General features: G+C 45.2%; 3 protein-coding genes across 6 annotated transcripts in view; 1 reads left to right on the forward strand and 2 right to left on the reverse strand.

Moving 5' to 3' along the window:
• Positions 1 to 20,110: 20,110 nt before the first annotated feature.
• On the reverse strand, positions 20,111 to 64,279 carry TTLL4 (tubulin tyrosine ligase like 4). Its single transcript, XM_032754469.2, is given in 21 exon segments — positions 20,111 to 20,670; positions 21,137 to 21,222; positions 21,617 to 21,687; positions 21,832 to 22,042; positions 22,975 to 23,077; positions 24,673 to 24,810; positions 25,450 to 25,584; positions 26,214 to 26,312; positions 26,923 to 27,045; positions 27,424 to 27,552; positions 27,780 to 27,862; positions 27,958 to 28,149; positions 28,920 to 28,996; positions 29,350 to 29,460; positions 29,918 to 30,042; positions 34,561 to 34,624; positions 34,978 to 35,087; positions 35,980 to 36,973; positions 36,976 to 37,563; positions 43,019 to 43,113; positions 64,054 to 64,279. Coding segments are annotated over 19 exon segments (3,597 nt in total). The 5' UTR covers positions 37,466 to 37,563; positions 43,019 to 43,113; positions 64,054 to 64,279; the 3' UTR covers positions 20,111 to 20,414.
• A 6,147-nt stretch (positions 64,280 to 70,426) lies between these two features.
• STK36 (serine/threonine kinase 36) lies at positions 70,427 to 104,297 on the reverse strand. Of its 3 annotated transcripts, XM_032754477.2 has the most exons (27): positions 104,001 to 104,297; positions 103,453 to 103,625; positions 102,607 to 102,747; positions 102,416 to 102,493; positions 100,593 to 100,723; positions 99,789 to 100,038; positions 96,841 to 96,934; positions 96,372 to 96,541; positions 96,021 to 96,208; positions 95,397 to 95,496; positions 90,714 to 90,857; positions 86,367 to 86,546; positions 85,285 to 85,382; positions 84,690 to 84,795; positions 82,953 to 83,103; positions 82,536 to 82,663; positions 81,902 to 82,006; positions 81,423 to 81,521; positions 81,248 to 81,336; positions 80,904 to 80,967; positions 80,596 to 80,706; positions 78,649 to 78,723; positions 78,037 to 78,211; positions 77,640 to 77,787; positions 77,249 to 77,396; positions 75,909 to 76,655; positions 70,427 to 73,399 (listed from the first exon to the last, which is right to left on the reverse strand). In XM_032754477.2, the coding sequence occupies exons 2-27, from the start codon at positions 103,534 to 103,536 to the stop codon at positions 73,256 to 73,258; spliced, it is 3,948 nt and encodes a 1,315-aa protein (XP_032610368.1). In that variant the 5' UTR covers positions 103,537 to 103,625; positions 104,001 to 104,297; the 3' UTR covers positions 70,427 to 73,255. The 3 variants fall into 3 exon arrangements, with proteins under 3 accessions (XP_032610368.1, XP_058294197.1, XP_058294198.1); XM_058438214.1 differs by lacking the exon at positions 80,596 to 80,706; XM_058438215.1 differs by lacking the exons at positions 82,536 to 82,663; positions 82,953 to 83,103.
• Positions 104,298 to 104,363: 66 nt separating this feature from the next.
• Positions 104,364 to 109,528, forward strand: part of RNF25 (ring finger protein 25) — a 13,857-nt gene continuing 8,692 nt past the window's right edge. Inside the window, exons 1-5 of one of the 2 annotated variants that reach the window (XM_032754486.2) lie at positions 104,364 to 104,436; positions 107,687 to 107,761; positions 108,025 to 108,127; positions 108,220 to 108,287; positions 108,385 to 108,454. In XM_032754486.2, the coding sequence (XP_032610377.1) occupies positions 104,396 to 104,436; positions 107,687 to 107,761; positions 108,025 to 108,127; positions 108,220 to 108,287; positions 108,385 to 108,454 (357 nt within the window). In that variant the 5' untranslated portion in view covers positions 104,364 to 104,395. The remainder of the gene's footprint in view (positions 104,437 to 107,686; positions 107,762 to 108,024; positions 108,128 to 108,219; positions 108,288 to 108,384; positions 108,455 to 109,528) is intronic. The other variant, XM_032754487.2, reaches the window with a different exon arrangement.

Consider the following 109,528-nt stretch of genomic DNA (forward strand, 5'->3'; position numbering starts at 1 on the left):
AAACCTCTGAACACTGAAGCTCAGCTGCACTTCTCAGTTGGTGAATACATGGATGCATGGGGAGGGTGATGTGCCTGGATTCCATAGGGAGAGGACAAGGAAGCTCCACATTCAGGACTCTCCTAGACCTTATCCTATGGGTCTCTTCATATGGTTGGTCCTGATTTGTATCCTTTATAATGAAACTATAATTCTTAGCACAGTATAGAGCTTTTCTGAGTTCTATGAGTCATTTTAGTATTGTCAAACCTGAATGGTTTTTAGAAACCCCTGGAATTGTACCCCATTGGTCAGAGATATAAGTGGTCTGGGGACCCTCAAACATTCAACTGGCATCTGAAATGAGAGCAGTCTTGTTGGAGACTGTGACCTTAACCTGTGGAGTCTGCACTAACGCTAGGTAGTTAGTGTCAGAATTGCAGCATTGCACTGGCCCTTTCCTTTACTTGTGGTTGGGTGTAATTTTGGTGGATTTCATTGTGCCATTGCGAGGGTTACAATCTGGTCCACAGTTGCTATTGGCTGATGTTGCCATTAACAGAAACATCCTTGTTCCTGCCTGGTGTCATGATGTACCTCTATTCCTAACCATAGGGCTTCAGATCCAGCTCACTCTCTCATTCTCTCATTCTCTCTCTCTCTCTCTCTTTCTGCCTCCCTCCCTCCCTTTCTCTCTCTGTCTCTCCTACTTCCACGTCCTTCATAGGCTACCAGAAGCATCTGCTGGAGAATTTTGAGATAATCTCAGGCCTACCTGCCTAGATATCTCAGATGGCCTCATACTGGGCAAAAGGGAACTTCGGAGGTTTCCCTTCTAGGAAGCAGGTATAGGTCTTTTCTGTTCTCAGATTCTTAAAGTCACTAGGTGAGGAGAAGTTCAGGACACAGGTCCCTGTCTCAGGGACACACATCAGCCTAGAAGAAGAGGAATAGAAGAAAGTGAGGGGAGAAGGAGGCAGAACTAATATCTGAGGGTTTACAATGTGCCAGGCATATTCTGAGTACTTTCCTAACATTAACTCATTTCATTGCGTCATTACCTCTAAGAGTTAGCATTATTATCCTAATGTTTTAGAATAGAAAGCAGAAGGCCAGGCGCAGTGGCTCACACCCGTAATCTCAGCACTTTGGGAGACTGAGGTGGGCAGATCACAAGGTCAGGAGGTCGAGACTAGCCTGGCCAACATGGTGAAACCCCATCTCTACTAAAAATACAAAAAATGAGCTGGGCATGGTGGCGGGCGCCTGTAATCCCAGCTACTTGGGAGGCTGAGGTAGGAGAATCATTTGAACCTGAGAGGCAGAGGTTACAGTAAGCCAAGATTGCACCATTGCACTCCAGACTGGGTGACAGGGCTAGACTCCATCTCAAAAAAAGAAAAGAAAGAAGATGGCTGAATAGGAACAGCTCCAATCTGCAGCTCCCAATGTGATCAACGCAGAAGATGGGTGATTTCTGCATTTCCAACTGAGGTACCTGGTTCATCTCATTGGGACTGGTTGGTGGGTGCAGCCCACAGAAGGCGAGACGAAGCAGGGCGGGGCGTTGCCTCACCCAGGAAGCGCAAGGGGTCAGGGGATTTCCCTTTCCTAGCCAAGGGAAGCCGTGACAGACTGTACCTGGGAAAAACGGGACACTCCTGCCCAAATACTGCACTTTTCCAACGGTCTTAGCAAACAGCAGACCAGGAGATACTATCCCGCGCCTGGCTCTGTGGGTCCCATGCCCACAGAGCCTTGCTCACTGCTAGCACAGCAGTCTAAGATCAACCTGCCAGGCAACAGCCTGGTCGGGGGAGGGGCGTCTGCCATTGCTGAGGCTTGAGTAGGTAAACAAAGTGGCCAGGAAGCTCCAACTGGGCAGAGCCCACCACAGCTCAACAAGGCCTACTGCCTCTAGACTCCACCTCTGTGGGCAGGGCATAAATGAACAAAAGGCAGCAGACAACTTCTGCAGACTTAAACGTCCCTGTCTGACAGCACTGAAGAGAGCAGTGGTTCTCCCAGCATTTGAGCTCTGAGAACGGACAGACTGCCTCCTCAAGTGGGTCCTTGACCCCTGTGTAGCCTAACTGGGAGACACCTCCTAGTAGGGGCTGATAGACACCTCATATAGGCGGCTGCCCCTCTGGGACGAAGCTTCCAGAGGAAGGATCAGGCAGCAATATTTGCTGTTCTGCAGCCTCCACTGGTGATACCCAGGCAAACAGGGTCTGAAGTGGAACTCCAGCAAACTCCAACAGACCTGCAGCTGAGGGACCTGACTGTTAGAAAGAAAACTAACAGAAAGGAATAGCATCAGCATCAACAAAAAGATCATCTACACCAAAACCCCATCTGTAGGTCACCAACATCAAAGACCAAAGGTAGATAAAACCACAAAGATGGGGAGAAACCAGAGCAGAAAAGTGCCTCTTCTCCTCCAAAGGATTACAGCTCCTTGCCAGCAACGGAACAAAGCTGGATGAAGATTGACGAGTTGACAGAAGTAGGCTTCAGAAAGCCGGTAATAACAAACTTCTCTGAGCTAAATAAAGGAGGATGTTCAAACCCATCGCAAGGAAGCTAAAAACCTTGAAAAAAGATTAGACGAATGTCTAACTAGAATAAACAGTGTAGAGAAGATGTTAAATGACCTGATGGAGCTGAAAACCATGGCACGAGAACTTCGTGATGCATGCACAAGCTTCAATAGCCGATTCGATCAAGTGGAAGAAAGGGTATCAGTGATTGAAGATCAAATTAATGAAATAAAGCTAGAAGACAAGGTTAGAGAAAAAAGAGTAAAAAGAAACGAACAGGCCAGGCATGGTGGCTCACGCCTGTAATCCCAGCACTTTGGGAGGCTGAGGTGGGCAGATCACGAGGTCAGGGGATCAAGACCATCCTGGCTAACATGGTGAAACCCCATCTCTACTAAAAATACAAAAAATTAGCTGGGCATGGTGGCAGGTGCCTGCAGTCCCAGATACTCAGGAGGCTGAGGCAGGAGAATGGCATGAACCCAGGAGGTGGAGCTTGCAGTGAGCCAAGATCACGCCACTGCACTCCAGCCTGGGCGACAGTGTGAGACTCCGTCTCAAAAAAAAGAGACAAACAAAGCCTCCAAGAAATATGGGACTATGTGAAAAGACCAAATCTACATTTGATTGGTGTACCTGAAAGTGATGGGGAGAATGAAACCAAGTTGGGAAACACCCTTCAGGATATTACCCAGGAGAACTTCCCCAACCTAGCAAGACAGGCCAATATTCAAATTCAGGAAATACAGAGAACACCACAAAGATACTCCTCAAGAAGAGCAACCCCAAGAAACAATCATCAGATTCTCCAAGGTTGAAATGAAGGAAAAAATGTTAAGGGCAGCCAGAGAGAAAGGTCAGGTTACCCACAAAGGGCACTCCATCAGACTAACAGCAGATCTCTAGGCAGAAACCCTACAAGCCAGAAGAGAGTGGGGGCCAATATTCAACATTCTTAAAGAAAAGAATTTTCAACCCAGAATTTCATATCCAGCCAAACCAAGCTTCATAAGTGAAGGAGAAATAAAATCTTATACAGACAAGCAAATGCTGAGAGATTTTGTCACCACCAGGCCTGCCTTACAAGAGCTCCCTAAGGGCCGGGTGCAGTGGCTCATGCCTGTAATCCCAGCACTTTGGGAGGCCGAGGCGGGTGGATCATGAGGTCAGGAGATCGAGACCATCCTGGCTAACATGGTGAAACCCCATCTCTGCTAAAAATACAAAAAATTTAGCCAGGCGTGGTGGTGGGCACCTGTAGTCCAAGCCATTTGGGAGGCTGAGGCAGGAGAATGGCGTGAACCCAGGAGGCAGAGCTTGCAGTGAGCTAAGATCACGCCACTGCACTCCAGCCTGGGAGACAGTGAGACTCCGTCTCAGAAAAAAAAAGAAGAGCTCCCGAAGGAAGCACTAAACATGGAAAGAAACAACCGGTACCAGCCACTGCAAAAACAGGCCAAATTGTAAAGACCATCGATGCAATGAAGAAACTGCATCAATTAACAGGCAAAATAACCAGTGAACATCATAATGACAGGATCAAATTCACACATAACAATATTAACCTTAAATGTAAATGGGCTAAATGCCCCAATTAAAAGACACAGACTGGCAAATTGGATAAAGAGTCAAGACCCATCAGTGTGCTGTATTCAGGAGACCCATCTAATGTCCAGAGACACTCACAGGCTCAAAATAAAGGGATAGAGGAAGATCTACCAAGCAAATGCAAAGCAAAAAAAAAGCAGGAGTTGCAATCCTAGTCTCTGATAAAACAGACTTTAAACCAACAAAGATCAAAAGAGACAAAGAAGGCCATTACATAATGGTAAAGGGATCAAGTCAACAAGAAGAGCTAACTATCCTAAATATATATGCACCCAATACAGGAACACCTAGATTCATAAAGCAAGTTCTTAGAGACCTACAAAGAGACTTAGACTCCCACACAATAATAGTGGGAGACTTTGACACCCCACTGTCAATATTAGACAGATCAACGAGACAGAAGGTTAACAAGGATATCCAGGACTTGAACTCAGCTCTGCACCAAGCAGACCTAGTAGACATCTACAGAACTCTCCACCCCAAATCAACAGAATATATATTCTTCTCAGCACCACGTTGCACTTATTCTAAAATTGACCACATAGTTGGAAGTAAAGCCCTCCTCAGTACATGTGAAAGAACAGAAATCACAACAAACTGTCTCTCAGACCACAGTGCAATCAAATTAGAACTCAAGATTAAGAAACTCACTCAAAACCGCAAAACTACATGGAAACTGAACAACCTGCTCCCGAATGACTACTGGGTAAATAACGAAATGAAGGCAGAAATAAAGATGTTCTTTGAAACCAATGAGAACAAAGACACAACATACCAGAATCTCTGGGACACATTTAAAGCAGTGTGTAGAGGGAAATTTATAGCACTAAATGCCCACAAGAGAAAGCAGGAAAGATCTAAAATCAACACCTTAACATCACAATTAAATGAACTAGAGAAGCAAGAGCAAACACATTCAAAAGCTAGCAGAAGGCAAGAAATCACTAAGATCAGAGCAGAACTGAAGGAGATAGAGACACAAAAAACCCTTCAAAAAATCAATGAATTCAGGAGCTGGTTTTTTGAAAGAATCAACAAAATTGATAGACTGCTAGCAAGACTAATAAAGAAGAAAAGAGAGAGGAATCAAACAGGTGCAATAAAAAATGATAAAGGGGATATCAACACCAATCCCACAGAAATACAAACTACCATCAGAGAATACTATAAACTCCTCTATGCAAATAAACTAGAAAATCTAGAAGAAATGGATAAATGCCTAGACACATACACCCTCCCAAGACTAAACCAGGAAAAAGTTGTATCTCTGAATAGACCAATAACAGGCTCTGAAATTGAGGCAATAATTAATAGCTTACCAACCAAAAAAAGTCCAGGACCAGATGGATTTACAGCCGAATTCTACCAGAGGTACAAAGAGGAGCTGGTACCATTCCTTCTGAAACCATTCCAATCAATAGAAAAAGAGGGACTCCTCCCTAACTCATTTTATGAGGCCAACATCATCCTGATACCAAAGCCTGGCAGAGACACAACAAAAAAAGAGAATTTTAGACCAATATCCCTGATGAGCGTCAATGCAAAAATCCTCAGTAAAATACTGACAAAACAAATCCAGCAGCAAATCAAAAAGCTTATCCACCACAATCAAGCCTGCTTCATCCCAGGATGCAAGGCTGGTTCAACATACGCAAATCAATAAACATAATCCATTGCATAAACAGAACCAAAGACAAAAACCACATGATTATCTCAATAGATGCAGAAAAAACCTTCGACAAAATTCAACAGCCCTTCATACTAAAAACTCTCAATAAACTAAGTATTGATGGAACGTATCTCAAAATAATAAGAGCTATTTATGATAAACCCACAGCCAATATCATTTTGAATGGGCAAAAACTGGAAGAATTTCCTTTGAAAACTGGCACAGGACAGGGATGCCCTCTCTCACCACTCCTATTCAACATAGTGTTGGAAGTTCTGGCCAGGGCAATCAGGCAAGAGAAAGAAATAAAGGGTATTCAATTAGGAAAAGAGGAAGTCAAATTGTCCCTGTTTGTAGATGACATGATTGTATATATAGAAAACCCCATCATCTCAGCCCAAAATCTCCTTAAGCTGATAAGCAACTTCAGCAAAGTCTCAGGATACAAAATCAATGTGCAAAAATCACAAGCATTCCTATACACCAATAACAGACAAACAGAGAGCCAAATCATGAGTGAACTCCCATTCACAATTGCTACAAAGAGAATAAAATACCTAGGAATCCAACTTACAAGGGATGTGAAGGACCTCTTCAAGGAGAACTACAAACCACTGCTCAAGGAAATAAAAGAGGACACAAGCAAATGGAAGAACATTCCATGCTCGTGGATAGGAAGAATTAATATCGTGAAAATGGCCATACTGCCCAAGATAATTTATAGATTCAATGCCATTCCCATCAAGCTACCAATGACTTTCTTCACAGAATTGGAAAAAACTACTTTAAAGTTCATATGGAACCAAAAAAGAGCCCACATTGCCAAGGCAATCCTAGCAAAAAGAGCAAAGCTGGAGGCATCATGCTACTTGACTTCAAACTATACTATAAGGCTACAGTAACCAAAACATCATGGTACTGGTACCAAAACAGATATACAGACCAATGGAACAGAACAGAGGCCTCAGAAATAACACCACACATCTACAACCATCTGACTTTTGACAAACCTGATAAAAACAAGAAATGGCGAAAGGATTCCCTATTTAATAAATGGTGCTGGGAAAACTGGCTAGCCATATGTAGAAAGCTGAAACTGGATCCCTTCCTTACACCTTATACAAAAATTAATTCAAGATGGATTAAAGACTTAAATGTTAGACCTAAAACCATAAAAACCCTAGAAGAAAACCTAGGCAATATCATTCAGGACATAGGCATGCGCAAGGACTTCATGACTAAAACACCAAAAGCAATGGCAACAAAAGCCAAAATAGACAAATGGGATATAATTAAACGAAAGAGCTTCTGCACAGCAAAAGAAACTACCATCAGAGTGAACAGGCAACCTACAGAATGGGAGAAAATTTTTGTAATCTACCTATCTGACAAAGGGCTAATATCCAGAATCTACAAAGAACTTAAATTTACAAGAAAAAAACAACCCCATCAAAAAGTGGGCAAAGGATATGAACAGACACTTCTCAAAAGAAGACATTTCTGCAGCCAACAGACACATGAATAAATGCTCATCATCACAGTCATCAGAGAAATGCAAATCAAAACCACAATGAGATACCATCTCACACCAGTTAAAATGGTGATCATTAAAAAGTCAGGAAACAACAGATGCTGGAGAGGATGTGAAGAAACAGGAACACTTTTCCACTGTTGGTGGGAATGTAAATTAGTCCAACCATTGTGGAAGACAGTGTGGCGATTCCTTAAGGATCTAGAACTAGAAATACCATTTGACCCAGCGATCCCATTACTGGGTATATACCCAAAGGATTATAAATGATGCTACTATAAAGACACATGCACATGTATGTTTATTGTGGCACTATTCATAATTGCAAAGACTTGGAACCAACCCAAATGTCCATCAATGATAGACTGAATTAAGAAAATGTGGCACATACACACCATGGAATACTATGCAACCATAAAAATGGATGAGTTCATTTCCTTTGCAGGGACATGGATGAAACTGGAAACCATCATTCTCAGCAAACTATCGCAAGGACAAAAAAACAAACACCACATGTTCTCACTCATAGGTGGGAATTGAACAATGAGAACACTTGGACACAGGGCAGGGAACATCACACACTGGGGCCTGTCATGGGGTGGGGGGCCGGGGGAGGGATGGCATTAGGAGAAATACCTAATGTAAATGATGAGTTAATGGGTGCAGCAAACCAACATGGCACATGTATACCTACATAACAACCTGCACGTTGTGCACATGTACCCTAGAACTTAAAGTATAATGAAAAAAAAGAAAGAAAAAGAAAACTTGCCCCCCGCCAAAAAAAGAAAGAAAGCAGAGGGGCAGGGATTAAAAGTAAATTTCAGGCCAGACGTGGTGTCTCATCCCTGTAATCCCAGCACTTTGGGAGGCTGAGGCAGGTGGATCACCTGAGGTCAGGAGTTTGAGGCCAGCCTGGCAAAACCCTGTCTCTACTAAAAATACAAAAATTAGCCAGGCATGGTGGCGGGCGCCTATAGTCACAGCTACTTGGGAGGCTGAGGCAGGAGAATTGCTTGAACCTGGAAGACAGAGGTTGCAGTGAGCAGAGATCGTACCACTGTACTCCAGCCTGAGTGACAGAGCGAGACTCCATCTCAAAAAAAATAAATAAATAAAAGTAAATTGCACACCCCAAATAATTTGCCCAAGTTATACAACTAGTAGGGTCACATCCAGAAATCAGAAACTAGAAGTCCCAATCATTTTACTCTTCAAAGCAGGGAAAACTGACTCCCAATAATCAAATATTTTTCTCTAAATATTTCAACACATGTCTGAATGCCAACTTTTACAATGCAAATATTTGACTATTTTTGTTCTCTGCTCTGTCACCCTTTCCCTAAAGGCAGTGAGAAGAGATGAAAAATTCTTTTTTTTTTTTTTTAAATGGAGTTTCGCTCTTGTTGCCCAGGCTGGAGTGCGATGGCACGATCTTGGCTCACTGTAACCTCCGCCTCCTGGGTTCAAGCAATTGCTGCCTCAGCCTCTTGAGTAGCTGGGATTACAGGCATGTGCCACCACTTCTGGCTAATTTTGTATTTCTAGAGACGGGGTTTCTTCATGTTGGTCAGGCTGGTCTCGAACTCCCGACCTCAAGTGATCCGCCCGCCTTGGCCTCCCAAAGTGCTGGGATTACAGGCGTGAGTCACCATGCCCAGCCCGAGATGAAACATTCTAACCACTGCTTCCTTACTGGGGAGGGGACACTCAATTAAAAGGGAGTACCTGGAGATGTTGCTATACTGTGAATACTTGAATAGGGCTCCCTATCTTGAAGTACAAGAATTCACTGAAATAAGAGGCAGCATGATATAATGGGCAATGTGGCGAAACTCTGTCTCTACCAAAAATACAAAAAATTGCCAGGCATGGTGGCACATGCCTGTGACCCAGTTACTTGGGAGGCTGAGGTGGGAGGATGGCTTGACCCTGGGAGGTGGAGGTTGCAGTGAGCTGAGATTGCACCACTGCACTCCAGCCTGGGCAACAGAGCAAGACCCCTGTCTCAAAAAAAAAAAAAGCTCACAATATTTCATTAAGAAAACACAGGCCAGGGCCAGGCTAGGTGGCTCACGCCTGTAATCCCAGCACTTTGGGAGGCCGAGGCAGGTGAATCATCTGAGGTCGGGAGTTCAAGATCAGCCTGGCTAACATGGTGAAACCCCGTCTCTACTAAATATATAAAATTAGCTGAGCGTGGTGGCGCATGCCTGTAATCCCAACTACTTGGGAGGCTGAGGCAGGAGAATCACTTGAACCCAGAAGGCGGAGGTTGCAATGAGCTGGGATCGCGCCACTGCACTTTGGCCTGGGCAACGGAGTGAGACTCGGTCTCCAAAAAAAAAGAAAGAAAGAAAACACAGGGCAGGCGCAGTGGCTCATGCCTGTAATTCCAGCACTTTGGGAGGCCAAGGTGGGCATATCATGAGGTCAAGAGTTCAAGACCAGCCTGGCCAACATGGTAAAACCCTGTCCCTACAAGAATACAAAAATTAGCCAGGCATGGTGGTGCGCACCTGTAATCCCAGCTACTCAAGAGGCTGAGACAGGAGAATAGCTTAAATCCAGGAGGCAGAGTTTGCAGTGGACCGAGGTCACGCCACTGCACTCCAGCCTAGGCAACGGAGCAAGACTCCGTCTCAAAAGAAAAGAAAGAAAACACAAAAACAGACCTGGTGTGGTGGCTCGCTCCTGTAATGCCAAGACTTTGGGAAGCCAAGGTGGGAAGATCATTTGAGGCCAGCCTGGGCAACACGGCCAGATCCCATCTCTAAAAAAAAAAAAAAAAGAAGAAGAAGAAGAAGGAGAAGGAGAAGGAGAAGGAGAAGAAGAAGAAGAAAAGAAGAAACAACTTGCAAAACTATTTCAACAGCTGATTTCACACGCACACAACTCGACTGGAAAGGTACCTACCAAAATTAACAACGGTGGTAAATTATATGTAATTTTTATTTCTTTTTTTAGGCTTTTCTGCATGTTGTGTACATATGCTTACCAAAAGATAAGCAGTACTATTTGTAATAGTCCTTAACTAAAAACCACTTAAATACTCGCCAGGCGGGGTGGCTTATGCCTGTAATCCCAGCACTTTGGGAGGCCAAAGCAGGTGGATCACTTGAGGTTAGGAGTTCAAGACCAGCCTGACTGACATGGAGTAACCCTGTCTTTAGTAAAAATACAAAAATTAGCCGGGTGCAGTGGCATGTGTCTGTAATCCCAGCTACTTGGAAGGCTGAGGCAGGAGATCTTGGACTTCCTAGCCTCCAAGATCGCACCACTGCACTCCAGCCAGAGTGACAGAGTGAGACTCTGTCTCAAAAAAAATAAATAACACTTAAATACTTATGATAGTAGAATGAATAAGTAAACTGTGTTATATTCACACAATGGAATTAGATAAATGAACTGTGACTATACACTACATGGGTGAATCTCAGAAGCATAATGTTGAGTGAGACAGCAGACATAAAAAGGCTACGTACTGTATGATTCCATTTAAAGTTTAAAAATAAAAAAGTGTTTGCCATAGTTTGAATGTCTCCTCCAAAATTCAGGTGTTGACAATGTGATAGTATGAAGAGGTGGGGCCTATACAAGGTGATCAGGCTGCGAGGGCCCCTCCCTCATGAACGGTATTAGGTTTCCTTATAAAGGGGCTTAACAGAGGGAGTTTCTCTCTCTTGCCCTTCTGCCTCCTGCAATGTGAGGACACAGCGTTCCTCCCCTCTGGAGGATGCAGCCCTCACCAGACAACCGAACTTGCTGGTGCCTTGATCTTGGACTTCCTAGCCTCCAGAACAGTGAAAAAATTCAATGTCTGTTCTTTATAGCTGACCCGGTCTGCGGTATTCTGTTGTAGCAGCACAAATAGACTAAGACTGCTAGAAGTTAAGAAAGTAGTTTATCTTGAGGGAAGGTAGTGGTTAGCAATTAGAAGGGGGCATGAGGGGGCTCTGGGGTTCTGAAAATACATGTTTATTGTCCTGGAGTGCTAGTTTCATGGTTTTGTACACCTCATCAACAAACCCCCACAGTAACACTAGTTTACCTACGTAACAAACCTGCACATGTGCCCCTGAACTTAAAATAAAAATTTTTAAAAATTCATCAAGCTTTGCATTTATGATTTTTACCCCTTTATATAGATTATATTTCAATTAAAAGTTTCCACTGAAAAAGGACATCAGCAAAATGGCAAAATTGGAAACTCAAAATGTCCATCCCCCCAAAGAAACATATGAAAAAAAAAACCCAGAAATGGTCAGAACCAACATTGTCGGAATTTTGGGAAACAATCAAAGGTTTACAGCAATGAAGAAAATGCTGAATTACAAAAAAGACAACTTTAAAATGGTAGCAAAGCATCATTCGTCCTTGTCCTATCCCTTCCTCCAGCTGGGTAGCAGTCTTGAAGAAAGCAGCCTGTGTTCCCAGTGTGGGACCCTTGTTCCTGGTTCTGGAGGGAGCAGAGCTGACCTTACTTGTAAATTACTGTGTTTGTCTGTTCTAACCTGTTGGGGAGCTGTCTGAAGGACTGAGTCTAGGTGCCCATCTATGTTTGCCTATCTTGGAACCAACTCAGGAGAGAAAAGAGGCAGGGATTGCTCAAAAACATTGCAAGGCAAAGTTGCAGGATACAAAATCAACACACACACACAAATTAATTGCATTTCTAGACACCAGCCATGAACACTCCACAAAGAAAATTAAGAAAACAATTCCATTTACAATAGCATCAAAATAACTGAAATACTTAGAAACAAATTAAATCAAGGAGGCACAAGACTTGTACATTGAAAGCTATAAAATATCAGTGAAAGAAAATGAAGAAAACCTAAATACATGGAAAGACACACCATGTTCATGGTTTGGAAGACTTAATATTAAGATGACAATATTACCCAAAGCTATATGTAGACTCAGTGCAATTGCTATCAAAATCCCAATGACATTGTTTTGGCAGAAATGAAAAAAAAAATTCTAAAATCCATATGGAATTTAAGTGAACCAATAGCCAAAACAATCTTGAAAAAGAACGAAGTCAGAGGGCTCATACTTCCTGATTTCAGAACTTACTACAAAGCTATAGTACTCAAAACAGTGTAAAACTGGAATAAGGATAGACATATAGACCAATGGAGCAGAATTGAGAGCCCAAAAATACACCTTCACATTGATGATCAATTGATTTTTGACAAGGATGTCAAAACCACTGAACAGAGAAATAATGGTCTCTTCAACAAATGGTGCTGGGAAAACTAGGTATTTTCTAGTTTTCTAGAAAACTAGAACCTAGAAGGCACTCAATACATATTTGTGGGTTAGGGTTAGGGTTAGGTCCAACTTCATTCTTTTGAATGTAGAAATGTATCGTGATGAGATTTTTTTTTTTTTTTTTGAGACAGGGTCTTGCTCTGTCATCCAGCCTGGAGTGCAGTGGAGCGATCATATCTCCTGGCAGCCTTGCCTGGGTTCAAGTGATCTTCCCACATCAGCCTCCTGAGTAATAGGGACTACAGGCATGTGCCACCATGCCAGGCTTTTTAATTTTTTTTGTAGAGACAGGGTCTCCCTATGTTACCCAGGCTGGTTTCAAATTCCTGGCCTCAAGTGATCCATTTTAGCCTCCCAAGTGCTGGGATTACAGGTGTGAGCCACTGTTCCCAGCCCATTAAGAGAAATTCTTAATGCCAAAGGTTCTGATCTGTTACTATCATAGTTCATTAGAAAGGCCATTTGTCTAGGAAATAAATGGATTTAGAAAAAAGTTATTTTATCTCCAGGGATTTGGGCCTTTCATATTCTGGTAGAGGCAAGTGGACTTGGTGATGTTTATCTCAGGTGTGATTGTTGAGATACCTGGCATTTATCAAGCTCATGAATCCTGATTTTGAGTCAGTTTCTCAACAAGGGAGATGTGTCTTAAAATTTATTTTCCTCTGCCAAAGAGCATCCAGATTTGGGATGTCAATCGAACAGTCTTTCCAATTCTAAATATACCATGCATTCCAATGGTTATCATGATTATTTCAGAGAGGTGCACACAAGACTGATAATGCTATTGCCATAACATTTTTTATTTGAGACGAAGTTTCACTCTTGTTGCCCAGGCTGGAGTGCAATGGCATGGTCTCGGCTCACTACAACCTCTGCCTCCCAGGTCCAAGTGATTTTCCTGCCTCAGCCTCCCTAGTAGCTGGGATTACAGGCGCCCACCATCATGCTCGGCTAATTTTTTGTATTTTTAGTAGAGAAGGGATTTCACCACGTTGGCCAGGCTAGTCACGAACTCCTGACCTCAGGTGATCAACCTCCCTCAGCCTCCCAAAGTGCTGAGATTACAGGCGTGAGCCAACATGCCTGGCCGCCATAGCATTATTAGTAGTTGATCCAACCTGGGAACTCCATTCTAGGTATTATAATCTGTGGTGTCCCCACCCCTTCTCCTACGAATTCATATGCTGAAGTGCTGACCCCCCAGCACCTCAGAATGTGACATTATTTTGGAATAAGGTCATTGTAGATGTAGTTAGTAAAGATGAGGTCATACTGGAGTAGAGTGAGCTCCTATTCCAATGTGACTAGTGACCTTATAAAAAGGAAAAATTGTACAGAGGGAGAACATGAAGGCAGAGACTGCGTGATGCCTGTACAAGCCATGGAATGCTGAAGATTGCCAGCAAACCACCTGAAGCTTGGAGAGAAGCCTGGAACAGATTCTCTCTCACAGCCCTCAGAAGGAACCAGTCTTGTCAACAACTTGATTTGGGGCTTAAGTGTGCAATTCCATGAGCTCCTACAAATCCATCACTCACGTAACCAACATCCAAATCAAGAATTAGAGCACTTCCATCACCTCCTAAAGTTATCTTGTGCCTCTTTTCTTACTATACTATTAATGCCCAGAGGCAACTATTGTTCTGACTTGTTCCCCTAGGTTTCCCGTTCCTAAGCACCAAATAAACTTCATTACACAGTATGTACTCTTTTGTGTCTGACTTCTTTCACTCAATGCTTTTTTGAAATTCATCCATCCACGTTGTTGCATAAATCAGTAGTTTGTTCCTTTTTATTAAAGAGTGGTATTCCACACCAGTTTATCTGATCTCCTATTGAGAAGCATTTGGGTTATTCTCAATTTTTTGTTATTATGAATGAAGCCTCAATAAACACTTTTGGTGAACATGATTTCCTTTTTTTCCTTTTTTTTTTTTTTGAGATGGAGTGTCACTCTGTCGCCCAGGCTGGAGTGCAGTGGCGCTATCTTGGCTCACTGCAAGCTCCACCTCCAGGGTTCACACCATTCTCCTGCCTCAGCCTCCCGAGTAGCTGGACTACAGGCGCCTGCCACCATACCTGGTTATTTTTTGTATTTTTAGTACAGATGGGGTTTCACCGTGTTAGCCAGGATGGTCTTGATCTCCTGACCTCGTGATCTGCCCGCCTCGGCCTCCCAAAGTGCTGGGATTATAGGTGTGAGCCACCGCGCCCGGCCTTTTTCCATTTTTTTTAGAGAATACCAGGGAGCGGAATTTCTGAGTCATAGGTAGATATATGTCAGCTCTCTAAGAAACTGTTAGTGGTCCACAGTGGTTGAACCATTTTACACTCAATGCCAGCCATGTATAAATGCCCCAACTGCTGTACATCCTCGCTAACACTTGGTCTTGGCTGCCCTTTTAACTATTCCAGTGTTATCTTATTGTGGTTTTAATTAGCACATGCCTCATGAAATGGCATCTCCTGGTGTTTTTCTTTTAAATCAGCTTTATTTACTTACATACAATACTACTCACCCATTTTAAGTGCACAATTTGACAAGTTCCCACAACTGTATATAGTCATGTATCCACCACCACAATCAAGATACAGAATCTTCCCACCATGCCCTTTACAGTCTACCCCTCCCTTATCTATAGTTCCTGGCAAGCACTGTTCTGCTTTCTGTGACTATAGTTTGCATTTTCTAGACCATCATGGAATAACAAAGCATGCAGTCTTTTATTTCTGGCTTCTTCTTAGTTTCATCCATGGTGTTGCATGAATCAATTTATTCCTTTTTTATTTCTATTTATTTGTTTTGTAGAAACAGGGTCCCACTGTGTTGGCCCAGGCTGGTCTCGAACTCCTGGGTTCAAGTAATCCTCCCACCTTGGCCTCTCAAAGTGCTGCGATTACAGGTGTGAGCTACAGCACCTGAACTCTTCCTATTTATTTATTTATTGAGACAGAGTGTTGCTCTTGTTGCCAGGCTGGAGTGCAACAGGGCGATCTCAGCTCACCGCAACCTTCTGCCTCCTGGGTTCAAGGGATTGTCCTGACTCAGCCTCCCAAGTAGCTGGGATTACAGGCATGCACCACCATGCCCGGCTAATGTTGTGTTTTTAGTAGAGATGGGGTTTCTGCATGTTGATCAGGCTGGTCTCGAACTCCTGACCTCAGGTGATCCACCCGCCTTGGCCTCCCAAAGTGCTGGCATTATAGGCGTGAGCCACCACGCCCGGCCCTCTTTTCCTTTTTTATATCTAAGAGTATTCCACTGAACAGAGATACCACAATTTGTTAATTCACTAATTGTTGGACATATGGTTGTTGCTAAATTTTTGCTACTATGAATAAGCTGCTATGAACATTTGCCTGCAAGAGTGGAATTGCTAGGTCGTATGTTAAGGACATGTTTCACTTTACATGAATCTACCAAGCTGCTTTCCAGTGCATCATTTTGCATTCCCATCAGCACCTTCACAATATCTCAGTATCATACTGACACTTGGTATTTTCAATCTTTTAAGTTTGAGCCACTTTAAGGTTAAGTGGTATCTTGCAGTTTAAACTGCTCTTCTCTGACTGCTAATGATAAGGGCTTTAATCTTTCTAAGCTAATTATCAATACATCCTCAGCTTTAATTATGGATAAGATCAAAGTGTATTTTACCACAGTTTTGTAATATTAACACGCTATTGTAATAGTATTGTAACACTATTGCATGTTATAGTACTTTTACTTTGTGTTCTGGGTGGTAGTTTTGGTCTGTTTTAGAATCCACTACTTTAAATCTGCATCATATATTATCAGGCACCTCGTTAGGTGCTTTTCCTCCATATTTTAGTCCCTTAACTATTTTGAGTAGGCTTTGATGTCCGCAGTTTACTAACTGAAACTTAAATATCTTTTCAAAATTGTTAGCTTTGCCTGTGGCAGTCCCTGGCATTCCATGTATCTCAGTCTATTATAATTACGACACAGATGGGTTTTAGAAAACCACCACCTGCTATTGACCCTTCTTGTGTTTCCACCTGTGAAACATCTGCTGAGAGCAACATATGACTGCTTGCAACTTTCATTGATCCAAAGCCAGTGAAGGGGCAAGCCAAATGAGCTGGTATAGATCCCTGGGTATTAATGAGTGGGCAAACTCTGCTACAGGGGGACTCTAAAAGGCCAAGAAGGGTTGGTCAGAATCTCAGAAAGGCTTGGTCAGAATCTCAGGTGGCAGGAAATGGAGCTCTCTTAGCCATCTGAAAACCATCAGTGTTTCCAAGTCTCACAGCAGTTGGGGGATTCGAACAGCAGTCACAGGTAAGCCTTAATCTTAGAGGACAAATCAAGGGAAACCCAGGAGAGGAGATCCCTGTCTGCCTTTGTTGGTCACCTATCTTGGGTAACTAATTCAGCTGAGGAGGAAGTAGAAAGGTCTTTGTGTCCAGATGATCAGTCTCCTTCACTGGCCCTCAGCAGCGCTGGACTGCCCCAGAAGCCACTGGGTATGTCCTTTGGCTAGGGTGACTGGGGGATAGTCACCCTCAGCCAAACAGCCTGAAACCAAGAGAAGGTACCTGTAATGACAACTGCCCCTTGGTACAGCTGTTAGGTCCATATATCTGCTCTTTGGGTCCAGTTCCAATCAAGGTCTCTTATTGTCTGTACCCTGCTTCTCCCCTTTCCAGCCACCTGACACCCACTGTGCTTGCTTTCCCTTTCTTATCAAAGCTTCTCTTGAAATAATTTAATAATCCCACTCAGTTCACATACTTCTAATGTTTAATGTGCTTCCTTTCTCAGGGATTCTGTGCTCTGAATGTGAAGTGTTTAACCAAAGAATAAATCCCCAGTAGAGTGATAATGTAATAGGAGGCTGAATGGTGATGTTTGTGTGTGCACTGCGGTGAAGGTGAGGGCCATGAGCAATAATCTAGACCCTGTTCTGGCCATCTTCACTTCTAAAATATCTCGATGGCAGCTCCACCTCCTGGAGGAGAGGGTTTTACATTTCTTGCCCGTCTCTTCCCACCTAGGGCACAGGGCTTGGACAGCAAGTGGAGAAGGTGTGACCGTGCAAAGTGCCCTCTATGTCCTAAGTACTTTTACTACATTTGGTTTAAATCTTCACAACCCTGCACTGTAGGTATTATATTCATACTACAAGGAAATGGAGACTTAAAAGTTAGATGACATGCCCAAGGTCACACAGTAAGTGGCAGAACTGGGATTTAAACTCAAGGTCAGCCTGATTCAAGGTTCTCAATCCTTTCCTGACCCAAGGCCATCTCTTCATTAGTATTTCTTCTAAGAAACTCAGTTTCTCATCATTCCTATGTGGATGCGAAGTAAACAGCAGTGACTGCCCTCCTCCACTTTCCACCTCAAGCCCTTACTCCGCTACTCCAGAAATAGCCTGCACTTCATTCCTTGTCTCAGGAATACTCGCCTCCCTTCCTCCAAACAGACTAGGTAAGTTATCAACTTAGGAAAACAACTGACATATTCTGACAAATATTTATTCTACTATACTCCCAAATTTAACCTTCCTCAAAAAATCTCATTCCTTCTCAAAAATTCCTGCTTAGCTGAATACCTCATATTGTGGGCATTGAATACAAAAGTACATATGCCAAATGCTTAATAAGATTTAATTTTCTCTCAAGAGTGAGAGGTAAATGTGATACCTAAGTCCCATTCCTTTCTCCTACCCAGCAAAACACCCACGTCTATCAGATACTCAAATGTGATGAAAATTAATGTACAAACTTGTTTTAAACTACCAAGAGCAGTGTCTTTCCATTGCTCTTTTAGGACTTTCATTGCTCATAAGGACTTAATTTCCTAAGTCCTCCCTTCCCCCACCATGCTTCCCCCAATGCCCCCATTCAGCAGTGCTGGTTCCCTCTCCAGTTAGCGGAATGGAAATAGATTGGTTATGTTGTACAGGGATTCTCAGAGGGCAAGCCAAAGAACTGAAGTTGGTTTTCATGGAGTAAACCAGCTCAACCAGGCCTCCGTGCCTAAGTCCTTGCCGTGAAGGCCCAGCCACAACAAAACTGCCAGGCAGGCAGCTCATTTTCTCTTACAAAGGCAGCAGATTCCCCATGTCATGTCTGCGCTAGAACACTGCAGCCAGTAGGGAGAAGAAGCGGGTCACTTCAATTACATCAGAAAAGAACCAATAGGACTGTCAAGGACCTCTCCCATTATGGCCTGACTTTAAAGTCCTTATTATTGAGCAGCCAATGATGCCCAGGACTTTGTCACCAAACTTTCACAACTGTCAACATGGCCTTAGGACTGGCCAGACACCCGCCTACTCTGTGGCCTTGAACCTAGTCAGGCCTCTCAGTGATCTTTCCACGGCCCCACCCCACCTTGCCACAGAACTCCAGGAGCCATGAAACATGGGAGTCTCTATCTTTCCAAAGCTCAGAGAGAATGAGGGCAGCTACAGTCCAGGGTGAGACCAAGTAGCTGAGCTTTCTGCCTGATGTGCAAAGAGAAAACTTGAGTAGCAGGGACAGGGGGCCAATTGGCTTCTTATATGTGCCACTGCTAGAAAAAACTAAGTAAAGGGACTACAGGGGCTGGGAAGGAGGTAAGCAGCAACCAGGAAGTGCTGGGTTAGGAAGGAGCACGGCTTCAGAGAAAAACTTTCTGATCTGAACTCTTCTGCTTGTGCTGTTCCCAGGCTCCACTTTCTCATCCCTAGATGAGAGAGAATTAGAACTTCTGGTTCAAGTGCTGGGGTCCTTTGAGATCTCTGTAAATACAGTTCACTCAGTCAACATTTATTGAATAGTCACTGTTTACTGAGTCTAGAGGAGGGAGGTAGAATCAGTTGAGTACAAGAGTTTAGTCTGAGGTTTGATTGGAAGCCCATCCTACAATAGTGGCTGCTCCTGAAACCTACCTGCCAAGCTGCCAGACCCTGCTTGCTGCAGGGCAGAACATTGAGAAACCATGTTTGTTGCATTGTAGAGAAACCACATCCCCTTCCACCCTCCCCCTGGACTGTGTCCTTTGATACATGGAGACAGGTAACAGCTACTGGGAATATCTGGGCTCCTTCACTGGGGCCATGGGAAATTCACAAAGTTCATAGACCCTCTCACATCTCACAGAAAGCCAACAGCTAAAGAAGAGATGTCCACGAGAGAGACGTCTAGAAGGCTGAACGAGCAGTGATGGGGGGTCAGAACAGGAAGACCTAGGGCTGCTGGCAGGGTGGGTATTTGGAAGGAGGCGGTGAAGACCCAAGACTGGGATGACAGGAAATGGGTTCGGCATGTTGTGGCCTCTCCGCCTGTCTACTGAGGAAGTTCAAAGGTTTCTCTTCAGGACAGGGGGTGGGAGAGGGGTGAGGAAAGATCTAAGGAAATAACGACCTCAGAAGACCCCCTCAAATTCAGAACAAAGGATTTCCGGTCCAAATATGTTCTGTATGTTTTCTCCTCGAGCTACAACTCAGCAACCGCACCAGGGCCCCAAACAAACCACACATGGCTCAATTAAGGTAGAAACCAAAACCTGCTTTATAAGGCTGCGTGGCCACCACTGGCTTCTCTGCTGAGATATGAGGTGCCAGCCAGGCAGACAGGTGACAGAGGGTGACCCTTCCTCACCTTCTCCCCATCACTACCATCCCTCCGGCCCTACAAATACCTATCTCTATAATGCAACCACTTCAAAAAATACTCTGAGGAGGGACAGGGTGAAAGGGGTAGGGGCTCAGACTGCTCTACACAGCAGGCTGGTTCCCGTGAGGTAGCTGATGCCCATGCTCCTGGGCAGAGGCTTTTGGAGAGATGCCAGTTATGGGCTCACAGCCAGGAGGGAGTCACTGGTTGACTGGAAAGTGGAGGAAGTAGAAAGTCTTGAAGTCCGCCCAGAGTACTTGATCACAGGTAACATCTGGGTAGAAAGGCTGGGCTCTTTGCTGGTGTCCTCACTGTCCTTTGAGGAACTGGGTTTCTGGGGATAAGGGGAAAGGCCAGCTTGAGTCTTCTTGGATTTGGGCATGGTCCCATCTTCAGAGAGTAGTAGGCTAACCTCGCAGGAGCTGTGTTTTCTGGAGGGAATAGGTGGTGAAAGAAATGACTGAGACAATGTTTAACTGAGACTTTACCTTAGGATTTGCCTTCAGAGTCTGGAGCAGGCATTCACGACATTACGGTGTTGTAGGCCAAAATTACATGGATATGTAATAACTATAAAAAAAATTCTATTTACTTGAAGGCTTGAGACCTGCAGTGCAAGAGTGAATGGGGGTGCGGGTAGAGGGCTAACGACTTCCCACAGCTAGTGGGTATGGCTGACAGTGGCTGCTTCAGGAAGCACTTCTGTCCTCCAGCTCAGCTTCCCTGGGCATATCAAGATCAACCAGAAAAAGGATGCTATGGCTGCATGTCCTGACGCTCCCATCAACCCCCAGCTGGAGAATGCTGATCTCACTGCCACAGTCTGGGAAGAGGGGAAGGAAGAAAACTCTACAATCTCACAGCCAGCAGCCCCTCCCTTGCCCAGGCAGCACTCACCCCAGCTTGCTAGTCTCTGATTTGCTGAAGGCATTGAGTATCACGTCATCCTTTGAGATAGTCAGAAGTGATGTCGGGAGAGACCACTAAGAGCAAAGGAATGAGACCAAAAGGCTTGGTGGAGGCAAGGCAGGAGTGTTTGGGGTCTTGGGACCCTCTAGCTCTACCTCTAAGTGGATCATGGGGCTCTCCCCTTCCCTACCCCTCAGGCATGGGCCCACGTGGGTAAAAGTCTCAGTTCTCTTCTGAATCAGACAAGAAGTTGAGGCCTACAAAGCATTTTTTGATCCTTGAAAGAAAGGTACCCAGGGAATCCTGGAGGCAACTATTCCCTTGAAAGCAAAGAGTGGTGAGACAGAAGCAGAGCCTAGCGGAGAAGTGAGACAGGCCTATACATACCAACCCAACTCCTGCTGCACTCATAAGGCAGAGGAGGGAGGGGCCTGAGAAGGAGCTGTCCTCCACACTGGCAGCACTCACCACTGGAGCAGAATCAGAGACAACTCCCATGTGGAACCCTTTGTAGCACCAACTCCGTAGCAGATCTACTCCTAGGACAAGATTAGCAGGAGTTGGGGTTTAAGAAGGTAGAATCAATTGGCCAATTCTTCTTTCCAGAGAGGCCCATTTCTTGGTATACTGGGATTTAACCTCTCACTAAACTTGGCTTTCTGAGGGCAGGGAGGGCACATCACCTTTAAGCTTGTTGCCATGGTATTTCTGTTCCCATTGGGTGGTGAGAATGTTGAAATATCGTGGCTGCTCAAAAAAGCGGAGATAGCGAGAGGAGATATGAGAAGGAAAAATTCGTTCAAACTGACCACGGCGAGAAAACTCATCTTCCATCTCAACCAGAATCTGAACATCATCTGGTGTCAGGACATCCAGCACAGATGCATAGAAGTCCTGTGGTTCAAGGAACAGGGAGAAAAAGGGTGTGAGAGAGTGTAAGCCAGGGGCAGAGACTCAAGAAGCTGGGGAACAGGGAGCACACCCCTGGGGTCCTACAGCTCCGGGACTCTCATGGAACTACTGAGGGCAGCCTAGTGGGCCAGCTCTGAAAGACATCTTTCCTAAATCTACTGAACTTAGCTAGTGGGGGAAGACACTCTTGTTTGGGGTCAGGGGAGCCACAGGGGCTGAGAGGTTAAGTAGTTTGTTGGGTAAAGTCAAGATGAAGATCCAGCAATTCAGACTTGGCACCAGTCTTGTATGTGCCATGCTTAAATCCAGCTCCCTTATCTGCTATGAGAAAGTCAGCTTCCTGGGGTCTCTCACTGTGCCTCTCAGAGAAAGAAACTCAAAGGGTAAAAGTCTACAGTTTGGACAAGAGGGGGCCAGAAAACATGGTAAAGACAATTAACACTCTCCCAGAATGACAGACATGCCAACAAATCTCTGTGCATCAGAGGATCACAGGCCTGGATTAAGAAACCCTGCTCTAAAGAAAAGCTGGTTGCAGCCAGGCGTGGTGGCTCACGCCTGTGATCCCAGCACTTTGGGAGGCCAAGGCAGGCGGATCACTTGAGGTTGGGAGGTCGAGAACAGCCTGACCAACATGGAGAAACCCCGTCTCTACTAAAAAATATAAAATTAGCTGGGTATGGTGGTGCATGCCTCTAATCCCAGCTACTCGGGAGGCTGAGGCAGGAGAATCACTTGAACCTGGGAGGCGGAGGTTGCAGTGAGCTGAGATCGCACCATTGCACTCCAGCCTGGGCAACAAGAGTGAAACTCCGTCTCAAAAAAAAAAAAAAGAAAAGCTGGTTGCTTTTGGGTCCCAAATGTTTGACCAGGGAAGTTTTCTGCTAGCATCGGGGGAAAGACCAATCTCCTACCTGATCAGGAATTTTCTGGGTCAGATAATAGGCTTTCTTCATCTTCTGTGCAGTGACATGCTCTGGAGCCATTCGACATTTGTCCCCGGGGGAGGTGGGCAGGCTACGGCAGAGGCCGGAAAGAAAGCAAAGGGCAGGGTCAGCAGCCTCTTATTTGGAGGAAGTATGGAGAAGGTCCAGCCCAGCAGACACCCTTCTTGAGAGAAGACAAAGATGTATGAACAGAGGTTACTTGAGTAGTAGGTTGAACTAAAATGTACTCCCCAGAAGTAATCTGAGAGTCATCAAATATTAAGTAAAAGGATACAAACCACCAGCTTTAGGTTGAATTTGAATAATAAAAAATGAGGACCTTGCAATAAGCTTTATTGTGGTATATACTTCAGTTTGGTTTAATTCAGTGAACACTTAACTATATACCCAACTCTGCCCTACTGGCTGTGTGACCCTGGGCAACTGACTTAATTAACCTCCCTTCACCTCAGTTTCATCACCCACATTACTACAATTACCATAATCACTGTTGAGAGAGATAGTGAGACTCTGTCTCTAAAAAAATAATAATAATTTTAAAAAGATGACTAAAAAGCAACTCTTGCCCCCAAGGAGCTTATGGTATGGCAGGTGGGATATGTCAAATGACAGCCACTAGACAGACCCAAACATGAGTCTACAAGGTACAGCAGGGAAAGTAAGTTTTGTTATTAGGCAAATCAGGATTTGAATTCCAGTCCTACCACTCTCTAGTTAAATGACTTTGATGGCCTACTTAATCCCAAAGAGCTTCAGTTTTCTCCTCTGTAAACTGCAGGTACAAATACTAACCTTCCAGGGTTATTGGAAGGATAAGTTATAGGGTTTTCCTCACACATCTCAGGTACTAAGTAAATATAAACTCCCTCCTCTCAAGAGTGGTTCCCAATACTTTGTGGTATGAAAAAAGAAAAAAAAAATGGTCATACTGAGTTGGCTTCATGAAGGTGTATGAGCTAGGCTTTGATGAACAGCAGAGGTTAACGGCGGGTCTGGCTATGGGGCATTTCAGGAGGAAGAAACCCCACAAGCAGAGGAAAGAACACTATGGGGAACAGCAAGAGGCAATAAACATTTCAGAGAGGAGACTGGACCAACTGGTCCTTAAGGATCATTCTGACCTTGAGGTTTTGTGAGTGATCCGGTTTGTCAGGGCACAGGAGCCAGGAAAGGAAGAAGAAAGAGAGAGACACCAAGAAAAAGGAAGCTGGGACCCTGACTGCCCAGGTAAGGAGTTATATATATATATATATATTTTTTTTTTTTTTTTAGAAACAGGGTCTTGCTATATTGCCCAGGCTAAAGAGAGTACAGTGGCTATTCACAGGCATGATCATCACAGTGCACTAGAGCTGTGAACTTCTGGCCTTAAAAGATCCCCCTGCTTCAGTCTCCCAAGCAGCTGGGACTAGAGACACACACCAGTGTGCCTAAGATGTTTAAAACTGATTCCTACGCCTGTGGTTCCTGAGCAGGGGATCAACATAACTGAACATACTTGACAGGCACTGATGTGGCATGGTAGCATGTTAGTGGACTGTAGGGGCAAGATTGAGCAGCAAGGGGAACCCAGCAGAAGGGAGCACCCAGAACCCATTCCTTCCCAGAAACTATAGCAGGGCTATTCATGCTGCCAGCGGAGCTGTGAAGAAATAAGGGCCTCACTTGGTGGTGGAGCTGCTGCAGCTGCTGGGGCTGGAAATGATATCCTCTGCATTGGGCAGGACAAAACCTGCCAGATTCAGAAGGTCACGAATCATCTGGCCTTTGATGCTGATATCCAGTGGAGAATTGGAGTGGAGGCTTCAGAAAAAGGGTAAAAAGAGTGGTCAAAGCAGCAACCCGAAACAGTCTCTGGTCATATGTGCAACTCAGGGCTAGTCTCATTTACTTCCTGGCTTCCCTAGGATGAAAGCTGCTCAAACATCCCCATGCAGGATCACCATCACAAGACTCTCTTGCCCCACAGACGGTGAATAACCTCACTCAGGGTGGCAAAGCTGCCCATGACCTTGATCTGCTAAAGGAAAGCAAGTGGTAAGGATCCACTTAAAAAGAACAACTGGCTGGGCGTGGTGGCTCACACCTGTAATCCCAGCACTTTGGGAGGCTGTGGTGGGCAGATCATGAGGTCGGGAGATCGAGACTATCCCAGCTAATACAGTGAAACCCTGTCTCTACTAAAAATACAAAAAATTAGCTGGGTGTGGTGGTACACGCCTGTAGTCCCAGCCACTTGGGAGGCTGAGGCAGGAGAATTGCTTGAATCCAGGATGCGGAGGTTGCAGTAAGCCAAGATCGCACCACTGCACTCCAGCCTGGGCTACAGAGCAAGACTCCATCTCAAAGAAAAAAAAAAAAAGAACAACTTACTGGAGTGGCAATGGGAGCGTGAGGATAATGGAAGGATTCTATAGTGAGTGTCCTGAGAATACCACCTACCTTGGTGAAATGTTGACTTCCAGGACCCAGGGCTTGAGGTTTTCGTCTAGCATGATGTCAAAACCAAAGAGTTCATGGCAGCTATAGGGCCGCCGCACATACATCTTGAGCAGGCTGGTCACGTAGGGCTCTGACCTGGTCACGGGGATGAGGAAGTACTCAGTTCAGCTCCTCCCAGAGGGCTCTAACCAGAGCTATCCTGCCAAAAGAGTGGCCCAGAGATAGGCAGGCAGAAGCAACCCAAGAAAGGTAGCTCTCAAGAGACGCCTCTGATCTGGGACCAGCTCCTGGGTATGAAGTTCACTAGAACTTAACTCTGGCCACTCCTTCCTATTCCCCGTCCTTAAAACCAAACCACAGGCCGGGCGTGGTGGCTCATGCCTGTAATCCCAGCACTTTGGGAGGCCGAGGCGGGCAGATCACAAGGTCAGGAGATCGAGACCATCTTGGCTAACACGGTGAAACCCCGTCTCTACTAAAAATACAAAAAATTAGCCGGGCGCGGTGGCAGGCGCCTGGTAATCCCAGCTACTCAGGAGGCTGAGGCAGGAGAATGGCATGAACTCGGGAGGCGGAGCTTGCAGTGAGCCGAGATAGCGCCACTGCGGTCCAGTCCGGGAGAAAAGAGCAAGACTCCGTGTCTAAAAAAAAAAAAAAAAACCAAACCACAGCGTGGCCAAAGTCCAGAGCACAGCAGTGTGAGGCCCAGGAGAAAGGAGGGTGTCAGCAGCAGGCCCCACACCCAGGTTGGCAATGTGACTCACGAGATGATGGTTTTGACAACAACATCCTTTATCTTCTCCCAGATGGCATCGCTATTGACTCCCTTCTGACTCAGGTAGTTCCACAAAGCCTTCAGTGCCCTGCAGAGGAGGAAGAGGAAGTATTAGGAATTATATTCTAGGAATGAGTGACAAAGACAAAGAAAAACGAAGAAGAGACCTAATGGTATTTTCTTCGTATCTCTTCCTTTGACAGTTTAAATTATGAAAGAGATGAACTTGGATGCAAATAGACCAATTCTTTTTTTTTTTTTTTTTTTTTTTGAGATGGAGTCTCGCTCTTTCACTCAGGCTGGAGTGAAGTGGCGCAATCTCAGCTCACTGCAACCTCCATCCTCCAGGTTCAAGTGATTCTCCTGCCTCCACCTCCTGAGCAGCTGGGATTGTAGGCACCTGCCACCACGCCCAGCTAATTTTTGTATTTTTAGTAGAGACAGGGTTTCGCCATGTTGGCCAGGCTGGTCTCGAACTCCTGAACTCAGGTGATCCACCCACCCTGGCCTCCCAAAGTGCTAGGATTACAGGCGTGAGCCACCACATCTGGCCTCAAATAGACCAATTCTGAATTGGTAAGTGTTATCTCTGGGTCTTATATTAACCCTCCACTCACCATGCCCCTGAACTTCCCAAAACCCCAGAACCCTGTATTCCTCTAGGCCTTCACTAGACTGGGACACTCTGCCCTCAGTACCATTTGTGGCCCTGGCAAGCCATTTCATCTGCATTGGCCTGGTACTCGGCATTCTTTTTATTGACACTGTAGTTGGTCAGGTGCATGAACTTATTGCCAAGGCTCTTCATGGAAGGAGAATACCTGGAAGTAAGGAAACAAAAGGCAGAGGTAAGATGGTAACAGAGCAGATGGAGAAGGGGCCAAACATTTCCCCAAATCCTGAAGAGGTGAAGAACAAGCACACAGATCTTTTCATAGCCACAAGAGCCTGAGAAGTGTGTCTATTGGCAAAGTTCTGAAAAACCACAGCTAAACTCATCTCCTTTATCCCACCTCAGTCCCGCATGCAGGAAGACCCTCCCCAGAGCCTCCATAGTTCCCATTTCCTGCCTTCCCCCTTGCTAACAAAAACTATCGAAATATTTGTTATTTTTCTGTTTGGTGTCTTCTAGTTTCCCTCCCTCCAAGGAAAACAAAATCCCCAATATTGTCAGAGGATGCCTCACCACTGTCACATACTTGCAACTGGCAAAGCGGACCAGTCCATCTGAAAAGAGGTAAATCCGCAGAGGATCGTAGGAAGTGACGTAAACATAGATCCGCAGGTCAAACTTGCTGCCGCTGATGAGGTAGGGTTTGTGTAGATACCTACGTAGGACAAAGGCCAGCTTTTCATCCAGCCAGACGATGGGGCTCAGTGGGTAACCAAGCCACAGCAAAAGACAGCTAACAGTCCCCAAGATAAAGACCTTAGAACAGTTGGCTAAGGAAGCTCTTTGGCTGGGAGAACAAAGGGCAGAAGAACATTGTAAGAAGGGAACCTCGAGGCCAAGGAGGTGGGAGGATGGGGTAAGGGATATGTGCTACAGGCTCACCTCTGTACCAGGAGGGGCCTTCGCTTGGGGAGCTGACTCCACTTGTGAATAACCTGGATGCCAATGCCTCGAGCTGATGCTGGCTAGGAGCAGAAAGGAGATGAGATTTGCTCCAGGTCCAATACTCTGTTGTTCCCACTCACAGACCATAGTCTCCTGCCCACTGTGATTCACTCACTGGCTTCACAATCCACTTCTGGCGGCTGCTGCTCTCCCACGCTTTGCGCAGGAGCTTGGCATCCTGGGGCAGGATAAAGGACTGGGGGAAGAAACTGAACTCCTTCTTGCCAAAGCGGCTCTGCATGCGTGATAGGTTCCGCCACAGCCGGTCCTTCCTCCCAATCTGGAATGAGCCTGGGAAATGGTTTAGCTACAAAAGGGAAAAGGGTGAGTGCAGGAAGAGGGCAGAGGTGAGGCCATGAGGAAGATGACAAGACTCATTCTACCATTCCAACTTCTTCAGCAGCACGCCAAGCTTTTGTTCCATCTTACTATCACCACCCTAATGGTCCTTAAGTATCCAACTGCAGAGCACTCACCGAAAGATGATTAAAACACAGACAAAACACAGTAATGTAAGACAGACATGATATTCACCTTAAGTGCAAAGAAAAAGCTATTACATCTTTTTCCATGAAACCCTATGGGATGAGGACAGAAAAGCATTTCGCCTTTAGTAAGTCTGGGGGCAAGGGACTCATTCATTCCAACGTGAGACCAGACGTTCTCTTTACACATATTCAGCTTGGGAGAATGGAATGTGCAGTGGTCATAGGGAAACATAATAAACAGAAAACAGACAATCTAACTCAAGACACATTAGAGGAAAAAGCGTCTTTGAGAAGCTGCAACTGCAGGATTTCAGAGGTACACCCTCCTATGAGGTTGGAGTTCAGGAGAGGGACTCAGCTGCCCCTCACATAGGCAAGAAACTCCAAGATACTGCAGCTGAACTGGAGATGTACGTGATCCACTGGAGTCTCTCACTGTACCCCCGTCCTGTACTTTCTCCTCTGTACACCTTCCTGACTTCTCCATGGTCATCATCCTCTTCCCGCCCCTACCCCCTACTCACATCATCACCCTCCTCTTGGCCTAGTCCAAAGTCCAGGGAAACAGCTCCTCAGAAAGGGCCCCTACCTTCTGATGCTCTCGAATGGATCGGAAACTAGGAGACTTCATGTGGTGACCCCAGCAGCCCAGCCAGTCATCGTTTCCTGTGGGAGGTACATCAGGAATCAGCCTTGCTAACAGCTCAGTCCAGGGACAGAGAGAGGCCCAGAGGCCCCAGAACTGGGCACAGCTCCCAGACTTGGTTTTCAAAGAGTTGCTATGGAGCTGTCCCACATGAGGCCCTGGGGCCAGGGATAGAACAATGGCCCTCTGTCTCTCAATTCTGAACAACAGGCTCAGCCCAGGATTTCAGAGCTACACCCTCCTATGAGGTTGGATTTCAGGAGAGGGCCCCAGCTGCCCCGACATAGGCACGAGGTGTCTAGAACTCTCCCCCTACGCAAAGCCCATCTATTTGGGGCAAAAGGACAGGCTCACAGTAAGGCAAGCAACTCACTTTTGCTGATTTTGAAGTGGGACCGTCCAATGGTCTGCTTCACAATGTTGGGGGTCACTGTGCTCATCTTCCACCGGAGCAACTTCCTCTGCTCCCAGGGAAGTTTCTCCACTGGGAAGAATGCATGGGGTGTGGGGATGGGGGGTGGAGAGGAGCAGAGAGTCATGATGAGAAGACAAAAAAGATGGCATGGCTGCCCATTTTTCCCTGGGCAGGCAAGTCACTAACTATTGCTCCAGATCAGGGTTTCAGAGGAGCACACTTTGGAAAAGAAGAGGGGCTGTGCAGGAATGAGGAACAAAGAAAGGGAAGACTGAAAGGGAAAAGCAACAAGGTTGGAGAGCATGAACTCAGCATGACATGGCAAGGCTGAAAGGGGTCAGCTAAAGGACAGACAAGAAAAAAGTTGCATTAGACCTACGACCACGTGGGGAACTGAGCACAGTGTGACAAATGCCACAACAGCCATTCTGGAAACCCTCTCCTACCTACTGCCACCTCCTCCCAACTTAGCTAGCAACCTTCTCCCGAGGGGCTCTTCTGGGCTTTGACACTTGGCCAGGTTTACCTCTCTCATCCCGAGTGCCAAAATAGATGGTAGGGGGAACGTTGGGAAACAGACTGTAGATGAGGGCTGGTCGGACAACTTTCTCATGATTGGAAAGGGGTTTGGTCAGAATTTCCACACAGCTTCTAAGACGAAAAACAAACATGGAGTAGAGAAAGGGAAAAAGCAACATCCCTGAAGCGTCGTTACTATGACGTACAATTTCTTTCCAAGTGCTGTCTTTTAACTTCTGATTCTAAAAAGCCAGGTGCTCAATAATTAATAATTATTTTGTACATATTAATCCGTAAGGTACTAGGCTAACCTACATATAACCACACCATTAAATGTCACCTAAAGACAAGGTTTTCCAATACTTCATTCTGCAATACAGCTTCAAAATTTCCCGTGACAAGACATTGGCTGGGAAAGTCCCTGACAGCAGTGGTTCTGAGAGGGGAAATGAATGTGGGTGGATACTAGTAGAAGAACGTGCTATGCTAAGACAAAGAAATAAATGAGGAGAGAAAAGAATGATGTGAAAATTACAAAGGAGGAAAACCAAAAAAGATCTGACGTGTGGAGACTTTTAAATAGAAAAAGGGGAAAAAGCAATAGAAAGAAAAGAAACAGTGATACCTTCAGTTCATTTTATATTTAGGTTCATCTAAAGATTCACGAACCATTAGTGCTTTTCTCCATTTTGGAAGTGATTTGTGACACTGTAAGTTTATGTAACAGTATGGGAACACAAATCTGGATGTGATGAAGAGATGTGGCTGATGTGGGACAGTGGGCCATGGGGGTCCCTACTGTTACTCCAACAAGGGCTTGGCCAAGGCTGTCTCAAGGAGTGTCAACATAGCAAATATATCAACTACCTGTCAGGTACAAGCTGAGAGACCCAGATCATTCCTTTAACTAGCACTGAAAAATGGAGAAAATAGCTATTACTCTTCACAACTTAGATAATATAATCCATGAATATTATTATAACATTAATTTTCAGTTTAAAAAAGTCACTTTACCTGTTATTATTTTCAGCACAACAGAAATAGGCACTGTATGTGAAACACTTCAACTCTTAAAGATTTTTAATGAATTTTATGGAATCAAATTAAATACTAATTCCCAATGAAAAATCCTAATTAATTCAACTCTATTCCTCATTTTCAAACTTTTTCTTCAAAGGCTTTTGGTTTACTGAGTATGAGAATTTAAGATTGTTGAAAGTCAATAAGAATGAGTTAAAATTTAAAAACAAAGATAGAGGCCGGGCGCAGTGGCTCATGCCTGTAATCCCAGCACTTTGGGAGGCCGAGGCAGGCGAATCACCCGAGGTTGGGAGTTGGAGACCAGCCTGACCAACATGGGGAAACCCCGTCTCTACTAAAAATACAAAATTAGCCCGGCGTGGTGGCGCATGCCTGTAGTCCCAGCTACTCGGGAGGCTGAGGCAGGAGAATTGCTTGAACCCAGGAGGCAGAAGTTGCGATGAGCCGAGATCACGCCATTGCACTCCAGCCTGGGTAACAAGAGCAAAACTCCATCTCAAAAAAACAAAAACAGAACAAAACAAAAAAGATAGAAACGTAAAATGGTACAGCCACTCTGGAAAACAGTTTTGGCAGTTTCTTAAAAAAACTAAACATGTAACCACCATACAACCTAGCAATTGCACTCCTGGACATTTATCCCAGAGAGACGAAGGCTTATATTCACACAAAAATATGTACATGATTATTTATAGCAGCTTTATTCACAACAGCCAAAAGCTGAAAACAACCCAAATATCCTTCAACAGGTGTAAGGTTAAACAAACTGTGGTACATCCATACCACAGAACACTATCCAGCAATAAAAAAGAATGAGAACTATTAATACACGCAACAACCCAGGTCAGTCTCCAAAGAATATGCTGAGTGAAAAAACGTCAATGTCAAAAGGTGGCATACTGCTGTCATTCTATCTGTGTAACATTCTTGAAATGACAAAAAGGAGAACTAGTGGTTGCCAGGGGGTTAAGGAGGGGATGGGAGAGTAAGGTAGGAGGAGAAGGAATTCCTACAGTGATGACAACGTTCTGTATCTTTTTTTTTTTTTTTGAGACAGAGTTTTGCTCTTGTCACCCAGGCTGGGGTGCGGTGGCACGATCTCGGCTCACTGCAACCTCTGCCTCCCAGGTTCATGTGATTCTCCTGCCTCAGCCTCCCGAGTAGCTGGGATTATAGGCGCCCACCATCACGCCCAGCTAATTTTTGTATTTTTAGTAAAAGATGTTGTAGTTTAGTAAAACATGGGGTTTCACCATGTTGGCCAGGCTGGTCTCAAACTCCTGACTTCTACTCATCTACCCGCCTCAGCCTCCCAAAGTGCTGGGGTTACAGGCGTGAGCCACTGCACCAGGCAAAATGTTCTATATCTTGACTCTAACAATGTTAACAACACCCAATTGTACTATATTGTACTTCTGCAAGATGTCACCCAATGGGGGAAACTGAGTAGAGAGTACAGGGGACCTCTCTGCATTCTTTCTTACAACTGCATGTGAAATCTATAATTATCTCAATATCACAAGCTTAATTTAAAAAACAAACAAAAAACCCTTGTGAGTTGTCTCACAAGAGTCCTGAACTTCTCCTCAAGAGACCTGGCTTTTAGTCTAGCCATGCTAGAAACTATGACCTTGGAACAGCTGCTTCACTTCTCTGGTCCTCAATATTTACACTGGACTTGATGGCTTCCAGCTCTAAAATTACATGATTCTTAGAGCACAACAACAGGAAATGCAATGAAAGTACTGCTGTGTAAAGACACAGGTAGTGTTTCCAATGATTTTTCTGTTTTTCAGTGGTTGCCAAATTTTCCATAATATACAAATATTTCATAATAGAGAAAAAATAAGATTTTAGCAATCCAAAAGTATTTTACTTATCTTTAAAATGCAAAATGGTTTGGAATTCATCTATCTCCATTTTTGGTCAGGTGCAGTGGCTCACACCCCTAATCTCAGTGCTTTGGGAGGCTAAAGCAAGAGGATCACTTGAGGCTAGAGTTCAAGACCAGCCTGGGTAATATAATGAGACCTTCCCCCACAACTCTACAGAAAAATTTTTTTTTAATTAGCTGGGCGTGGTGGGTGGTCCTGTAGTCCCAGCTGCTCAGGAGGCTGAGGCAGAAGGATTGCTTGAGTCCAGGAGTTTGAGGTTACAGTAAGCTACGATGGATCCACTGCACTCTAGCCTGGGCAATAGAGCAAGACTCTGACTCTAAAAAAATAAAAATATATTATTTCCATTTTCTTGAAAATTATTTTTAAGCCTCATATAGAGAAGAAGTTATGTGCAATTTGTAGAAATTAATTAATTAATGAGCAAATGATTAACAAACACCTTTTGTGAATTTTATCTCATATATCAGGAAGGCTAAAGGGCTGTGTAGCAGTCCTGAAGTAGGCCCTTAAGTGTAAAAAAGGTAGGACTCCAAATCAATTACATGTCAAATATCTTTCTCCTATGAAGAGTGGAGGTACTTAATCAACATCCAATATATATAACCCGAAGTAGTTCTGCTTTTCTGGAAGGAGGATGAGTTGGGCTGAAAGTGACAATTTATGCATCAGACTCAGGGTGCCCATGATGGGATTTCTATCCACCTTCACAGAGAATCCCAGTTCTCTCTCCCACTTTCCAAACAGCTCTGGCTCCACCTTATAGGTTAGGGGCTCTAAAATTGGTGTGCTGCTGCCACGCCATCACATTTCACAGAGATGCAGCCTGTCTTGGCCATGCTAAACAAGGCAGAGAAGGCTCCCTTTCTTCTTAGCTTCATCTAAGGCAGGGTTGATGCAAAGAAAAACAACCCGACCCTGGGTGCTCCATATATTGGTCAAGCCCAGTGATATACAGGTTTTAATTAAAAATTAGGGCCAGGTGCAGTGGCTCAGCCCTATAATCCTAGCACTTTGGGAGGCCAACGATTACAGGTGTGTGCCACCATACCCAGCTAATTGTTTCCACTTTTAGTAGAGATGGGGTTTCACCATGTTAGCCAGCCTGGTCTCTACTCCTGGCCTCAAGTGATCCACCCAACTTGGCCTCCCAAAGTGTTAGGATTACAGGCGTAAGCCACTGTGCCCAGCCCATTATACTGTTTTTGTTGTTGTTGTTTTGTTTTTGAGACAGAGTCTCGCTCCATCACCCAGGCTGGAGTGTAGCAGCACGATCTCAGCTCACTGCAACCTCCACTTCCCAGGTTCAAGTGATTCTCGTACCTCAGCCTCCCGAGCAGCTGGGATTACAGGTGTGCACCACCATGCCTTGCTAATTTTTATATTTTTAGTAGAGACAGGTTTTGCCATGTTGGCTAGGCTACTCTCGAACTCCTCACCTCAGGTGATCCGCCTGCCTCAGCTTCCAAAGTGCTGGGGTTACAGGTGTGAGCCACTGCGCCTGGTCCATGATACTGTTTTTAAGCCCCACAGATGAGATGTGCTTCTGGCCCCCCATTACTCCCTGTTCAAAAACTAAAGTCGCAAACATAAAAATTTGGTAAAAATGCATTAGAGTTCTCCAGGCCGTTTATGACTTGAGTGGTTTATCTCTTTATAATCTTTAAGAGACAAAAGATGAGCATCTAACAATTATCTATACAGCCACACTTACCTAGAGATCATGGCCACCGATTCGCTGGGGGAGACAACACTTAATGAGGAGCACTCTGAGTCTCCTAGAGGAAGGAAGAACAGAGAAATTCTGACTAGAAAAGGTTGCAGTACAAACTTACCAAGCCTAGACAACTCTTCCTTGAATATCCTGGGCTCAACCCTTCTTGGGGAGCCACAAGCACCACCCTGCTGCTTTGCACTGCCTTCCTCAACAGAAGCAGCAGGAAGGCAAGACCAGTGGGACAGGAGGAATAGAGACCAAAGTCCTCTAGAAGGCACTACCCCCACTTAAGACCCCCAAAGCAAATGACTGATGCAGGTAATGCAAGTCAAGGACCTAGTACACAATTGTCAGCCCCCTACCCAACAGGTCATAACCAACTCCTAGTTGGAAGTGAAAGGGTTTCCTACTCACCCTCCTCCTCTTCATTCTCATCACGGCTACAACAGTCTTCCAAACCATCTACTAGTTCTTCTTCTGTATCTTCAGTCTCAGCCTGATCTGGCTGGAGGTCAGTAGCTGAACTAAAAGAAAGAATCATGCCCCCAGCCTAGTCAACTCCATCAAAGAGGTCACAGATTCTTATTCCTTCATCATCTCCCAGTATTAGCCCCTTCTCCATTACCAATCTGCTACGTCTTGCCTGGACCTCACAACTCATTTCTCTTGTCTTCAAAGCTTAGGTCTAGGCATAGCTCCTCAACCTTACATCTCCCATTCTGCAAAGAGGCACTATGTTTTCCATTTTCTTTGGTGTCCCTCATAGCATATAAGTACAACATTCTACATCTAAAAAACCATCAATGGATATCTGGTAATTGACTTGAAATGTCCCTAGGCCACTCTCTGGGAACTCAGAAAAAGGCCTTAGCGGACCAAGTTTCCAGGAAAATAACAAAACACAAGAGAAGGAGCCAACTATGTGTGTGCCCTAATTATAAATGGCTATCATGCCAAGAATGACTGAGAACCTCATTTGGTTTGGAAAAAGTAGGAAAGTCACAGGCTTCAACATTTGGTGTTCACAATTCTTATTCCTCTCCCGGTTTTTACTTAAAATAGGGGTTGGCAAACTCTTTCTCTAAAGGACCAGAGAGTAAATATTTTTGTTTTGCAGGCCAGTCGGTTTATCACAACTACTCAGCTCTACCACTGTAACAAGAAAGCAGCCACAGACAACTGCAAATGAATGTACAAGGCTGCATTCCAATAAAACTTTATTTACAAAAGCAGGCAACAAGCAAGATTTGGTCTGCAAGCTATAGTTTCCCAACCCTTGCCCTGAAGTGAAAACCAAAAATTCTAGGGCAGCTAAAAAATAAAACCAACCTTCAGAGGTACAGGGTCAGTGCCACCCCAAATTATGGTATATACATTCTACTGCTCTAAATGAACCAAAAACATTCTCCAACGTACCTAATATCCCTATCAGATGAGTCCAGCTCCCTGGCCTCCTCAGGTCTCTCCTTCTCAGACTGGCCCAGCTGGATGGAAGAGAGGCGGGTGGCCACACTGGCTATGCCAAGAGTTTGAGGAGAAGGGGGACCTGGAGCTTTGCCTTCTCCAAATGCTGGGGAGTCAATTACAGATTCACAGGTAGGGCTGTGATTGAGCCCACTGGCATGTGAGGCAAGGAGGTGAATGCTGATACGTTTGGTACAGAAGACTGTATTGTCCAACCCCAAGGTATCTGAGGCACCAGGGAGGACCCGACCGACCGATCCAGCATCCTCCTGAGGAAACTGCTGATTTACCGCAGGAGGTTTCCACCTCCTGCTCCTGTTGAGGACATTCCACTGGAAGCTGGGATTCAGGAAACTAGACTGTTCAAACTGGCAGCCTTGCCTCGGCATCTTCTCAAAGCTTCTTGCGGTCAATTTCCTCACGGCCTCAGTGAACCGCATCTCCTTAGTTGGATCCTGGGAATCAGAATTGTCATCCAGAGCACAGGAAAGTGGCTCTGCCCTCATGGCTAAGTTATTCTGGTTATACCAGGAAGAGGCAACACTGGTGGTGGATGTGTCATGGGAGCTAGCGGTAGACAAGGCGATACGGGCACTGGCATCAGCTAGGACAGTGCCAATGCTTTTGGGCACCTTATGGTCAACAGGCTGTGGTACACAGTCTCCAGTACCCCCTGAATGATGCCAGGAGACAGGCTGGATCTTGGGTGGCGATACTGGCTTCAGGCCCTCTGTGGTCTGCAATAAAGGCACGTGCGTGCTATTTGGCCGCATGAAGGAATTATTATTCAGCATGGGCTTATAGGAGGAAGAGAGTGGAGATGGGATCTTCCCTGAGATGGCAGAGGCCAGGCTCTTCCCTGAAGGGTTTTCCCCAGCCACTGCCAAGCAAAGGTATGGTTCTGTGGATGAGGAGGCCATGGGCTGGGCCATGGGGAAGACCATGAAGAAGTGGGCTTGTTGGCAGTGAGACTGACAGGGAGGCTCTTTTGAGGGAGAGAAAAAGGGCTTTTTTCTGATGGGCTCGAACGCAAGCAGAAGGACTCCAGTTGCTGGTACGGTTTGTGCCTATAGCTGGAGCGGCGGTATAGCAGGGTGCTGTTGAACAAGTCCGGGAAAGAGTGTAGGTAACAGGAACTGCTGTGGCCTGCAATGACAGCCGTGGTCCCAGAGCTACATAAAGTGCTGGGGCAAAAGAAATATGCTGGTGGTGGTGGAACGCCCAAGAGGCCTGGGCCCAACCCTGCTGACAGTGTCTCCACTTGCTTCTTTTCCAGCTTCCAGATTGGCTTCACTTGCTGATGGGCCTGAGGCCAGACTCTGCCCTCCGAGGGTTTCTCAGGTGGTGTGGCAGGCACTGTGCCCGAGGGACCACTCTGCTTGAAGCTGTTTTTCTGGTGGAGGCCAATACTATAGTGCTGTGTTCCTGCTGAGGCCATGAGGGGCCCACATCATGGCCACACGGTCTCATGGCCTTGCTCAGGTAAGGTGCCACACACCTCCGGTAGTAGCAGCTGCATCCTTGAAGTCCGTCAGTCTGAAGCGGAGAGAAATGATAGGAAATGTTACAGTGCCAGGAGAACGGACACCATGTTACGGTGGTCCTCAGGTAAGCAGTACAGTCCCACTTCAGCATTTTTGGGCAACCAGTCTTGGTCGTCATTTGGGGCCCTGGGAGAAGAACACTAGATTTCCAGGGAGTTTTCAATGGTCTTCCTACTGCCCTCATAGGATCAAAGCTGGCTTCATTAAGGACTAAAACACTGAGGTGCCACCACCACTGTGAGGCTGCTCATGAGTCCCCACTCTGTCACTCAGAAAGCTTTCCTCTCTAACAAAAAATACATCTTTCTGTCTCAACACCCACAACTTTTCATGAGGGGCTACCTTCCCTCACCCAAAACCAGTGTGGCTAGGAATAAAGCAAATCCGAAGTGGGAGAGAGGAGTCAGTATCTTCCTTCTCATAAATTAATTCTGAAAGATTAAAGATTATTTGAGTCCAGGTGAGGCAGCTCACACCTGTAATCCCAGCTTGAGCCCAGGAGTTCAAGACCAGCCTGCCCAATATGGCAAAACCCTGTCACTACAAAAAATTAGCTAAGCATGGTGGCGTGCACCTGAAGTCCCAGCTACTGGGGAGGCTGAGGTGGGAGGATCACTTGAGCCTGGGAGGCGGAGGTTGCAGTGAGCCGAGATGGTGCCACTGTACTCCAGCATGGGCAACAGAGTGAGACCCCATCTCAGAAAAAAAAAAGATGATCTGAAAAACTCATTTTACATGTACTGCTCCCTAAATCAACTCAGCTGCCTCTGATTTAGTCTGCTTTTCATGGTTAAGTAGGACAAGTTCAGACCAGAGAAGAGAATTCCCTTGCTGATCCCGGAGTTTATTCTGGAGCTGAGATAGCAATTTCATCTCTTGCCAACTACACAGACTTAAATTCCATCCTGTGTATTGGTGGGAAAAAGAAGAAAGAAAATTGAACTAAATACCAGCATTATTTTTACTTAAAGTGACTTTATTTCCAGCAGCCATACTGGGACAGGAGAGTTCAGGGAATAAGAAGAGGACAGAAGCTTTCTTTACTCCAATGCCCAGGCTTAAGTTTGGGCTGATCTCAGGAAGGAAGAGCCTGTCTCTTGCATCTTCTCAATCAGTGTTTCCTTTAATACAAAACCTGTAAGCCAGCCTTCTGGGTCTCAAACTGTTCAGCATGGTCACTTACTTTCTAAATCAAATTCACAAAATATTCTCCAATTTTCACAGCTGTAAGGAAAGGTGGGCCTGCTTTCATGGCAGCCTCTGGGGGGAAATAACAAAAACTGTAAAAAGTCATTCATGGCCAGGCACAGTGGCTCACACCTGTAATCCCAGCACTTTGGGAGGCTGAGGCAGGCAGATCACTTGAGCTCAGGAGTTTGAGACCATACTGGGCAACATGGCAAAACCCCGTCTCTACAAAAAATACAAAAATCAGCCAGGTATGGTGGCGCATGCCTGTGGGCCCAGCTACCTGGGAAGCTGAGGTATGAAAAACGCTTGAGCATGGAAGGTGGAAGTTGCAGCAAGCCAGATAGCACCACTGCTCTCCAGCCTGGGTGACAGAGTAAGACCCTGTCTCACAAAAAAAAAAAAAAAGAAAAAAAGGCTGGACACGGTGTTTCATATCTGTAATCCCAGCACTTTGGGAGGCCAAGGCAGGTGGATCACGAGGTCAGGAGTTCAAGACCAGCCTGGCCAGCATGGTGAAACGCTGTCTCTACTAAAAATATAAAAATTAGCCAGGCATGGAGGAGGGTGCCTGTAATCCCAGCTACTTGGGAGGCTGAGGCAGGAGAATCGCTTGACCCTGGGAGGCAGAGGTTGCAATGAGCTGAGATCGCTCCATTGAACCCCACCCGGGCAACCAAATTAGGCCCTTGTTTCAAAAAAAAAAAAAAAAAAAAGGAATCATTTGTCTGGGATAATTCTGAATGGAATCCTGACATTCTCATCAAGTGTGTTTTCAGAGTAGCTAGAGGGAAGGAAATAGCAGAGAGGTTTTGTTTTGTTTTGAGGGTCTTGCTCTGTCACCCAAACTGGAATGCAGTGGCACAAACATGGCTCACTGCAGCCTCGGACTCCTGGACTCAAATGATCCTCCCCCTTCAGCCTCCCAAATAGCTGGGACCACAGGCATGCATCACCACACACAGTTGATTTTTTAAAATTTTTTTGTTAAGATAGGGAGTGGCAGTATCTCACTATGCTGCCCAGGTACCGACTGGTCTCGACTCCTGGCCTCAAGCGATCCTCCTATCTCAGCCTCCCAATAAACTGGGATTACAAGCCTGAGCCACTGAACCCAGCCCTAGGAGAGATGGTTTTTTCGCTTAAGTTATATTTGAAATGCAAAAATGGGGAGAGTACCTTGTATTCTGATTAACAAAGTAATGGCCAAGGAAGAACTAAGATTCCTGTCTACAGCTACGAATGAATACCACCAACAAACACTGCAGAAGCCATGGGATGTTGCCCTCTTTACCTGCAAAGGCTGACCTACATGGACTCTTTCTCAAGGAGAGTACAAAAAATCACAATGCAGCACTGCCAATAGTTCAAAATGATAGTGGGCTAAAAACAGCATAAATGCTAAAACTGGATTTTGAGGCCAGTTACCTCAAAATGAGGTTACAGAAAATGGACCAACACACAAGTCCAAACTATGGAAATACCATGCTTGGAACAATTACAGCGTGTGTTTGTGGTAGAGAAGCATAGAGACAAAGGGAAAAGTCAAATCCTGCCATTCACTTTACGAGACTACAAGCACGCATGCATGTGTATTAAGTGCACTCAACATATTCACAATCCCCTCACTTAGTCCTCTTTCGGCAATCCACATCTTCCCCACCAATGCAACACAACAGACATACCAAAGTGGTAGGAGAACGCCTAGGGAAATGAAAACTCAGGCTGGTCCCCCTGAAAAACAGCCCCACTATTGATTCCCACGTGCATCATGCTAGCTCAGCTCTTCATTCCCTTACAAGTGCTGTCCCTGGAGCCCTTTCTTCTTTTTCACCCAACTTAAAAAAATCAGCTGCAACATGACCTAGGCAGTCTTCCCTGACTCCTGAGTTTGAACAGGATGCCTCACCTCTGTGCATGCCACCATCACTGCTCACAGAACATTAGCTTCAATAATGAACTAACTCATCACACTAGGAGCAAGGAGTACATTCTCCTCCAGCTGATGTTCCCAACACAGTGACTGATACACAGGAAATGCTCAATATTCTGTTGAGTAAACAAACTGGAAAAGCACAGTAAATGAAGGGGAAACAAACTTGAATACTAGTTTGGGCACCTAATGAATGTCTGGTACCATGCTAGGCATTTTATCCATATTATCTCATTTAATCCAAAAAAAAAACCTTACATTCAGTTTACTGATGATGAATCCAAGACTCAGAAAAGTCAAGTAACTTTTCTATAATTAAATAACCAATAAGTAGCAATGCCTAGATTAAAACTCAAATCTGTCTGAGTCTACAATGCCTATTAAACAGAATGAAACACATATTTAGACTCTATCCCCTCCATTATCTTTAATCTTTAGGTACCAGACAAAAGCCAGGTTGGAAACACTCCTCCATGTTTATACCAAGGCCCTTTGTGGAAAGTCCCTAAAAGCATATCACTGACTTCTCATCAACACCACAGCCAATCCCACTCTCCCTTGTAGCCACAGGCACTCACTGCACAACACTTCCTTTTGCACACACACTGCTCAATGTTTGCCTTGCTACATCCCACCACATGAACCCTCAGTGCCAAGCACATGAACACAAATAGCCCAACACCCAGCTGGCTTGGCTTTTAATCCAAAAGACAAAGAGGGAGACCAAGGATACACGCCTACCCTATTCAGAAGCTGCAGGTGGCCTGCTCCCCGACAAAGTGTTAAACAACACACCTGGGCAGGTACTAGAGTAGAGTGGATTCTCTTCTCTCTAAGGTATTCCAGATCTCCTATCTCTGCAATGGTCATTTCCCACTTCTTGTCTCCTCTCATAGTCCCTATATGGTTTGCATTTGTGTCCCCACCAAATCTCATGTTGAGTTGTAATTCCCGAGGTGGTGACTGGATCATGGAGGTGGATTTCCCCCTTGCTGTTCTCATGATAGTGAGTTCTCATGAGATCTGGTTGTTTAAAAGTGTGTAGCACCACCCTGCTTTCTCTCTCTCCTGCTCTGGCCATGTGAAGACATGCCTGCTTCCCCTTCCGCCACGACTGAATGTTTCCTGAGGCCTCTGCAGCCATGCTACCCATACAGCCTGCAGAACCATGAGCCAATTAAAACTCTTTTCTTTATAAATCACCCAGTCTCAGGTATTTCTTTATAGCAGTACGAGAAGGAACTAATACAGTCCCCATGATGTGTAGTATAGCAAGTTGGATAAGGGCCACTGTCTTCCTAAAGAAATATGTCTGGACTCAAGGGCCAAGCAGGTGAGAGGATGTTTCTGTAACTCTCTTTCTGGGAAATAGCTCCAAAGTTAGTAAGAGATATCCAGGGTTGGATAAGATGGCTGTGTTAGGAATTGCCCAGCAAAGACAAATTTGTTGCATCAGATACTCTGCAGAGAGTAACTTCAAGAATGCCAAGTAAACAGTATCACTCACTACAGTATCACATACAAATGCTCCAACCTAGTTTCAGTGTTTGAGGTTCAGAAGAAGTGTCACGTTAAGACAAGGAAATGATGGTTGCTAAAAACAACTTCCTTCCTTCTCCTTATAGAGATTTCTGATGAGATCAAAACCTCAAATGGTTGGGAAGCAGAGGCCTAACTAAAGCATTGAGGCAGCTTGGGTCCCAGACCCCCAATCACTGCCACAGGTCATCTTTTCCAGCATCCTGCCCACTGCCCTACAGGAATGCAAGTGACAAACTTTAAAAAGCTTCTGAAGCCCCAAAATCTAAGAAGTGAAGGAAGTGAGAACCTTGTTTTTAAAAGCTAACATAGTGAGTTCTGCCATAAAGTCAAAGTCCAGAGAGGCAAATAATGTCTGGCACCCACACCCTACTGACAGCACATACTCGGAGGGCAATTTTCAGCAAAGTCATCAAGCCCATTCCCTGCGATATACTCTGGGCTCCTAAGATGACGCCTGGAAGACCTTTCTCCCAGTGTCCCTTATATTTCTAAGTGTACTGTGATAATGCACACTTTGTGTATATGTGCGCCTCTAGGGTCCAAAAGGCAGACTGCTCATCTCCCGGGAAGTATTTTAGGAAGAAACATCAAAAGAAAGACAACAGGAGAAAAGGTATTTACATATGTAGAAGGCTATGTACTGGCTACTAATGGAAGCCCATTTCAAAAACTCCCAACTTAAACAAATCTAAACTTATAAAGAGTAATTGCTGACTACACAAATTACAAAGGATTAACTACATATTTATACTACTTAAAGATAGCTCAAGACATTCATACTTACTCTCTGTTACTAAGTCCAAAGGATCCACCATCAGCTGACCCTCCAATCAGCAGCTTGCAAGGAACTTACTTTAGGGGCCAATAAATTGACCTCACCTGAAAAATAATATTTTGAATAATCTAACATTTTATGGAGCAATGATCTAATGTGTTTCTTGTTCCTACACAGGATCCCTAGGGAACAGGAGGGCTTAAGGGGCAAACAGGGTATAAACACTAAGCTATAGCCAGCAGAGTTCAAGTTTAGAAGAAAACAAGCCTATTTCTATAGCTAAGTTCCTCAATCTAGGTCCTCCGCACAGCCAGGCTGCATGAGCAGCTACCGCCTCGTGGTGACTCATGACAATAAGAGCACTGATCAGTAGTGAATCACATGCAACTCTGAAACCGCACAGCTGGAATGTTCAGGGAAAGACAAGAGAGAGGAAGTACCATACCCCCACTGAGAAGTTGTGGGAGGTGAAGTTTAAAAATTCACATAAAGCACACAAAAAGCACAGTGGCTCCCAGTAAACGTTTGCAGCATGGTAGTTACAACTCTCATTCTCACTGGCACCAAATGATCTATCTCCCCTCTGCCCCTTCATAAGCTGTGAGGAAGGCGGAAAAATACAATGAATAGGCAACAATTATTCCACTACAAAACTTCAGCAAGGACAAGCAATGTTCTTTTGTAAAAGATAACTGTCTTGTTATTTGGGAGCTTTTGTGAAATTTTCATTTTTTTTTTGAAACAGAGTCTCACTCTGTTGCCCAGGCTGGAGTAGAGTGGTACAACCTTGGCTCACTGCAACCTCTGCCTCCCGGGTTCAAGTGATTCTCCTGCCTCAGCCTTCCAAGTAGCTGGGATTACGGGCGCCTGCCACCACGCCTGGCTAATTTTTGTATTTTTAGTAGAGATGGGGTTTCACTATCTTGACTAGGCTGGTTTTGAACTCCTGACCTCAAGTGATCCACCCACCTCGGCCTCTCCAAGTGCTGGGATTACAGGTGTGAGCCACTGTGGCCAGCCAATTCTTTTTTTTCTTTTTAGACAAGGTCTCCCTCCGTCACCAAGGCTGGAATGCAGTGGTGTAGTCGTAACTCACTGCAGCCTAGGACTCCTGGACTCAAACGATCTGCCCACCTCAGTCTCCCGAGTAGCTAGGACTACCGGTACACACTACCATGCCTAGCTGATTTTTTACTTTATTTTATTTTTATAGCAATAGAGTTCCACTATGTTGCCCAGGCTGGTCTCAAACTCCTGTCCTCAAATGATCCCCCTGCCTTGGCCTCCCAAAGCTCTGGGATTATAGGCATGAGCCACCACACCCAGCATGGTGGTGCACATCTGTAACAGATAGTATTTTAAATACTATCTGTTAATAAAAGCAGCCAGAGCTCCTTGAAAAATGGCTGATTCCAAGGTTGGGGCAGGGAGAGCAGGAGATGGGCCTGGAATATTTTGTGCTGCCAAAAATAAGGAAGTGGTCAAAATTTGATAGAGACATGTCAAAAGACCATAGATACAGCTAACATCATACTTAATAGTGAATTATGAGATGCTTTTCCTCTAAGATTAGGAATAAGATAAGGATGTCTACTCTCTCCATTTCTTTTTTATTTTATTTATTTATTTATTTACTTTGAGACGGAGTCTCACTCTGTTGCCCAGGCTGGAGTGCAGTGGCACGATCTCAGCTCACTGCAACCTCCGCCTCCCAGGTTCAAGTGGTTCTTCTGCCTCAGCCTCCCGAGTAGCTGGGGATACAGGCACGCACCACCACATCCAGCTAATTCTTTTCTTTCTTTTTTTTTTTTTTGTATTTTTAGTAGAGATGGGGTTTCACCATATTGGCCAGGCTGGTCTCAAACTTCTGACCTCATGATCTGCCCTCCTTGGCCTCCCAAAGTGCTGGGATTACAGGCATGAGCCACCATGCCTGACCTCCATTTCCATTAGACCCTATACTAGAAATTCTAAGCAGTGTGACATGGCAAGAAAAAGAAATCAAAGATATACAGATTGGAAAGGAAGAAGTAAAACTGTCATTATTTGTAGGACATATGATCTTGTACATAGAAAATCCTGGCTGGGCACATTGGCTCACACCTGTAATCCCAATACTTTGGGAAGATGAAATAGAAGGATCACTTAAGACCATGAGTTTGGGAACAGCCTGAGCAATATAGGGAAACATTATCTCTACAAAAAATTTTAAAAATTAGCATAAGCCTGTAGTCCCAGCTACTTAGGAGGCTGAAGTGGGAGGATCACTTGAGCCTGGGAGGTCGAGGCTGCAGTGAGCCATGACTGCAGCACTGAACTTCAGCCTGGGTGACAGAATAAGACCCTGTCTTTAAAAAAAAAAAAAAAAAAAGAGAGAGAGAGAAAAAATCCTAAAACATCTATCAAATAAAAAATCCTACTAGAACTAATAACCAAGTTTAGTAAGGTCACAGAATACACGATCAATATATGAAAGTCAGTTTTAGTTCTACATACTAGCAACAAACAAACAACATGTAAAAACAAAATACACAATTCCATTCACAACAGCACCAAAAAGAATAAAGTATCTAAGAATAGGGACTTCTGGTTCCAAAATGGCAGTGTAGAAGCAAGCTGGCTTCACTCTCCTTCACAGAAAACCAAACACAAATACACAGCACCAAGATTATCCCCAGTAAAATCCCAGAACTCAAATATGAAGAGGAGATAGTTCCTGGGACCACAGAGACGGGAAAAAATTCTGATAAGGTGATAAGAAAACTGGACTTCCACATCTGCAGCATCCCCTCCCTCAATCTTCCTGGGACCAAGGACATAGAAAACTTGCCCCCAACTCACAATTTCTAAACTGGAAAAAGTGAGATCAAGATAGACAACCAGGTTGGGCACAGTGGCTCACGTCTGTAATCCCAGCACTTCGGGAGGCCGAGGCAGATGGATCACCTGAGGCCAGGAGTTCGAGACCAGCCTGGCCAACATGGCGAAACCCCGTCTCTACTAAAAATATAAAAAATTAGCCAGGCATGGTGGTGGGCATCCATAATCCCAGCTACTCGGGAGGCTGAGGCAGGAGCATCGCTTGAACCTGGGAGGTGGAGGCTACAATGAGCCGAGATCATGCCATTGCATTCCAGCCTGGGCAACAAGAACAAAACTATGCCCCCCTTCAAAAAAAAAAAAATAGACCACCAGCTTCCCTGTCCATGCCTCAACCCACAGAAAGCATCAAGAGTGCCTGAAGAGAGAAATATCCCTAAAGACAGCCAGAAACAAAGCAAGAAGGTGGGACTACCATACTCAGCCCTGGACTCTCTGCTCTGTAACTTAGCCAAAGGAGATACCAAATCAGAGTGGCTGTTCAGCAACACCACTCTCTATAGGAGGTATGTTCTACAGGTCTCCTGGGCACAAACCCCTAGCCAGCCTTCTCACATTGCCAGGATATTCCTTTTGGGACCTCCTCCATTTGGGAAGGGCAGTGCTCCAAAGCAGGGTCCCCAACTCCTGGGCCACAGACTGGTACTGGTCCATGGCCTGTTAGGAAACCAGGCCACACAGCAGGAACTGAGCACTGGGCAAGCAGGCATTACCACCTAGGCAAGCATTACCGCCTGAGATCCACCTCCTACAGGCTCAGTGGCAGCATTAGATTCTCATAGGAGCGCTCACCCTATTATGAACTGCCCATGTAAGGGATCTAGGTTGCGTGTTTCTTATGAGAATCTAATGCCTGATGATCTGTCACTATCTCCCATCACCCCCAGATGGGACCATCTAGTTGCAGGAAAACGACTCCCACTGATTCTACATTATGGTGAGTTGTATCATTATTTCATTATGTATTGCAATGTATTTACAGAAATAAAGTGCACAAAAAATTTAATGTGCTTGAATCATCCCCAAACCATCCCCTCCTACCCACCCACCCCAGTCAGTGGAAAAACTGTCTTCCACAAAACTAGTCTCTGGAGCCAAAAAGGTTGGGGACCGCTGCTCCAAAGCCAAGACAAACCTGGGGCCAAGATGCCATCTAGTGTTGAAAAAGAGGTAGTGACCTAGTGATTTAAAAAAAAGATAGTCAACAGGTTAAGTTACAAAAAATCTCTAAACAAACATATCCAATAATAACTGAAATAAGCCAGACAGATAAATCTGGAATAAATAATCCTTCAGTGTAAAGACATACACATATATGCACAAGAAATAACAGCAAACAGAGAACTATGACAAAGCAAGAAATGGACAAAGCAAGAAAACAGTGACTGACTCTAATGAGGCATTAATACATGAGCTCTCTAACCAGGAACTCAAAATAGCAGGGTTTTTTTGTTGGTTTTTTTTTTTTTTTTTTGAGACAGAGTCTCGCTCTGTCTGTCACCCAGGCTGGAGTGCAGTGGTGTGAACTCGGCTCACTGCAAGCTCCACCTCCTGGGTTCACGCCATTCTCCGGCCTCAGCCTCCCAAGTAGCTGGGACTACAGGTGCCCGCCACCTCGCCTGGCTAATGTTTTGTATTTTTAGCAGAGACAGGGTTTCACCATGTTAGCCAGGATGATCTTGATCTCCTGATCTTGTGATCCACCCTCCTCGGCCTCCCAAACAAAATAGCAGTTTTAAGGAAACTTGGTGATCTCCAAGATAACACAGAAAAGCAATTCAGAAATTTATTAGAGAAATTTAACAAAGAGATTGTTAATAATACTTTTTAAAACAAATCTTAGAACTGAGAAATAAATTTGCTTCTCTGAAAAATTTACTAGAGGCTCTCAACAGCACAATGAATCAAGCAGAGGAAAATATTAGTGAGCTTGAAGACAGTCTATCTGAAAATACACAAAGGAGAAAAAAGAAAACAGAATGAAAAGCAACAAAGATAACCTATAAGATACAGAAAACTACCTCAAAAGACCAAATCTAACAATTACTGGTATTCAAGAGGGAGCTAAACAAGGGATGGGGTGGCTTACTAAAAGAAATTAGCAGGCTGGGCACGGTGGCTCACACCTGTAATCCCAGCACTTTGGGAGGCCGAGGTGGGTGGATCATTTGAGGTCTGGAGCTTGAGACCTGCCTGACCAACATGGTGAAACCCCATCTCTATTAAAAATACAAAAATTAGCTGGCGTGGTGGTGCACACCTGTAATCTCAGCTACAGGCTACAGGAGGCTGAGGCAGGAGAATCACTTGAACCTGGGAGGCGAAGGTTGCAGTGAGCTGAGATTGCACCACTACACTCCAGCCTGGGCGACAGAGTGAGACTCCATCTCAAAAAAAAAGAAAGAAAGAAACTAGTTACTGGTCTATAAGAAATTTCACAAAAGAGGCCAGGCGTGGTGGCTCACGCCTATAATCCCAGCACTTTGGGAGGCTGAGGCAGGTGGATCACTTGAGGCCAGCAGTTCGAGATCAGCCCAGCCAAGATGGTGAAGCCCCATTTCTACTAAAACCAGAAAAAATCAGCTGGATGTGGTGGCATACACCTGTAATCCCAGCTACTTATGAGGCTGAGGCATAAGAATCGCTTGAACCCGGGAGGCGGAGGTTGCAGTGAGCTGAGATGGTGCCACTGCACCTGGGCCTGACAGACTGAGACTCTGTCTCGGAAAAAAAATAAACAACAGAAAATTTTTCAAAACTGGAGAGAGATACATATATCCAAGTCCAAGAAGGTCAGGGAACACCAAACAGATTCAACCCAAATAAGACTACCCCTAGGCATATAATAATTAAACCTCTCAAGGTTCAAGGGCAAATAGAATATTTTAAAAGGAGCAAGAGAAAAGAAGCAAATACATGTAAGGGAGCTCCAATTCATCCGGCAACAAAATTCTCCTCGGAAATTATCCAAGTGAGAGAGTGAAACATTTCAAAGTGCTGAAAGAAACTACCCTCCAAGAATACTGTATCCAACAAAACTACCCTTCAAATATGAGATAGTCTTTCCCAGATAAACAAAAGCTGAAAGAATTCACTACCACCAGACCCATCTTAAAAGTAATGCTAAAGACAGTTCTTCAATTTGAAGGGGAAAAAAAAAAACTAACATGCAAAAAGAAAACATTTGAAGGTATAAAATCCACTAGTAAAATTAGGTAAATGGACAAACCCGAATAGTCTAATACTCTAATGATGATATGCAATTTAATCATAACTCTAGTATGAAGCCCAAAAGACAAACTTGTCAAAAATAATAATAGCTACAGCAACTTCTTAAGAAATCGGCAAATAAGGCTGGGCATGGTGGCTCACATCTGTAATCCCAGCACTTTGGGAGGCTGAGGCGGGCAGATCACTTGAGGCCAGGAGTTCAAGACCAGCCTGGCCACTACGGTGAAACCCCATCTCTACTAAAAATACAAAAATTAGCCAGGTGTGGTGGGGTGTGCCTGTAATCCCAGCTACTTGGGAGGCTGAGGCAGGAGAATCGCTTGAACGCAGAAGAATCGCTTGAACCCAGAAGGTGGAGGTTGTGGTGAGCCAAGATCACGCCACTATACTCCAGCCTGGATGACAGCGTGAGACTTTGTCTCCAAAAAAAAAAGGCAATATAAAAATATGTAAATTGAGACACAAAAAGTTAAAATGTATGGAGGACAGAGTTAAAGTGTAGAATGTTTTTATGGTTCTTTATTTGTTCATTTCTATTCTTTTGGAGTTCAAGACCAACCTGGGAAACACAGTGAGATCCTATCTCTACAAAAAAAAAAACTAAAAAATTAGCTAGGCATGATGGCACACATCTGTAATCCCAGCTACTTGGGAGGCTAAGGTAGGAGAAGCGCTTGAGCCCAGGAGACCGAGGCTGTGGTGAGCCGTGAATACACCACTGCATTCCACGTTAGGGGACAGAGCAAGATTCTGTCTCAAAAAAAAAAAAACAAAAAAAAGTTATCTCTTAAAATGACTTGTTCTAGGGTGGGCGCAGTGGCTCATGCTTGCACTTTGGGAGGCCAAAGTGTGAGGATCGTTTGAGCCCAGGAGTTCAAGACCAGCCTGGGAAACATAGCAAGACCCATCTTTACAAATAATAATAAAAAATAAAAATTAGCTGGGTGTGGTGGCATGTGCCTATGGTCCCAGCTACTCGGGGAGCTGAGGTAGAGGGATTGCCTGAACCCAAGAAGTTGAGACTGCGGTGAGCCATGATCACGCCACTGCACTCCAGCCTGGATGACAGGGTGAAACCCTGTCTCAATAAAAAATAAAATAAGAAAATAAAATCAGTATAAGCTGTTTTTTGTAAGTCTCACAATAACCACAGATAACCGCAAAAGCCTGTAATAAATCCACTAAAAATAAAAAGCAATTAATTAAACCATACTACTAGAAAAAACCACGAAAACAGTAAGAAAGAGGAGTTACAAAGCAATCACAAATCAAGCAGCAAATGGCAGTAGTAAGTCCTTACTTATCAATAACAACACTGAATGTAAATGGACTATGAATAAAGGAAATGTGGTATATATACACAATGGAATATTATGGAGCCATAAACAAAGAATGAAATCCCATCATTTGCAGCAACATGGATGGAACTGGAGGTCATTATGTTAAGTAAAATAAGCCAAGCATAGAAAGACAAATATGGCATGTTCTCTCACTCATAAGTGGGAGCTTAAAAAAGTGGATTTCAGAATATAGAGAACAGATTGGTGGTTAACAGAGGCCAGGAAGAGTAGGGGGAAGGGTAGGCCTGTTTCAGGTAATGGAGCAAGAAGTAAGTCCATTTGCTTGAGTCATTCACTGTTAAAATCTATTTCTACCAGTATAATTTCAAAGAAAAGTTGAAGTTGATTGGTGTGCTACCTGCCTTCTGGTCTGAGGAAAACCAAACTTCCCTTTAAGTAGTAATGAGGTTTAAAAAAATTTTTTTTAAATTTTGCAATTATCTCAGACTTGCAAAAAGTTAGAAAAATAGTACAAAGAATTCCTGTTTACCCTTTATCCCAGATTCATCAAATGTTAATACTTTAACCACATTTGTTTTATTATTCATATTCTCTCTCACATATATCTCTGTGTGAACTGGTTTTTGAAATGTTTGAGCGTAAGTTGCAGACATGATACCACTTTACATCTGAATACTTCCTAAAAACTTCCTAAATGTTTGCTAAAGCCAGGATATTCTCTTATACTCAAAAAAATTGGCATTGATAATACTATAAACTATATTACTATTATCTATATACAGATCTTATCCAAATATTGCCAATTGTCCCATCAATGTCCTTTATCTGGCCCAGGATCACAAGTTGTATTCACCTGTCATATCTTTTTAGTCTCCTTTAATCTGTAATAGTTCCTCAGCCTTTATTTTTCTTTAATGAGCTTGACACTTCTGAAGAATACAGACCAGTTATTCTAAAGAATGAAACTCAATTTGGCTTTGTCTGAAGTGATGATATATCCTTAGTTGCATCATATGATGAGGCCCATGTCAATTTGTACCATTACTAATGATGATATTATGTGCTTCATGATATGATGCACTTAAGGATATATCATCACTTCTGCAATTTCCAAACAAAAATCCATCATCTTGAATGTGTATTTGTACCCATTAATCAACCTCTCTAAATGGCCAGTGAATTTGTAAACTCTGGCTCAAGGGGAGTTCAAGGAAAGGCATACTACTCAAGCCTGGCAGATAAAGTTTAATGGAAGCACTTTCTCTAGGACCCATCAACATACAAGCTGGTAGGAGGTCTCCAATACTTAGAGGGAAAATGCTATTTAAATGTGATTCTGTGTAAAACCTCATATCCCAATAAAACACAAGTCCTTGTTGTGCCCTCAACTGAGAAAATAGTTGCTGTCAGCACCCGGCTGAGAAACAGGAACCCAGAGGCTGAAATAAGGATTTTAGGGCTAGAGTCAAGGAAACAAGGGGGGCACTGTGGCAAGCTCAAGGGTTCTATAACCACTGTTATTGAAAAGAAAGGAACATGTTATCTGTTAATCTCCTTGAAAGTAAGGTGGGAATGTCAGATTCTAACAAAGTCATGCTAGGGGAAAGTGAGAGAGAACAGATCAATCACATTCCCCTCTTGTCCAATTAATCTTTCAGAGTCAGGGCCAAGAAATAAGCTGTAACTACACAAAGAAGACTTCAATAATAAATATGCAGGCAGAAGGGGCTCAGTCCCTGGACAGGCATCCATACAACACAGAAACTCCCAACATGCCTGTCATAATGATGCTTTCACCCTGACCTCAGCAGATCTTCAATTCCACTTAATCCATCAACAAGTCCTTCCAGGTTCAAATATATGTCTTTGAATCCGGCTATTCTTCCCCATTTCCACTGTCATTACCTTAGTCAAGCTACCATCATCTCTCAACTGCTGATTTCCTGGCTTCTATATCATCTATTTTCCAGACAGTGGCCACTTTTTCAAAACACAGTAGTCTTTTAAAAACACAGCTTAAGACCATCTGATGGCTTCAAGGACTATGTGATCTGATTCCTGACTCTCTGACCTTATCCAGAGCCACTCTTCCCCTCATGAGGAACGTTTCCACCCCTGGATGTTTGTGGTTCCCTCTGAAACACTTAGATCTTTGAATGGCTCGCTTAGTTCTTTCACTCAGTATTCAGCTAAAAAGGCCTTCCTTGTCAATCCTATCTAATATTGTCCTACCCCAATCATTCCCTATTTCATTACCTTGTTTTATTCCCTCCATTTCATTCCTCCACTATCTAAAATTATTATATATTTATATTTCCTTACACTTGGCTCGAAAAAAAAAAAAGATGAACAAAGAAGCTGGTAATTTTTTTAAAAACTACCAATGAGGTTGGAAACAGACAGAGATGACATCTGTGTATACCTTTTCCTATAATTTTAATTTCTTTTTTTTTGTTTGAGACCAGGTCACTTGGTCACCAAGGTTTGACCTCCTGGGCTCATGGTCCTCCTATCTCACTCTCCCAAGGAGCTGGAACTACTGGTGTGTTCCACCACACCCAGCTAACTTTTTTATTTTTTGTAGAGATAAGGTCTTGCTATCTTGCCAGGGCTAGTCTCACACTCCTGGGCTCAAGCGATTCTCCCACCTCAGCTTCCCAAAGTGCTGGGATTGCAGACATGAACCCCTACACCTGGCCCTAATTTTAACTTCTGAGTTTTTTAATTTTTTTTTTTTTAAATAGAGACAGAGTCTCACTATGTTGCCCCAGTTGGTCTCGAATTCCTGGCCTCAAGTGATCCTCTTGCCTCAGCCTCTCAAAGTGCTGAGATTACAGGCATGAGCCACTGGGCCTGGCTATTTTAAAATAAAAACCTCAATTATATATGCATTTCTTTGCTATCTGTCTATCTTCCAGAATGAAAGCTCTTTGAGCACAGGGACTTTTTCACAGAGCTTATGTATCCAGCCCTAGAATGGTAATCAGGGCTTATTAAATATTTGCTGAATAAACAAATGCATCTACAACAGCTAAGACCAGCTAAGGGGGAAAAAGTTTTATTGCTCCCTTACATAGTCACTCTTAACACAGTACAGAATATTTCACCTCTGGTCATCAAAATGTGTGTGAGGCACACACACCAAGGAATGTTCCAGAGGCCACCAGCTGGATATCCTATAATTCAATTGTGACACTATTTACCTAAAGATAGCATCAGATCCCACAGGTTAAGGGCTCAGTACCACAAGGCTGCTTCCACTTCAGATGCCAATTGCAAGGCACAGGTTGTGACCTGTGCTTCTGATTGATTTGCTGTAAATTGGTGTTCCCTGGCCAGGCGCGGTGACGCACACCTGTAATCCCAGCACCTTGGGAGGGGCGAATCGCTTGAGCCCAGGAGTTCCAAATTAGCCTGGGCCACATGGCAGAACCCCAGCTCTTAATTAATTAATTAATTAATTGGAGTAAATTGAGGTTCCCAAACCCCCCCCATGGGGTTTGATCAATTTGTTAGAACAACTCATAGAACTCAGGGAAACACTTCACTTACATTTACCTATTTATTACAAAGGATACAGATGAACAGCCACATGGAAGAGATACATGATGCATAGGGCAAGGGATGGGGGAAGGGGCTTGGAGATTCCGTGCTCTTACCGGGAGTGCCAGGTACATTCATGTGCTGAACAATCCAAACCCTGTCCTTTTGGGTTTTTATGCAGGTTTCATTAATAGCATGACTGAATAAATCACTGGCCATTGGTAGTCAGCTCAACCTTTGGCTCCACTCCCCTTCCTAGAAGCTGGGGGATGGAACTGAAAGTTCCAACCCTCTAATCACATGGTTGGTTCTCTCGGCAATCAGCCTCCCATCTTGAGGCTATTCAGGAGTCCCCAGCTATCAATCATCTCATTAGCATATAAAAAGACACTTATCACTTAGAAGTTCTGAAGGTTTTAGGAGCCAGGAACCAGGGGCACACCCCAATTATGTATTTCTTTTTTTTTTTTTTTTTTTTCGAGACTGGAGTCTTTGTTGCCCAGGCTGGAGTGCAATGGTATGATCTCGGCTCACTGCAACCTCTGCCTCCCGCATTCATGCAATTCTCCCGCCTCAGCCTCCCGAATAGCTGGGATTACAGGCACCCGCCATCGTGCCCGGATAATTTTTGTATTTTTGTAGAGACAGGGTTTCACCATGCTGACCAGGCTGGAGTATTTCTTATCATATCACAATATCACATCAGCAAAGCCACGAGTTGGACCTATTCATATGAAAAAGGCGTTCCCCTCTTACCACCATCTCCTTGTTGCTATTTTTTATTCAGAGCGTGCACTCTGCCATAGCTGTACCCAACCCCTTCAATAGTGTCTCTCCTCCTGAGGCCAATCCAAAATCCTCCATAGTTCTTTCATCCTCCCCCACATCAAATCAATCTGCTCTCACAATGTCAACTATTATCTGCAGAAGAGTCATTTTGCAGATTGTCCTCTCAAGTTTCATGTCTGCATCACCAACTGTCTGTTCCACCTTTCCAAATGCATGTCCAACCACTTCAATCTAGTGTGTCAAACTAGCTCTCCACTCCTGATCGTCCCATTTCCTTGAGTGGACCCTTCTTTCTCCAAATCACCTAAGAGGAACACTAAGTTATTTCTGACTTTTTCCTTTACTTTATTTCCCCAAAGAGAAACCAGTCACAAAATTTAGGACACTGTCTACTTAGCATTCTTCCTCCTTTTATTATTTCCACCACGCCCCTAGATCTGGACTTACTGCAACAGCATTGACTGAAGCATGTGTCTCCAAGGTATGCCCTTCCTAATTCCACCCTGCAGGCAACCTCCAGATTAATTTTGCTGTATTGCTTCATCAGGTCAATCCCTTTTCAGAAATGGTCCATGAGCACTTACTAAACACTGTGGTGGCCCACCTGCATCAGAATAACCTGAGATGCAAAGTCCTGAGATTCACCTTCAAGAGGATTCAGTTGGTGTGGAGTAGGGCCATGATTCTGCAGTTTTAACAAGCATTCCAGATGACTGTCATGTGAGATTTCTTAGCTTTGGTCCACAAGACTCCATGGTCGACCCTTAATCTTTTTTTTTTTTTTTTTTTTTTTTAAGGCTTATTTCCATTTCTTCCTACCTTGAACTGCGCTGGTCTTACACTAAACTCATGGACTAAACCTTTCAAATGCCTGTCTGCAGGGCTTTACTCCACTAAGCTTCTTCCTTGTGAATCCTTACCATATTTTATTTACCTTTTCCAGACCCAGCTCAAGACCCACCCTCTCCATAAGCACCTGTTGTGTGTCCCTCTCACGTGATACTTTCCCAAGGCTACCTCACACCACTGCTCACTAACCACATGGATATGCCCTATAAGCTTCATGATGGCTTTTATAGGAAATCTCTGGGGATCTTTAACCTCAAATACAGAGCCACGCTGGCAGAAGGGGGTGGGAAGAACCCTGGTCCAGTTTGGCCTCCTATTAGCAATATTGCCCAAGTCTCCTCCCCCAACAACGTTATGGAACACTAAGTCTTCCTAGAACAAAAGTTTTAAAAACAATTGACTTGGAAACGATGGATATGTTCAATGTGAATTATACCTCCACAAAACTGTCAAAAATAAAAATAAAACTTGAATAAAGGGGTAATAGTGAAGAATAAAAAACTGCAGAAAGTTGTATAGATCAACAAAATGGCCTGAAACATCCCCTTCTATTTGCAAGGCTGCCTCAGCCCAGTCTCTAACCCCTCCAACACCAAGTGCAGGACTGTTAAGGTAGCAGCCTGACTGATGTCCCTGGCTCCAGACTCTCCCCTTTAAAACACCCATTCTCAGGAATCTGAACATCCTACTTTGTCATCTTCATGCAGCATTTGGAAAATGCCTATACAGTTCTGTCCTCCAATCTTTATGGGGTAATTTTGCCTCAAGTTTCCTCTTTAAAGGAATGTGAATGATTAGTAGCCTATGTTAGAAAATCTATTGCTGGCTGGGCGCAGTGGTTCATGCCTGTAATCCCAGCACTTTGGGAGGCCGAGGTGGGCAGATCACCCGAGGTCGAGAGTTCGAAACCAGCCTGAGCAACATGGAGAAACCCCGTTTCTACTAAAAATACAAAATTAGCCAGGCATGGTGGCGCATGCCTGTAATCCCAGCTACTTGGGAGGTTGAGGCAGGAGAATCGCTTGAACCCGGGAGGCGGAGGTTGCGGTGAGCCGAGATTGCGCCATTGCACTCCAGCTTGGGCAACAAGAGTGAAACCGCGCCTCAAAAGTAAAAAAAAAAAAAAAGAAAAGAAAATCTATTGCTGCTGTCGCAAACCAACAAGTCTCCAGGGACCAGGCCCAGACCAACTTGGACAAGGTATCTATTTCTAGAGAAAGCAATTATTCATTACCCACTGATTAAATCACTCTCCTACAAGAGAGTGTGGCTCTTGGGAAATGCAGTTTCCCTTTCCTCCTTCAACTAGGTGTTTCCCTCGGTCACTGGGGGAACTCAGGACATCAGAAACGGTTCAGTCCACAAGATCTCTGAGAGATTACCTCAATTGCTCAACAGTTATGTTAGAAGATAGAACTGACAGACTCACGCCTGTAATCCCAACACTTTGGGAGGCCGAGGCGGGTGGATCACAAGGTCAGGAGATCGAAACCATCCTGGTTAACACAGTGAAACCCCATCTCTACTAAAAATACACAAAATTAGCCAGGCGTGGTGGCGGATGCCTGTAGTCCCAGCTACTTGGGAGGCTGAGGCAGGAGAATGGCCTGAACCCAGGAGGCGGAGCTTGCAGTGAGCCGAGACTGCGCCACTGCACTCCAGCCTGGGTGACAGAGCGAGACTCCGTCTCAAAAAAAAAAAAAGAAGATAGAACTGACTTGCCTGGAACCAAATAGAGAGGAATGTAGGAATCACATTCATTTTCTCTTATGAGATAAATCCCAAGCTCTCTCTCCCTAAGGAAAGGTGGAGGAGCAATATATCTCTTAAAGCCCTACTAAGAGAGGAAGGTCAAGAATACAGCCTAGTGAGAAGGGTGGGTCCGTATAAGTTAAGATTAGGGAAATTACAGGTAGCTCTTGTAGAGCACAGTTTAGCAATGCCAAACAAGCGAGCAAACCTGAGGAAAAGATACAGGTTATGGCAGCTAGAGCTGAGGGAGGTAAACCTACAAATTACTGAAAAGTGAAACCAGTGGAAGGGTTTATGTAACAGGGTGACTCGCTCTCCTGAAGCCTTGCCCTTTATCAGCTTCAGGAAGGAGCCTCTTTCCTCCTTCTCAGGTGGGCTCTGGAGTGGCAGTTCTCAAAGCATGGTCCACAGACCCTCAGGGGACCCTAAGATCCTTTCGGCGGTCCTGCTACATAGAAAATATTTTCATAACAAAACTAAGAGGTAGCTGGGTGGGGTGACTCATGCCTATAATCCCAACACTTTGGGAGGCCAAGGTGGGCAAATCGCTTGGGCTCCAGAGTTCAAGACCAGCATGGGCAACATGGTGAAACCTTGTCTCTACAAAAAAAATACAAAAAATCAGCTAGATGTGGTGGTGCGTGCCTATGGTGGGAGGATCACCTGAGCCTGGGGGGTGGAGACTGCAGTAAGCCATGATCATGCCACTGCACTCCAGTCTGTCTTCGAAAAAAAAAAAAGAAGAAAAAAACCTAAGATGTTATTTGCCTTTTTACTGTGCTGACCTTTCCACTGACAGCGCAAAAGCCATAATGAGTAAAACTGCTGGTGACTTAGCATGAATCAAGACGATGGCACGAAGTTGGATTCTTACCCACTACACTTTTCCACCACACAGTGAAAGAATACAGCCAGGTTTACTTGATGGCACAGTGTAAATTTTTTTTGTGTGTGAGACAGTCTCGCTCTGTTGCCAGGCTAAAGTGCAGTGGCGCGATCTCGGCTCACCGCAACCTCCGCCTCCTGGGTTCGCACCATTCTCCTGCCTCAGCCTCCTGAGTAGCTGGGACTACAAGCGCTTGCTACCACGCCCGGCTAATTTTTTGTATTTTTAGTAGAGATAGGGTTTCACTGTGTTAGCCAGGATGGCCTCGATCTCCTGACCTCATGATCTGCCCTCCTCGGCCTCCCAAAGTGCTGGGATTACAGGCGTGAGCCACTGCACCCAGCCCGACACAGTGTACATTATATTAAATCTCAATCCTTGAGTATGCTTTTTAATATTCTGTGTGATAAAATGTGAAGTACATATAAAACATTTATGCTGCATACAGAACGTGTTGATTATCTCTAAATAAAGCACTGTGTGATTGTCTGAATTGCAGGATTTTTCTGTGGAACGCCATGTTTACTTGAAAGAATGAATGACACATAAGTAATAGTTATTCAGACTTCGCTACTTGGCAAAGGTTCTGGAAAATGAAACAAAGTAAGCCTGTCACTTCAAGGAAACCAACTGACTGTACTTGTTGCCAATGATAAAATATGAGCTTCCCAAAGAAAATTAGAATTTTGGCAAAATGGTATCTGCCACCATGAGTTTGAGTGCTTCCCAATACTTAACTACTTCTCTGAAGAGATTGTGGTGATGTAATTTTTTTTGACACTATACAATAAACTGTGTCACGTGGAAGATCTGCTTAACTCAGTGAACCAGTATTTTCCTAACAGTCATGCCTCACATAGTGTTTCAGTCAACAGATAGTCCCCATAGAAGACAATGTCCCATAAGATTATCATTCCAGGCCGGGTGTGGTGGCTTGCGCCTGTAATTCCAGCACTTTGGGAGGCTGAGGCAGGTGGATCACGAGGTCAGGAGATCGAAACCATCCTGGCTAACATGGTGAAACCCCATCTCTACTAAAAATACAAAAAAATTAGCCGACCATGGTGGCGGGCGCCTGTAGTCCCAGCTACTTGGGAGGCTGAGGCAGGAGAATGGTGTGAACCGGGAAGGTGGAGGTTGCAGTGAGCCGTTATCGCGCCACTGCACTCCAGCCTGGCAACAGATTGAGACTCCCTCTAAAAAAAAAAAAAAAAAAAAAATATCATTCTGTATTTTTACAGTAGCCTTTTCTATGTTTCAATGTTTAGATGCATTGTGTTGCAACTGTGTTGCAACTGCAAACAATACTCAGTATGGTGACATGCTTTTCAGGTTTGCAGCCTAGGAGCAATAGGCTATACCATGACTGTATAGCATGACTATATCACATGTTACAGAATCATGTATGGATCTAAGACCCAGTCAAAGTGAGACAGATCCATGGATTTTAACATAACAAAGTATGAAATGTTCAGTGATATCATTTCAGATTCCACACTGTAACTAGCCTTTACAAAATCATGCCTTGTTTTGCATAGTACCAATACCCACAATTATCTGAGAAGACTACTGAAATACTTCATCCTTTTCCAGCCATCTGTGTGAGGCTGGATTTTCATTATTCAATCAAAACAACTATCACAATAGATTGGAGAAACAGATATGAAAATCCAGCTGTCTTCTATTAAGCCAGACACTAAAGAGATCTAAAAAACAATGCCACTCTTCTCACTAATATTTTTAAAACAGTAACATTTTTTAAATGAAAACATTAAGTGAACTTATGCTAACTATAATTTAGGTTAGAAATGCTGTTTGTGTTAACTAACTTACGTTAGCATAAAGTTAATGTAAATTGTAACATAACTTATGTAAAAATGTTATTCATGTTAGTAAGGGGCTAATTACTTCTAAATGAATATTTCAGTTTCTAATATGATAAATATTAAAATATAGGCTAAGCGCAGTGGCTCAAGCCTGTAAGCACTTTGGGAGGTTGAGGCGGAAGGATCGTTTGAGTCCAGGAGTTCGAGACCAGCCTAGGCAATATAGTGAGACCCCCCAACTCTAAACAAAATTTAAAAATAAAAAATTGAATATTGAAATATATATATATATCCCTTTTTTTAACTGAAGATTCCAAAGACCTTTTTCAAGCACATAAAGAAATCCTGAGCCCAAAAACTCTGAGCTCTGAGCGCTGCTGATCTAGAGAAGCACTAGGGTCCAGCATATCTATGAGGGCTCTGAAGGACAAGGTCCTTTGTATTGTAAGGCCTAAGAGAAATGAGCACTCTCAGTATTTGTTCCCAAGTCTACCAGAAGAGAAGGTAAGAAGTAAAAGGCATTAAAGGAAAACCTTTTCTCTGTAATTTACTGACTTTTGGTGATTTACCAAAGCACCTGATCCCAGGCTAAAATTCAGACACTATGATCAGACAATTCCAAGGTCATTGAAGGAATCTAGTGAGAAAGCTAAATCCAACTCCAAAACATGAGTATCAGATAGATTCTGAAGTTAAGGCTTCATGTAGATACAGATTTTTTCAGCAAATGACAACTTCCTATTCACACATTCATTTCTGCATTTGGTTATGTATTCTCTCTGTCCTCTTCTTCCTTCCTCTTTCCTCTACCCATCCTTTCAATGTTGGTGTTCCTCTGAGTTCAGACTTCTCACTTTGCCTGGCACACAGTGAGCACTCAACAAGTGGCAGCTGCCATTATTACCTCTCTCCCAGAGCAATCCCTTCCACGTCACAGCTTCAACCACCTCCTATATTCTCAACTCTATCATCACCCAGGCCTCTCTTGGGAGCTCCAGACCTACAGAATGAACTCCTGGGCCTTTCTACCTGGATGTGCTGCTACATCATCACCCTGAAATCAGAAACTTACAATCATTCTACACTGCTCCTTGTCCCATTCTCCTGCCTCTATTCTGCCACCAGGTTTTGTCAACACTACCATGGTTAACATCTCTCTAAACCCTCTCCATTTCTACTAGAGCAACCATAAAGCCTTCATCATCTCTAGCCTAGGCCACTATAACAGTTTTCTCATTGGCTCCCTGCCTCCAGTCTAAAATTCTTCCTATTCAACCAACATATTGACACTACAGTAATCTTAAATCCAAATCTGACATTATTTTCCTGCTAATTATCTTTCTGTGGTTTTCCTGGAACATATTCTTTACATGATTTTACTCATGTATCCCTGAAAGAATTTTTAAAACCATGTGTTCCTTACATATAAGGTAACGTCTAGGCCAGACACAGTAGTTCACTCCTGTAATCCCAGCACTTTGGGAAGCTGAGGCAGGAGATCACTTGGGCCCAGGAATTTGAGACCAGCATGGGCAACACAGAGAGACCCCCATCACTACTAAAAACTTTTAAAAATTAGCCAGATGGGTGGCGCATGCCTGTAGTCTCAGCTACTCAGGAGGGTGAGACGGGAGGATGGCTTGAACCCAGGAGTTGGAGTTTACAGTGAGCTATGATCACACCACGGCACTCCAGCCTGGATAATCTCCTGGGCTCAATACATCCTCCCACCTCAGCCTACAAACAGCTGGGACTACAAGAGCACGCTACCATGCATGGCTAATTTTTATTTTTTATATTTTGTAGAGAAGAGGTTTCGCCATGTTGCCCAGGCTGGTCTCGAATTCCTGGGGCTCAAGTGATCAGCCTGCCTCGGGCTCCCAAAGTGTTGGATTTACAGGTGTGAGCCACCACACCCGGTGTTAAAATAGGTATTAACTATCTTACCGAGTAACACACACCTGAACTAAAAGAAATCTCTTTAAAAATTTTATGCAAGTTTTATCCAAAATAACTTAAAAATTCCATTGTCCCAAAGGACATTCCCGTTACATTTAACTGTTATGTTCTTTTCAGAATATCCTAACAAAGAATACACTTTACATGAATGGGATTGTGTATTGGCAAGCCTTCTGGGTTGGGAGGTAACTTAAATCACTAAAGGAGGTGTTCCTGAAAATAAATATTTCCAAAGTATTCCTTATTTGTATCTGAGGACATTTTTACACTCAGGTCAATACACCATATTGAAATTTGGGAAGTGTGAGGGATTTGCCACACACAGCCTCCTCCCCTTTTTTGTAAGGGCAGTCTTAGAAAAAGAGTTCATCGGGGCCGGGCGCAGTGGCTCACACCTGTAATCCCAACACTTTGGGAGGCTGAGGCGGGTGGATCACGGTCAGGAGTTTGAGACCAGCCTGGCCAAGATGGTGAAACCCCGTCTCTACTAAAAAATACAAAAAAATTAACCGAGCGTGGCAGCGTAAGCCTCTAATCCCAGCTACTCCGGAGAATGAGGCAGGAGAATCGCTTGAACCCGGGAGGTGGAGGTTGCAGTGAGCCAAGATCGTGCCATTGCACTCCAGCCTGGGCGACAGAGCAAGACTCTATCTCAAAAAAAAAAAAAAAAAAAAAAGTTCACTGGGAAGCTGAGGATCTGGAAATGTATTCATCTAAAGCTAGACGCGCAAGTGTATCCCTTGGAAGTCTAGGACCCTGATTACTCCAGCTTGAAAACCACTGCTCCAGGGATATAGTTCTAACTCAGCAAAACATCCAAGGCCCTTTGTGATCTAACCCCTATTAACTTCACTCTTTCTATTTGTCACTGGTTGGCTCCCTCCAAATCTAGCCCAGGTCTGTCAAACTGTTTCCAGTTCTCTTTTCAGTACTTGCTGTCTCTTTCCTAAAGCCACTGTGTATCTGGAATGTCCTCTCAGCTCTTTATTCCCAGAAAACACTTGTTAATTTTTCAAGGATTGATTCAGTCCAATCAATAAGTAGCTGCTAACTTTCTGAGCACAAAGTGGGTGGTTTAAATGCAAACAGTGTCTCGGTATTCAGTGCAAGAAACAGAAGGATGGGATGGAACACTGTCCCAAAGGTTCCCCAAATGCTAAATCAACAGGTGCTGCAGTTAAAGAATAGGTGATTTGGAGTATCTGAGAAAGCAAAGACGATTCCATCAAGGAAGGATTAAAATATTTCCTAGATCCAGAATGGGAATGTGAAGACCAGGAGGAATGGGAATAATGTCGTTTTCTAAGTAAGTCTGGATTAAGTATTTCCTGTTCTATCACAGCACACACCACAGTATGGCAAATGCTCGTTTACTTGATTAATAATCTCCTAGACTGTAAATTCCGTGAAAACATGATTGTCCTATTAGCCACTCTATCCCCTCAATCCCTTCCATTGTACCCAAGTTCATTAAATATTTGTCAATGTTTACTAAAAATTGTTTAGTGAATGATTAAATAAAGGAATTGATGAATGAAGAATTAAATTCCACAGGATCTCAGATCCTGTTTGAATCTGTAGAGTTTAGGAACGTATTCCTCTACAGATACTGACGATGGAGAAGTGAAAAAGTAGATATCCTTGTTAAATTCGGCCCTGGAGCCTGCGAGGAGCTTGGGCTCACACCCAGAGAGAATTTAAACCTCAGCGCGGCAGGACAGAGGAGGCTCGGAGGCCAGGACTAGGGGATGGGGCAGGGTTCGGGCACCTGGAGACGAGGCCGACTAAGTTCGCGGGGCGTGGCGGAGAGGAGAACGGCTCCGAGGAGGCGCGAAGTCCCGGCCGGGTAGGAGGCCGCGGCTCCCTGGCCTCCCGGGGTATGAGAGGTGGCGGGAGGAAGCGGGGCTAGGGTGAGAGTGGCCGGAGGGCTGGGGACCCGCGCGAAAGGACTCGGGTAGAGGGAGGTCAAGAGCGTGGAACCGGCGGAGTGTCTGGGGTCGGCTCCCCTGGCTCCGCAGCCGCACTCACCTAGGGGATCCAGCTTCGCCCCGGCTCGGCACTGGCTCCACGCTACTTCCTCCCTAGGCCTGCTGGGCTACCCGGCAGCCTCAGGCGCCCCTAGCAACCACGCACCGCCACGCGTGACCCGCGCACTCGGCCGCCAGCGCCGCTGCCGCCTGCCACACACTGCGCGCGCCCCCAGCGGACAGACCGAGGGTCTGGAAGGAGAGGGCGGGAGGCAAGCGCGGAGAATCTCGGGGGTTCTGGGGCCTGCAGGGGCGGGTCGTCACCTGCCTCGCGCACGCGCAGTCCCTTCAATGCGGTGGGATCCGGCGAGCGGAATTCTGGGAGATGTAGTCCCGGGGTTACAGCTCTGAAAGGCTCGCATTCAGGACTCTCCCTTTCTACTCTTAATTCCACCTACTCCGTATGGACTGTTTTCTTTTTTAGAGACAGAATCTCGCTCTGTCGCCCAGGCTGGAGTGCAGCGACGTGATCATAGTTCACTGTGAACTTGAACTCCTGGTCAAGCGATCCGCCCGCCCCTAGCCTTTCGAGTAGCTGGGACTACAGGCACGCCAGCATGCTGGGCTTTTTAAAATTTTTTTTTACTAAAGACAGGGTCTCACTATGTTACCCAGACTGGTCTTAAACTCTTGGCCTCAAGTGATCCTCCTGCATCAGCCTCCTGGTCGCTGGGATTACGACGGGAGCCCCCACGCTTGGCCTGGACTCTTTGGCCTTTCCTCAATTGAAAATCAAAGGGCCCAGGCTCTGTTGAAGGATTTCTAGTAAAAGCCTTTGAGTTTGACCGCAGGAAAGGGGAGATTGCCCGATTCACTCTGCCTCCCTCTAACCCATCCTTCCCTAACCCCAACCCACTCAGCGGGGCAAAATTAAAACCACCTGCCTGCTTTATGGGCTTCAAGTGTGAACGTTAGGAAATACTGACTCAATTCCTTATCTCATTAGCTCCCCAGGCAAGCCAGATCGTGCTCCTGTCTCAGATGTCCCTAGACCTGAGAGATTTGGAGATCTAAGAAAGCTGGAAGATGAAAGGATCTTTCCTAGGCAATTGGCTACAGAAATAAAGGGGACAAAGATAAAACGAATCTGATGAAAACAATCTGGACCAGAGGAAGGATCTCAATAAATAACTTATTTAGGCAACAGTTGTTGATGGATGCTAAAAGTATTAGATAATTTATGGGAGAATTTTACACTGAAGGATGTACACTGAAGATAACCTACATGTACTAATCAATCTTAGATCACGAAACATGGGACAGCTGAGCATTGTGTTTCCTGATGTGATGCAATTGAACAGAAATATTTATGAGGTATAGTGTATTTTTGTGAAAAAAAAAAAAAACAGTTGAGTGACTCTAATCACGTTTTGGCTGTAATTTCCAGTTTACGAGAAATAAAGAGAAACAACTGTATAACACTACAAGAAAGCAATCAGACAAATCCAGAATGTGGGCCAATGTACAGAATAAATGACCTCTTCTTCCTTCAAGAATTTTAGGGTATAAAAATGGGGAGAGGTTTTAGATTATAAGAGATTTAAGAAATATATTCAAATGTTGGCCAGGTGCAGTGGCTCACATTTGTAATCCCAACACTCTGAGGATCACTTGAGGTCAGGAGTTCAAGACCAGCCTGGGCAACATGGTGAAACCCTGTCTCCAACAAAAAATACAAAAATTAGCCAGGCATGGTGGTGCACACCTGTAGCCCCCAGCTACTCAGGAGGCTGAAGCAGGAGAATTGCTTGAACCCAGGAGACAGAAGTTGCAGTAAGCCAACATCGTGCCACTGCATTCCAGCCTGGGCAACAGAGCAAGACTCCCTCTTGAGAAAAATAAAAGAAATATATTCAAATGCAATGAGTGCAGCTTGTTTGGACCCTGATTCAAACAAACTGTAAAATGACATTTTTGAGACTGAGAAATAAAAACTTTAAGTACCGCCCCAACCAACTTAATGGACCCCCTCTTGGCTGAGGGGACGCTAGAGCAACCTTAAAAACTGAGTTCCCGGCCGGGCGCGGTGGCTCACGCCTGTAATCCCAGCACTTTGAGAGGCCGAGGCAGGCAGATCACGAGGTCAGGAGATCGAGGCCATCCTGGCTAACACGGCGAAACCCCATCTCTACTAAAAATACAAAAAATTAGCCGACCGTGGTGGCAGGCGCCTGTAGTCCCAGCTACTAGGGAGGCTGAGGCAGGAGAATGGTGAGAACCTGGGAGGTGGTGCTTGCAGTGAGCTGAGATCGCACCACTGCACTCCAGCCTGGGCAACAAAGCGAGACTTTTGTCTCAAAAAAAAAAAAAAGAAAAAAACTGAGTTCCTGGCTATGATGAGATGGGAGGTCCAACACGACTCAATATGCCCCTTCCTTATTAACCTTTAAACAGAATTCTTTCCTAAGGAGTAAGCAGAAACCAGCTCTAGAAATCAAGAAAGGGATGACTAATCCTTCATTGGTTTTAGAGGCCAGAACCAGACCCCCTACTCTTTGCACTTTCTTTTTTTTTTTTTTTTTGAGAAGGGATCTCACTATGTCACATAGGCTGGAGTGCAGTGGCATGAACACAGCTCACTGCAGCCTCAAACTCCTGGGCTGAAGCAGTCCTCCACCTTAGCCTCCCAAGTAGCTGAGACCACAGGCACAAACCACCACACCTGGCTAATTTTTAAATTTTTTGTAGAGACAAGATCTTGCTATGTTGCCCAGACTGACTTCACAGTTTCAAAATGACAGCCCATCAGTTTCACAATGCATCCCTTCCTAAAACTGACCATCATCTCCAGATGGGTTTTGGAGGAGGGTGCACAATGAGGGTTTTCATTTCCTGTGCTTTACCTTTTGATATCAGAGGGCTGAAAACTCCACCCCAGGATCATGCAAATGCAGCCATTTTTTGAATATGCAACCCATGAAGAGGCATGAAGCTCAATTGTGCATGCATTTGTTTCTTTCATTATCATGACTCCTCCTATAGCTTATTAAATATGTGTATTTAGCCACCCCACTCTGTGTAAATTCCTGTTCCCTTTACCCCTCTCTCAAAGTACTTGCTTTCAGCTTCTGCCAGAAACTATACTTCCCAGCCTGTCAGAATGGCCACCTTGCAGGCTGCAACCCTTTATAAGAAATAAAGCTCTCCTTTTCAAATTTATGACTCCCGAGATTCTTCATTGTCAAGACTATGTAAAAATCTGAATAAGGATTGAAAACATTAAGAACATAGCTGATATGCCAGGCCCAATGGCTCAAGTCTGTACTCCCAGCTATTTGAGAGGCTGAGGTGGGAGGACTACTTGAGCCCAGGAGTTTGAGGCTGCAGTGAGCTAACACTGCACCACTGTGCTCCACCCTGGCGACCCCCTCTCTACAAAAAAAAAAAAAAAAAAAAAAAAAGCAGCATAGACAATATTAAGAAACCACTATTTATTCTCTTATTGTAGGGAGCTGAATGGTGGGCACCCATTCAAAAGATGTATCTGTGTCCTAATTCCAGGAACTTGTAAATATTACCTTATCTGGTTGATGGAGTTTAGGAAATGCCACCCCAAAACATGACACTTTGGTATGTTGATTACTTTGGACAAAGGGCACAAGGTAATAGCAGATGCAGTCGGGGGGGGTTTGTCTGAGTTCCTCCAAAAGGAACTCAACTGGTATGAATCCTTTCCCTGAGAATATTATCAACTAGGAAAAATAAACTCAGATCACAGGAGAGGAAACTGGAGGTTGACACTGTGCCCAGTCACCTATTCTCCTGAGGGCTGCTGTGAGATAATTTTATTTCCTGAGAGACTTTTATCTACAGAACAAGACCACTTTCATTCACCATGGAATTCCTCCCCTCACCATCCCATAACTTGAGTCTCCACCACCTCCCAGAAGTCCCAAGTTCCTATGCCTTTCTGTAGCTCAAGATGCCATATAAGCCTCGAACATCTGACCCTTCTTTGAGTCTCATATTTTGTAGGACACTTATGTGTATGTACAATATTAAATATCCTGTTAAACTTTTTTTTGTTTTGAGACAGGGTCTCACTCTGTTGCCCAGGCTGGAGTGCAGTGGCATGATCTTGGCTCACTGCAGCCTCTGCCTCTTGAGTTCAAGCGATTCTCATGTCTCAGCCTCCTCTCGTGGTGATTACAGGCATGCATCACCACGCCCGGCTAATTTTTTTTTTTTTTTTTTTGAGACGGAGTCTCGCTCTGTCGCCCAGGCTGGAGTGCAGTGGCGCAATCTCGGCTCACTGCAAGCTCTGCCTCCCGGGTTCACGCCATTCTCCTGCCTCAGCCTCTCCGAGTAGCTGGGACTACAGGCGCCCGCCACCACGCCCGGCTAATTTTTGTATTTTTAGTAGAGACAGGGTTTCACCATGTTGGCCAGGCTGCTCTCCAACTTTCAACCTCAGGTGATCCATCCGCCTCAGCCTTCCAAAGTGCTGGAATTACAGGTGTGAGCCACCATGCCCAGCTTTTTTTTTTTTTTTTTGAGATAGTCTCGCTCTGTCATCCAGGCTGGAGGACAGTGGCACGATCTGGGCTCACTGCAACCTCCGCCTCCCAGGTTCAAGTGATTCTCATGGCTCAGTCTCCCAAGTAGTTGGGATTACAAGTGTGCACCACCATGCCTGGCTAATTTTTGTATTTCTGGTAGAGATGGAATTTCGCCATGTTGGCCAGGCTGGTCGCAAACTCCTGACCTCAAGTGATCTGCCTGCCTCGGTTTCCCAAAGTGCTGGGATTACAGGCATGAGCCATCACACCCAGCTGATAAATTTTTAAAAGGAATACGATACATAGAGCCAAAATATTGATGATAGTAGGGCAAAATGCTGATGACAGCTGAATCTGTAGGATCAGGGTCTGGGGGTTTATTATGCCATTCTCTCTACTTTTATATGGTTGAAAACTTTAAGTTCCCCATTACCACCAAAAAAGTTAAAACACATACCTGTTCATACATACAAAATCAAACACAGGCACAAATCCTCAAACCTTCCAAACATTCTCTGGATTCCAGGCACTACACAAAACATTCACTCCAAATTCTCTTAGTACTCTTGTCAGTCCCTTGTGCAATAATTGCTAGATGTAAAATTGTTGATACGGTATTTCTAATCCTTCAGACCGAATGCTTTCAAGGACATGGATGTGTTTTCTTGTTTCCACATAAAATGATCAACTATTGCTTTATGTGCTAGTCTAAAAAGTTTAGGTATAAGTTTCTTTTCTTTCTTTCTTTCTTTTTTTTTTTTGAGACAGAGTCTCGCTCTGTCGCCAGGCTGGAGTTCAGTGGCACAATCCTGGCTCACTGCAACCTCCACCTCCTGGGTTCAAGGGATTCTCCTGCCTCAGCCTCCTGAGTAGCTGGGACTACAGGCTTGTGCCGCCACGCCCAGCTAATTTCTGTATTTTTAGTAGAGATGGGGTTTCACCATGTTGGTCAGGATGATCTCGATCTCTTGACCTTGTGACCCACCCGCCTCGGGCTCCCAAAGTGGCCAGGATGTCATTTATTCCATTACAGTATTCTTCCTGTGGGATTACAGGCAGTTTAATTTCTTTTTAGCAAATTGTTTATGTACCAGATAGGAATGATATTTCAAGCTAGTATTTAGTTTATTATTTAAAAAAATAAATAATTCTTACATAAGAATAGTTTATCTTTTAGGAAAACAATCCAGATTTTAAAATACTGTATTTGCCTAGACAGGTCTTAGTGAAGTCAAGAGCATGGCTGACTGACTGCCTGGGTTCTAATCAAGGAATAGACACAGGAGATTTGAGCAACAGAAATTACAAGAAGAAAAGTGCTTCTAACGTCTTCATCTATCCAGAGCCAATGAACAATTTAAAGGAAACAGGAAGAATACTGTAATGGAATAAATGACATCCCAATATATAATCAGCCAAATCTAATGTGAAGGCTACTGCTCAAATGATCTGGTTTATTCAATCAAATTGTACCTCCCAAAAGTAGAGGGAACTGTTTTATATTAAGAATCTTGGCCGGGCGCGGTGGCTCATGCCTGTAATCCCAGCACTTTGGGAGGCTGAGGCAGGTGGATTACCGGAGGTCAGGAGTTCGAGACCAGCCTGGCCAACATGGTGAAACCCCATGTCTACTAAAAATACAAAAAACCTAGCTGGGCATGGTGGTGTGTGCCTGTAATCCCAGCTATTCGGGAGGCTGAGACAGGAGAATCGCTTGAACCTGGGAAGTGGAGGTTGTGGTGAGCCAAGATCATGCCACTGCACTCCGGCCTGGGCAACAGAGCAAGACTCTGTCTCAAAAATAAATAAATAAATAAATAAATAAACAAATAAATAAATAAATAAATAAATAAAATAAAATCTTTTTTTCAGATCTCAGCAACTTCTAAAAAAAAAATTTAAAATTTCATTCATTCTACCCTGATATTAAGAATCTTATGAGCAAGTCAACCAAATGCAGTAAGTAGACTTCATCTAGATCTGTATTTGAACAAACTAACTATAGGCCAAGAAATACTGAGGTCAGATGAGATATTTAATATTAAGCAATTGTTAATTTTTGTCAAGTACAGTACTATACTGTGGTTTTGATAAAAATGAAAAACAAAAGTCCTGATCTGCCACAGACGTATACCTAAGTATGTACGGATAACACTGTTAGCCAGGATTTGTTTTAAAATAACCTGAGTAAGGCTGGGGCAGTGGCTCACACCTGTAACCCCAGCATTTTGGGAGTATCACTTCATCCCAGGAGTTCCAAACCAGCCTGGGCAACACAGTGAGACCCCATCTCTATAAAAAATACAAAAATTAGTCGGGCGCCTGTAGTCCCAGCTACTCGGGAGGCTGAGGTGGGAGGATTTCTTGAGCCTGAGAGGTCGAGGCTACAGTGAGCCATGATCATGCCACTGCTCTCCAGCCTGGGTGACAGAGCGAGACTGTCTCAAAAACAAACAAACACCTGAATAACAAAATAGATATGGTAGCTGCTCAAGTAGTGATGGAGTACACTGAACTATCCTCTACCTTTGTGTGTGTTCAAACATTTCCAACTGAAAGACAACATGTTCACAATTGAACTTGTTCCCACCCATTATCACTCCACTGCTAGCCTTCCCCATTTCAGTTAATGGCAATTCCATTCTTCCAGTTGCTCAGACCAAAAACCTTGGAGTCATCCTTGACTGCTTTCTTTTGGTCATACCTCCACCTCCAATCCGTCAAGAAATCCTGTTTGTTCCATGTTCAAAATATATTCAAAATCTGACTACTTTTTTATCACTCCATTGGTATCACCCCAGTCGCCATCCAGGACACCATTGTCTCTTGCCTGGATTATTATAACAATAGCCTCCTAACTGCTCATCCTACTTCCCATTCTCCCCTACTCCCCATAGCCATTCACAAGACCAGAATGAAGAGTGATCCTTTTAGGATGCAAGGTAGTTCATATAATTCTCTGTTCAAAAGCCTCCAATAGATGCCTCCTCTATTCAAAGTCAGAGCCCAAGTCTTCACCAAGGTCTACAAAGCCTACAACATCTGGCCCCCACCATTACCTTCCTGTCTCATTTCCTACTATTCTCCACCTTCTTTACTCACTTAATCCACACTGGTTCCTCATGGCTCCTCAAGCATGCCAGGCATGCTTTCATCTCAGGGCCTTGGTTTTTCCCCAAAATAGGTGCACAACTCACTCCCTCGCCTCCTTCGAGTCTTTTCTCAAGTGTCACCTTCTAGTGAGGCCTACCCTGACCATCCAACTCAGCACTCCTCATCCCCTTTCCCTGGTTTATTTTTCTCTATAGCTTTTATCACCTTCCTACATACTATTCTTTTAATAATTTCACTATCTCCCCAACCAGAATGGAAACTGTATGATGGGCACTGTTTTATCTCCTGTACCTAGAATAGTATCTGGCATACAGAAAGGACTCAAAAAATATACATTGAACTGAATTGAGATAATCTGGATAGGAGAAAATTATGGTGCTCCCTAGAAAAATATTATTTTTGCTAAAGTATAAACACTGTGGACAATGAAGATGAGGGTTAAACAAAATTTCTTATAAAAATAAGGGCATTTTACTTGTCTTTCATTTCTAAAACAACTGGAATTTAAGGAAAGACAGAAAGGAGTCTCCTCATTTTATGGATGGAGAAATCAAGGCCCTGGAAGCTTGTTCTAAGCCATCCAATGAGTTAAGGTTTTCCAATGCTTCCAGTTAGATTATAATTCTAACAGGTCTGACTAAAAGCCCTTTCTGGTAAATTGCACAATCTTTATAATAGCTATCCTTCTAAAGCAGCTTGGAGTCCCTACACATCAGAACTCCACTAAATATTAAAATTAGTCACTAAGTCTGAGCAACCTAATTGACCGCTCTGTTGAATCTTACCCTTTCCTATTTCAGCTCCACCGGCCTTGACTTGAAAGTAGGTAAACAAATATAGTTCATCTAGGAAGGGGGAAATTGGAAGGCAAGAAATGATATAAATAAGCTGCCAGACCAGGATCTTGTGTGAACAGGACACCAGCACCTCCAACATAGAAGCTGAAAGAGGGGTTGAGCCTCCCAACCCTTGTCCTGGGAGCTTCAAGTATGGTGAGGCACGATTTTTATTAAAAGAGTTAACAAACAGAACTATTAAACACACACACATACACACACACACACGTATACACACACACCCCAAATAAAGATACACTCTCCACGCCCACCCACAGATAGGAATGCTGGCTAAGGGATAATCCCTCAATAACAGGGACTGATGGCACTGATCCCCACAGCCTAGAGCTGAGACAGGCTCTATCTTCATCACTGTCCTGGGGCCAGCACATCTAAGGCAAAAACCTGCTAGGAAGACTAAAGGAGCTCCAGAAAGGAAGGTTTTTCCCTAAGGTCCGTGAAGCAGGTCCCTAGAGTTAAAGGCACATTATTGGAGAAAAGGCCCCTGGATGTAGAGAAGAAAGGACTCTTCTCTGGCACCAACAGCAATAAAATTTACTGGTTGAAAACATCCTGAATCTGGGAGAAGGAAGAAGCTTTATCTATAAATCTCTTCTAGTTTCTTGTTCTCAGTTGAGTTGGCAGCTTATCTCTTTTCTAGTCTCTTTAGCTCTCAGTTGAGTTGGTGGCTTGTGTAGTAGAATAAGAAAGAGCTGGCAGCCAAAGTTGGAGGCTGGACCTCAGGAATCTGGAATCACATGCTATGGGCGGGCCTCAGGAGGTGAATGAGTTTCCTGCAGTGTTTGGCAGAGGCAGGCCCAGGACTGCTGTGTGGCAGTGACTGATTCCCCAGAGAGCGCAAGGCTAGTTTCTCACTGGCACCCAGGGACACCAGTACCTGTAGGATAGAGAGCAGATGATAGAACAGAACATGAGGCTCAGAAATGGTGGTGTCTGGGGCAGGTGCAGAGGACTCTCATTTACCCAGGAATTCCCACTCGAGAAGAGGAAGAAAAAGGAAATGGGCTCTTGGGGACTTGGAATAGACTGAATGGCAGAAGAGAAACCTTGGAGATAGGAATCATCAGGACCAGAAGTCTACTTCCATTCTCTTTGGTTACAGACCATGAAACCAAGGCACTAAGGGACACATATACTTGTCCCCAGGAAGACTTGATGAAATGCAGCAATAACTCACAGTAAGCCAAAAGGTCTAATTCCTAGCCTTCGATGCAGACCAGTGAGTTCTAAACTCATTACCACCAAGAATCCCATTAATTATTTTCCCCATGGATTGCACAAGATTCCTATGGGATCTTCACCGTCGGCCAGGCAAGGTGGCTCACGCCTGTAATCCTGCACTTTAGGAGGCTGAGGCGGGCGGATCACGAGGTCAGGACATAGAGACTGTCCTGGCTATCACAGTGAAACCTCGTCTCTACTAAAAAAAAAAAAAATACAAAAAATTAGCTGGGCGTCATGGCAGGTGCCCATAGTCCCAGCTACTCGGGAGGCTGAGGCAGGAGAATGGCGTGAACCCGGGAGGCAGAGCTTACAGTGAGCCAAGATCGCACCACTGCACTCCAGCCTGGGCGACAGAGTGAGACTCTGTCTCAAAAAAAAAAAAAAAGATCTTCACCATCCTCTCAAATTTCTGTTCTGCATGAACTTCCCATATCTACATATGGTAATTTGTATTACCATATGTAGATATCTGTGATTTCCAATGGGCTTTTTTTTTTTTGAGACAGAGTCTCGCTATGTCACCCAGGCTGGAATGCAGAGGCATGATCTCAGCTCACTGCAACCTCCTCCTACCAGGTTCAAGCGATTCTCTTGCCTCAGCCTCCCGAGAAGCTAGGATTACAGGCACCTGCTGCCACACCCAGCTAATTTTTGTATTTTTAGTAGAGACAGGGTTTCACTATGTTGGCCAGGCTGGTCTCAAACTCCTGACCTCAAGTGATCCGCCCACCTCAGTCTCCCAAAGTGCTGGGATTACAGGCAGAGGCCACAGAGCGTGGCCTACTGGACTCTTTATATACTGAAAATTGCGGTCAGGCAGGGTGGCTCACACCTGTATTCCCAACACTTTGGGAGGCTGAGGTGGGTGGATCACTTGAGGTCAGGAGTTAGAGACCAGCCTGGCCAACATGGTGAAACTTGTCTCCACTAAAAACGCAAAATTAGCCAGGTAAGGTGGTGCGTGCCTATAATCCCAGCTACTTGAGAGGCTGAGACAGGAGAATCGCTTGAACCTGGGAGGCAGAGGTTGCAGTGAGCCAACATCGTGCCATTGTACTCCAGCCTGGGCAACAGAGCAAGACTCCATCTTAAAAATAAATAAGTAAATAAATAAATTAATAATAAATATACAAAGATTAGCCGGGCATGGTGACAGGTACCTATAGTCCCAGCTACTCAGGAGGCTGAGGCACAAGAATTGCCTGAACCCGGAGGCAGAGGTTACAGTGAGCTGAGATTGCACCACTGCATTCTGGCCTGGGCGACAGAGTGATATTCAGTCTCAAAAAAAAAAAAGAGTGGCTCACGCCTGTAATCCCAGCACTCTGGGAGGCCCAGGCAGGTGGATCACCTGAGGTTGGGAGTTCGAGACCAGCCTGACCAACATGGAGAAACCCTATCTCTACTAAAAATACAAAATTAGCCAGGCATGGTGGCACATGCCTGTAATCCAGCTGCTCGGGAGGCTAAGGCAGGAGAACTGCTTGAATCTGGGAGGCAGAAGTTGCGGTGAGCTGAGATCGCGCCACTGCACTCCGGCCTGGGCAATAAGAGTGAAACTCTGTCTCAGAAAAAAAAAAAAAGAAGAAAAAAGAAAATTGCGCAGAAGAGGCAGGATAAAGTAGTGGTTAAGAGTATGGGCTCTGGACTCAGACTTCTGAGTTCAAAAGCCCAATCCTACACACTGTCCTTGTAACTTGGACAAGTTATTAAATTATTTGTGCCTCAGTTTCCTCATCTGCAAAATTAGGATAATAATAGTTTAAACCAAATAATAAAGGTAAAATGCTTAGCATCGTGCTTTTCTCATGGTAAGTCTAAAAAAAAATAGTCAGCACCTCATGGCACACAGAGTAAAACTACTCTATCTCAACATCTCTTAGTCTTCCCTCATCTCCCTCATGCACAGCCTCTAGAAGAGATCAACTGTGGTTCTTGAGATCTCAGACATTTCCCGGCCCACTGGAGCCCTCTTCTAGCTCCCTTCCCTTCTCCAAGGCAGGAGATGGTAACTAGAAAACTCACTCCAAGACACTGTCCCTGGGAGAAATATGGCGTAAGTTTCTCCATGTCCCGATTCCAGTTCCTTACAGATGATCTCAGAAATGTTGTCAACTATAGGGGCCCTGATCATCATGGTTCATAAGTGCTGTAGGGTATACCTGATGGATGCCAGGCTCCTGTTGCAGGCTCCGGAGGGCAATGAGGGCGGCCTCCTTCACATTTGGCTGGGGGTCTCCACATGCCATCTCTAGGAGCCGCTGGGGTACTTGGCACTGTAACAGCTCCTCTCCCAAACCTTCAGGTCCCAAGTTGCCCAGAGCTGATGCAACATTGCGCCGGATACCAGCCTGAGGATCTTCAAGCAGCTGGGTCATACTGGGCACTGCAGCTGCCAGGGCAGGTCCCAGAGGACCAGCCTGGTAGGCTGCATTGCCCACAGCAAAGCTGGCGCTGCACCGCACAACAGGATCCTTGTCTCCAAGCCCAAGCAGCAGAAGGCTGAGCAGTCCAGACTGGCTCTGCAGTGCCCCACGCAGGGCCATGCTGTGTTGGAGCAAGTGTCCCAGGAGCCTATAAGTGTGTGCCCGCACAGAATTCTCTGGGTGGTCCAGGAGGCTGCGCAGGGGCCGATAGGATTCATCAGAGCCAGCCAGAAGTTCTTGGATAAAGAACAAGCGGCTGGGAGACAGGACCCTGGCGGTATGGGCCAGCAGAGAAAGAAGGTCGGAGGTCAGCAGTGGCTGGTCACTCAGGAGGGCAACTGAGAGAAACGAGACGATGGTTCTAGGGGAGGCAGCCACTGTGTTCACAAACTCGTTGAGAGAGGTGGGATCCATGAGGGCCAGACGTGTGAGGAGGCTGATGGGCAGCTCCACTTGCGTCAACGGAAGATGGTAGCAGCAGACCTGAGAGAACAGGAGGTAAAAGGATTCAGGGAGAGGGAGAGTATATGCAGCTAGAAAGAAGCCCAAAACCTGGAAGAGAGAAAAGCCAAGCTATGGTGAGAAATGCCACAGAGAGCTAGAAGTCCTGCCCCACAGCACTCCACATGAGACATGACGTGGAGCCTGAGAGAGCAGGTTCTTTCCAAGATCATTCCTTACTTTGCAAGGGCTCGGTCTCTGCCTTCAAAGACCCACTGTGAAAAAACAAAAAGAAACAACAAAAAAACAAAGACCCACTGTGCAATGCCAAGAATTGCCAGAAACATGATTCCTGGCCAAGGAGCTGAGTCTTCAGTGCCTAGACTAGGATGTTCTCCCCAATGAGCACCAACAGAACCAGGTGACGGACTGATGGAGAGGAGGAGGCACCAACCCAGCTCCCACCACATGCCTCTGCTCAGGCCTCAGTACTGTCTCCACGCCAACTTTTGAGTCAAGCCAGCTGTTCCACGCTTACAGGAGCCTAGAAGAGCCCTGGAGCTGCTGGGAAGTAAATTAGAGGATACAAGGTTGGCTATCTTCCTCTCCCACCTTCATACTAGCTGCCCAAGTACCTGCAGCAGATGGGCTGCAACTTCTGAGTCCCTGAGGTCGGCCAAGACACCTATAAGGAGGTCAGCATCCATGTCCAGAGCAAAGGGGAAGCAAAGGAGCTGGCAGACAGAGAGCACCACGACAGGGAGAAACTCAGACCCATGAGGCCTAAGGAGAGGAATGTCAAAGAGACTTGGTCTTGTTCACTTAACCTTTATCATTCCTCCCTCCCTCCTCCAATTCCTTTGCCCAGCTCCCCTTCTACAATCTCAGCCACTACTTAGGTTTCCAGCCTAAACCTGATCTCATCTTTCTTGCTTTATAGCTCAATCTGTCAGTAACTTCTTTCCTGCCTTCTTCTCTCTCCCTCCCCATTGCTGACTCTGTGGCTGTCTTCTAGCTCAAACTCACGCCTGGCGCAGTTGATTCAGGAAGCTGGGGCAAAGCAGATGCTTCAGGATGGACATGAGGATACTTCCATGCTGGGACAGGCAGCTCAGGCATAACTGGGGCTCCCGGGTAAAGGTGGCTATGGTCAGGCTCAGCAGGGCTGCCATGCCTGGTAACACCAAAAATGGAGACCCAATGGAACAGGCAAGAGGCCCAGATACCCCTGCTTCCCCACAGCTCCCAGGGCTACACCTATTCAGTCCCTTCCCCATCTTAGAGCAGCTCTAGTGCAGACACTGCTTCCTGTCCCCAGGCAAAAGCAAAAAAAAGAAACCTCTGTGGGTTAACCCAGTTCTGGGCTGCCTCCTTTTGAAGAGAGATCAATGCACTCCCAAAAAGGATACTGATAGAAAGATACCCTGGGGAGAAATCAGTGTCCAGTCTGGCTCAGGGCTTGGTGGACTGGATAGCGAAAGCTCCCCTTCCTGTGCAGATGCTTCCTCGGGGAGCCTCAGGACCACGGAGAAGCGGTGCCACAAAACAGTCCACATTTCTGAACTGGCCACATCCCTGATTAGGCTAGCCTTCCCCTGCTAGAGATAAAAGTGAAAGAGGGTGGGGGGAAAGACAGAAGTCAGGAGTCCAAATGCTTTTATTCATTCCTGTCCCTGACTTACAAGGAAAGGAAGTCCCAGAAATCATTCCTTCTGCATTCCCACATAGTATTTCCCTGTCGTCTTATTTCATTTTCTTATCAAATCTTAACCCTCTGACCTCACAACTCATGTGTATGTCTGCTAAAACCCAGGGAATTCATTTTATCCCCCACTGGATCCCAGGGGATGCAGCGAATTGTTTCCTTCGAAGGGTCAGTACTGAGGGCAGGTGGGGAAGTTCCAAGGCTATCACAGGCACAGTAGCTTGACAGGGGAGGCTGTGGGTTCCTTCTTCATTCCTCTGGTCCAGAGGCTCCCCAAAATGCCCAGTTCCTCTCTCTTTACTTCCCATCCATCCCAAGATACATCTGTACCTCAGTGAGGAGCTGCAACAGAAGGATAAGGAGGCCATCATAGAATCCACAACTACCTGGTGGAGTCAACCGAACCTGTCAGAGAGAAACAAGAAGAATGCAGGTGCCTAAGAGGAATGGGGTGGCCGTTAAACCAAGGCAGGTCAGTGATGGTGCCATGGAGGGAACAGATTTGAGAGTCAACCGGAAGGTAGAATATATGGGGCCTAGGGGAACCATTTGGGTGGGGGAATAATGGGGAAGAGAGAACAGTCACTGATGACTCCCAAAGTTCTGACTTAGACTTCTGGATGAGTGTTAGTGCTATCACTAGTGATACAACCTCTCTGAAGGTTAACTTAGTCTAGAAAAAGCAGATGAGTATTATTACATTGGTGTGTCTATATTTCAAGTGTGTTATGGGATAACATGTGAAAATGTTTTATAAATTATAAAGAATTCAGCCACCATGGTAGCTCACGCCTGTAATCCCAGCACTTTGGGAGGCTGAGGCCGGGGGATCACGAAGTCAGGAGTTCGAGACCAGCCTGGCCAACATGGTGAAACCCCGTCTTTACTAAAAATACAAAAATTAGCTGGGCATGGAGGTGTGCACCTGTTGTCCCAGCTACTCAGGAGGCTGAGGCAGGAGAATCGCTTGAACCCGGGAGGCGGAGGTTGCAGTGAGCCGAGATCACGCCACTGCACTCCAGCCTGGCGACAGAGTGAGACTCCATCTCAAAAAAAAAAAAAATTCTACATATATAAAGATGACAGGCCAGGCACAGTGGCTCATGCCTGTAATCCCAGCACTTTAGGAGGCTGAGGCGGGTGGATCACTTGAGGTCAGGAATTCAAGACCAGCCTGGCCAACATGGTGAAACCCCATCTCTACTAAAAACACACAAAAAAATTAGCCAGGCATGGTGGTATATACCTGTAATCCCAACTACTTGGGAGGCTGAGGCAGGAGAATCACTTGAACCTGGGAGGCGGAGGTTGCAGTGAGCCAAGATCGCGCCAATACACTCCAGCCTGGGCGACAGAATAAGACTCCGTCTCAAAAAAAAAAAAAAAAAAAAAGGCTGGACATGGTGGCTCACACCTATAATCCCAGCACTTTGAGAGGCCGAGGCGGGCGGATCACACATGAGGTCAGGAGTTCGAGACCAGCCTGACCAACATGGAAAACCCCATCTCTACTAAAAATACAAAAATTAGCTAGGCATGGTGGTACATGCCTGTAATCCCAGCTACTCGGGAGGCTGAGGCAGTAGAATTGCTTGAACCCAGGAGGCAGAGGTTGTGGTGAGCTGAGATCATGCCATTGCACTCCAGCCTGGACAACAAGAGCAAAACTCCATCTCAAAAAAAAAAAGGGATGACAATAATTTGATTATAAAGTCTATCCTTCTTTTTACAAAATGAAAGAAAGATGAGTTCCAAAGGGTCTAAAAATGAAAGGAAGAAAAGTCCTGGGAAAGGAGAAAGCAGAAAGAAGGCTACATAATGGACTGAGTTCCTGAAGAATTCACAGGCTGTCAGCCACCTTTTCCATCTGTTAAGAAGAACAAGTGGGAAAAGCAGAGTGGAGGCTGCAGTCAGAGGTGAAGAAATTATGCATTAGGAAGGACTCTGCCAAGAGCATGAGCTTCTGGAGGAGGAGAATGAAGCAGGCAGGGTTCTCACACTACTCAGAAAACTCAGGTTAGTCACCCTTCCTCTTCCCTTCCCTCTCTCACTCTCTAGAAGCCCTGCATATTAAAAAGAAATCTAAAATCCAGATCAATCTGGGCTCAGAGGGGCCTATTATCCGGCGACAAATCTAGAAAAGGAAGGGCTCCTTGATTCCTTTTCCATTCCTCAGTTTACTCCAGGCTTGCTGGCATTTCAGTCTTTTCGCCTTGAATGCAGTCCTAGTGTCTGACTCAGAGAAAACATGTCTGTGCCCTCCCTGGGGGGCCTCACCTCTGCAGGGGCAGACAAGGCATGTGTGGCTGCAGCCATCCATTCCATGGGCTGGAGGTCAAAGGTCACCCCTTGCTGACCAAGCTGTCCCAATAGACAGGCTGCTGCACTCTGTGGGAGAGGTAAAAGAGGAGAAAGAATGTCCAAATCTAAATGGCATTCAGGACAGGCAGAGAGGATTTATGTCTCTGTACTGGTCCAAAAGAATGCCTCCAGAAACATATGCAAATTGGACAGTGACTCCCCCACTTCCACAAGGGGTAGATGCTAGGGTGAAAAGGGGAGGAGGGTGAAGGTTAAAAACTTACCACAAGAGAGACGACGTGCGAATGGGTAAAGAGAGTAGCAACGTCACTGCCTAGCTTCTCCATTCTAGAATAAACAGATACATCAAGGGATGCAGCTGTATTAAATGAGGTTGGAAAGCAGCCTCCCCTCTCCCTTGAATGGCGTTCTTCACCTAGGCTGCATGTCTACCTCCAAGGCACAAAGTTGATGGGAGTCTAGGTCTGTTCTTTGTAGAGAAAGCTTCACACTCTCTATCCCAATTCCTCCTAAGGATACGCTGTAGGGTACCATTCCCCATACTCTTTGTGAGGGTTAGCTATGTGGCTAGAAGACTTCTGTGGAGACACCCTACTTTATGACTTACCCACAAGGCAGGTTTTGGAGCCGAAAGACGAGAAGGGAGAGGAAGTAGAGCGTCACTTCAGTAGACTCTTCCCAATCTACTACTTTTACCTACAAAGGAAACCTAAGATATCAGAACAACCTCTGGCTGAGACAGTGGGGCCACCAGGGGAAGCCCACCTGTGCTGCCGGCTTACCTCGCCCTGAACCAACATAAACAGGGATTCCAAGGCCAGGGGCTCCTGCCCTAGAAGACGGCACAGGCGCTCACTGACAAGGCAGCAGGAGTACAGAACCTGAGGGAGAGGGAAGGAGTCTGGCAGTGAGGCAGAGCAGGCCCCGGGCTCCAAGATTGAAGGCTCAGCTGAAACACTGGCCAGCCCCTCAAAAGATCTGGTACCCACACTTGGGAGTGTGAGAGAACCCCCTTCTGCCTCTTGCTGTGAGATAGGGAGACAGGGACCCTTCTCGGTTCCGCTGAGGACTGGCTAACAGTGGGGTCCTCTCAGTTGAACAGATTTAAAAGCAGAAAGGAGTCTTCCAAGGGGGTGTCTCAATTGGTCTCTCTCAGTCTCTCTCTCTTTTAGTCCTCCTCTCTTGGTCTGTCTCTGTTTCTCTCCCTGTCTGTACTGGGAGTTAAAAATAAAGCTGTGATGCCAGGAGTTAAGAGAATTACCTTGAGAAGGTGCAGGCACAGGATGGGATGCTGCAGGCCAGAGATGAGGGATGGCCTGAGCTGGCTGCTGTCTTCAGTTAGCTGATTTGCCAAATGCCAACAGATCTATAGAGACATACCTGAAGGCTCAATCCTATCCACATTATTACAACCCTATTCCTCACATATGTCCAAAATGATCAGGACTCTCAGTCTCTTCCTAGTCACCCTTCCCACATTCACCAGAAACCTCAGACCCCATTCTATTCCCAGTCTTCATCACCAATAGAGAACCAAAAGTCATGGCCTAGTTTGGCCCCAGTGTAGCCAGGAACAGAGGAAAGGATTACTGACCAACAGAGATCAGGAAAGCTGAATTCTCAGCCCTTGAGGAAGCATCACTGGAGGTTTCCGAACAGCTGCCCCACCACCTGGGCAGTTTATCACTGTGCTCTCTCCCTCACCAACTGGCCATGGGCTCTGGGATTCTGGCTATATCATGTTCTACAAATGGCCCAGGGTGGAAGCATCTGTTTCTGGAAGTACTAAAGGAGGGGCTTAAAAGCTTGTTTTTCTGCCTTTCTGAAAAACTGGGGCTAGCCTCCTCAACTCCTCTGGCAGTAGGATGAGAGGAACAAGCAATTGTAGCTCGGACCTGCTCCTTGGCCTCCCAGCAGTCAGGCAGTCCCACAGGAGCAGTGCATATGGCTGCCAGGGCAGAGGAAATGGCTCCAGGTATATCCTCACTCTGCTCTCGCAGTGGCTGGCTCACTTGTGGGGCTCCTATGGAGAAAAGCAAAGAGTAACTCCAAAGGCCTGAGGCTCTTGCCCTAGACAATAGCACCAGTACTCACCGACATGGCAGCAGGAGTAGGGAACCTAAGGGAGTGGGAAGAATGCAGGATGAGGTCTGTTTGTTTCCCTCAGATCCCCATTCATCCTCTCAGTTCACAGTTATTTATTGAGCACCAACTAAATGCCAGGTGCTATCTAGGTGATGGCAATAGAAGGAGCAGAGCCTGACCTATGCAACAAGTAAGTCAAGAGAACCTCCCTTCTCCACTCTGGTTACCTGGGGGAGTGTGGACAGGGAGCTGTGGAACTGTCAAGCCGTGAAGGAGCCCATCCAAGACAACCTGCTGTGTCGTCAGCAAGCTGGAGTAAAAGGCTTTGGAGATGGCCCGGCTGTTCCCATCCATGGCTTCACACAGGACAGTAAAGCACTAAGGGAGACAAGTGCAGAGGTAGCATCAGGGCATCAGAAGACTGGGCTTAGTGTAAAAAACAAGAAACCCTGAGGATCTGAGGAAAGAGGACAAAAACCAAAGCAAACACGTGTCTAATTTTAAGCATTCTTCACACCAAAAATGCATTAGAACTGCTTTCATTCATGCTTCAAGGACAATAATTTTAGGTGTCAATCCTTCTATTCTCTGATCATCTGCTCCCTAGATGATGTTTCTCAAAGTGTTTTTTATAGACCATGAGTATAAGAATTCCTAGGGGTCAGGTGCAATGGCTCATGCCTGTAATCCCAACAGGGGATTGGGAGGCCAAGGCAGGTGGATCACTTGAGCTCAGAAGTTTGAGACCAACCTGGGCAACATGGCAAAACCCTGTCTCTACTAAAAATACAAAAAAAAATAGCCAGGTCTGGTGGTGTACACCCACAGTCTCAGCTACTCAGGAGGCCGAGGTGGGAGGATTGCTTGAGCCTGGAGGGTGGAGGTTGCAATGAGTCAAGATCATGCCATTGTACTCTAGCCTGGGTGACAGAGACAGACCCTGTCTCAAAAAAAAAAAAGAAAAAGAAAAGAAGAAATCCTAGGGATTCCTGGGTCCCTCCCAACTCAGTCCTACTGATTCAGAATTTCAAGAGGTAATTATTCCAAACTTCCCATTCTATTCATAGCATATGACATGAGAAGTGCTGGCCAATAACATGAGTCACTGCTGGCCAAAATTTAGGTGAGACAGTAAAAGCTTTCTGACTTGAAAGGGTGAGGGATATTAAAACAGGATCTCAGACCAGGAAAGTTTGAGTGAATGCTAGCACAGGAAGTAGTCCAGATCTATGTTCCCAATTACCAGTTTTAACAATGACCAGGCAATTATTTACTTCCTTACAAATATATGTTCCTCTCTATCTCCTCTGAGGTTAGTCAGAACACAGCTATTTTCTCATTCAATCCTCCATTCTCCTGTCCCTTACCTCCAGGATCTAGGGAAAAGAACTGCATAGTTTACTAATCCTCAGGACAAACGAGGTTAGACAATACTAGATGATCTGCAAGTCTTTTCAAGAAGAAATAGTTCTATTTGTGGTCCCCTGAAATACGCCAAACTGCTTAAAGCCTCTGGGCCTTTATATATGTTACTCTTTCTGTATAGAATTTCTACTTTGTGCCTCATTTACGTGGCAAATTGCGATGTATTCTTCAAATGCTAGCAGAGATGATTTCCTTCTTCAAGATTTCTTCTATGATGCTCCAAATAGTGTTAACTAAAACTTCTTCAGTGGTTAACTGCATCTCCTTCATAAAATACAGCAGTGCTCTTGTATTATATGCAAAGTTCTAATGTACTTTTCACTGTTGTCCTTAATCCCTTTACCTCTCCCCTGTTAAATTATCCCTAGTCCCTTGAAGGCAGGCACTTTTTCTTACTCACGTGGCATATGTCATGGTGGGAATTTAACAAATGTTTGTCGTATTAACTTGATCTGACCCTACATAGTCATAAGAAAGGGGATGGGAGAAACATGGAGAATGATAGGAGACACAGAAATCTGGAAGTGGGAGCAGATTACCATGAGGCTGTCCCTCCGCAAAGTCTGCTCAGAGTCATCTGGTTGGGCCAGCAGTTTCCCCAACAAGTCCAGAAAGAGGTTGGCAGCCTCCTGAAACACCTGTAGGCTGGGGGTGGAAAATGAGCCCATGATTTCTTATCTCTCTACTAAAAGCCTGGATGTGGTGAATGGGTCAGTCCTGGGCAGGTACGAGAATCTCTGCAAAGGGACACATCAGAATGTTCCTCCCTTCTCCCTTGCCACACACACACATACACCCTCCAAGCCCCTTCTTTGCCATTTTCTCTAGGTTATTCACATATTTTTTTTCTTTCTTTCTTTAATCCACTTGGCTTCCTGGAATAGGTTATTCACATCTTGACCTTTCCATTTTAGGACCATGATGACTGCTGACTCTTAGAAACTGTAAGTCTTGAGGCCAAGTTGAAGCTGTCTTAGGGTCCTTAAAAGGACTATGAGTGGCCGCTCAGCTGATTCCTAAACCTGTAACAAATCACAGCTTCTTCATACTTGGCCTGTTCCTAAATGGGAAGGGCCCATGGGGTAGAAACAGAAGCCAAACTTGCCAACAATGCAAAAGCACCTCTTATCCTACCTGTCACTTGTCTGGCTCCTCTCCAGATTGAAGGTACAGGCAAAGTAGGCCTGAATCACAGCCATTAGGTCCTGTAAGAAGGTCCCATACCAAGATTGCTGCCCAGGAAAAGGAGAAGAGAGTAAGGGCAATGTGAAGGATGGAAACAAAGAATAGAAAAAAACAGTAGAAAGGGTGTATAGAGACCCAGTCAAGTTGATCAAACAGAAAGGGACAGAAGAGAAGTATGGGCAAAGAGAGAGTTCTAGGGGGTAACAGAGAATCTGCCAATGGGCTGTAAACAGCCTGGATTAAATGTGTCTTGTTTGGCCTGAATAGCATTTTGGAGTATAGGAGGTTCTATTTTTCAAAAATCTTTTTCTCTAAATTCCTTAAAATCACCCAAGATTAATACCCATCAACAAAGTGCAGCTTTCCAGCTGCCTCAGCCTAGGCCCTATTAGGCATTTACACTGACTCTGAAACATTCCCCATCCTCTCAGCCCAGCTACAGTAGGACACAGCAGGGGGAAGTAGAGGTTTGGCCCCAAACACATTGAGTCTCTATCCCAGCTCTTCCACTTGTTATCTCTGTGACCATTTACAGATTAGTGACTGTGTATGAGTTATCTCTGAATTTTAGTACTCTGCTCTGTAAGACCAGGTCAATGAAGCCTAGGATCTAACATTTCAAAGCACAGCACTCTAAATATTTAAAAATTACACATAAAAATTTGGGTTTCTACCTTTTCTTAGAAAACTAGAAGATCTGGCTAGTTTTCTCAGGCCCATATTTCCCTGTGGCTACAATGGGCTGGAGGCTGAGGAAAGGATGCCTCTCCTCTATTTAGAGGAGGCATGTGAACTCTAGTTCATCAGATTCCCCACTACTCATACAGTCACACGCATAGCCTACTTCATGGCTGACCTTATCTGCCTGGCCCCAGAAGACATTAGACTTTGCAATTAATAGTCTACTAACTAGAAAGAGGAGGAAAGAAAATAAAAGGCAGTCAGATCAAAGAGAGATTGCAATCTGAATGAGATAAATCCAAGAAAAAGAACCTCTGTGAGTCTTCAGAGGCTTCTGGCCTGGTGCTTACCTGCTGGAGGCTGTTGCTCTCCTGACTGTGCCTGAGTAGACTCAGCAGCAGCCCAGGAAGCCCTGCCTCCCGGCAGAAGGAATACAAGGCAACAGAGTCACTGCAGCTGGACAGAAGACTGTTTAGGACCCGGAATGCAGGCAGGATGTGGGAAGCACCCTCCAGGATGCCTTTCAGGATCTGGGTGACATGAGGGAAAGAGGCAATGATTGATATTTTCAGAGGTAAAAGAAGGAGAACTACACATACCAAGCATCCCCAAGCAGCTGGCAAAGCAGACTAAATGCTTGCATTCCTTTCTTTGCAAGACTAAAACACAGAGAAGGAAAGCAGGGAAATAGGGGAACTGTACCAGGGAAGAAGACAATAGATGGTCAAGTTACCTAACACAGAACACCAGTGACCAAGGGGTAGGGGCCTCTCCTCAGGATCTCTGTCAGACTAAGTGCCATTCCCATCTGCTCCCTCCCTTCTCCAGCCCTTCACCTTAAAAACAAAAAACATGTGCACCGCACATGCTTCTGAAAATTCAAAACAATGCATATAAAACAATATTATTCAACCACAGAAAGACAAAACAACATTATTCAACTCTAGATCAGGGTTGAATAATGATCTATGGCTCACAGGTCAAATCCAGCCTAACATTTATTTGTATACAGCCTGCTTGCTAAGGGTAGTATTACATTTTTATTTATTTATTTTTGTTATTTATTTTTTAAGACAGAGTTTCACTCTTGTCCTCCAGGCTGGAGTGTAATGGCGCAATCTTGGCTCACTGCAACCTCTGCCTCCTGGGTTCAAGCGATTCTTCTGCCTCAGCCTCCCAAGTAGCTGGGATTACAGGTGCCCACCACCACACCTCGCTAATTTTTGTATTTTTAGTAGAGACGGGATTTCACCATGTTGGCCAGGCTGGCCTCAAACTCCTGACCTCAAGTGATCCTCCCACCTCAGCCTCCCAAAATGCTAGGATTATAGGCGTTAGCCACCACGCCTGGCCAGTATTGTATTTTTAAATGGTTATTCTTCAAAAGAAGAACATTTACACCAAGTATTTTATAATATGCCATTAGCTGTTCTAAATGTTGGCATCTGCTCATTTAATATTTACAATAACCCTGTGAAATAAATACAATTAGCCATTTTATAGATGAAGAAACTGAAGCTTCTGCATAGGTCAAGTAAGTAGTCCAAGATCACACAGCTAATGAGTAGTGCAGCTGGAATTCCACCAGAGGGAGTCTTATCCCCACACTGCAAGTGATACAACACTAGGAGGAAAACGTGTTAGTGCCAAAAGACAAGTGCAAAGTGCCAAGCCAATTCGATGAGGAAAGGAGAGTTCTTTTCCACAAATGGTGCCAGGACAATTATATATCCACAGGCAAAAACGATCAACTTAGATCCTCTCCTCACATTATGTACAAAAATTAGCTCAAGATGGATCAGAAACCTAAAGAGCTAAAACTATAAAACTTTTAGGAAAAGAGAAAATCTTTAAGAACTTGCATTTGGAAAAGATTTTTTTTTTTTTTTGAGACGGAGTCTTTCTCTGTCCCCCAGGCTGGAGTGCAGTGGCGTGATCTCGGCTCACCGCAACCCCCACCCCCTGGGTTCACGCCATTCTCCTGCCTCAGCCGCCTGAGTAGCTGGGACTACAGGCGCCCGCTAACACGCCCGGCTAATTTTTTGTATTTTTAGTAGAGACGGGGTTTCACCGTGTTAGCCAGGATGGTCTCGATCTCCTGACCTCGTGATCCGCCTGCCTCAGCCTCCCAAAGTGCTGGGATTACAGGCTTGAGCCACCGCGCCGGGCTGGAAAAGATTTCTTATACACAACATCAAAACCATGAACCACAAAGGGAAAAAACAGTAACTGAACTTAATCAAAATTCGACATTTTTTGCTTCAAAAGACACTCTTATGAGAAAGAATGAAAAGACAAACCACAGACTGGGAGAAAATATTTGCAAATCACCCATCTGATAAAGGTCTTATGTTGACAATATACAAAGAAGTCTTACAACTCAATAACACAAACAACCAAATTAAAAACTGAGCAAAAGATTTGAGATATTTCACCAAAGAAGATATACAAATGGCGAATAAGCCATGAAAAGATGTTCAACATTCATCATTAGTGGAATGTAAATTAAAATAACAATGAGATATTATTTCACACTTACTAGAATGGCTATAGTAAAAAAGTTAGACAATAACAAGCGTTGACAAGGATGTGAAGAAACAAGGACCCTCATATAATACTGGTGGGAACGTAAAATGGTACAGCCACTTTGGAAAATAGTTCAGCAGTTTCTTAAAATGTTAAATATAAATTTACCATATGACCAGCAATTCTACTCCTATGTAGTTACCCAAGGGAAATAAAAACATTTATCCATACATAGACTTGCTTGTGAATGTTCATAGCAGCATTATTCATAAAAGCCAAAAAGTGGAAACAACCCAATACATCAATGTCTAATCAACTGGTGAGTGGATAAACAAAATGTGATATATCCATATAATGGAATACTAACCAGCTATAAAAAGGGGAATGATGATTAACTGTAAATGGGGGCTGGGGGCAGTGGGTCACACCTATAATCCCAGCACTTTGGGAGGCCAAGGTGGGAGGATTACTTGAGCCCAGGAGTTCCAGACCAGCCTGGGCAACATGGTAAAACCCTATCTCTACAAAAAATACAAAAAATTAGCTAAGCATGGTGGTGCATGCCTGTAATCCCAGCTACTTGAGATGCTGAGACATGAGAGTCCCTTGAACCAGGGAGGCAGAGGCTGCAGTGACCCAAGATAGTGCTACTACACTCCAGCCTAGATGACAGAGTGAGACCCCATCTCAAAAATTAAAAAAAAAAAAAAAAAAAAAGGCTGGGCGCGGTGGTTCATGCCTGTAATCCCAGCACTTTGGGAGGCTGAGGCGGGCAGATCACAAGATCAGGAGTTCAAGACGAGCCTGGCCAAGATGGTGAAATACCATCTCTACTAAAAATACAAAAAAATTAGCCAGGCGTGATGGCACGAGCCTATAATCTCAGTCACTCGGGAGGCTGAGGCAGAGAATTGCTTAAACCTGCGGGGGGCAGAGGTTGCAGCGAGCCAAGATCACACCACTACACTCCAGCCTGGGCGACAGAGTGAGATTCCATCTCAAAAAAAAAACCGTAAATGGGTATGAGGGATTTTATTGGGGTGATGAATATGTTCTAAAACTGAACTATGATAACGGTTTTGAAATTGGCAAATTTACTAAAAATCATTTATCATACATCAAAAAAGTGTAAATCTTATATATAAATTATACCTGAATAAAGTGATACAAGCAACACAGTTTAGCGAGTACCCAGGAAGGAAAAGCACTGTGTTTCAGAGGAGCAAAGTAAGGTTTTGTAGCAGGGAACACTAACTTTACACTAACTTTGAATGTTAATTAAGCAAAATGTCATTCCTCTCCCCAGCAAAATAACCTTATTCTTCTCACTAGTGTACCTGTAGTACAAAATATTGTATATTTAATTGTTACATTTATATATATACATATATATATATATATTTTTTTTTTTTTTTTTTGAGACGGAGTCTCGCTCTGTCGCCCAGGCTAGAGTGCAGTGGCGCAATCTCGGCTCACTGCAAGCTCCGCCTCCCGGGTTCACGCCATTCTCCTGCCTCAGCCTCTCCGAGTAGCTGGGACTACAGGCGCCTGCCACCGCGCCCGGCTAATTTTTTGTATTTTTAGTAGAGACGGGGTTTCACCGTGGTCTCGATCTCCTGACCTCGTGATCCGCCCGCCTCGGCCTCCCAAAGTGCTGGGATTACAAGCGTGAGCCACCGCGCCCGGCCTACATTTATATTTTTAATTTCATCAATAAAAAATTAGTGAAAATGTGTTTTCCCTAATTATGCAAGTACTTAACATAATATCCGCCATTTTTGCCTGGTGGCTCACAATGCCTAAAATATTTACCATCAAAAAAGTTTGATCCCTATACTAGTAGGTATTTTTCCCTTCAGAAAAAGAAACCTGAGGGCTGTACTTAACATAATATCCTCCATTTTTGCCTGGTGGCTCACAATGCCTAAAATATTTACCATCAAAAAAGTTTGATCCCTATTCTAGTAGGTATTTTTCCCTTCAGAAAAAGAAACCTGAGGGCTGCTCTTTCTGTGTTACTAAAGGAGGTTGGCAAACCTCCTCAAACTAAGCAGATAGATTGAGGAACTGGAAAAGGACAAACTTTCTCTTTCTCCTGAAGTCAGTGTATTTCAACACTCCATCTGTGAAAACAGTCTTGATCCCATCCACAGTGTCTTTCTGCCCATTACCTGCCCTCCAGCTTCATGCAGCTGACTCTGGATGCGCTGGCAGAAGTCAGGATTGCACAGCAAGGTGAGAGGAGCCTTCAGTTGAATAGGCACAGGCTCAGTGGTCTCTAGCAGGTGCTGCCACTCATTGTCACTGTCTGGCTCCTGAGGCAGAGGGAAGTGGAAGGGGTCAGGAGTAGTGTGTAAGTCTAAGGTAGTAGATCCCAATCAGTAGAAACCATGGGGAATCATGAAGTAACTGCAAGGAGCCAGTGACCCCTTTAGCACAGATGTATATCTTCAGTCACCTGCTAAAAAATGTACAGCTGGCAGTCTGTGAGGGGTCTTGAAGAGTCTCTTGGAGAACACCGGCATGTGTGCATAAAGAGATACCTAGAAAGATGTCCGCTGCAGCATGGTTTGTAATAATTTTAAAAAGGAAAAGATTATAAAGTCAGTCACTAATGGAATAATAAACCAGGGTCCATCCATATTAGAAAATACAATGAGGTTATTAAAAAGATTGTGAGGGCCGGGCACGTGGCTCATGCCTGTAATCCCACCACTTTGGGAAGCCAAGGCTGGCAGATAACCTGAGCTCAGGAGTTCAAGACCAGCCTGGCCAATGTGGTGAAACCCCCCTCTCTATAAAAATATAAAAATCAGCTGGGTGTAGTGGCACACGCCTGTAATCCCACTACTCAGGAGGCTTAGACAGGAGAATTGCCGGGCGCGGTGGCTCACGCTTGTAATCCCAGCACTTTGGGAGGCCGAGGCGGGCGGATCACGAGGTCAGGAGATCGAGACCACAGTGAAACCCCGTCTCTACCAAAAATACAAAAAATTAGCCGGGCGTGGTGGCGGGCGCCTGTAGTCCCAGCTACTCGGAGAGGCTGAGGCAGGAGAATGGCGTGAACCCGGGAGGCGGAGCTTGCAGTGAGCCGAGATTGCGCCACTGCACTCCAGCCTGGGCGACAGAGCGAGACTCCGTCTCAAAAAAAAAAAATTTTTTGAATCAGGAGACGGAATTGCAGTGATCCGAGTTGGCCACTGATCTCGCCTGGGTGACCGACAAACTCTGTCTCAAAAAAAAAAAAAAAAAAAAAAAAAGGCCAGGCCGGTAGTCATCCTATAATCCAACTTTGGGAGGCCAAGGCCCAGATCACCTGAGGTCGGATTCAAGACCAGCCTGACCAACATGGAAAACCCCACCCATCCCTAAAAAATTAGCCGGGTGTGGTGGAGATCCTGTAACCACGTATCGGAGGCTGAGGCAGGATAACCTGAACCAGGGGGCATCGTGCCATTGCACTCCAGCCTGGGCAAGAAGAGTGAAACTCTGTCTCAAAAAAAAAAAAAAAGATCGTGAGGCTGGGCACATTAGCTCATGCCTATAATCCCAGCACTTTGGGAGGTCGAGGTAGGAGGACTGCTTGAGGCCAGGAGCTCAAGACCAGCCTGGGCAATATAGTAAGGCTCTGTCTCTTTAAAAAAAAAAAAAAAAAAAAAAACAGGCCTGGTGCAGCGGCTCATGCCTGTAATCCCAGCACTTCGAGAGGCTGAGGCGGGCAGTTCACAAGGTCAGGAGTTCAAGATCAGCCTGAACAATATGGTGAAACCCTGTCTCTACTAAAAATACAAAAATTAGCTGGGCGTGGTGACAGGCGCCTGTAATCCCAGCTACTCAGAAGGCTGAGGCAGGAGAATCGCTTGAACCCGGGAGGCAGCGGTTGCAGTGAGCCGAGATCGCGCCACTGCACTCTAGCCCGCGTGACAGAGCAAGACTCCGTCTTAAAAAAAAAAAAAAAAAATAGCTGGGCATGGTGCCATACACCTGTAGTCTCAGCTACTCAGGAGGCTGAGATGGGAGAATTGCTTGACCCCATGAGTTCAAGGCTGCAGTGAGCCATGATTGCACCACTATATTCCACCCTGTTGTCCAGGTGACAGAATGAGACACTGTCTCAAATAAATAAATAAAAAGATTGTGGTACTGAGGATGTATCACTTATGTAGTATTCCTACCAAAAATATATACAACCTGAATCTATTCATTAGGAAATAATCAATTTGAGGAACATTCTACAAAATAACTGACATGTACCTCAAAACTATCAGTCATAAAATACAAAGAAAGACAAGAACTGTTCCAGATTAAAGGAGACTAAGGAGGCATAACAACTAAATGCAATGTGTGGCCTGGGCACAGTGGCTCACTGTAATCCCAGCACTTTGTGAGGTTGAGGCGGGCAGATCACTTGAGTCCAGGAGTTTGAGACCAGCCTGGACAACATGGCGAAACCTTCTCTCTAAAAAAATACAAAAATTAGTCAGGCATGGTGGCAGGTGCCTGTAGTCCCAGCTACTCAGAAGGCTGAGGCAGGAGGATTGCTTGAGCTCAGGAGTCGGAGGTTACGGTGAGCCGAGATCGCATCATTGCACTCCACCCTGGCAACAGAGTAAGACCCTGCTCAATAAATAAATAAATAAATAAAGCAAGGTGTGATACTGGACTGCATCATGGAGCAGAAAAAAAATTTTCATAAAGCACATTACTGAAGCAATTAGCAAAATTTGAATAAGGATTATAGATTAGTTTGTTAATCTATTATAACAGTATTATATCAACGTTAAATTTCTGACTTTCATAATTGTACTGTGTTAGTGTAAGTGAAGGATCTTGTTTTAGGAAATATGCACTAAAGTATTTAGGGGTAAAGAGGCATGTGTACAACTTACCCTAAAATGATTCAGAAAGATGCTATGTCCATAGGTGGGGAGAGAGAGAGAGAATGGTAAAGCAAATGAGACAAAAGTTTTACAACTGATGAATTTGGGGTAAAAGTGTTGTTATAGGCTGGGTGTGTGGCTCCAGATTGTAATCCCAGCACTTTGGGAGGCAGAGGCAGGCAGATCACCTAAGGTCAGGAGTTCGAGACCAGCCTAGCCAACATGGTGAAACCCCATCTCTACTCAAAATACAAAATTAGCTGGGTGTGATGGCACATGCCTGTAATTCCAGCTATTTGGTAGGCTGAGGCAGGAGAATTGCTTGAACCCAGGAGGCAGAGGTGGCAGTGAGCCAAGATCGTGCCGTTGCACTCCAGCCTGGGCAACAAGAGCAAAATTCCATCTCAAAAAAATAAAAAATAAAAATAAAAAGTGTTGGCCGGGCGCGGTGGCTCACGCTTGTAATCCCAGCACTTTGGGAGGCTGAGGTGGGCGGATCACGAGGTCAGGAGATCGAGACCACGGTGAAATCCCGTCTCTAATAAAAATACAAAAAAATTAGCCGGGCATGGTGGCGGGCGCCTGTAGTCCCAGCTACTCGGAGAGGCTGAGGCAGAAGAATGGCGTGAACCTGGGAGGCAGAGCTTGCAGTGAGCCGAGATTGCGCCACTGCACTCCAGCCTGGGCGACAGAGCGAGACTCCATCTCAAAAACAAAATAAATAAAAAAATAAAATAAAATAAAAAGTGTTGCTATGGTTTGAATGTCCTGTCCTCCCCAAAACTCACGTGTTAGAAACTTAATCCCCATTGCACCAGTGTTAGGAGGCAGCGCCTAATCAGAAGTGTTTAGGTCACAAGGGCTCTGCCTTCAAGAATGGACTAATGCTATAAGAAGGCCTTGCAGGGAGTGGGTTCATTCTCTTCTGCACTTCTGCAAAGTGAGGACACTGCATTCTTCCCCTCTCAAGGACTGGGCATTCGAGGCACCCTCCTGGAGGCTATGACCCAATCTGCCGGCACCTTGATCTTGAACTTTCCAGACTACAGAACTGTGAGAAATAAATTTCTGTTCTTTATGAATTACCCTGTCTTAGCTATTCTGTTATAGCGGCACAAAACAGACTAAGACAAGGGTATACACAGGAATTATTTGTGGTATTCTCACAATTATTCTTTAAGTTTGAAATTATTTTTTTTAAAAAAGGCAAAACTCAAAAAAAATATATTAGTAAAATGTTGTAGACCAGGCACAGTGGCTCATGCCTGTAATCCCAGCACTTTGAGAGGTTGAGGCGGGCAGATCACCTGAGGTCAGGAGTTTGTGACTAGCCTGGCCAACATGGTAAAACCCCATCTCTATTAAAAATACCAAAATTAGCCACATGTGGTGGTGGGCGCCTGTAATCCCAGCTACTCAAGAGGCTGAGGCAGGAGAATCGCTTGAACCCAGGAGGTGGAGGTTGCAGTGAGCCAAGATTGCACCACTGCAATCCAGCCTGGGTGACAGGGTGAGACTCTGTCTCAGAAAAAAAAAAAAAAAAAAAAGGATTGTGGTAAAACTACATGCTCTGGTGTAGAAAGATCCCAGATTATACAGTGAAGGAGGTATGATGCAAAACAACACATATAATAAAACTCAGTAATGTAAAAACAGCAAACTATAAATGCCTATGTGTGCTTATGCATGTGTGTGAAATTACAGAAAGTTTGGAAGGAGACAGACTAAATTAATAACACTGGTCACCTTGGAGACTGACTCAATGAGGACTTTCATTTTTACCTATGTGTTTCCATTTTAAATAATTATATGTTCAGATACTGTACAATTAAAATCTATAATAATAAAGCAATACTTTTTAACACAAAGGGAGCTCATACTTAGGGAGTTGGGAATCACTGTTCTAGAAAAACATCTACCTAGACTTAACATCCCATGAAAGAGACAAAGTCAGTAACAGCCCCTAGGGCTCACCTCATTTTCCAGGTTCACTGCATCAGTGCTCCGCTGGCCCAGTACCTCTGGCCTCTCCTCTGGGAATGCTGGTTCACAATCTGGGGTGGTCCGGTTTTCCCTGCCGGAGGAAGCCAGGAAGTAGAATGGGTTCCAAACCTATGACTCTTAGGGTTCGTTAACTTGTCCCTCTCTGTAGACCCAGGATAGGAATGAGAAACAAGCCATATAGGATGGACTAGAGGAGACTTCTTTCTGGGATGTGGCATATGACCAGTACAGGATATGTTGAGTACTACAAAAATATCCTTAACTGTCTTCTCACTTTAGAGCTTATTCTCGAGTCTACTTTGCAGTTTTCACCTATGGCTTTTAACTAAAACAATCTTCCCTTTTGGATGGAGATGATCCTTTCCCTTTCAGCCAACCTTTCGATGTACATAAAGAAGAGAAAGTCCCCAAGTTTCCTGATGAATCAGAAAAACATCTATAATTAGAATCCAAGAATCCAGGACTCAGACTCTCAAGGCTCTATCCATGTTTAGGCAGTGGCTAGTGACAGGGACCATTTTGTATTTGCTTTGGCTAGAGTCAAAGATGTGCAAGATACCTCACCCTACAAATCCCTAACTATACCCTTCTCACCGAGGTGCAGAGGGCGCTTCTCCAGTCCCTGACTCAGCCCAGCTGCTCTTCAATTCTGAGGCTAAGATCCCAGCCAGGAGGCTTGATTCCTGAGGAGTGGCCCTGAGTCTGGGCAGAGGGGCTGTGCCAGGAGCCACCTTGCTGGTCTTGTCCTCTTGCTCAAGGGCAGGTCCTGTGTTCTGATGTTTCTGTGGGAGGTAGGGGGCAACACTGAATCAGAGCTATTTGATTGCTATAGGATAATATGAATGCTATTTACAGCCCTTCTCCAACCCTAGGAAGTCACCCTCCTCCTCTAACTCCCCAGTCACTAGCCTGGTCATTTCACATATTTTCCTCTGCCCAACACACCTTCTGCATGGCCTCCTCAGCCATGCGTTTATAGGCCTGAGTCAAGATGCGAGACTGATTACCCTTAGGGGCCAATCGATGGGCCTGTTCGTCCTTTAGGACCTGAAGTTCTGGGGGTAGGCGGCTGGTGAATGGGGTCCCCAAATCTGGGCCTGCTGGCTCAGTTATTACTGCAGGGAGGGAAGAGGAGGAAGACATGATCATGGGGGCCATAGTCCCTGTGTCCACTTGGCCAGGGACAACTTCAGTGTCTCTAGGCTTCTGTGGAAGAAGATCATTTTGAAAAAGTGCCAGAGAGAGAGTGGGGTTGCAAGGGAAGTGGCAAAGGTTAAGCGAAGGGCTAGGAAGAAAGTTCAAGCTGGTGGAGGAAAGAGGACATGTTAGATCTAGATGGTCGGGGAAGGGAAAGGGAAGTAGTTTGGATGGAGTACTGGGAAGTCCAAGAGCCCTGGGAACCCTGATGACTCACTGGTGACATGACCAGCAATAAAGGGGTGATATAAGAGGTCTGGCCAGGACAGTCGCTGCCGTGGGTCTTTGGTGAGCAGTCCCTGCAGGAAGTTCTACAGAGAGAAAAAATATTCCATCAGTCATTCTTTCCCTTCCCTTAAGTCTCTATCAGCAGAACTAGCAAACCAAGAATCCCATATCCATTCTCACAGCAGATGAGCTGCTCTTGATCATGCCCTCTAAAAACTTTGTTCAGGTCCCGTTTTCCTGGCTGAAATCATGGACAGACCACTGTCTCACCTCCTAGGGACAAGACCCCAAATCCTGTTCATAGACATTTTGTAACCCCAGAAGTAAAAACAAATTTTAATGCACCAACTTTGTAAAAAAGGGAGAAAAAACACTGGGAGAAAGAGATGTCACCTTCTTAATGATCTTCAGAAAGCAAACATTCAAAGAACTCCCAAACTATTCACGCTGTCCTCCCTTTGACTATGGTTTGTTTGTGGCTGGGTAGGAACAGATGCATTTTTGGTTATAAGCACACTCACACGCACAAGTAATTGCGTGAAGGTGTGTTTGGGAGTACTCAAAAACAGAAATCTTTCTGCAAGTCTTCAGAGGTAGAGAGATAGGGAGACAGTCTCTGAAAAGGATACACCTATTATCAGGAATCTGGGGAAATCCTCAATTGGGCCTCAAATAGGAACAGAGGTACTAGTAGATTATGACCACTGTTCTAAAGTGATCTGTATAACTATGGATCTTGCTGGAGATACCTGCATATCTGCCCATAGGGAGAATGAATATCCTATGTGCACCTCTTCCACTTAAGATTCCTTCATTTAGATTATTCTTGACAATTATTTGGGCCCCCTCAACTAAACAGGGGAGAAATTTGTTGTCCCTTTTCATCTCGGATAAAGCAAAGCTGTAATAAGGTTTCACTCTGGGAGAAGACTGCATTTAAATTCTATTGAAAATCCATAATCTTGCCCTACATAAAAAATAAAAGAAGGTTGGGTGCAGTGGCTCATGCCTGTAATCCTAACTCTTTAGGAGTTGAGACAGGAAGATTGCTTGAGGCCAGGAGTTTGAGACAAGCCTGGGCAACACAGTGAGACCCTGTCTCTAAAAAATAAAAAAAATTAATTAATTAATTAAAAAAGAAATAGAGGCCAGGCGCAGTGGCTCACGCCTGCAATCCCAGCACTTTGGGAGGCCAAGGCGGGCTGATCATGAGGTTGGGAGATGGAGACTATCCTGGCTAACATGGTGAAACCCTGTCTCCACTAAAAATTACAAAAAATTAGCCGGGTGTGGTGGCGGACACCTGTAGTCCCAGCTACTCAGGAGGCTGAGGCAGGAGAATGGCGTGAATCCAGAGGGCAGAGCTTGCAGTGAGCCGAGATCGTGCCACTGCACTCCAGCCTGGGTGACAGAGCAAGACTCCGTCTCAAAAAAAAAAGAAATAGAAAAGAAGTCCAACTCCTCTCCTACTCTCTTCCCTCCTCCAGACTACTGACTTAGTCACAATGAGTAGGCACCACCTCTATCATCTGCCCCTAATCACTGAACCAGCTCCACCAGCTCTCACCATTCTGATAGCTTTGGACTGAAAGCTATGTAGATAACATCTAGAATGCGGACATTGCATCTGACAGGAAATAAGTGGAATAGATGGCATGTAAGAGGACCAGTATCGATCTCTGGTATCTTCCAATTACCTTTTCATTGAGATAAAGCATAGCCTGGCTCGAAGTGGAGTTACCATTCTCAAGTTTGGCAAACTTTAGAACACCCTCCCAGAATAAGACTCTGCAGTAGAAAAGCAAGGCTGCCTGGCCCAATTCCAGCATTGATATGGTTTGGATTTGTGTCCCCGTCCAAATCTCATGTTGAATTGTAATCCCCAGTGTTAGAGGACGGGTCTCATAGGAGGTGACTGGATCATGGGGGAAGACTTCCCCCTTGCTGTTCTCATGATACTGAGTGAATTTTCACGAGATCTGGCTGTTTAAAAGTGTGAAGCACCAGCTGGGCGCGGTGGCTCAAGCCTATGATCCCAGCACTTTGGGAGGCCGAGGCAGGCGGATTACCTGAGGTTGGGAGTTTGAGACCAGCCCGACCAACATGGAGAAACCTCATCTCTACTGAAAATACAAAATTAGCCAGGCATGGTGGTGCATGCCTGTAATCCCAGCTACTCAGGAGGCTGAGGCAGGGAGCAGAGGTTGCGGTAAGCCAAGATCGTGCCATTGCAGTCCAGCCTGGACAACAAAAGCAAAACTCTGTCTCAGGCTGGGAGCAGTGGCTCATGGCTGTAATCCCAACACTTTGGGAGGCCAAGGTGGGTGAGTCACGAGGTCAGGAGATCAAGACCATGCTGGCTAACATGGTGAAACCCTGTCTCTACTAAAAAATACAAAAAAATTAGCCGGGTGTGGTGGTGGGCGCCTGTAATCCCAGCTACTCAGGAGGCTGAGGCAGGAGAATGGTGTGAACCTGTGAGGCAGAGCTTGCAGTGAGCCAAGATCACGCCACTGCACTTCAGCCTGGGCGACAGAGCGAGACTCCGTCTCAAAAAAAAAAAAAAAAAAAAAAACTGTGTCTCAAAAAAAAAAAGTGTGTAGCACCTTCCCCTTCTCTCTCTTCCTCCTGGTCCGCCACGTAAGACATGCCTGTTTCCCCTTTGCTTTCCGTCATGACTGTAAGTTTCCTGAGGCTTCCCCAGCCATCCTTCCTGTACAGGCTATGGATCTGTGAGCCAATTAAACCTCTTTTCTTCATAAATTACCCAGTCTCAGGTAGTTCTGTATAGCAATGTGAGAACAGAATAACACAGCCATTAATTCAGTAACTGCAAAGTCCTGCCTCAGCTCTGGAAAAGGATCTTGTAAAAAGGAACAGAGGTAGACGGAGACAGATCTCTAATGTAAAAGTCATCTCCCTTTCAATATTCATTACCTTAAAGCAGGGACTGATGGTTGAGGGCCAGCGCACAGGGTCCTTGAGAATGAGGCTGACCAGCTGAAAGATGCTTGTAGCATAGAAGGGAGGGGTGCCTACTGCCAGTTCATACAGTATGCAGCCAACAGACCAGAGGTCCGCTGTGTGGTCGTAGGGTCGCTCCTCCACCAGCTCTGGAGACATATAGAGTGGTGTGCCTTTGATGGACGTCAGTACCATTGTGTTGGTGCTCATAGCCCGGGCAAATCTGCAGAAGATAATGGGATGGAAATGGAAAGGGAAAAGATATTCTAAACCTTGTCACTACTACCTAACATGGAGATATCCTAAACCGGAGCAGAGGGAGCATCTTTGATTAGGTTCCAGAAGACCCAGCAGCAGTCCCAGTCTCCAGCTCCGGTTCTAAAATGAGGCCCAAATAAGTCAAGAGTATGGTCTAAGATTCCCTGTGGGGCCAGGCTCGGTAGCTCATGCCTGTAATCCCAGCACTTTGGGAGGCCGAGGTGGGCAGATCACCTGAGGTCAGGAGTTTGAGACCAGCCTGACCAACATGGAGAAACCCCATCTCTACTAAAAATACAAAATTAGCCAGGCATGGTGGCATGTGCCTGTAATCCCAGCCACTCTGGAGGCTGAGGCAGTAGAATTGCTTGAACCCAGGAGGCAGAGGTTGCGGTGAGCGGAGATCGCACCATTGTACTCCAGCCTGGGTAACAAGAGTGCCAACTCCATCTCAAAAAAAAAAAAAAAAAAGATTCCCTGTGGAACTGGAAGCTTAAGATGGATGCTCAGAATCTTTACCCAAAGTCACAGAGCTTGATGCCACCACCCTTGGCAAGGAGGATGTTCTGAGGCTTCATGTCTCGGTGTAGGATGCGGTGGGAATGCAGATAGTACAGGGCTGACACCAACTGGGCAGCAATAGCCTGAACCTAGAAGTTAAAGAAGTGGAAGAAAGAAAAAAAAGGTTAGAAGCAGCAGCTGGCTGACAAGCCCAAAAACTTCTCCTAATGTTACTGCTAATCTTTTCTTCGTTCCCTTTCTTGGAGAGCTTCACACTATTCCTTTCTTAGTTATTGTTCCCCTTGTTTAATCACTCTTTCATTTGCTCATTCATTCATTCAAGAAAAATTTATTGAATCTCATTTACTATCTGCTTGACCATGGGCAAACTAAGGTGACAATCTACATAATAACGCCATCCACCTTGGAGGATTATTTTGAGGACTGAGTTAAAGCATGCAAAATAATACTCAGAATGGTGCCTGGCACATAGTAAATATTCAATACACATTACCTGTTATTAAACAAGACAAAATGTCTTTTTTCAAGAAAAGTAGTCAGACAAACAAACAAGACAGATAAAACAAATATGGTGGTTGGGCATGGCGGCTCACGCCTGTAATCCCAGCACTTTGGGAGGCTGAGGCTGGCAGATCACCTGAGGCCAGGAGTTCGAGACCAGCCTGGCCAGCATGGTGAGACCCCATCTCTACTAAAAGTACAAAATTAGCTAGGCATGGTGGTGCATGCTATAATCCTGGTTACTGGGGAGGCTGAGGCACGAGAATTGCTTGAACCTGGGAGGCGGAGGTTGCTGTGAGCCAAGATCGTGCCACTGCACTCCAGCCTGGGCAACAAAGCAAGACTCTGTCTCAAAATATAAAATTCAATTAAAAATAAAATAATTTTAAAAATATGATTACTTACAAATAGTGGTGAGTGCTCAGAAGGAAAGGGAATGCTGCAATAATGAATCCCAAGGGGGGCCTACTTGTTTGGGTACAGAGAAACACCTAGAATAAATGTGGCTAGAGGATATGTGCAACAAAATCCCACTGCTAACCACTACGTCCTGGTGCCAAATCCTGACTCCCCACAACCTTTATTCTTACTGCCTCCTTTCTGGTACCATTACACTGGCCTTTCTTCCCTAAAGGTATCTAATAACAACAATGTTAATAATAGCTAACTATTCAAACACATTACATGAATTAACACTCTTCACTATAGACTTATAAGGCAAACATGATTATTATCTCCATTTTACAAATTAGGAAACTAAGCACAAAGAAATTAAAGCAACTTGTTCAAGGAGACCCAGCTAGGAAGGAGCAGAGCCAAGCTTCCTACTCAGATATTTTGGCTCCAATGTTTACATAATTTACTCCCACACTACACTGCCTCTATATACCTAAACTCTCTTTTTTTTTTTTTTTTTTTTTTTTTGAGACAGAGTCTCGCTCTGTCGCCCAGGCTGGAGTGCAGTGGCGTGATCTTGGCTCACTGCAACCTCCGCCTCCCGGGTTCACGCCATTCTCCTGCCTCAGCCTCTCCAAGTAGCTGGGACTACAGGCACCCGCCACCACGCCCGGCTAATTTTTTTGTATTTTTAGTAGAGACAGGGTTTCACCGTGGTCTCGATCTCCTGACCTCATGATCCGCCCGCCTCGGCCTCCCAAAGTGCTGGGATTACAAGCGTGAGCCACTGCGCCCGGCCGAGACTCTCATATTCTTCTCAGAAGTCTTGAAATGGAGACTCTCAGTGTCCTTAGCTTGCTCTGCCAGTTCTCTAACCTGGAGAGAGGTCGGTGGTGGGGAGAAGTTGAAGGCAGAAAGCATACCTGGTCTTCGGGAAGTTTTCCATCATCTTCTAGGATCTGAAAGAGCTCACCCTCAGCATAGTCTGTCACCACCACCACCTACAGAGAGAAGGCAGTGGCACTGATGGCTCCAGATTCATGCATTCTGAGGTTGGGAAATTCCTGGAACCCTTGTGCTTGGGGAGATGGGGCCCAAAACTGTCAAAGCACACCTCTTTGTCAGTTTCAAAGCTGTCAAGCATATGCACAATGTTGGGATGCCGCAGACCCCGCATGATTTCAATCTCTCGTTGCAAATTCCTCAGCTCCTTCTCTGAGCGCCCCAATTTTGGGATGAACTTCAGGGCCACGACCTGTCAGTGGTAAGGTGAAAAGTTAATGCCTAATCACACTACTGCTAGAATTTCAGCCTTAATCCCAGAGCTCTAGAAGTCAGACTTCAGAGTGTTTGAGTAACTCTTATTATTTCTCTTAGTCTCCTGCTTCCATTTTCTCCATGGTACCCTGGCCTTATCCAGGCTTTCCCCACTCCTCATCCCAGGAGGAAACAGCATCTGCAAAACACTTCCCCTTCTGGGAGAAGTGTTCTGATTTGACCAAAGCGCTCAAGATGAGATTTAGGAGAAAGGAAAGGAAAAAAAAATGAAGACAAAATAATAGAGTTCAAGTGGTTTACCTCTTATTACATGGTGTGCTAGAGACTAATAATATTTGTTGTTTACTAACAGCCAGGCACTGCACTAAGTGATTTAATGTGACAACATATTTAATCCTCAAACTCCATCAATCAGTTGCTGTTCTTATCCCCATTCTAGAGATGAGGAAATTGAGACATAGAGAAGTTAAGTAATTTGTCCATAATTCTAGGGCTAGAAAGCGGTGGAGATTGAATTTGCACCCAAATAATCCAACTTCAGAGCTTATACTCCATAAGAAGTAGGAGGGAACCAGTACCTTAGGAATACAAACTGGTATAAATATATTCCTTCTAGACCCATTTTCCACTGGAGTTGGGGGTACCAAATCCCACCCAAAAGGTATCCCTCTTTGTGCAGCACCTGAGCACTGTATTTTCTTCGACCCTTGTACACCCTCCCAAAAGAGCCTTCTCCAATCATCTCCAACACGTGGTACTTTTCCATGACAGAGGTTTCAGGATCTCTTAGAAGGAAGAAGGTAGAGACGGTGAAGAGCTATAGATCCAGGGACAGTTCCACAACATCTGGGAGGCCTAGTTGGGGCATGGGAAAGGAAAAATGTTAGCTACCTTGCCTTTTCCTCTTTTTCACAATAAAGCCTCAAAAAACACGGGAGGGTGGAATGGATGCAAAGATGATGTGATCTTGGAACAAACAGAGCTTCTCTTTGTAGTTCCTCCCCACTTTCAGCCTCCTGTCCCCAACCCGGCCCCATGCCCACCTAACACCTGGTCCCCCTTCTCCCTCACCCAGCCTGGCTCACTCGACCCTGCTCTTTCAACCTAGCCTCGCCCAACCAACCCTGCTCCTTCGCGTCTCCCCCAAGTTCCTGCCACTCCCAGTCTCCTCAGCACCCGCTTTCAGACCCCCCGGTCCGTGCGTTTCGCAGGCCAGAGCCCCTCTCTCACCTCCAGCCTAGGAGCTCCAAGCTCCTCAGGCCAAGGGACGGATTCCCTGGCGTTTAGCCCCATCTCTTCTGGCTGCCTGCATACGTTGCCTGAATTATAATTCTTCTCTACCCGCCTCTCCCGCCGGTCTCTTTCGGCTCCCTTTCTTACAATTTTACTCGCTAGAACTGGTGAGAAGTTCAGAGGACAAAGGCGCTCAGAGGTGTGGGAGGGACGGCGGACCACACATGGGCACTTCCTGGTACACATCCGAACTGCCTCAGGGCCATCAGGCCCGGCTAAGGACCCGGAGTCTGCGGTTGCCTAGAAACGACGCTAGCTGCCCACCCCTCTTAGTTTTCCGCCTCCGACTTCCCTAAGGGCATTTCCGGTTCCGGCTGCGGGCCGGTGAAGATATGGCGGCGTCTGCGTCTGCCCCTGCAGGGGAGGAGGACTGGTAACTTTGGGAGCATGGGCTTTGGCTGACAGCCTGGATCTAGTCCAGAGGCCTAGCGGCTGTCGCAGACGGTCCGTACGGCGGGCATGTGGGGTGGAGCGAGGGATGAGGGATGGCAGAGATGCTGACATCTCTGGGAGAGCTTCTGGACTGGGGAACGGGAGGGTGGAGGGGCGCTGATCTGAGTGAGAGGAGACCGGGTCTGCGCCCGCCAGGCCAGTTCAGGCCTCGCCTTATCCGGCTCGATCCCCTTTCCTCCAGCTTCACGCCATCCCTTTCTCACCTCCTCAAATGAATTTTCTCAGGGGCTTTGGGGGATGTCTGCCCATCAGACCTCCCCATCTCCCTTTCGCCTCTCAGAACCAGTGCCCTCCAGTTCCGGCCCCCCTTTCCCCTTGGATCAGCCTTTTTCCGCCGACGCTTTCCTCAGCCTTCTCTCTCCCACACAGCACTAGTGAGGACTATTGTATGAACAAAGCTTTACACCTCACATAAAGTCTCTCTAGTCCTTCTCTCAAGCATTCTTAACTAAAGACTAGAACATGGAAGGACTCTGGGATTTGGAAGTAGGATCAATGTGGGTTAACTCCGTATTTTATTAGCTGTGTGTTGCTGACCAGGCCATCTAGCTTCTGTGAGTCAGTGTCCTCAGCTGTAAAAAAAAAAAAAAAAAAAAAAAAAAGGGAGGGGTGTGGCATCTACCTCAGAATAGTTGAGAGGATCACGACGGATTTGTAATATACTTAAGTCTGTTTTTTGTTTTGTTTTGTTTTTTGAGGCAGAGTCTCACTCTCGCCCACGCTGGAGTGCGGTGGTGCGATTACGGCTCACTGCAGCCTCGACCTCTCCAGGCTCAGGTGATCCTCCTGCCTCAGCCTTCCGAGTAGCTGAGACTACAGGTGTGTGCCACCATGCCCGGCTAATTTTTGTATTTTTTGTAGAGACGGAGTTTTGCCATGTTGGCCAGGCTGGTGTTGAACCTCTGGGTTCGAGTGATCCTCCCACCTCAGCCTCCCAAGGTGCTGGAATTACAGGCGTGAGCCACCACACCCGGCCTCCTTTTCATTAATAACTGAGTTGCAGGCACCTGGGAAGACTACATGAGCCCCAAAGAAGTAAAGTGATTTGCCAAAAGATAGAAAATTACGACTAGAAATCCATATCTGTCTGACTCCACACCTTAGATTCTTTGTACTAGGACATTCTTCAGTCCCCCCTCCCCCATTTTTTTTTTTTTTTTTTGAGACCAAGTCTCGCTCTGTCGCCCAGGCTGGAGTGCAGTGGAGCAATCTCGGCTCACTGCAAGCTCCGCCTCCCGGGTTCACGCCATTCTCCTGCCTCAGCCTCCTGAGTAGCTGGGACTACAGGCACCCGCCACCACACCCAGCTAATTTTTTGTGATTTTTAGTAGAGACGGGGTTTCACCCTGTTAGCTAGGATGGTCTCGATCTCCTGACCTCATGATCCACCTGCCTCGGCCTCCCAAAGTGCTGGGATTACAGGCCTGAGCCACCGCGCCCGGCCCCCTTCCCCCATTTTGTTGTCACCACCTTACCACCATCCCATCCAGGACCCACGTAACTAGGGTGGGTGAAGTATTGAAGGGCCACTTGACTGAGGCTACACCTCGGTGTTACATTGGTTCAGGGAGCCCAGCTAGTACAGGCCTTTATTAAGACTATCTAGACTACTGGTTTTCAAAGTGTTCAGGGAAACTTTTTTTTTTTTTTTTTAAGAGATAGAGTCTTACTTTGTCACGCAGGCTGGAGTACAGTGGCAAGATCATGGCTCACTACAGCCTCGACCTCCTGGGCTCCAGTGAATTCTTCTGCCTCAGCCTCCCAAGTAGCTGGGACCACCGTGTCCAGCTAATTTTTTATTTTTTGTAGAGATAGTGTCTCGCTTTATTGCCCAGGCTGGTCTCGAACTCCTGGCCTCAAGTGATCCTCCCACCTCAGCCTCCCAAAGTGCTGGGATAACTTATAGTTCACCTGTTCAGGGGAACTTTTAAGATTCAGGGGAGACACCTTGAGCCATGGAGACAGCAACAATGACAGCAGCCTGTAGTACTGTGAGACTCCCACTCCCATGTCAGCCAAAACTACACTGTTATCTGTGAGGTGTAAAGCTTTATATTTCATATTTTGAAGTTTCTGCCTAAGACTTAACAACACTGACATAGGTCGTGCTGGGGCAGCCTTACTCTTAGAATGAAGAGGGAGCAGTGTGAGAAAGCAAAGTATGTATTTTTCCATGTATCACTTGGTAGAACTGTAGACACAAACTGATCACTTAGCTTCAATTTCATTACAACTGCTGTTTCTATGCTTAAGCATGTGTGTCCCTTGATTTACATCAGAACCATGGATCCTAACCTCAACAGGCTGATCTAGATCAACCAGACAGCCAGGGTCATAAATACATCCAGAGCACTCTATTACCTCCCTCCTTCCCTCTTTCCTTCTAAGGGAGAAGGTTATATACAGACAGGAAGAAAAGGACGTAGACTAGCTACTATAGCCCAGATACTATTAGGTACTTTATGTAAACAAATCACCTTTTATCCTCACAATAACCCTAGAGAGTAGGTGTTATTATCTATATGTGATAGACAGGATAACTTAAGCTTACAGAGAGGTCACATCCCAGATTGCATAGCTTGTAAGTGATTGGTACCTGTTACTAACTCTGAGGCTGCTGGCTCTTCCATTACAACACAGCCTTTACACCACCCTAGACATGTTGTGTTGAGGTTGCTATCTCCTTTAAGAAGGCTTAGGGTGACTGGTGTTAAAACTGTATGTAGACAGTAGCCAAGGCACTGGGATCCACACTGGACAGTGAGGTAGGGAAAGGTTGGAGTAATATTGGTAACGTTAATGCTAATGAATGGGTGCCATATCTCTAGACCAAAGAGTCAGCCACTAAGGGGAATGAAACTTAAACAGGGAGTCAGGAAACCTGGCTCTGGGCCCAGTTCTACCTATGTTAAGCCTTGGTTAGTCATTTTACTTCTCTAGAATCCACTTCTTCATCTGTTGGCAGAAACGATGCCTAAAATTCTGATTTCCATGCCTCCTATTTGGCCAGTTGACAACTTAAGGTAACATATTCCTTGTTTTTAAGGAGTTTAGCAGGAGAATGCATTCTGGTAGATTACCATTTTTCTACAAAGCCCGCCTTTATTGGCCTTAGCAGGCTTCCACAGGGAGAGCTGTAATGGTGAGTCAGTCTACTCCTGTCTCTCTAGGGTCCTTCCCTCTGAAGTTGAAGTGTTGGAGTCCATCTATCTGGATGAACTACAGGTGATTAAAGGAAATGGCAGGTATGTATTCAACCAGTGGTGGGCAGGAGTCCCCCTGGTAATGAGGAGAGGTTCTATGCCAAATCTGGGTCTTAAGACATTGTGAGCCTTGATTAAGAGATAATATTTCTCTTGTGTAGACAAAAGCTATTCCTTTAATCCTACCCCAAAAGAAAGAGTCCAATGTGTACTTCCTTTGCCCACTTTACTGTCTCAGCCCCATCCTCCCTAGCCCCCAAGCCCCTACTCAGTCACATCTGCGTGTCTACTTGATCCACGTGCAGAACTTCACCATGGGAGATCTACATCACTTTGCATCCTGCCACTGCAGAGGACCAGGATTCACAGTATGTCTGCTTCACTCTGGTGCTTCAGGTCCCAGCAGAGGTGAAGCCCCTACTGTGTGGCAGCAAAGGGAGGAAGGGGAGAGTCCCTGGGGTGGATCACTTCAGCAGTAACTTGTTATTTGCCCCCACTAGTATCCCCATGAGGTGCCACAGATCTCTATCCGAAATCCCCGAGGACTTTCAGATGAACAGATCCACACGTAAGTTGAACCTGTCAGAACAGGGAAAACTCAGCTACAGCTTTGCCCGGTGACGGAAATGGGCAGGCCTAATATTTGGTTTGCCCTCTTCCTCCAGGATCTTACAGGTGCTGGGACATGTGGCCAAGGCTGGGCTGGGGACTGCCATGCTCTATGAACTCATTGAGGTAAGAGGTGCGCTAGTCTGGGGTATGTTAGAGCAGTTTCTAGCTGTAAAAGGGAAACCATGGGCCTAGACTCTTAAACAGATCTGGAGTCATTAGGTAAGGCCTAAATTAATCCAGAGAAATGAGACTCTTCTATTTGAAAAACTTCCCAAAAGACAGTTCAGTAGCTTCTCCAAGTTGCCTATGCCAGCATCTTGACGGAAAATGACATTTCCTCTTCACCTTGAATTTTTCTTGCGTCAGTTTCAGTGTATGTCTTGTTCTCTTGACACTGGCAACTGAAAGTGGCAAAAGATACAGATCTTGCTTGGGGGCATCTTAGCCATAAATGAACATTTGAAGGCTAGACTGCCATTGGAACTGACTAGAAAAAGTCATGGTTGGCCAGGCACCGTGGTGGGCATCTGCAATCTCAGCTACTTGGGAGACTGAGGAAGGAGAATCGTTTGAACCCGGGAGGCGGAGGTTGCAGGGAGCCAAGATCGTGCCACTGCACTCCAGCCTGGGCAACAGAGACTCCATCTCAAAAAAAAAAAAAAAGAAAAAGTCATGGTTCCTTTACTGAAAGAGCTTATGCACTGCTTAATGAAACAACCCACATGAAGCAACACCTGGAGCTCCAACATACACAGAAAACCTTTATTGTTTGAGATTAAAAATATAAAATTAGGCTGGGCGCGGTGGCTCACGCTTGTAATCCCAGCACTTTGGGAGGCCGAGGCGGGTGGATGACGAGGTCAGGAGATCGAGACCATGGTGAAACCCCGTCTCTACTAAAAATACAAAAAATTAGCCGGGCGTGGCCGGGCGCGGTGGCTCATACTTGTAATCCCAGCACTTTGGGAGGCCGAGGCGGGCGGATCACGAGGTCAGCAGATCGAGACCACGGTGAAACCCCGTCTCTACTAAAAATACAAACAAAAATTAGCCGGGCGTGGTGGCGGGCGCCTGTAGTCCCAGCTACTCGGAGAGGCTGAGGCAGGAGAATGGCCCGAACCCGGGAGGCGGAGCTTGCAGTGAGCTGAGATTGCGCCACTGCACTCCAGCCTGGGCGACAGAGCGAGACTCCGTCTC

This window comes from Hylobates moloch, unplaced genomic scaffold (genome assembly GCF_009828535.3).
Source record: "Hylobates moloch isolate HMO894 unplaced genomic scaffold, HMol_V3 SCAFFOLD_1, whole genome shotgun sequence".
Lineage (NCBI taxonomy): Eukaryota > Metazoa > Chordata > Mammalia > Primates > Hylobatidae > Hylobates > Hylobates moloch.

Excerpts from the sequence above, each read along its gene's own strand:
- STK36 (XM_032754477.2), bottom strand. The coding sequence starts at position 103,536 with ATGGAAAAGTACCACGTGTTGGAGATGATTGGAGAAGGCTCTTTTGGG. Across the intron at positions 102,748-103,452 it reads GAAGAAAATACAGTGCTCAG|GTCGTGGCCCTGAAGTTCAT; the intron begins GTGCTGCACAAA and ends TACCACTGACAG. Across the intron at positions 78,212-78,648 it reads TGTTGCAGCTCCTCACTGAG|CAGGGGAAGGCTAGCCTAAT; the intron begins GTACAGATGTAT and ends TTTTATCTCTAG.